Source organism: Astatotilapia calliptera, chromosome 11 (assembly GCF_964374335.1).
Source record: "Astatotilapia calliptera chromosome 11, fAstCal68.1, whole genome shotgun sequence".
NCBI classification, from domain to species: domain Eukaryota; kingdom Metazoa; phylum Chordata; class Actinopteri; order Cichliformes; family Cichlidae; genus Astatotilapia; species Astatotilapia calliptera.
The window spans coordinates 36877182-37021360 of NC_137432.1; the positions used below are offsets into that span (position 1 = coordinate 36877182).

The 144179-nt window shown below is 40.5% G+C and overlaps 7 protein-coding genes and 5 long non-coding RNA genes across 29 annotated transcripts in view; 8 read left to right on the forward strand and 4 right to left on the reverse strand.

The window, feature by feature from the left end:
- LOC145431978 (apoptosis-associated speck-like protein containing a CARD) overlaps nt 1-3612 on the forward strand; it is a 4246-nt gene extending 634 nt beyond the window's left edge. The window contains exons 3-4 of the mRNA XM_080308548.1: nt 92-133; nt 2702-3612. Coding sequence (XP_080164674.1) covers nt 92-133; nt 2702-2961 — 302 coding nt within the window. The 3' untranslated portion in view covers nt 2962-3612. The remainder of the gene's footprint in view (nt 1-91; nt 134-2701) is intronic.
- Nucleotides 3613-3997: 385 nt separating this feature from the next.
- On the forward strand, nt 3998-19507 carry LOC145431977 (apoptosis-associated speck-like protein containing a CARD). Of its 2 annotated transcripts, none has more exons than XM_080308546.1 (3): nt 3998-4356; nt 4973-5005; nt 18808-19507. In XM_080308546.1, the coding sequence occupies exons 1-3, from the start codon at nt 4251-4253 to the stop codon at nt 19065-19067; spliced, it is 399 nt and encodes a 132-aa protein (XP_080164672.1). In that variant the 5' UTR covers nt 3998-4250; the 3' UTR covers nt 19068-19507. The 2 variants fall into 2 exon arrangements, with proteins under 2 accessions (XP_080164672.1, XP_080164673.1); XM_080308547.1 differs by lacking the exon at nt 18808-19507 and adding an exon at nt 6835-7230 and having other exon boundaries at nt 4076-4356.
- A 6218-nt stretch (nt 19508-25725) lies between these two features.
- Nucleotides 25726-29490, forward strand: LOC145431981 (protocadherin-1-like). Its single transcript, XM_080308569.1, has 2 exons — nt 25726-25961; nt 26737-29490. The coding sequence occupies exons 1-2, from the start codon at nt 25737-25739 to the stop codon at nt 28468-28470; spliced, it is 1959 nt and encodes a 652-aa protein (XP_080164695.1). The 5' UTR covers nt 25726-25736; the 3' UTR covers nt 28471-29490.
- A 569-nt stretch (nt 29491-30059) lies between these two features.
- LOC145431980 (uncharacterized) lies at nt 30060-81993 on the reverse strand. Of its 15 annotated transcripts, XR_013912317.1 has the most exons (22): nt 81867-81993; nt 69633-69680; nt 69302-69345; nt 68643-68928; nt 68227-68270; nt 67384-67669; nt 66833-66876; nt 66255-66528; nt 65825-65874; nt 65663-65736; nt 65274-65488; nt 64911-65161; nt 64665-64793; nt 63633-63768; nt 63005-63034; nt 61136-61183; nt 35989-36036; nt 34048-34095; nt 31924-31967; nt 31502-31769; nt 30465-31016; nt 30060-30270 (listed from the first exon to the last, which is right to left on the reverse strand). XR_013912317.1 is itself a non-coding variant. In XM_080308555.1 (21 exons), exons 1-21 carry the CDS (start codon nt 81976-81978, stop codon nt 31012-31014), a joined length of 2481 nt encoding a protein of 826 aa, XP_080164681.1. In that variant the 5' UTR covers nt 81979-81993; the 3' UTR covers nt 30060-31011. The 15 variants fall into 15 exon arrangements, 14 of the variants coding, with proteins under 14 accessions (XP_080164681.1, XP_080164680.1, XP_080164683.1 ...); XM_080308555.1 differs by having other exon boundaries at nt 30060-31016; nt 65663-65733; XM_080308554.1 differs by having other exon boundaries at nt 30060-31016.
- Nucleotides 36043-43029, reverse strand: LOC145431982 (NACHT, LRR and PYD domains-containing protein 1 homolog). Its single transcript, XM_080308573.1, has 11 exons — nt 42872-43029; nt 42319-42362; nt 41742-42015; nt 41314-41363; nt 41154-41227; nt 40763-40977; nt 40397-40650; nt 39126-39278; nt 37974-38121; nt 36284-36313; nt 36043-36194 (listed from the first exon to the last, which is right to left on the reverse strand). The coding sequence occupies exons 1-11, from the start codon at nt 42981-42983 to the stop codon at nt 36160-36162; spliced, it is 1389 nt and encodes a 462-aa protein (XP_080164699.1). The 5' UTR covers nt 42984-43029; the 3' UTR covers nt 36043-36159.
- On the forward strand, nt 40701-41520 carry LOC145431984 (uncharacterized). The gene is made up of 2 exons (XR_013912322.1): nt 40701-40840; nt 40924-41520. It is a non-coding gene; the product is annotated as an uncharacterized LOC145431984 (long non-coding RNA).
- On the forward strand, nt 65157-66031 carry LOC145431983 (uncharacterized). Its single transcript, XR_013912321.1, has 3 exons — nt 65157-65351; nt 65435-65664; nt 65979-66031. It is a non-coding gene; the product is annotated as an uncharacterized LOC145431983 (long non-coding RNA).
- LOC145431914 (uncharacterized) lies at nt 71830-80037 on the reverse strand. Its single transcript, XM_080308275.1, has 8 exons — nt 79894-80037; nt 78552-79384; nt 75891-76103; nt 73950-73978; nt 72977-73304; nt 72709-72749; nt 72167-72400; nt 71830-71835 (listed from the first exon to the last, which is right to left on the reverse strand). The coding sequence occupies exons 3-8, from the start codon at nt 75979-75981 to the stop codon at nt 71830-71832; spliced, it is 729 nt and encodes a 242-aa protein (XP_080164401.1). The 5' UTR covers nt 75982-76103; nt 78552-79384; nt 79894-80037.
- A 22883-nt stretch (nt 81994-104876) lies between the features above and the next one.
- LOC113032836 (uncharacterized) lies at nt 104877-106876 on the forward strand. Its single transcript, XR_013912326.1, has 2 exons — nt 104877-104983; nt 106659-106876. It is a non-coding gene; the product is annotated as an uncharacterized LOC113032836 (long non-coding RNA).
- Nucleotides 106877-107871: 995 nt separating this feature from the next.
- Nucleotides 107872-144179, reverse strand: part of LOC113032850 (uncharacterized) — a 75431-nt gene continuing 39123 nt past the window's right edge. The window contains exons 8-31 of the mRNA XM_080308550.1: nt 143797-144082; nt 143381-143424; nt 142540-142825; nt 142142-142185; nt 140990-141266; nt 140239-140286; nt 139908-139951; nt 139249-139534; nt 137738-137781; nt 136480-136762; nt 118387-118430; nt 117726-117993; nt 117327-117355; nt 116722-117001; nt 116292-116341; nt 116130-116203; nt 115739-115953; nt 115373-115626; nt 114960-115088; nt 114404-114551; nt 112715-112744; nt 112425-112472; nt 110308-110351; nt 107872-110150 (exon numbers count right to left, since the gene is read on the reverse strand). Of these exons, the coding sequence (XP_080164676.1) occupies nt 109872-110150; nt 110308-110351; nt 112425-112472; nt 112715-112744; nt 114404-114551; nt 114960-115088; nt 115373-115626; nt 115739-115953; nt 116130-116203; nt 116292-116341; nt 116722-117001; nt 117327-117355; nt 117726-117993; nt 118387-118430; nt 136480-136762; nt 137738-137781; nt 139249-139534; nt 139908-139951; nt 140239-140286; nt 140990-141266; nt 142142-142185; nt 142540-142825; nt 143381-143424; nt 143797-144082 (3534 nt within the window). The 3' untranslated portion in view covers nt 107872-109871. The remainder of the gene's footprint in view (nt 110151-110307; nt 110352-112424; nt 112473-112714; nt 112745-114403; nt 114552-114959; nt 115089-115372; nt 115627-115738; nt 115954-116129; nt 116204-116291; nt 116342-116721; nt 117002-117326; nt 117356-117725; nt 117994-118386; nt 118431-136479; nt 136763-137737; nt 137782-139248; nt 139535-139907; nt 139952-140238; nt 140287-140989; nt 141267-142141; nt 142186-142539; nt 142826-143380; nt 143425-143796; nt 144083-144179) is intronic.
- On the forward strand, nt 115907-116725 carry LOC145431985 (uncharacterized). Its single transcript, XR_013912323.1, has 2 exons — nt 115907-116131; nt 116446-116725. It is a non-coding gene; the product is annotated as an uncharacterized LOC145431985 (long non-coding RNA).
- On the forward strand, nt 129708-133839 carry LOC113032832 (uncharacterized). 3 transcript variants are annotated; one of them, XR_003273941.2, is made up of 5 exons: nt 129708-130058; nt 130757-130822; nt 131173-131328; nt 131781-131873; nt 132172-133839. It is a non-coding gene; the product is annotated as an uncharacterized LOC113032832 (long non-coding RNA). The 3 variants fall into 3 exon arrangements; XR_013912319.1 differs by lacking the exon at nt 129708-130058 and adding an exon at nt 130071-130214; XR_013912320.1 differs by lacking the exon at nt 130757-130822 and having other exon boundaries at nt 129734-130058.

Below are 144179 nucleotides of genomic sequence, written 5' to 3' on the forward strand. Positions count from 1 at the left end.
TATATTAGACAATTTGATCTGTTTCTTTGTTTGTAATGAAAATTAATTAAATTGGTGCATTTAACACACAATTAAAAAAATGTCTTTACAGCTTCAGGAGCTTCAAGGGGAGCATCTGGTGTCAGTACTTCAGGTAATGGTAACATATATCAACTCTGCTGTCTTCTTATTAAAGGATTTTGTTGCAGTTGTTGACAAGAGGACCCAAGTGTAGACACTGCACAGTAAGCAGGCGCACTCAGAGAGCACAACTCCCCCTAAGAGCAAGGGCTGTACTAAAAGTTTGATGTTTATGATGTTTTTGTCACAACATGATGACATCAGCCTGTTTTTATTAAACATATCTACCTCAGCTGTTACTACAACATGCTGATGTCAGCATTGTTAATATGGAAATCTAGTCTAGTTTATTAACCTTTTTGTGTTAAAGAGCTCAAACGAAGAAAGTGTTGATGTTCCACAATGACTAATATGTTGCTTTAAATTTTTGAGATGATTAAATAGAAACTAAAGCTTTTTCCTATATCGTGGGACCCTGACCTGTGACCTTTGACCTTGAGATATTACATACTAAGATGGTGTATTTAATTATCTTTACCCATGTGATTGGAGCAGAATTGGCTGAAAACTTTGGCTTCTATAAGCTGTCAAAACTTTATGGCATCATTGTGAACTGAAAAAATACAAAGTGTGCTGTACATCCCTTACCATGCCCTCTCATATGACCTATTACTGGATATGTTGTTTTTTTACGTGATTATGGTTTGACCTTGACCTTCATTGTTGGCGCCCAAGATCAAAGTTGACAATAAAGGTCCAGGTTAAAAGCTTAGTTAGCATATTGTTGTGAATTTTGACAATCCATAAAAAAACACAAGGAGGGAAAACAAGGCAGGAGAACAAACACATAAACTGACACAGAGAGGGCAACGACACAAGGAGTAACTACTAAATAATCAAGGAACTAAACAGGGTAGAAACTAAAAACAGGATAACTAGGCACCATAGGACAGCGGTCCCCAACCCCCGGGCCTCGGACCCGGCTCAGGTGTGAAATGTCTGGTTTTCAGGGTTTTTGTCGGTTTTCAGCGTTATTTTGTTATCGTTTTTATCGTTAACTCTGTTTTCCTGGGTCTTTTCACGTGTGTTATGAATAAATTTTTTTTTTTGGTACCGGTACTGGTTTTATTTTGTTGTATTTATCCGCGACACCTTAAAGGCCGGTCCGTGAAAATATTGTCGGGCATAAACCGGTCCGTGGCGCAAAAAAGGTTGGGGACCGGTGCCATAGAACACTAAGTGAACTTGAACACAAACCATAATACAAAATGACAAAAACACAGGAAAACTCAAAATGCTGGGTCAAATGACCCAGGATCGTGACAGCTGATGCTGTTAGGTATCAGCTTGTGATAAGAAACAAAATGGCACCATTTATTACAGAAAGGTTTTAGAAAAGAGCTCCATAGAACAGAAGTATGGTTTACTTGGAGAGGAAAGGATGCTGGTTTGATTCCAGTCAGAGGCACAAATCCCCCTTTGTGTTATGTCAGGAAGGGTATCGGCTGTAAAACTGCCAAATCAAACATCTGCAGTGAGCCGTATGGCAGGGCGCAGTTGAACGTAGCTTATTCCAGATTTCAAAACATATTTTTCAACATTATTCTGAAATTGCATTGAAATGGTCTGAAACCAAATCTCAGACATGACGGCTACACCTGTTTAATCAGATGACACAGCTCATTATTAAACTCTGATGCATCAAACAATGACATCAAGCGTCCATATTCCAATTTTTCTTACATTAAACGTGTCATCCAGTTTCTGGCCACGTTGCAGGTTAGAGAATTACATATATTACATATATATATATATAATAAGTATTTATGTTGTGTTAGAGCTGAGATGACCCCTTATACAGGAGATACTGGACTGGTTTAAAGGTTTGGGGTCTGTTTTACTGTAGAGTATTACCCTAGTAGTAATCACCAGAAATTAAGCTGCTGGTGGGGAGACTCGCCTCCCTGTAACTGCCTTTGTCTGTATCTCTTTCTTGGCTCTTGACGGAGGCAGTCGCACTTTCTCTTTTTATCATTCACCATCCTCTGGTGAATGATAATCGAACAGGACCGCCTACCACGTGTTTCTCTTCAGGTTTAAATCGTTTGGATGTTTGGAGGCTGGCAGTGACGAAATAATAACTCGACTAAAATGCGTTAAAGCAAAAGTAACGAGCCGGTTTAGAAAATGTGAGAAGTAGAAAGTACAGATATTTGTTTATAAAGGCAGGGAGTAAAAGTAAAAAGTAGTCAGAAAAAATAAGACTCGGGTAAAATACATTTGTATTTGTACTTCGTTACTTCTCACCTTTGTGCCCGAGGCCTTGAAACTGCCAAGCAGATGCACTCTCATGCAGCTCCTCAATTCCTGATAATAAAAGAGAAGACTGCAACATTAACTAGATACAATAATCTTTAAATGTCTGGATGAAAAAAGGAAAGATGTCATTTATGTTCTTTTTAAATAGTCGACCAAAAGGAACGAATGTGTTTTTAACATTTAATGAATTTTAATTATGAAATAAATGTGATTTTTTTAAAGCATTTTGTTATGAAAGCTGAGAATAAAGTGAATAAAAACTTCAGATGATAAACAACCCTTAACTTTTTTTTTTTAAATTTCTTTCCTTTTCTTTCTCCAGACAAGGACTTTGTGGACAAACACAGAGTCGAGCTGACCAAGAGAGTGAGCAACATCGCACCCATTTTGGATGAGCTCCTAGACAATGAAGTTATCGACCAAGAAACTTATACCAGAATTAGAGCTCTGTCTACCACTCAGGACAAGATGAGGGAGCTCTACAGTGGTCCCCTGCAAGCTGCAGCCTGCAAAAAGATCTTCTATGACATCCTTTTGGCAAATGAGAAATTTCTCGTTAAAGAGCTCAGTGAAAAGGATTAAATGTGTTGAAAAAACAGTTTTTAGACCAAATATAGATCTACCAATATCTACCAGAACATAACATGATTACATTAAAAAGGTTTAGATGCCTTTTCTTTGTGGGGGTTTTATTTTACACTTACATTTTTGTAAAAACTGTTCTATGTGTTGCATTTGCTCCTCAGTGGCTCCTTTAATTGATCCATTTTACAGGAAAAACTATGGATATTTGAAAGTTTTATATTAAAAAATGTAAATGTTATATATGTTAAAAATGAATCAGCGATGTCATCAGCCATGTTTTTATCCAAACACGTTCTCATCCCAAAACGTAACATATATGTGACAAATCGTCGCTATGTTGCTCGTTCCCAGGCGTGAGAGCGGGTTGAAATTGATAAATGTAAGGTGATGGTTAATGCTAGGGTTAGGGCCGCGAAGAGAATAAAAAGGGGAGTGCTTCAATTAAGAATCCTGAGCGTTCATAAGGACGCAGAGGGGTACCTTTCTCATTACTATGAATCCTCGGGGCCGTGAAGCTGTGAATGAGTTTTATCCATAAATCATCCAAAGCCTCATTAATCTCTTTTTCAATGTCATCATCTTATTGTAACTTGAAACATAGTGACAAAGATTTACTGTCCTTAAAAAAATAAACCAAAATTAAACTCATGTTTTTCTTGTTCATTTTGATGATTAATTAAAACGTTTTATAATTTAATCTTTGAAATAAAATCTTCATTTTTATCAAATGATTTATTCAAATAATAATGCAGTGTACATTATGGAGGGACGGGGGAGGCAGAAAATCAGAATATTCATTCAAAAAATATGATGGTAAAACACTGGGAACAATTTCTGCACAAGATTTTAAATGATGTTTTGCATTTGTTGTCCAGATATGCGGACATCCCATTTTGGGTTGTCTCGACCACACTACTAAATTTTGCTCTACAAGGGCCTGATATCCACTTACGGGGACGTTATACTGCCACTGTTCTATCGAAATCTAAAACGAATGTGCTCATATGTGAATATCAGGCCATTGTAGAGCAAAATTAGGTAAAAAGATAATTCTTTGTTTTCACATTCATCACGTCCCAATCAAGCGCTCGGGTCTTAGGAAGTTTTCAAAGTGGCTAAACAAACACTTTCAACTCCTTAATCAACTTAATCTGTGAAGATTTGAGCATCAAACTTCACCCAAAGTACCTAAAAAACGAAACACTGAATGAATCACTCTGGCACAACATATGGTCTGAAATCATCTGCTTCTGGACTGCAGAGAAAACGTGAAAAAGGCGCGCGTAATGTTAAAAAACGAGGAAGTAGAAGGGAAGAGGTCACAGACTTTACCGCGGAGGAGGCGCTTCGGTGGTTCTGGAGATCCTGAAACAAATCGACAGCAGCGCAGAGGTAAGAATCTGCGATTAGATTCATATTTTAAACCCGACACAAACCGCTGCGCTAGCTCGGTGTCAGGGTTTGAAGACTGAGTGTTAGATTATTGTATCGTACGGAGCGAAACCTAATAATGAGCAACTACTGGAAGGACCGCTGACGTATCCGCACATCTGTACAACAAATAAAGTTTAAAACGGAAGCAAAACTGTTTAAAAAAAGTCTGTCTGAAGGGGGAACATTTTCTCAGCTATTCTCACAGTTGTAATCAGCACATTGGTTACTAGGGCAGCGTGCTGTTTTTATTAGCAATGTTTTATTAGCAATAGATCGAATAAAATAAAGAAAAGATAAGATAACCTAATCCTGAAATGAGCTTATCTATGTATGTCCAGTGGAGCCAAATATTAATAACCTAAAGAAGAGCCATGATTTAGTTGGTTTTAATGTTTTCTGGTGCATCAGCCCATCGTTTATTGTTTTCAACCAACTGGAAACAAATAAGGTGCACAGTTTTAAATCTGAGCAGCCCTTCATCCTGTGGACAGAAGGAAGTTGTTTATATTCTATCAGTGTAAAACATCATCATCATCAGTATTAATCAATAGTTTTTCCCCTCTGCTTGTTCCAGCTGCAGCATCTGGTGGATGTACAATGGCAGACGGTAGGTGCAGCATGAAGTCCTCTCCCTGTAACTGATCCTGACTCAAACTATAACTTAGCCTGAGGTCAAGAGTAATGAAAAAAAAAAAAAAAAAGATGTGTGCACTGTGAGGCACAGAAATGAAAACAAGTTGTAGCGACTTCCACAGTCGCTAGAGGCCGGGGATGAAGCCTGCCTATTTGCCTGACGCGCTGTCAACTTTACGCAATAATGCGAGAGGTGGAATTGTTTGCTTGTTTATTAAAGTGCTTTGAGAGTTTACAGAGTAATGTCATCGGCTCCTGATTCAGACTCTTACAACGTCACAGGCTCTAATATAACGAAGCGAAACATGTTGTGCAGCGGTCAACAAAAACTACGGCTACCCAGCCCTCCTCTCTGTCAAAATCAAAACCAGTGAATGACAGACTGACAACGCCCATCTATGTCACCGCTAGCACCCACGTGACTCCCATAACAACCAAACAAATAAAAACCCAGTGATCATCAAAATTCAATACATTCAATTATGGCTGCTACACAAGTCTTTGAGACTTTGGTGACGTGCTTTGTGGTGTTCCTGCAGTCTAAAAAGTAGTATCATTTTAGCCAGCTCCTGATTTTAAAGAGTCTGCTCTCAGCTGTTTGGTCTCCAAAATCAATGAAATGCAGCCAGATGCTGCTCCTTTTCCATTTTTGCTTGTTTCTTCACTTTTCTGTGGTGCTCTGAGTACCTGGTCCGTACCACTACACTCGCTGTTCGCCCCGTTCCTTTATTCACATAACTGTCTGATCCTTATCTGTCCCTGCATGCCATTGGTCACACGGTGTGCCCATCAAAGCTGCTGGTTGCATGGATTCTCGGCAGGGCTGAGTGGTTGAGGCTGAAGAGTCGGCTTTTGTCATTTGCTACAAAGAATGAGCTCTTTGTGTCGGCTCGTTTGTGAATGACACATCACTAAACCCTAAGTTCGGCTGTGGTGCTGCAGCATGAGGACAGAAATCACTCAAAAATAAATCATAATAATTTCTCTTGTGAGCACAGGTGGCTTCTGTGTAAAGGTTATGATCAGCTGACCGACGCTGCTACTATTTGTGGATTTAGCCAACTGAACTCAGCAGGCTTATAAGCAGATGTTCCATGAGCTGTGATGGCTGATTTCCAATTCAATTCAATCAGTTCAATTCAATTTTATTTATATGGCACTGAATCAACGATTGCCTCAGTGTTCTTTAGTATGAAGAATGAAGCTGCTGTTAAGGTGGAATTCAGTATCATTACCTTAAATTTAATTTGGTGTTTGCTGCCCTTGATGTAACCTTGACCATGAGCACCACAGTCTGTTCTGCACAATCCAAAAACAACAACTAAAGCAACCATTCCCAAAGTCAGGAGTGCTGCTGCTAAAAACCCAGGACAGGTCTGGGCTGAGACAAAAATCTGTGGGGGCTCATCATGATGGGTCTGTCTGTCTAAAAAAACCTGGACCCCCCATGGCTGACAACCAAGATCACGTGAAGTACCCTCTGAAAGTCGGCTAAAAGATGTGAATGAAGCATCCAGCAGCGAGTGAAACCAGCTCACTAGATTCTCTGTAATAAAAGAGGAAACTGCAACATTAACTTGACTCTTGGAAATTCAGGAAACACAATAATGTTTCAATGTCTGGATGAAAAAAGTGAAAGACATCATTTATGTTCTATTTTTAACATTTAATTAATTTTAATTATGAAATAAGTGTGATTTTTTTTAAAGCATTTTGTTATGAAAGCTGAGAATAAAGTGAATAAAATTTTCACATGATAAACAACTGTAAACTTTTATTGTATTTCTTTCCTTTTTTCTCCAGGAAAGCATTTTGTGGATAAACACAGAGTCCAGCTGATCCAGAGAGTGAGCAACATCGCACCCATTTTGGATGAGCTCCAATACAAGGAAGTTATCGACCAAGAACAATATGACAAAATTAGAGCTCTGCCTACCTCTCAGGACAGGATGAGGGAGCTCTACAGTGGTCCCCTGAAAGCCAGTGCAGCCTGCAAAGACATCTTCTATGAAAGCCTTTTGGCCTTTTGTTTCTGATGTAAACATAAGAAATATCAGACTCTTTGTTTTATGCTTTAATATCATAGTGGGCGGATTTAAAACACTGGTTATAATTTGGACCTGGTGACATCATACAGGCTACGAACGTTTACTCTGTTGTTAATAATTATTCCAGAATAAATGCACTTAAAAAAATAAACTAACTTTGTATTTTATTTATTTTATATTTTGCTCTCCATAAAAATATATCCTGTCAAAATTATGCAAATTAGAAATATGAACATGCTGCCAAAAAACCCAGAAAAAATAAATGAAAGCAAACACAAGGTTGGAGCCGCATGTAGACGAGCAAAGTGCGCCGACTTTGTTCAACATTACTCGGCAACAGGGAAAGTGAGGCAGGTTGCACTGGTGCATTTGTGACAGCTTCACTTGAAATGCCTCCACCGCATCATACATGCCATGTCCATGAACTGACAGGTTTCCTTGCTGAGCTCAAACTCTGTTGAGAACTTTTCCCCAACTCAGCCAGCGGACCTCTGTATGATGAGGAATGTTAACAAACTCTGAATCTATTTCCCACATAAAAGACTGAAATCGACGCTGATTTAAACCTTTAGCTCAGATCAAATTTACGGTCTGTGTTACGGTGATCATTACATGCTCCATTTTTAGGACTTTACCACACAGCCTTTCCTGGTGTGTGATGCAGTGATATGCTGTTAACTCACCGTACAGTTCTCCTGCATCTTTACTAGATCCTACATCCTGCACAACACCAGCGCTCCATCTGTTGTCCCAGGCAGTTTCATGTCGGTTACACTTTGAAATACCTTTTCAAACATGTCTTTTCCTGTCGTTGTCCCGTGCATTGATTTAATGTTCAATATTTACACTCCATGGATGAAGATGGTCAGCTGTGCAATGTCCATCATGTCTGTACTTTCATCCACAGCAAGAGAGTATGCAATGAAGGTTTTGCTTCTTTCACACAACTGTGTTCTTAAATCAGTGGCCATCTCACCAACCCGATCAGCAATCGTATTTCTGCTCAGGCTCACATTTGCCAAGATCTGCGTTTTGTCTGGACACAAGACGTCGCACAGCTTCATCATGCAGCTCTTCAGAAACTCTCCCTCGGTAAATGGCCGGGCTGATTTGTCTCCTCTGCTACAATAGAACTTGCTTTCACAACAGCTTCAGCTTCGTCTGCTGAATTGGTAAATGGCCTGTATTTGTATAGCGCTTTACTAGTCCCTGAGGACCCCATATCGCCGGGGCATGCATAACAATAATAATAAATCTATATAAAATGATCTTGCGGGCCATAAAATGTTATTCCACAACTTAGACATCCACATTACTCACACATACATATAGGGCTGTGGGGGTGGACACACTATACAGCGTCCAGCCTCACCTCTGGCGCCACCTCTGAATTTTAAATGCATGTAAACATTGAGGGTTCTCAAGAGGGGCCGTGCTGACACTCGCTGCTCTCTGGCAGGAAGCCATGCCCTGCCATGTTTTAAAAGCACTTTAGAACAGGACACAGCAACACTACACATGAGCGGGTGGAGGGAGGTTCGGGGTCTTCGTACACCTCTGGTGGGCCTGGGGCTCTGGTAACAGGTTTGAACGTAGGAGCGTTAGGATTTAAAACGCCCAAACGCCCCTGCTCTCGTTCTAAATACGAATTCATTCCATCAGATTTACCATTAACCGCACTTGAGACTCGGGACATTTCAGAAACTTTTAAAACATTCACCTCTGCTGCTGAAGCTGCCATTTCAGTTTCTAAGTCAAGCAGCTCCTTTCTTTTCTTAAGCTGTGTTTCTTGTTCTTCCAAAGCATGCTTTTCTTTCAACAACCTCTGTCGAACAAGAAGGGCAGCCATGTCAGCTTCTGCCATTATGCGTGCTGACAAGGCAGATGAAACCATTGAGCCACTGAGTGATGATTTACTTTTCCTACAACTTCTGCTTGCAACATTAGAGACGCTATCACTTGGATTAACATCATCTATCGCAGCACCTTTACCAACATTCCCGGTGTGCCTAGAAGCACCAGAACCATTTCCAGCAGGTAATACATCAGAAGACTCAACACCAGGTGGATTTAAATGTGGCAAATCAAGCTCAGACACCTGATTTTTGCTCTGAGGGTTTCCCTTTGCATCACGAAGCCATTTCTTTATCTCTTCCACAAACTCAGTATTATGTGCTTTCACACTTATAAACCAAGCAGTTTGTTTCTCTTGCTCTTCTTGAGGAAGCAAAGGAAGCAAGGTTTCATGCAGACGAGTTGCCTCATTAAGCAACACAGACAAATTCTCTAACTGAGCCTGAACAGTGGAAACATTATCCTCAGATTGCTTTAACTCTTTAATAATTTTTACGACCTTTTTAATTTTATTAATCTTAGTATGACGTTCTGTTTGCAGCCTTTCAATCTGATTCTCCAAAGCCTTAGCAGTCGATTTCGGCTGTCTTTTCTTTCCATCCACATCACCACATTGTATTAATTGGTGTGTCTCCATTTTTCTTCAAAACATTACAAAATCCAAACGCTGAACTGCACCTATGCCACACAGCCTCATCCCAACACATCAACTTGATGACATTCCCTTCAATCAACCTTGGACACACACAATTAACAGGAGCAATATCCCCCTCTGCCTATTAAACCTAACTAACTCAACCTAGTCTTCTGTACATACTAGCGGTGGGTATTTATGTACCTCCATACCGTCAGCTGTGAGGAAGACAAACTGTCTTAAACACAAACTGCGGCGGTACTCCCAAGCCAATGGCTTCAGCCGCCTGATGCACAATAACTAGAAAGCAAATCAGTACAACGCCTTGTGCAGCTGTACTGCTGAAACCTAACAGGGGAATAAGACTCCTGAAAGAAATCTGTATTGTGTAGCCAAAGGCTTAATCTAAAAGCTGCGTGGACAAAGGCAACAGCAAACCATAAGACTCTCACCAATAAAACTCATCTATATATAAACAATCCAATAAAACCTATAAACTTTTCTGTTGACAATTTGTTGTGGCTCTTCCAACTATGGCCGTGGCAGGCTAAACATGAGGATACAGATGACGTGCAACAATAAAAGCATAAAATACACTTCTGTACCATTTGCTTCTTTTATTCCACATGCAGCTGTCCAATATACAAATCAGCACGTGGGATTAACTATTACACAAATGCACAGACTGCACAAACAAATAACTGCTACTCACAAAGAACTGCACTAACTACTATACCAAACTACAACTTGGCCTATGGCATCAATTAGTGCATAAATACACAAACCATCAAGTTCCAGTTAAAATACATCAAAATCATTCAAGCTGCGGTCAACAGAAAGTTTTGCCTCATGCTCACCTTACCTTTCTGCTCATCAACATCAGGTGCTGTAAACAGGTGAGTGCAACCACATTTATCATCTACCACACCCATGAAACACGCCCCACACGCCTGTGCACCAATACAGTGAGTCCATTTAAACCAACCCACTTAGTCAAAAAGGAACAACTCATATGGCTCCTACAGACATCATTTATGTTCTATTTTTAACATTTAATTAATTTTAATTATGAAATAAGTGTGATTTTTTTAAAGCATTTTGTTATGAAAGCTGAGAATAAAGTGAATAAAATTTTCACATGATAAACAACCGTAAACTTTTATTGTCATTTCTTTCCTTTTTTCTCCAGGAAAGCATTTTGTGGATAAACACAGAGTCCAGCTGATCCAGAGAGTGAGCAACATCGCACCCATTTTGGATGAGCTCCAATACAAGGAAGTTATCGACCAAGAACAATATGACAAAATTAGAGCTCTGCCTACCTCTCAGGACAGGATGAGGGAGCTCTACAGTGGTCCCCTGAAAGCCAGTGCAGCCTGCAAAGACATCTTCTATGAAAGCCTTTTGGCAAATGAGAAATTTCTCGTTGAAGACCTTTCAAAGAAGTAAATGTGTTGGGAAAAAAAAACACATTTTTAGACCAAACGTACACGATCTACCTGAACATAACATGTTTACATTAAAAAGGTGGAGATGTCTTTTCTTTGTGGAAAATTGTTCTGCTATGTGGTGCCTTTGCTCCTCAGTGACTCTCCTTTAATTGATCCATTTTACATGAAACACTTTGGATATTTAAATTTTTTTATATTAAAAATGTAAATTGTATCACTTAAAGATGAACTGACGATGTCATCAGCCATGTTTTTATCCATGACTCAAACTGTCAAATTTATTTTCAGATTTCATTATCTTCTATAAAGTAAAACATATATAGCAAACATTTATTGTCCTTAAAAATAAACCAGAATTAAACTCGAAGAATTAAAAGAATTTAATAAATTGACCTTTGAAACTGGCTAAACAAATAAAGTCACGATGCTCCTCAATCAACTTACTTTGTAATTAATCTGCAAAGCTTTGAGCATCAGACTTCACCTAAAGTACCTAAAATGAAATCAGGATCATTTACATGATGTCACTGGCCTTAATTACTGATTCATTAATGTGTGTATTAGCCTTTTGTTGCAGCTGATTTGAATTTGTTATATAGGTGACTGTATCTATATTCAAACTGTACATATTTTTAAATTTGCATTTTTTAAATGTAAAACGACCCTCAGGACTCTCCTCTGGCATCAAGTAAAATGTCAGATTTTAAATTCTAGTGTAATGAGTATTGCACTGTGCCTGTCTGCAGTAAAAAGGGTTTGAATGATGAGCCAATAATATCTACCTGAGCTTCCCAAAACACGGTTTAGGAATCAAACATAACTCTACTTTTCTCCTCCCTCTTCTTTGAACCTGTTTTCTAGTTTTTCTAGAGGCAAAGTCATTTATTGCATCATTGCAAGAAATATGATGTCCACTCGTCTCCTGTGCCACTGAAGATATCAAGTAGTTATTTATTCACTCGAGCTTGGAACTCCCTTCTGTGGATACAATGAAGTTATCATTGCTTTGGGGAATTATATTTAACACAGAGAGAGAAGCTCAATTGTTTGAATTTATTTACAATTACAGTTTTCAAAAAATTCTGACCGTAAACAGCTTTCAAAGCTTTGATATTATTTGAGAATATATATCAGGTGATGGAATTTAATTTAAAGGTTTCTATGTCCCATTGAGCTTTTTGCACTAACTAGTGACAGTATAAAGGTAACACAGTCGTAATTTTGATCTCAAATTTCTGAGAGAAATAACTGAATTTAAAACATGGCAGACCTCAGGCCAGATTTAATTGGTAGACATATATGCATGCAATATGAAATTTATTATCCCAGATAGTCTAAGGAGCAAGGGCGTAGATTTGGCATGGACGGAAGGGACATGTCCCCACCAATAATTTGATCTATTCGAGTAAAGAAAATCAAACCCGATAGAAAGAAAAGAAAAAAAAAGATCTGTCAGCGTCTCATTCACCCAGCGGTGCAGAAAGGGTTAAATTACGTTCTCTACTGGAGTCCTACCTCATGTGACAAATATGGCCAATGTGATTGGCTGAGCCTTTCAGGGAGCTCTGTTTAGTTTTAGCAGCTGCAAGCCTGCGCTGCCAGGAGGAGAGGAGGATGGCAGCAAAAAGGAAGAACCTGGATATAAGAAAGTATTTTTCAAAGAAACCTGCAAGTCACTTAAAGCCAAATTAACTCATAAAATGTGTCCGTCACAATAACGTTACAGGCTGTGCTAGGCTTTGGCCCACATCAGTCTAAAATTGTATGTAACCATGAATAACGTGTTTTGGAAACTAACTGCACAACAGGCAGCACTATTAGTTCTCTCAGTCTCAGAGCAGCATTTCTAATTTTGATTGAAACTGTCAGAGAAAACAGCAGCCTCGAACAGTATTAGTTTACAGAGGCTGTTAGAATTATATGTCTAACGTTAAAATGTTGGTGACACAATAATTACATCCTAATGGCACTGACGTATTCATAGGGTTAATTTTTGAGACAAAATGTCATGAGGAAGTCATGCTTTTGCAAATATCCACCTTGTAGTGCAGTTTGCACACATTGTTTTAAAAATGCACTCAGCCTACAAACATTACTGATCAGTCAAGATCTGCACAAAGTCACAGAAACACTGAAGCAGCTCCACATTTTATTCTTATTGTCATGTATGTCCTATTTGTCAGGTGACAGCAGAACCAACACAAAGCTCAGAGAGCAATGGTGATACAAGATCACAGGTGAAATTTGATGATGACTTGTTGGTTCATGACTGTATTTGAAGCACATGTGTGACTGCATGTATGTGGAATGTCTCACTGTTATTGATCAGGTGACAGAGGCAGCTCTGCCATGTTGTAGCTCAGACAGAGGTGGAGAGGTGAGCTCACAGGTGACTGACTGATGATTTGGTGCTGTAGATTAAATAGTATTTATTATCATGACAATTGTTAGGCTGCTGATGTAAATTGATTCATTAGTGTATTTGACAAAGAATCTGAATTGACACGTCTCACGTTTTATATGGCACAAATCAATGTGTTATTTTATCAGGTGGCAATATGTCCTAGTGCAGTCAGAGGGGAAGAGCCAGGGCCAAACATGAGGCACATCAGGCACTTAATAATAATTTTAATCTGAGGATAAAACGCAGGTACTGAGGCTGAAAGAAGCTTCAGTGCTCTCAGAGGACTAAAAAGTTGGCTACGGTCAACAATGACTCAAATGAGATTAAACAATGCTGCTGTGTGTCCACCAGGAGAGACTGGACAGTATAGATGTAAAACAAACATGCCAGCAGTTTATCTCAGTTAACGAGAGGAGCAGGCCTGTGTTTGGCTGCTTCACACAGTGGACATTGAGTTGTGTGGGACACCAGTAGTCCATGTTGCTGTAACAGTAGTTCATGTTTAGAATAGAAAATCTCAGCTCACTGACTTGATCGGGGCAATAGTGCCTAAAATGTTGCATAATCTTGCTGAGAGATCTTTTACTTTGTGGTAATCTTAGATGAGTAGTTTTATGGACAAAAACCAGCAGGTCATTCAGTGTTCCCTTAGTGCTAATGTATCAGAGATGTTGGTGTGCTATAACTGAAGTAATGTTGTTAAGTCCTTAAAGTCATATTCTTTTATTGTCATGACTGTATTTGAAGCCATTTTTATTTTTGTATGATACCTGATTTATATGGAATATGGCTGAAGTAAACTAAAGCCTGAAATACTTAGTCATTTGTTTAATAGTAATTTAACATTATATCATTCACATATAAAACTATGAGTTGTGATTTTAAATGGTTTAAAAGCATGTAGAATAGCATATGTAGGCAAGTATACTTCTACTTTTATCAAGAAGCAAAGACAAAAAGGGGAAAAAAAGAAACAGGGCAGGGTTCGGTGGTTGAATCATCCGTCCCCACCAATGCCAAAACCAAATCTACGCCCTTGCCTGGTGTAATGTTTTTCAGCTAAAAAGAAACATGGCCTGACTCCTACCTAACTATATAAAGAGCAACTGAAGGTTAAATGCAGCTAATATGTCCTGTTTTAAGCCAGGCACTTACACCTCCACTCCCCTGCGTCTCAGCCACCATCGCTCTGGCAGCAAGAGCGCCAGAGCCAGAGGAGGGGGGAGCTGGAACAAACCATTTTGGGAGGGGGGAGGGGTTATCTATACTTTTGTTGTTAAAATGTTACGTCTCAACCAAGTACTGTATGCTTTTTATATTTTTAGCAGTGTGTCACACAAACAGCAAATATTGTCAAAAAAAGTAAGAAATCTTTGGGGGTGCTTTGATTCATTCAGCACCCCCGAAAATGGGCTAAAATCGCCCCTGCTCCAAACATTGTGGTGTCTCTACTGCTGCACTTGAACGTGTCCTCACCCACAGCATCTCATCATGATATAATAGTTGCAATAGGTTTGCAGTGGATAAGAAGGATTGCAAAAGTTCAGTCATGGCAGTATAAAAGACAACTTTCATGCCTGAAAATGGGTCAGAGGTGAAAAGTTGTATTTTCGGGCTTTGAAAAGTATCATGTTGAAAATGAATCTTCCTTTAACAAACTGAACAATTTTCTGTTAATCAGAGGTGGAACAACCATTTGAATTGCACATGTCTGTCATGTGACCTCTGTTTTTGCCAGGTAGAAACGATGGAGTCTCTCATTCAGCTGCTTTCAGAGACACTGGGGAATCTGAGTGACAGCGAGCTCATGGACTTAAAGAAAGGCCTCAAGAGGAAATATAACTCAGCCGTCCCATGGAGGTTGCTGAAGGTGGCAGACCCGCAGGACACAGTGTTTTTAATGTTACAGGCTTATGGCCAACAGTCAGTAAAGAAAACCATGGAGGTTTTAAAGGAGATGAAGATGACAGATCTGACTCAGCAGCTGTCAGACAGCAGCTCAGAGCCAACAAGTAAGTAAATAGTTAAAAATACCAAAACTTGTTCTCAACATATTCCCTCATCCTCTCTGTGCAGAGCTCAGCTTTTATTCAGTAAGATGCAGAATGACAATCATAATGTAATCAATTAGACTGGATAGCTCTTTGGGTGGCTCGGGCCCACCAGCGGACCTCTGTATGATGAGGAATGTCAGCAAACTCTGAATCTATTTCCCACATAAAAGACTGAAATCGACGCTGATTTAAACCTTTAGCTCAGATCAAATTTACGGTCTGTGTTACGGTGATCATTACATGCTCCATTTTTAGGACTTTACCACACAGCCTTTCCTGGTGAGTGATGCAGTGATATGCTGTTAACTCACCGTACAGTTCTCCTGCATCTTTACTAGATCCTACATCCTGCACAACACCAGCGCTCCATCTGTTGTCCCAGGCAGTTTCATGTCGGTTACACTTTGAAATACCTTTTCAAACATGTCTTTTCCTGTCGTTGTCCCGTGCATTGATTTAATGTTCAATATTTACACTCCACGGATGAAGATGGTCAGCTGTGCAATGTCCATCATGTCTGTACTTTCATCCACAGCAAGAGAGTATGCAATGAAGGTTTTGCTTCTTTCACACAACTGTGTTCTTAAATCAGTGGCCATCTCACCAACCCGATCAGCAATCGTATTTCTGCTCAGGCTCACATTTGCCAAGATCTGCGTTTTGTCTGGACACAAGACGTTGCACAGCTTCATCATGCAGCTCTTCAGAAACTCTCCCTCGGTAAATGGCCGGGCTGATTTGGCTCCTCTGCTACAATAGAACTTGCTTTCACAACAGCTTCAGTTTGTGGCTTTGCTCTGGTGACAAACGTCTGCTGAATTGGTAAATGGCCTGTATTTGTATAGCGCTTTACTAGTCCCTGAGGACCCCATATCGCCGGGGCATGCATAACAATAATAATAAATCTATATAAAATGATCTTGCGGGCCATAAAATGTTATTCCACAACTTAGACATCCACATTACTCACACATACATATAGGGCTGTGGGGGTGGACACACTATACAGCGTCCAGCCTCACCTCTGGCGCCACCTCTGAATTTTAAATGCATGTAAACATTGAGGGTTCTCAAGAGGGGCCGTGCTGACACTCGCTGCTCTCTGGCAGGAAGCCATGCCCTGCCATGTTTTAAAAGCACTTTAGAACAGGACACAGCAACACTACACATGAGCGGGTGGAGGGAGGTTTGGGGTCTTCGTACACCTCTGGTGGGCCTGGGGCTCTGGTAACAGGTTTGAACGTAGGAGCGTTAGGATTTAAAACGCCCAAACGCCCCTGCTCTCGTTCTAAATACGAATTCATTCCATCAGATTTACCATTAACCGCACTTGAGACTCGGGACATTTCAGAAACTTTTAAAACATTCACCTCTGCTGCTGAAGCTGCTATTTCAGTTTCTAAGTCAAGCAGCTCCTTTCTTTTCTTAAGCTGTGTTTCTTGTTCTTCCAAAGCATGCTTTTCTTTCAACAACCTCTGTCGAACAAGAAGGGCAGCCATGTCAGCTTCTGCCATTATGCGTGCTGACAAGGCAGATGAAACCATTGAGCCACTGAGTGATGATTTACTTTTCCTACAACTTCTGCTTGCAACATTAGAGACGCTATCACTTGGATTAACATCATCTATCGCAGCACCTTTACCAACATTCCCGGTGTGCCTAGAAGCACCAGAACCATTTCCAGCAGGTAATACATCAGAAGACTCAACACCAGGTGGATTTAAATGTGGCAAATCAAGCTCAGACACCTGATTTTTACTCTGAGGGTTTCCCTTTGCATCACGAAGCCATTTCTTTATCTCTTCCACAAACTCAGTATTATGTGCTTTCACACTTATAAACCAAGCAGTTTGTTTCTCTTGCTCTTCTTGAGGAAGCAAAGGAAGCAAGGTTTCATGCAGACGAGTTGCCTCATTAAGCAACAGACAAATTCTCTAACTGAGCCTGAACAGTGGAAACATTATCCTCAGATTGCTTTAACTCTTTAATAATTTTTACGACCTTTTTAATTTTATTAATCTTAGTATGACGTTCTGTTTGCAGCCTTTCAATCTGATTCTCCAAAGCCTTAGCAGTCGATTTCGGCTGTCTTTTCTTTCCATCCACATCACCACATTGTATTAATTGGTGTGTCTCCATTTTTCTTCAAAACATTACAAAATCCAAACGCTGAACTGCACCTATGCCACACAGCCTCATCCCAACACATCAACTTGATGACATTCCCTTCAATCAACCTTGGACACACACAATTAACAGGAGCAATATCCCCCTCTATCTGCCTATTAAACCTAACTAACTCAACCTAGTCTTCTGTACATACTAGCGGTGGGTATTTATGTACCTCCATACCGTCAGCTGTGAGGAAGACAAACTGTCTTAAACACAAACTGCGGCGGTACTCCCAAGCCAATGGCTTCAGCCGCCTGATGCACAATAACTAGAAAGCAAATCAGTACAACGCCTTGTGCAGCTGTACTGCTGAAACCTAACAGGGGAATAAGACTCCTGAAAGAAATCTGTATTGTGTAGCCAAAGGCTTAATCTAAAAGCTGCGTGGACAAAGGCAACAGCAAACCATAAGACTCTCACCAATAAAACTCATCTATATATAAACAATCCAATAAAACCTATAAACTTTTCTGTTGACAATTTGTTGTGGCTCTTCCAACTATGGCCGTGGCAGGCTAAACATGAGGATACAGATGACGTGCAACAATAAAAGCATAAAATACACTTCTGTACCATTTGCTTCTTTTATTCCACATGCAGCTGTCCAATATACAAATCAGCACGTGGGATTAACTATTAAACAAATGCACAGACTGCACAAACAAATAACTGCTACTCACAAAGAACTGCACTAACTACTATACCAAACTACAACTTGGCCTATGGCATCAATTAGTGCATAAATATACATAAACCATCAAGTTCCAGTTAAAATACATCAAAATCATTCAAGCTGCGGTCAACAGAAAGTTTTGCCTCATGCTCACCTTACCTTTCTGCTCATCAACATCAGGTGCTGTAAACAGGTGAGTGCAACCACATTTATCATCTACCACACCCATGAAACACGCCCCACACGCCTGTGCACCAATACAGTGAGTCCATTTAAACCAACCCACTTAGTCAAAAAGGAACAACTCATATGGCTCCTACAGACATCATTTATGTTCTATTTTTAACATTTAATTAATTTTAATTATGAAATAAGTGTGATTTTTTTAAAGCATTTTGTTATGAAAGCTGAGAATAAAGCTAATAAAATGTTCACATGATAAACAACCGTAAACTTTTATTGTCATTTCTTTCCTTTTTTCTCCAGGAAAGCATTTTGTGGATAAACACAGAGTCCAGCTGATCCAGAGAGTGAGCAACATCGCACCCATTTTGGATGAGCTCCAAGACAAGGAAGTTATCGACCAAGAACAATATGACAAAATTAGAGCTCTGCCTACCTCTCAGGACAGGATGAGGGAGCTCTACAGTGGTCCCCTGAAAGCCAGTGCAGCCTGCAAAGACATCTTCTATGAAAGCCTTTTGGCAAATGAGAAATTTCTCGTTGAAGACCTTTCAAAGAAGTAAATGTGTTGGGAAAAAAAACCACATTTTTAGACCAAACGTACACGATCTACCTGAACATAACATGTTTACATTAAAAAGGTGGAGATGTCTTTTCTTTGTGGAAAATTGTTCTGCTATGTGGTGCCTTTGCTCCTCAGTGACTCTCCTTTAATTGATCCATTTTACATGAAACACTTTGGATATTTAAATTTTTTTATATTAAAAATGTAAATTGTATCACTTAAAGATGAACTGACGATGTCATCAGCCATGTTTTTATCCATGACTCAAACTGTCATAAATTTATTTTCAGATTTCATTATCTTCTATAAAGTAAAACATATATAGCAAACATTTATTGTCCTTAAAAATAAACCAGAATTAAACTCGAAGAATTAAAAGAATTTAATAAATTGACCTTTGAAACTGGCTAAACAAATAAAGTCACGATCCTCCTCAATCAACTTACTTTGTAATTAATCTGCAAAGCTTTGAGCATCAGACTTCACCTAAAGTACCTAAAATGAAATCAGGATCATTTACATGATGTCACTGGCCTTAATTACTGATTCATTAATGTGTGTATTAGCCTTTTGTTGCAGCTGATTTGAATTTGTTATATAGGTGACTGTATCTATATTCAAACTGTACATATTTTTAAATTTGCATTTTTAAATGTAAAACGACCCTCAGGACTCTCCTCTGGCATCAAGTAAAATGTCAGATTTTAAATTCTAGTGTAATGAGTATTGCACTGTGCCTGTCTGCAGTAAAAAGGGTTTGAATGATGAGCCAATAATATCTACCTGAGCTTCCCAAAACAAGATATCAAACACGGTTTAGGAATCAAACATAACTCTACTTTTCTCCTCCCTCTTCTTTGAACCTGTTTTCTAGTTTTTCTAGAGGCAAAGTCATTTATTGCATCATTGCAAGAAATATGATGTCCACTCGTCTCCTGTGCCACTGAAGATATCAAGTAGTTATTTATTCACTCGAGCTTGGAACTCCGTTCTGTGGATACAAGGAAGTTATCATTGCTTTGGGGAATTCGGGAAGGCTCTCCATCTCGGTAGGCAGCGCATTTCCATCAATATCAGCCTCTTTTCTGGTTTGCACCCTGTTCTGGTCGAGTACGACGGCTTCAGTCTTCATTTGTTCACATATCTCTTTTACTGAGACCTGTGCATCTTTGAAATGCGTTTCCTCATAACTGATTACATGTTCTTTGCTTTTCTGAGTGAAACAAACAAATGAAATAAGATATAATATTATGCACATATATATAGTATGTATATATTTAATTTTGTTTTGATCACTGATATTGAAACCATTTTTTTAATTAGGCTAGTGAAGTTGTTGTTGGTTTCTTATCAGTTGCACTTCTCCATGGATGGTGCTATCAACAGCCGCCTACTGTGAGTGTGAGGTCTTGTTACTATGCTGGTACTGCTGTTGACGGTGCTGCAGCAGCAGTCCCTACAGCTAACATGTTGGTTAATTTGACACATTTTGCTTTATGTATATTAATTTTTTAGAGCAGCAGACCCAGACTTCAAACACAGGTTTTGGAGAACCTGTTTGGCTTCTATGCCTTGTCCAAGCCGCTGTTTATATTTATGTTTAACACAGAGAGAAGCTCAATTGTTTGAATTTATTTACAATTACAGTTTTCAAAAAATTCTGACCGTAAACAGCTTTCAAAGCTTTGATATTATTTGAGAATATATATCAGGTGATGGAATTTAATTTAAAGGTTTCTATGTCCCATTGAGCTTTTTGCACTAACTAGTGACAGTATAAAGGTAACACAGTCGTAATTTTGATCTCAAATTTCTGAGAGAAATAACTGAATTTAAAACATGGCAGACCTCAGGCCAGATTTAATTGGTAGACATATATGCATGCAATATGAAATTTATTATCCCAGATAGTCAAAGGAGCTTGCAAAGAAAAGCGTCTGGACTTCTTTAAGTTGCTTGAAGACGTTTCACCTCTCATCCGAGAAGCTTCTTCAGTTCTAAGGTCAAATGGTGGAGAGTCCCAGATATAAACCTAGTGGGAGTTTCCCCCCACAGAGGGACAAAAGGGCCCCCTGATGATCCTCTAATCGCCTGAGCCAAGGTGTGAAACTGGGTGTGGGTCCCAATCAGCCAGAGTTTCGGGTGAGTTCATTGTGAAACCTGACCCCACCTTATCATGCGAATTCCTGAGGTCAGATGGCCCAGGATGTGAGTGGGCGTTAAGGCGTCTGGGAGGGATCTCAAAACTGGGTTATAGATGGCAGAGAGTTGGTGTCGTAAACCCCGCCTCTGTTCAAAGATGGTCGCTCACAGTGGACATAGATGCTTCTTTCACTCCTCTTTCAAACCATCTGTCCTCTCTGTCCAAAATGTGAACATTGGCATCCTCGAAAGTGTGTCCTTTATCCTTAAGATGCAGATGGACAGCTGAGTCTTGTCCTGTGGAGGTGGCTCTTCTGTGTTGTGCCATGCGCTTGTGAAGTGGCTGTTTGGTCTCTCTGATGTAGAGGTCTGAGCATTCCTCGCTGCACTGTACAGCAAACACCACATTGTTAAGTCTGTGTTTTGGCGTTTTGTCTTTCGGGTGAACCAGTTTCTCTCTGAGCGTGTTGCTGGGTCTGAAATACACTGGGATGTCATGCTTGGAGAAAACTCTCCTGAGTTTCTCTGATACACCGGCTACATAGGGGATGACAATGTTGTTGCGTCTGTCCTTCTTATCCTCCCTCGCTGGTGTCTGGTCTTCTTTTCTGTGCCTCTTTGCTGACTTTAAGAACGCCCATTTAGGATAGCCGCACGTTTTGAGTGCTTCCTTTACATGTGTGTGTTCCTTCTTTTTTCCTTCAGGCTTAGAGGGAACATGTTCTGCCCGGTGGTGTAGGGTCCTGATTACTCCAAGCTTGTGTTTCAGAGGGTGATGGGAGTCAAAGAGGAGGTACTGGTCCGTGTGTGTGGGCTTCCGGTAAACTTCGATGTTGAGTTTGCCGTTCCCTTCAATGTGCACAGCGCAGTCCAGGAAAGGCAAACAGTTGTCCTTTGTGTCTTCCCTGGTGAACCCGATGTTCTTATCCACAGCGTTAATGTGCGCAGTGAAGGATTCCACTTCCTGTGTCTTGATTTTGACGCAGGTGTCGTCCACATATCTGTACCAGTGGCTGGGTACTCTTCCTTTGAAAGAGCCAAGAGCCTTTCTTTCCACTTCCTCCAACCTTTACATTTGTTTTACATGAATGTTGCTGTATCATTTATGGTCTTTTAATGCTTACACTCTGTACACGTCTACATTAGAAATGTGGCTCACAAAATGAGCCAAGTTATTCCCTTTGTTCCAAATGATTTTTTAGTATTTGGACACTACAAAGAGTGAATCAGTCTATTAAAGAGGCTCAATCTGCTTGATTATTTTTTGATTGAACTGCACTTTCCAGACCTCAGTACAATGATACTTTCAACTTAATTTTGCAAAAGAGCACTTTTTTTTGTCTCACAACCACATGTAATCATATTTACGAGGGAGTATTAGGACCACATTAAAAATATATTTATCAGTGATCATTTAATGTCGAAAATTTCAAGATTAAGTTGAAATAGTGGAGATTACCGTTGTTGTTTCAAGACAACCGCTGACTGAGTGAAAGCATACATCAGAATTCGTTTTACTACAAGGAAGGAAATTATTCCTGTTTAGCACACAAACATATTCAAACGTTGAAAAGATCAGACGCAAACACACACAAACTCAGAAGAGTGGATTTACACAAAATCAAATGTCTAATAATGGACAGGTGCAAGGTTATCGATGGTTACATCCTTGTGCATAAAACGTCTTGTGAATTAGTTTCACTAACTCGTCTAAATAAGGCATTTTGTACAGGGTACGACGGAGTGGCAGTTTGTCGTGAAACAACAAGGATAATTCCACATTTCAATGCATTTTTTCTTAATATGGCCCTAATACTCCTTGCTGACGCCAGCAAAAGAAAGGAGGCATAAAAAAAAGCCCAGGTTGCCCCTCCTTCAGAGCAGTGGACCCCAGACTTCTTTGGCTTCAGCTCTGAGCGAGCTTGTAAACTTGTCCATGTTTGCGGACGACACAACGGTGGTGGGTCTCATTAGCAACAGGGATGAGACCGACTACAGAAGTGAGGTGAGACGCCTGGCCACGTGGTGTGCTGACAACAATCTCTCTCTGAATGTGGAGAAGACGAAGGAGATTGTTGTGGACTTCAGGAGAATGCACACCCAACATGCTCCTCTGACCATTGACGGAGCGTCTGTGGAGAGAGTGAGCAGCACCAAGTTCTTGGGTGTGCACATCACAGAGGATCTCTCCTGGACGTACAACACCACAGCACTGGCCAAGAAATCACAGCAGCGTCTCTTCTTTCTCCGCAAACTAAGAAGAGCAGGAGCACCAGCCCCCATCATGTACACTTTCTACAGAGGCACCATCGAGAGCATCCTGTCGAGCTGCATCACTGTGTGGTTTGGAGCCTGCAATGCGTCCTGTCATAGAACCCTCCAACGCATAGTGAGAGCTGCAGAGAGGATCATTGGTGTCTCTCTCCCCTCCCTCCAGGACATTTACAGCACCCGTCTCACTAAAAAAGCCCTTTGCATAGCGGCTGATCCCACGCACCTAATGCAAAGCTTCTTCAAGCTGCTGCCGTCGGGGAGGAGACTGCGGAGTCTCCAGGCCAGGACCAGCAGGCTGAAGGACAGCTTCATCCATCAGGCTGTCAGGAAGCTTAACTCCCTCCCGATTCTGCCCCCTCTCCCCTCTCTCCTCCACGGTCTCACTGAACTCTGTCACACACACACAAACACACACACTCTCTGACTCACTCACTGGCCTGCACCAGTTACCAGTCACTTTGTGGAGCATTGGACTGCCATTACCTCATAAGACTTTGTTGTTACACTTTCTCTTACCGTACATTACCAAATCTCCATTTGCACTATTTGCCTATTTGCACTACTCTGCCTGGTTTACACTCAATGTCACTTACCCATTATATTGTATATTGTATAGCTTTCTTGTTATATGTAAAATTGTATTTATTTAAATTTTTACTTTTTAATTATTTTACTTGCATTTTTAATCACTTTTATATTTAAATATATTTAAATGTTCATTTGCTATTTATCTAGGGATTGAGAGTAACGCAATTTCTATTCTCTGTATGTCCTGTACATGTGGCAGAATCGACAAATAAAGTTGACTTTGACTTTGATCTCAAAGCTCCGAGTTTAAAGGGACTGATCAGAAATGGGTGAGTTTAATTGCAACATTCAGCAGAGCAGAAAGTCAACGGTGCTTCTCATAGATGCAGTAGGCCTGTCGGTGGTTCTTGCAGCACTTTAGAGATTCCCAGAAAAAAAGAGCATTTCACAGCCCATGTTGCAGTGTATGATAGAAATACACAGCCTGCTAAATATTGAAAACCGCTAACAACGGCGCCAAATTCTAAACCAGAATAAGCAACACACAGATACTGCAGTGAAGGAATTGAATGCGCCTGCAGTTTTTCTTTTAATGAACTCATTTTGTCACTAAATGGCTGTGAACAGATGATATTCGCATAGTCCGTTTATAATAATAATAATAATAATAATAATAATAATAATAGCCTAATATATAATTTTAAGGTTTTGACGTTTAGGGACATCTGATTGTTTCATGGTGAACTTCACTTGTTGGACTGTTACTGTCTGTTTGCCCTGATGTGTGAGTGTGGAAGTTGTTGCATCTTTGTGCGGAAAAGAAAAACTACGATTCTCGGCGTGAATGTTCGCACCACTCCGTAGTCAACGGATCTCGTAACATATAAATAACGAAATGGTCTCTTTTGTGACTCCCTTTTTCCAAAACCCTCTGCCAGAAGTGTTCTTTGTGCCTCAGCCTCATATACTGCCTCTCTGTTAACGGTTTGCAGACACCAAACAAGTTCGTGCGAGCCTTTGTCTCACTCTGCTTTTACGAATATTTGGCAGTAGGGGGCACTGAAAGACCTGTTTGTACATTACATGTGCTTGTGTAGCACAAATCAGGACCAACTAAAGTTTGGACTTTCAAAGTACAAAAACAAAGAACAAGAAAATACCCACAAATATTTATGAAAACGTAGTGTTTTGATTCTTTTTTAAAAATTAAAATTATTGTATAAAAAGACAAAAATGCAAATGTGAACATTTCTTTCTCGCTCTTAACTAACTGAAGCCTTTCATTGAACTACAAACAACACATTACTCCTCTCTTTCTGGCCAGGCATCTGGCAGCACTTCTGCTCTGATTTTGTTCTTATTTAACAAAATAAAAATGCAGACATAAGTGTACACATTAGTTTCTAATTGCTAGTCAAAACTATTTCCTCTGCTCATATTGCCTTTTTATAAAATCATTCTTTACTTTTAAAAGAACTTATTTCAACAGTGCACATAACAACAAACGTAATGCACTAACAAAAAGTAAATTGCATTATATTTCTTAACGTCAATATACGGGCCACAAGTAGAGGTGAGGGTGGGCCGCAAGTGGCTCCCGGGCTGCGAGTTTGAGAATGCTGTCCCAGCAACAGCAACAGTCTTAATTGGCACTGTGTGAACTGAATACAGAACACGAGTCTTAACCTGTTTCCTGTCTCTTTCAGTGCTGTCTGGCAGAGACATGACGGTGCTTAGGTGCAAAGTTCTGCTGTTTCTAGCCACCATCCTGGTGTCTTGCAGCTCTTCACCCACTCACCTGAACATCAGAGTAGATCGTGGGAAGCTGCTGAGGTCGAGCAGGTCAGTCACTGTGAGTCACCAGCAGGACAATGCTCCAGAGTTTGACAGAAGTCACTACGAGGCCGAACTCTTAGAAAACAGCCCGCTGGGACAGTCTGTGCTGCAGGTCAGTCCAAACACAGGATCATTTAGAATTATCATTTTATATAAACTAATAAAACAATCTGTTTGATCAAGGGACTGAATCACATATGCACCATATGTTCTCTGAATCCAGCTACCAAGTGTCAAATGTTCCTTGCAGCAGTGCCACGTCCACAAATAACTTCATTTAAAAACATTGGTGCTAATAATTCATCAATAAATGATGTCAAATGATTTCTACAGTATGTCCATGACCCAAATAACTTAAGTTTGGTTGTTTTGCTTAAAAGAAAAAACAAGGCGTACATAATTGTATCCCACTGGCAGATATTTTTTTTATTATAATTTTATTATTCTTTTATTTCCTATTATTTTAGTACTTGTATTATTTTAACAATTACAAGTAATTTAGTGCTAATTTTGGAGTGTTTTTAGGGACTTCTTTGCAAACTCTCCTGAGCTCCATCCCAGTTTTAAAGGTTAAATGACATTAAAAAAAAACATTACTGTAAATCCCAGATGATCGTTGCACAAATGCTGTCAGTCAACACTCACTCTTTGAATTGCACGGACTGAATGCAATTAAAAAGAATAAAAGTAGCTGTGTAGACAGAAAGGCCTTCTAACATCCAGTGAAATATTTTGCTGACTGCTTGTACCTCCAGAAATATTAAGTAGGTTATTTTTCTCTTCTAGCCATGCAACTCCAAACTGGGTTCCTGCAAATTTTGTGGTTTTTGTTCTTGTCTTGGACAATGTGAGGCTGAATGAAGTGCCCATGTTTTTCTCCCTTGTAGGTCAGAGCCAGTCATGCAGACATTGCCATTGGAGAGATGGACTACAGCCTTCATCAAGTATCAGAGACTGTTCAAAGGCTTCTGCGCATTGACAGTGTGACAGGCATCATCTATGTGAAAGGCCTTGTGGATCGAGAGGAAGAAAGCATCCTCAAGTTGTTTGTGGTGGCCAGAGATCGTGACCCCAGTTCCAGGATGAAGAGTTCCAAAGTTCTGGTGACCATAAATGTCACAGATCAAAATGACAATGCACCGACCCTTAACATCCAAGGTATAGGCTTAGTAAAATACCAGGATGGTGTGACTAAGATTTCTGAGGACCTGCCTGTTGGTACACCAGTGGCACTGGTCCAGGTGTCAGACTGGGATGAAGGGGAAAATGCTGTGGTAACGTGCGCAGTTGATAGTGATGTTCCATTTCAGCTCCAGCCCGCGAGTGATCAGAAGGGCAAATACTTCCTGCAGACAACGACCCTGCTGGATTATGAGAGCGTTAAAAATTACAGTATTGAAATTGTTGCAGCGGATTCTGGAAGCCCAGCTCTGTCCAGCACTCTCTCCCTCAATGTCCAAGTTACAGACGTAAATGATAATGCACCGAACTTTTCCCCTGCAACGATTGAGGTGGACTTTCCAGAAAACAACTACAGAGGACAAAAATTACTGGATCTTGTGGCAACAGATCCAGATTCTGGCATAAATGGACAGCTTGTCTATAGCATCATTGATCGTTTTGTCAAAAGGCTCTTTGAAGTTGATGCCAACACCGGGGAGGTTCGTGTGAGAACCGTGCTGGATCGGGAAGAGATGGACCGTTATGTGTTCTGTGTAGCAGCAGCAGACATGGGTGTTCCTAGTAAAACCGGCACTGCCACAATAATTGTAAATGTTCAAGATCAAAATGACAATGACCCTGTGTTTATACTCAAAGGCTACAGCTTTACTGCCGCAGAGAACATGCCTCCACCCAGTCGTGTTGGTGCAGTTGCTGTCTCAGATGCTGATAAGGATGAAAATTCCCACCTAAGACTGTTTGTGGAACCGGAAAATGGCATTTTTTTCATCCAAAATGGCACAGGAATCATCTTGTCTAGAATCTCCTTTGACCGTGAGAAGGAACGTTTCTACACGTTCCGCCTAAAGGCCGTGGATGGAGGTGACCCACCTCGATCCTCCTACGTGAGTGTGGTCATCAGTGTCTTAGATGAGAATGATAACGCTCCATATGTCACCAAACCAGACAACTCCTCCTACACATACCTATCATATTTCACCCCAGCAGGCACGTATGTGGAGGCAGTGAAGGCTGAGGACTCTGACACTGGGCTCAATGCTGAGCTGGACTATTTCAGTGTAGGTGGAAATCCACATGGTCTGTTTCAAATATCTCCCTACAATGGGCAGATCACACTGGCACAGGAAGTGACCGGCAAGCACAGTGGGCTACATCGGCTGGTAGTGAGAGTCTGTGATAAAGGCAGACCTCCTCTCTGCACCACTGCACTGGTCCACATTTTTATCAACGGTACCGAGTCCAACATCTCCCTCATTGAGGCGCTGGTCACAGAGAGCCTCTCCACCCCTTTGGAAAAGGATGTTGCCGGAGATCTATTAGGGAGCTCTGCTCTTGTTCGGCATAACAATATCCTGTACGGCAGCCTCGCAGGTATTGCTCATGTGATTCAGACATTCAGCTCTATAGTTTCTAATACGGCCAAAGAGGATTCCAACTAGAGTGGTTTAAAAATATATTTTACAATCAATCTGTCATGTCTCTGGGTCACGGAGCCAGTGCTTTATGTTATGAACTGTTAGTTCTGGTTATTATGATTTGTGATCTTCTTGTTATATTCGTAGTCTTTGATTAGGGTTTTCTGTGTTGCTTCCCCGTGCCTCGTCATGCCTGCATTGTCCCCAGCTGTGTCTCCCTCCTGTTTCTGTGAAGATTCTCAGTCATTATAGTCTAAGGAGCTTGGAAAGAAAAGCATCTGGACTTGAAGAGAAGTCCAGATGTTGCTTGAAGAGATTTCACTCTCATCCGAGAAGCTTTTTCAGTTTTAGAGTCAAATGTTGGAGAGTCCAACATTTAAACCCTATTGGAGTATCCCCCTCTTGTGGGGGATACTCCAATAGGGTTTAACCTCCTAGGGCCTGCCCTCCTAGGAGGTTAAATGTGGACATCCCATTTTGGGCCGTCTAGGCCAAAATACAAAATTTTGCCTGATAAAAAAGGGCCTGATATCCACATACGAGGATGTTATACTGCCACTGTTCTATCAAAATTTAAAGCGAATGTCCTCATATGTGGATCTAATTTTTCTCAAAAACTAAGATCAGGCTAAAAACAAACTAATGTTATTCCACTTCCAGCCACACAGATCATCGTGACACCTTCATTCACTGATTTCAAACAACTTTTAGAGTCTTCCAGTTCTGTCCTGTACGCTATATAAGCTGATTTTTCTTTCTAATCTTGTTTTTGACATATTCAATATCATGTACATGAAATCATTCATCCATCTGTCTGGTTGAGCCGCATTCTTGGTAATGTAGGAATCTACTTTTGACCAGGAATACGTGGAAAATGAAATATGATACTTCTCCATTTTGGGGGTGAAATGTAACTCACTGCATTGTTTTCATGTACTTCATGTGAGCATTTTCATCGTAGATGAATATATACTTTTACTCTACAATGACCTAACACCTTCACTGTGTTTAACTTTGTTAAAGATTAAATAAGTGCTTCTTAAACATTGTTGTTTCAATGCATATTGTAGCGGGTCAGGGCTGTTCGGGGTTCTGTTTGTGATGGCAGCTACATTGTAGCCACAGCTGCCCTGGCAGAGGCGAGGCTGCCGGACACTGGCACCACTGGGCCCTCTGACCACCACCAGTAGGCAACGGGTGAAGTGTCTTGCCCAAAGGACAAAATGACCGAGACAGTCAGAGCCGGGGCTCGAACCGGCAACCTTCCGATTACAAGACGAACTGCAAACACTTGAGCCACGATCGCCCGTAAAGCTCAGCTCTCTCTTCACTACGATAGACAATATAGCCTCTGGATCGCTGCAGTCACAGCACCGATCCATCTGCATCGTTCATAATAGAATCTTATGTGTCTTTGTTTGTTGTTGTTTCTCTTTTTGTGAAAGATGCTGGAAGCCAAATTTCCCCCGGAGACAATAAAGACTGAACAGCTCTTCAGAGGTGATTATTCTAGTTTTTAAAATTAAGAAAACATTTTAAAATGACCGTCTTACAGTAAACAGACATCACTGTTGTAGCTATTTGTACAGCAGCTTTGACAAACAAGGCAGTGATTGGTTTAAAGTTCTTTATATCAGATAAAAGAATATTTTGAAAATAATTAGTAAAAAAGCAAAAAAACAAAACAAACAAATACATGACAGTATCAAATTCTCAAATGTTTATCCAATTAAAAAATTCTCATTGATTAAAATGTGACAAACAGACGTGTTGTAATCCTCAGTAACGTCAAACCTTCACCCAGTTGGTCCTGAAACTTTTCTCCTCCAGACGGAGCAACGACCACAAGAAGAGGGGAAAAGATCATGTTCAATATGAGCATCAAACAACAATATTTATATGAAGTATGAAGAATATGAACGAAGAAAAGCACAACAGGAACTCTGTAAAGTCTGTCACACACTGTACTGCTAGAAAAAACTGAATGTGCTGCTATGACAGAAGATATAGGAACTCACTGTAAAATCATCTCTTCGTGCTTCAGGATGCAGTCATTCTACATATGAGTAACAAAAAACAAACAAAACCACTAAAACAAATTCATTTCTTTTTACATTTCCTCTCATCGTCCACACAGCCACAGATACCAACATTGTCACATTAATAAAGAAAACATGTGGATAAATCTGATCATATTTTTAGCCCCATGTCACCAGTGAAAATATAATAATTTATCAGAGTTGATCAGTTCATGCAGCAAGCACCAAATCAAAGCCATGCTGTGTAGATTCACACAGATGTTGCTTTGCTCGCTGTCTGGATCAGGTGTGTGCAGGTAAAAGGGAAACATCATGGAGGCTCTGTGCAGGTTCACAGCTGCAACTCTGGAGTTTGAGGTTTAGAATCTCACGAATGTTAAAATACAGATTCTGATCCATCGCCAGGACTAAGAGTGACGCATCTATCCTGCAGCAGGACAGCGAGCCCGAACAGAGAGTCAGAGACATAAAGAGTCCTGCAGCAGATGGTCAGACCCACAGACCTGATCTCAGCATCACGTTGATGTCAGTCTGAGAACACAGGAAGAGACGGAATAAAGAGGACAGAATCCAGGAGAACCAGGAAGAAGCTTCTAACAAACTACCCGTCTGTATGTACTTCCTTTAAAAACAAACCAATTTTTATAAGTAAAGTGCGCTCACACCAGATGGTGACTGATTAAGAATATATATAAAGATATTACTTTTGAAATCATTAAGTATTTGCAGTACTGTAACATCAGACATTCAGTCTGTACATTTAACAGTTACACTGATCATTCACTGATTTCCTTTCATCATTTTACTCAAACTCGTGGTAGAATTTTAAAGTTTAATCTCAAATCTGCTCCTAGATTACAAACCCTCCATGTTTCAAACTGAAGTCTCATCACTCTGAGTTCATACTACAGTCATGTACTGACTTTAAAATAAATGCGTGTTTTTAAGAACAGTGCATATATAAAGTTTTGACAGTAAAACATTAATGGAATAAATTACACCATTTAGTTTCTCACCTTTGGATCTCGAGCTCGTGTCTGACAACTTCTGCACCAGATCATTCCTGTTCATTTTCCTAAAAACCTCCTTGGTCACCTCCACAGTATGTTGGGTGTAGGCCCCGAACATCAGATCCACCAGGTCACAGATGTTGGCATCCTCCAGTTCGCTCTTTGGGATGGGTTTGAGCTCCACCAAAAGCCACTTGAACTTTTTAAGGTCCTTCTTTTCCACATGTTCTAATATTTCCATAATCCGCTCTCTGTCTGATTGGACTGTTAACACCTGGGAACAAACAAAGTGATTTAATAATAACCTTCTTAGAGGATAACTAATAAGTAAACAAAACCATCACACGTGATCATTTTTTAATAACAGGTATAAGTAATGAATTAAGTGAAGCTGTGGTGTGAGGACAGAATCATTTGGTTCTACTTACTTTCTGCATCTGTGCAGACAGATGTTTGTCCACAGTGTTTTCCTCTGAGAAAGGACATAAAAATGAGATTATCTTTACTTGTAAAGTTTTGTAATAAAATAAATACATGATACATAATAAATGAAACAACTTTTCTCTGTCACAAAATGCCCAATCAGCAAATCCTGAATCCATCACTCTCTATGATCCAACAGCCAAGACTGACTCCAGACAAAGTGAAGGAAACTTTGCTGACAATCAGCTCACATCCAGGTGCTGATCACATCAGACCCTTCTTTAATGATTCAGGCAGCCTTTCAAACATTTCCTGTCCAGCTGATATTATTGTGTTATGTAAATATAAGAATCACAGCATCAGTGATATTAAATATGAACACTCTGAGATGTAGTCCACAGTAAGTAACCCTTAATAAGGACTGCCCCAGGTTGCAGTTTTTGTTGCTCTGCATTATTTTGATGAGTTCACAGGAAGGTGAGCGAGACAGAGAAGTGTACACAGTGTGAACACTTCAGTGCCCCGTCTTTCTCCTCATCTTCTTCAGCATCAGATTCAAACTCCACTCCAGTGTTTACTGTGGATCTTTCTGTAGAGTTTTATATCACATCTCTCCACCAGCTGCCACATTGCATGCAAGTATTGATGACATGATAAAACAGCCACAGACAGCTGTGAAATGTGTTGTTCTTGCAGAAGACTAAGGCTTACAGAGTTGCACCAGGAATGGTAACTTTTCTAGTACTGCTCATGTGATTAGGCAGAGGATCAATAGGGGGTCCACGACCCTCTTGGGGACACTCCCATAGGGCTTAAAATCTGGGACGCTCCACCAGTCGCTCTTAGAACTGAAGAAGCTTCTCGGATGAAACGTCTTCAAGAAACTGAAAGACGTCCAGATGCTTTTCTTTCAGAGCTCCTTAGAACACCTGCTGACACTTCCAGTTTCCTGAACATCGTCCCCATTAAGGATAAAACTCTATCCCACCTGTCTTCAGTCAAGTCAGGGACACCAGTTCAGTGCTGCAAACAATAGATATCTGAGAATATCTCAAACTGATCGTCCTCATGTCCACAGAGCCAGCAGCTTCATACAGAAAATGGCACTATGTGGTACAGTTCTATATTTGGTATTTTACCACAAGTTCTGTTGAATTCTTTAACATCTAAAAACATTCGTTAACTGGTGCTAAAAACTGGTGGTAAAATAGAACTGACTCGATTTATGCATTTTGACAGTCCAGTCAACAGCATCAGTAGATTTGGAAAAGCTGGTTGGTGCCATTGTTGAACAAGAGCTTATTCATTCATTCTCTGGCATTTTGCAGTACTTCAAATATGAGGTCAGCAACCAAAGGGAACCCACCACAGCCAAACACAAAGTGCAGTTCTTTTTATACACAAATCATGTGAAACATCTAACCTTGTACTTTACCACTTCTTTGGGATTCATCTGAAAGTGAAACAGATGAACCAGTAAAAATACAGAAACACAGTATTTACTGGGCTGATCTACCAGTAGGCGTTAGCTTTAATAATAACTGTCGTCTAGCTGAATACAGCCACAGATGATGTCGTCTTCACTGCCCTGCACTCTCTCTTCATACATGTGAAATATAACAAACTCTCTCTCAGCAGGCTGTTTGTGAAGCTGACTGGCAGACTCGTCACTCTGGTCTTCAGGAACACATCGTGCAACTGGATACTGGACTTCCTGTCAAACAGGCTGCTGTTCAGATTGTTAATCTTCATGAAGTTAGAAGACAACACAACCATCATCACTCTGTTGGAGGAAATCAGCTGTTCAGGAAAAAGCCTGGGACTCACAAACCCCTCCAGCATGATAAGGAAGTGATTCACAGAGGGCTGAATACATGAATATTATATTTATCTCTGTAAAGAAAGAAATATAAGCAGGATTGAGTTTAGTGACTCGCTGCCACCGAGAGCTGAGAGACTGAGAGCTCCTCCTTTAGAATGAAAACTTGAAGACAGAACAAAGTATGTAAGCTAACGAAAAGTAAAATTGTGGCGGGAAAAAGGTGTGATTGACGGTTCACTAGGATTCATCAGCGTTCTATGTGTCACATTATATAAAACCACAGAACAGGTAATATTGATGAACCTACCAGCCGACAGAGAGCTGACAGCAGCTGCTCCCACTGAGGATCCTGCAGCTGTTAATAAATAACAAGGAAAGTTTTTAATTTCTTAACAAATGTTCAAACTTTTTAACTTTCATTATGCTAGCAAACTGAAACATTAGAGACTCAGTGCCACCGAATTAAAACAATTAAACAACTACACCAAAGGATATTCCACTAAACTCTGGTCTACTTAAAAAAAAATAAATAAATCATTCATTTATAATATCAATAAAAGGTTGCTCTAAGTTTTTGAGGAAAATTTACTTCAATAAATTAATTGTTCTGATTATCTGCCATGATAACAGCAAACTAATAAAAATGTCTAATGGAAACACAGACTGTAGTTCCTCTGCTTTCCTACATTTTTACTTTTTAATGACTGCACTAGTGATCATTTCATTTGTTGGGCTCGTCAGTTAGTTATATTGCTAGAGACAGAAGGGCAGGCACGCAGACAAAGGCAGTTACAGGGAGGCGAGTCTCCCCACCAGCAGCTTAAACTGATTTCTGGTGATTACTACTAGAGTAATACTCTACAGTAAAACAGACCCCAAACCTTTTGTTGAAGCTATTTGTTCTTATTTTTTATTATTTGGAAATTTGTTAAAGTTTGTTGTTAGTTTATTTATATTTTGGGGTTTATTTACAAGTTTATTTGTAGGTTAATATTTGTTTCAGTGTTTTGTTTGTTTGATGTTTGTTAAATTAGTCAGTAAGAGCTGTAGGGCCATTTTGTTTCTATAAATAAAGAGACTGGTATAGGACCAGCATGCACTGGGGTGGGCCTATGTTTTTTTTACCAGAGCAGGAGAAGCAGCAGGAAGTAACAAAAAAAAAATGGATCTTGTTATTGCCAAACTGGATAAAATAAACCATAAAAACGCAACTTTCAAGTTTGACAGTGGACTTCTTTTGCCTGCATACGAAATAGTATCTCAGTGCAGCAGTGGCTTGTGGACTTTTAATTGTGGGATGTTTGGTTTGTCAAACAAAAGGAATTGCCACTACATAAAGTAAAAAACCTGCCCGTGGACAAAGGAATAATCTTTCATTAATGGATATGTTGGATATATGGATTTCAAGGATCACCGTCAAACTCGAATAAAAGTTACTGGATCGTCTGTGAGTACTCCCGACAGATTTGATGTTGAGGCCTGGATCAACATATCACTCGTTCATCAAAGCTGGTGAGTGATAATATTGTTTAAGCCGTAAAGGCAAACGGTGACGCTATTGGAGTTTAAAGACATTATTTCACTACAAAGACTGATGAACTGAGTTTGGATGTACTAAATTTGTGCATAATAGGATCGCTAATTGAAACATGCCAACGCCCTCTGTGGAAATGTTTGTTCGATGCAATCAGCAGGTAAATTGATGTCATGTTTGGGCTCTATGCTATGGATTCTCAGTGTGCTGTGCATCTTTATAATGTTTGAAATAATCCAAGAGGACAATAAAAATGTCGGATATTAAGAGTAAACAAGAGGATAACACTCAGATGCAAGCAGAGAAAAGAAGCATCAAACTTACACCAAAAGGTTAAGGTCAAACCATAATCAAGTAAAAAAACAAAAATCCATATCCAGTAATACGACATGTGAGCAGCATGGAAGGAGATGTGCAACACACTGTTTATTTTTTCAGTTCACAATGATGCCATAAAGTTTTGAAGGCTTATAGAAGCCAAAGATTTCAGCCAATTCTGCTCCAATCACATGGGTGAAGATGATCAAATACACCATCTTAGTATGCAATACTTCAAGGTCAAAGGTCAGGGTCATGCCATACAGGACAAAGCTTCAGTTTCAATTTAATCATCTCTAAAATTTAAAGCAACATCTTAGTCATAAGCACAGTTAGTATTGATCAGTTTTCTATGCGTTTCATTATATTAAACTCAGGTAATATTGATGAAGCTACCAGCCGACTGAGAGCTGACAGCAGCTGCTCCCACTGAGGATCCTGCAGCTGTTAAAAATAACAAGGAAAGTTTTTAATTTCTTAACAAATGTTCAAACTTTTTAACTTTCATTATGCCAGCAAACTGAAACATTAGAGACTCAGTGCCACCGAATTAAAACAATTAAATAACTACACCAAAGGATATTCCACTAAACTCTGGTCTACTTAAAAAACAAAAAAAGAAGAAGAAAATCATTCATTTATAATCTGAGTAAAAGGTTCGTCTAAATGCTCCTTTCGTGTGATATCTTACCTTCAGCTTGACCAGACTCTGGATGGTCATCTGGAATTCAAGAAAAATCAAAATATGGATACTTGACATTAGAGTTAAATATGAAAGTTTCATCTGAATAAAGCCGAGTGTTCAAGCAGCTGGTTGCCATGGGAACCCATTCTCTGAAACGCTCTATGCACTGTTGTTGAGCTAATCTGAAGGCCACGTGAAGTTTGTAGCGACTGACTCTGCAGAAAGTTGGAGGCCTCTGTGATTTCACGTGGCCCGTCACTTTGTGGCTGATTGGCTGTCGTTCTTTGTTATAATACCACTAATATATGATTACATATGTGAGTATATGTCCAGTGTGTACAGGTACATATGTCATATATATCATAGAAAATCCACAACATTAATCCTGTGGTGAAATTCCCTTGCTACAAAATATTATACATACAGTCAGCTGTACTTCTATATACTAAATATATACTTATACTGGAGTATTTTTTCTACTCGTTCAAAATCACAAGACCCAAATATTTAGGTCAAAGATTATCTTCAATAATATTAATGAAGTTTGTGCCCTTTATTGTACAAACACATGCTGATCAATACTGTTTGAAAATGTACTATTTAGGATCAATAAGTAACCTTTGACTGTGTTATGGCCAACGGTGACTGGTTCAAACAAAGGTTTCTTTGGCACTGCTAAAGTATGCGCATAGGACACTTTCTCTGCGTTTATCTGTAGCGCCTCACGCTGTGTCCAGCCCTTTCGATGCCTATACGGCAAACAAACCTGCCCCCTGTGCGTGAAGCTGGGATTCTGGTTCTCACCTCAGCCACCAGAAGGCAAGAAAAACCTTTACTCGGCATAGAAAGCAGCTTACGTCTGGCATGCGTACCTGACAAAATTGTCAAATTGATTAACTGTTAACTGCCGTTTTCTCATCAAACGGACAAAGTGAGCCAATTCAATGATGGATGTAAAAGTTATGGGGCAGGGTCAGAAAGTTATGCATCATACGTGGAAGATGAAAAGAAAGAACAAAGGATGAAAGAGTACCCAACGGCAGGCGGAGGGGTCACTGATCCCATATAAGAGGAGGGTCGATATGCCCCGCTCTGCTGCTTCTTCCCTGTCTGTCTGTTGTGTGTCTGTGCTGTTTGTGCTTTGAGGCTCTACACTCTGGGGTTGCTTCGCTTTGCTTGTTCACTTTTTCTGTCATCCTGGTTTATTGTACTGATTTCTGCTGTTCATATGACACTGTTTAATAAACTCTGTTCTAAGAATTCTACTCTTTTCCAGAGGATCTTTTTGAGTGATTGGATCTTAACTGGATCTGAAAAGCTGGACGTCCACAGCATTGGTGGGATAAGGTTATCATACTGGCTTCAAAATGTGCGACTCGACACTTGTTGCACAGGTGGCGTCCTATCACAGGACCACTGAACTGCTGAGAACGAGTGATTCTTTCACATGTTTGTAGAAGAGTCTGCATGTCTTAGTGCTGATTTTATACACCTGAGGCCATGGAAGCGATTTTAACACATGAATGAAAGGATGTGGATGAGCGAGTGAATACTTTTGGAAACATCGTGTCAACCAAACTGCTGCAGACTCTTTTAAGTTTGATGGAAAAAAAACATCTTACATTTGACATTTTATGACATACAGTATTTCTTATATTAGTAACAGTGTGGGTAATATTGCTTAATAACCACTGACCTGCTTGAATTTCACATTTCCATAGTGGCTCATCAGCTGGTTCACCATCAGCTGGGTGAGTGTGCACCAGTGTAAGTATGAGTTCACTGCCTGGATTCTTAACGTACACCTCATAGAAGTTTTGCCTATTGTATCTGAGGGTTAACTCCTGTGTTTGAAAAACAAAACAAAAGAACTTTAAAATACCTCTGTGAGCACACACACACACACACACACACACACACACACACACACACACACACACACACACACACACACACGCACACACACACACACAGAGTTGTGGTTCTTACATCTGGCTATTAGTACAGAAATGGAGCCTCCAAGTTTTACATTTTACTTTTTAAATCTACTCATTTAAATATATTTGATGGACAAAGTGTAGGTAAGAGACTAAAGATAAAAAGACAGTTTATCTGTGGACTTGTGATATTATTTAGATGCAGTAAGACAGATGTAAGTGATTTTCAGTCAAAACAATGTTGAGGCTCAGACTTTGAGTTTTTTAAATATGCTCTAATATGACCTGAGCACTTGCCCTTTGACCTTGTTCACATCAAGAGTTTTATAATGAACTAAAACTAAAACCAAAATTACCAGAAAAATGTGAACTGGAATAAAAACATAATGACCTACAGACCTTTTTACTCAGTTTAATCACATTTGTTTGTTTTTTTATTATTATTCTTTTTAAATACACAACTTCTTACTTTCCTTATCTATCAGGTCATTTTGGGAAAAGGTGATGGCATTTAAATGAGCCATTTAAAAAATAGCAGCACACTAATATAATTACTTTGCAACTCAATGTTTGAACTTAAGAGTTTTAGGATTTTCTTCAGAACTTGATTTTCCTGAAACACTAATGTTGACTTTTACCATTATTTTATGTTCTTCAGGTAAAACTATCATCAGCACCTGAAGAAGACTGAAATACAGCATCAAACACTGCTGTGTTAAAGTGTGTGCAGCTGTGCTAACAAAGACAGCTGATAGTCCCTGGTGTGATGGCCCTCACCTCACTGACTCAGCCAATGCAAAGACACACGTATGTTTCAGAGCAGCCGTGTCATTCTGGCTAAAATAAGGCCTGATGTGTTTTCTGCCAACAAGGTTTCGATCCACATGTAGCACAAACTTTACAAACTTTACCTTCGGCTGAATTTTTGCACTTGTGTTGTCGGCTTTGAGGCTGAAAAGACGCTCGGTTTGCAGGTACTGGTCTGGGGGATGCTTTATGATTTTTTTAAAGTTCAAATGGGATTTTGTCTCATCATTTTTCTCACGATATTTCTCAGCAATTTCCTGTTTAAGAAAAAAAGGAAAAAGAAAAAGCAAAGTAATCAAAAATAGGGGTTAACTTTACACCAACTTACACCATCTGTGTTTGAAATGACATTTATAACCAAGCAATAAGATTTCTGTGAGAGAGTATTATGGTCTGCTGGAAAAGAAAAAGGGAGGAAAAAGTCACATTAATGAGAATAAAGTCAGAGATTGTTGTGAAATATTGTGTCAAACTCTGAGAGGGAGAGTATCACCATGTGAAGGTGATCAATATTTTGCATCTTCATGGGTGCTTTGTGAACTCTCGGGTTAATAACAAGTGTCTAATGTTTATGTTAAGTCTAATTGTTGAATGTTGTCATTGTGTTTCTTAAATTTGTAAGGTGTTAGTTCAATCTATAGGATCAAGACATTCCTTTGTCTCAGCCACTCTGTGCTGGGGGAGGATTATTGTAGACACATCCCTTGTGAAGATTCTGTTTCTTGTGTGGTCAGCTTCCTGCCCTTTTGTGGCTTCACTGTGTTGTGCACGGTGAACCAATACAGGAATTGAACCATATATTGGGTGTGGGGGATTACTATTTTATGACCAGGATATTGTTAGAAACAGTTGTGATCAGGAAGTCACGCACACAGAGAGACACACACACACACACACACACACACACACACACACACACACACACACACACAGATTCTGAGACACCGGCCGGGGCCTCCCTTGCTAGCAAGTAAAAGATGTTCGTCTTGTTTTTGTTGTTAACGAGCGGGGCTTTTAACAGCGGGGCTTGTGGAAACACAAACCCAACAGTTTTCTTATCAGAGTTTTGTTATATGAAGTCTGTATGATGTAATATTATAAACTCTGGTCTGGATCCAAATAATCTCCAGATTACAGTGAAGAGATTTAACAGCCAAGTGACTCTCACAGGTGCTGCTGATGTTAAAAGAAAAACTATGATTAAAAAAATCTTCCTATAATCAAACAGAAGAGATTTATTGTAGCAATAGAGACATTTTTACAATTGGCTTCAATATAAAACACATTTTTCTTTCAGTGTCTCTTTTGTCTTTTGTCAGTCGGTCCTAATGTTTGGAATCTTGTCCTGTTTCACATCATTAAGATGTTCAGTTACCTGTTCCAGAGCAGGATCCTGTCGTATCAGGTAGACGTGGAGTTTGAGGAACGATGTGTTGGGTTTATAGTACATCAACATGTAACAGCTGATTTTTGGAGGAAATATGAAACGTATCAGAGCCGCTATCATCGAGAAATTTGGCTCAGTTAACTTGACATGTGTTGGTGTGACCTCAGACACTTTTTCCACAACATCTCCACAGTCATCTATGTGAAGGACTGCAAACGTGTCCAATATGTCAGGGATGTCATCTGCAGGAGAACACAACAACACAAACATGGTGAGAAGAACAGTTTATAACAGTTTGTGTGCTCACTGTCAGAAATGTCAAACATCTGAAAGTCTTCCTTCATGTCCTCTTACCGATGCAGATCCAGTGTGGCAGGTGAACTTCATTTAACTTCCCAGCAGTGACTGTGACGTCCATCAGAGGACCTGCAGGCATGTATTGTCTGCTCTCCATCCTCTCCATGTGTCCCTCCCAAGATCTAAACTGGTACTGAAAGCTGGTCTTTCCCTTACAGACCCAGCGCAAGCCCGACACTCTGCATTCAAAGTGTCCTGCTGCAGACTGAAGGCTGAAACAGGAATTAAATACACACTCATGAAGGAACAACAGAGTGAATGGAAACACAGAGAGTAGTCATGTGAATCGGATGCAAAATGAAGAATTTCCTCTGGGAATAAATCCAAAGCTGAACTGTTTCCTGTAGTTCCAGTTTGCTGTGCTGCAGCATTCAGGAAGTTGATTTACCTGTAAGTTGGAGCCTCGTCTGCATCTGTACTGTTCACCTCAGGTTCAAGATTAGTCCAATCACTGCAGTCCTGCTGCAGAGGACAGTCTCTTTAGTCAATAAGTACACATGTTTATAAAGAAAAACTTTAGCAATAAATGGATGAATGGAAGGGATTACCGTCAGGCTCTGACAACCTTCAAGCTCTGAACTTCTTTCAGTTTTTCGTCCTTGTTGAGACACAAAGAATTCAAATGAATGATGTTATGCTGACATATAAAATCATCCTCTAACTGTCCACATGTTTGCTGTTTGATCACTTTATGCTGTGCAGTGCTGCTTCAACATCAGAACAACATGTTCAGCAGGACGTGCAGCTGAGTGACGTCTAAGATGATCAAAAGCTGATGAATCCAAATATTCTCACCAGTGATGTCAGAACAAGACAGAGACAGAGAGAAAGGTTGGATTCAGCTCTGATCATTTATGCAAAGTTACTTTTGGACGTCTGTTGTGTTTCCTGTTTATTTTAATGTTTGTTGATTAGAAGTTGTTTAAACAAGTTTATTGTAAATTATGAAAATCTGTTTATTAAACTTTGGTCTCACCTGAGCTGCTCTCTGACAGCCTCAGCATCAGATCAGGTCTGTTCATGTCTGTTAAAACCTCCATGGTCACCTCCACAGACTGATGACCAAGTTTATCCACCATCAGATTCACAAGGTCTTCTGTTCTGTTTTGACACCAGTAACTCTCCATTTGTGGCAGGCTCATCTTAAAGCACGTGAACGGCAGCAACAGAATAAATTTCTTTAGATCCTTTTGACTAAATTCATTCAGTGTTTCCAAGAGAATCTGTCTGACAGCTTCCTGTTCTTTTTCCTGTAAAACCAAAACAATGTATTAAGTTACTGTATAATATCTCTGTTGGACAATTTAAAGATTTATTTTTATTTAATTTCCAGAGAAACTGTAGTAGAAATATCAAATATTCATTAAAAAAAGATGTCTTCATTAATATTTATATGTTTTAGAATAATCACTGAAGAGACAGCTGGCGGTTTTGATATTTACTTCACTCTCTTTATGAACTGCAAAACTTCAAGTTTCATAAGAAAACATTATTTCATTTCTATCAATACTAAAAACTATTTTTTGTAAAAGCTGAGTTAAAGTCACACTCACTCTCTTCAACAGTGCAGCTCCATGTTCATCCACAGAGTGTTTCTCTGAGGAGGAAAGACATTTACCATCAACTCTGAGGATTCAAACATCATCACACATCCAAGTAGAATCAGCCTTCAGACGACACAGATGATTTAAAAGAGAAAATCATGTGAAACTAAATAAAATGACATAAGAACCCAACAAAGAAACCCTCCATCCTGTCCAACCAAAGTAACTGGGGGTTCCCAGCTGTGATAATGAGAGAGGGTACACCTGTCCACCTCAGGTTTTAAACAGACAGACAACCTTTCACACCCACATTTAATTTAGAACCAGCAATAAAGCCAACAAGCATGTGTTTGGACTGGAAACCAGAGCACTCTGAGGAAAAGCATGCAGGCACAGGGAGAACATGCAAACTCCACACAGAAAGGTTCCAGCCAACCAGGAGGCTCAAACACACAACCTTCATGCTGTGAGGACACAGTGCTAACCACTGCACCACCATGACACCACCAACACAAAAACCTGTTGATGACACAGAGTTTACACTCATGCATGTTGGTCTTACCTCTGGATGCTGAGCTGCTCTCTGGTAACTTCTGCACCAGATCAGTTCTGTTCATGTGCATGAAAACTTCTCTGGTCACCTCCACAGACTGATGACCAAGTTCATCCACCATCAGATTCACTACATCTGCTCTGGTTGATGATGGACTCTGTGATTTGTATGACAGACTCATCCAAATAAAAATTGACTCCAGGAATCTCTTGAACTCCTCGAGCTCAAATCATTCGAAGCTTCCAAAAGCAGTTGTTTCACAGCTGCCACCATTGCCACCTGGAAAAGTCATTCAATTTGTAGGACATTTATTTATTTATCCATTTTATCCAAATAAGCTCTTTTAGAAAGTTCAGTATGATTTCTCATAATCACAAAAAAGCAGAAATCATGAGAAAAATGAGTCAACATGAGAACTGATGATACTTTAGTCCTCTGACTTTCAGCCTGCTGTCTTGTACTGAATCAGAGATGTGACATGACTCACTTTGTGGATCAGTGCAGAGCGTCGTTCATCCACAGAGTGTTTCTCTGAGGAGAAAAGTGCTCAAAGTCACTCACAAGAGACTTACTTACCAACTGACAGTTGTATAATCTTCAACATTACATTTAAAGCTCAACCATGATAGACACTGTTTGTGTTATTCAGTCTCTCAGACTGAAGGAGTCACTTTGTCATTTTTTTGTTCCTTGAACACTCATAAATTCTGATTTGGACAACAATCTGTCTTTTCTCTACAATATTTTTATGAAAGACAAAAACTTTACTTATGAGACATCTTAACCACCAGAGTTCATTTAACTTATTTCCTCTTTGTTGTCTTACTTTTGGGTTCTGGGCTGCAGTCTGACGGCCTCTGAGCCAGATCAGCCCCCTTCGTCTCGTTTAAACCCTCCATGGTCTCCTCCACTGACCGCTCACCGTAAGTCAGGACCATGAAAAACACCGTGTCCTGCAGGTCTGTCCTCATGTAGATGATTCTTTGGATGTCTGACTAATGTTTGTAATGAATTTTACGCAGGACTTCCTTGAAAACCTCAAGTTCCCAGTAACTCAGACCAGCCAGGGTTTCCAAAATCAGCTCAATAACAGACGCCAACGTTTCTACCTGAGAAAAAAAAGGTAAATGCGACTTTTCTCCAGGTTTTTTTTCTATCTCATCAACGTCTCATAAATGTTTAGATTACACCAGACACAGTTACAAGCAAATGATGTAAGTGATAATTACACACCTGATTAACATTTATTCCAACCTGATGAATTTAATCTTTCTGTTTATCTTTTCTACATGTAGGAGTTTTTTAAACTGAACATGTTCAGTGAACGCTGCATCATTTAAATACAGTCATAGGTGATATTACTCACTTTCTGGCTCAGCGCAGCCCAGCATTCATCCACAAAGTTTCTCTGGGAGAAATATTACAATATCATGGTTACCATGAGAAAAGCAAGTGTAGTATCCCCACAGCAGACTCGTCCACAGTTTAATGCTTTTCAGCACAATCTTTATTCATACTTACACTCGGTTGCTGTTACAAACACACACAGCTGCAGCTTTTCAGCCGCCACAACAACAACTCTCAGGATCAGGTACAGATTTTAAAGCTGATGCTGGCAAAGTTAGAAAGGTGCCGGCTGTGAACAACACCTCATCTATCTATTACTTCATTTGTTCTCTTTAGGCTCCACAATGATTGTCTGTCTAGTGTCTGTCGTCCACCTTAAATCCATTCATAACTTATTTAACGTCAGGGTTAATGATCAGAAAACAATTAAGTGTGTAAGGAAAGAATTTAGTCGTTTGTAATCTTAATATTAATGTCTGTGTTTTATTTAACAATATCTATTATTAAACACTTCAGTGAAGAAAATCCTCCTGCCTTCTTTCAGGAAGACAAAAAAACTTCCATTGTTCAGTTTTTGTGACTTGGTTCAAAGATTTTGAATCAACTCTTGATAATTTTTTTTATTAGGGATAATTATTCTCTTACCTTTGAGTCCTGAGCTGCTCTCTGACAGCCTCTGCACCAGATCAGTTCTCTGCATGTCCCTGAAAACATCAATGGTTACCTCCACAGACTGTTGGCCACATGTTTGCACCATCGCGTTCACTATATGTTTTCTGTTTGTACTCGGTGGGAATTGTGGAAGGCCCCTCTGAAAACATGTGAACTGCAGGAACCACATGAACTCCTTGAGATCCTGATCACTCAAATCCTCCCGTGTTTCTAGAAGCAGATCTTTAACAGCTGCCATTGTTGCAACCTGGAAAATTCAAACATTCATAAAGAAAAATTAAATATTAATGTTTCTGTTGCTGTTTTAAATATTAAAACTAATTGAAATCACGTTTTCTCAAAAAAATTTAATATAAAAAAGCCAACATTTATAAAGAAAATATATCATTTCCACACTAAGACATTTTTTGGCATTTCTATGATGATGTATGATTTTCACCTAAAACACTCAGACACTGTGCAAACGAGCTGGCCCCAGTGTTTTCTGGCATTTTCAACTCCTCACTGCAGGCATGTCATGTGCCTGCCTGCTTCAAGTCCTCTACCATAATCCCTGTCCCCAAGAAACCTAGGATCACTGGACTAAATGACTACAGACCCGTGGCTCTGACATCTGTGGTCATGAAGTCATTTGAGCGCCTGGTTCTCTCCTATCTCAAGACCCTCACGGCCCCCCTCCTGGACCCCCTGCAGTTTGCATATAGAGCCAACAGGTCTGTAGACGACGCCATCAACATGGCCCTACACTTCATCCTGCAGCATCTGGACTCCCCAGGAACCTACGCCAGGATCCTGTTTGTGGACTTCAGCTCTGCCTTCAACACCATCCTTCCAGACCATCTCCGAGGCAAGCTTTCCCAGATGAATGTGCCTGATCCCATCTGCCGGTGGATCACTGACTTCCTGTCGGACAGGAAGCAGCACGTGAAGCTGGGAAAGAATGTCTCGGACTCCCGGACCATCAGCACCGGCTCCCCTCAGGGCTGTGTTCTTTCTCCTCTGCTCTTCTCCCTGTACACCAACTGCTGCACCTCCACCCACCAGTCTGTCAAGCTAATCAAGTTTGCAGATGACACCACCGTTATTGGGCTCATCTCGGACAGGGATGAGTCTGCCTACAGGAGGGAGGTTGAACGTCTGGTGTCTTGGTGCAGCCACAACAACCTGGTGCTGAATGCCCAGAAGACAGTGGAGATTATTGTGGACTTCAGGAAGCACACAGCCCCACTCCCCCCCATCATCCTGACTGACACCCCCATCACCTCTGTGGACTCATTCCGCTTCCTGGGTACCACCATCACCCAGGACCTGAAGTGGGAGCCCACCATCACCTCCGTCATTAAGAAAGCCCAGCAGAGGATGTACTTCCTGAGGCAGCTGAAGAAATTCAACCTGCCAACACGGACGATGATGCAGTTCTACACTGCAATCATCGAGTCCATCCTCACCTCCTCCATCACCGTGTGGTACGCTGGAACCACTATCAGGGACAAACAGAGACTGCAGCGTGTTGTGCGCTCTGCTGAGAAGGTGATTGGCTGCAGACTCCCATCTCTGCAGGACCTGTACACCTCCAGGACACTGGGGCGTGCAGCTCGGATCTCAGCTGACCCTTCTCACCCTGGACACAGTCTGTTTGACCTGCTCCCCTCAGGCAGGAGGCTCCGGTCCATTCACACCAGAACCTCTCGCCATAAGAACAGTTTCTTCCCCTCTGCTGTCGGACACATGAACAATAACCGTATGACTGTTCGCACCACAAACACATGACACTGCACTGTCATGTGCAGTGCAGTGTGTTCACTGCATCATTCTGTGTTTGCACTGATCACCACCTGCACTCATGTATATATCTTTCTACATAGCACTTTTAATTCTTATTCTTATTTTTATTTTCATGTCTATTTAAGCATTTATGACAGTATGTTTGCACTGAAGCACCGCAGCAATTTCCTAATGTTGTAAACCTGCTCAACATTTGGCAATAAAACCCTTCTGATTCTTCTGATTCTGATTCTGAAAACACAGATACATTTAGTAACGAGGGCCTGAGCATTCACAGTGTGAAGACCTTGTTGTGTATTCACTATTATTATTATTATTGTTTGTGAAGGTTCTCAGTCATCCAGGTCATCGTAGTCTAAGGAGCTTAGAAAGAAAAGTGTCTGGACTTCTTTAAGTTGCTTGAAGACGTTTCACCTCTCATCCGAGAAGCTTCTTGAAGACCATGGCATGAAGACCATCACTGGATTCAGGCCAACCAACAGCAGGGGAGCTGAGGGAGGTGAGAATAGAGCCAACGAGTTGAATCTGTTTTTCAATAGATTCAACACCACAGTGTCTGCTCACTCCCCCACAACCTCACCTGTAGTCAGCCTGGAACCCAGAGCCACACCACTGTGCCAGCCTCTCTCTTCACATGGCGCTGTTGCCTCCTGTGAGATTCCTGACACCCCTCCCCCACCCATCACCTTCACTCAATACCAGGTTGAGATGCAAATGAGGAGACTTCACTCAGGCAAGTCTGCTGGACCAGACGGAGTGAGTCCCCTTGTCCTCAAGGCCTGTGCCCCCCAGCTGTGTGGAGTCTTTCATAAACTGTTTATGCTGAGTCTGAGTCTGCAGAGGGTCCCGGTGATGTGGAAGACATCATGCCTCGTCCCTGTACCAAAGACGCCACGTCCCAGTGGCCCCCAGGATTACAGGCCCGTGGCACTGACCTCCCACATCATGAAGACCCTGGAAAGGCTCATCCTGGACCAGCTGCGACCCATAGTAAGACCACATCTGGATCCCCTTCAGTTCGCTTATCAGCCTTGTCTCGGAACTGAGGACGCCATCATCTACCTGCTCAATCGTGTCTACACCCATCTGGACCAGCCGGCGAGCACTGTGAGGGTCATGTTTTTTGACTTTTCCAGTGCTTTCAACACCATCAGGCCGACCCTCCTGGGTGATAAGTTAGCAGCGATGCAGGTGGATGCTTCTCTGGTGTCCTGGATTGTTGATTACCTGACAGGAAGACCACAATATGTACGTCTCCCACAGTGTGTGTCTGACAAGGTGATCAGCAACACAGGGGCACCACAGGGGACTGTCCTCTCCCCCTTCCTCTTCACCCTCTACACCACAGACTTCAGCCACTGCACAGAGACCTGCCATCTTCAGAAGTTTTCTGATGACTCTGCGGTGGTTGGATGCATCAGCAGGGATGATGAGACAGAGTACCGGGCTGTGGTCGACTCCTTTGTCACGTGGTGTGAGCAGAATCATCTGCAGCTCAACGTGGCAAAGACCAAGGAACTGATCGTGGACTTCAGGAAGACCAGGAAACACTTGACCCCTGTTTCAATCCAGGGGGTCAGTGTTGACATTGTGGAGGACTATAAATACCTTGGAGTACACATTGACAATAAACTGGACTGGGCTAAAAACACCACAGCACTTTACAGGAAGGGCCAGAGTCGTCTCTATTTTTTGAGGCGACTGAGGTCCTTCAACATCTGCCAGAAAATGCTGAGGATTTTCTATGAGTCTGTTGTGGCCAGTGCGATCCTCTATGCTGTTGCATGCTGGGGGAGCAGGCTGAGGGTCGCAGATGCCAACAGACTTAATAAACTGATCTGTAAGGCCAGCAATGTTGTGGGGATGGAGCTGGACTCCCTCAAGGTGGTGTCGGAGAGGCGGATGCTGTCCAAGATAAAGACAATGTTGGATAACACCTCCCACCCACTCCATGACATGTTGGTCAGTCACAGGAGCTCGTTCAGTGAGAGACTGAGATTACCGAAAAGCACCACTGAACGACACAGGAAATCTTTCCTGCCTGTGGCCATCTCCCTGTACAACGCATCCACTTAACACACTGGTTACTGCTACAACTACACATGTTTCTTTTCCAACTATTTATTTATGAGTGACTTATGTATGTATGTATGTATGTATGTATATATATGTATATATTGTACTATTCTTAGTTAGTGTATTGTCTGTCTTGTCTTAATGTTGGTTTAAAATGGAGCACTGTAACAAAAAATAATTTCCCCCAGGGATCAATAAAGTATTCTGATTCTGATTCTGATTCTTCAGTTCTAGGATCAAATGGTGGAGAGTCCCAGATTTAAACCCAGTGGGAGTTTCCCCCCAAAGACGGACGAAGGACCCCCTGATGATCCTCTACCTAATCACATGAGCCAAGGTGTGAAAACGGGTGTGGGTCACAATCAGCCAGGGTTTCAGGTGAGCTCAATGTGAAACCTGGCCCCACCCTATCATGTGATTTCCTGAGGTCAGACGCCCCAGGATGTGAGTGGGCGTTAAGGCGTCTGGGAAGGATCTCAGAACTGGATTATAGATGGCAGAGAGTTGGTGTCATAAGCCGTGTGTACATTGGCATCCTCGAGGATGCCAATGTACACACGGACAGACAGGACAGATGGTTTGAAAGAGGAGTGAAAGAAGCCATTTCTGTCCACTGTGAGCGACCATCTTTGAACAGTGGCGGTGGTTTACGACACCAACTGTCTGCCATCTATAATCCAGTGTTGAGATCCTTCCCAGATGCCTTAACACCCACTCACATGCTTTTCTTTCCAAGCTCCTTAGACCACTATTATTATTATTCAGGCAAATGAACCACTTTTTTGAGGACACACATATAACTGAGAATTGGATAAGAAGGGCCTCTGCCTTTGACCACCACTCAGTACATGTTAAACCCACCCACTGCACTGCCCCCTGCAGGTGGTGGGCCTACAGGACGATGGGCCCGAGCCACCCAAAGAGCTATCCAGTCTAATTGATTACATTATGATTGTCATTCTGCATCTTACTGAATAAAAGCTGAGCTCTGCACAGAGAGGATGAGGGAATATGTTGAGAACAAGTTTTGGTATTTTTAACTATTTACTTACTTGTTGGCTCTGAGCTGCTGTCTGACAGCTGCTGAGTCAGATCCGTCATCTTCATCTCCATGGTTTTCTTTACTGACTGTTGGCCATAAGCCTGTAACATTAAAAACACTGTGTCCTGCGGGTCTGCCACCTTCAGCAACCTCCATGGGACGGCTGAGTTATATTTCCTCTTGAGGCCTTTCTTTAAGTCCATGAGCTCGCTGTCACTCAGATTCCCCAGTGTCTCTGAAAGCAGCTGAATGAGAGACTCCATCGTTTCTACCTGGCAAAAACAGAGGTCACATGACAGACATGTGCAATTCAAATGGTTGTTCCACCTCTGATTAACAGAAAATTGTTCAGTTTGTTAAAGGAAGATTCATTTTCAACATGATACTTTTCAAAGCCCGAAAATACAACTTTTCACCTCTGACCCATTTTCAGGCATGAAAGTTGTCTTTTATACTGCCATGACTGAATTTCTGCAATCCTTCTTATCCACTGCAAACCTATTGCAACTATTATATCATGATGAGATGCTGTGGGTGAGGACACGTTCAAGTGCAGCAGTAGAGACACCACAATGTTTGGAGCAGGGGCGATTTTAGCCCATTTTCGGGGGTGCTGAATGAATCAAAGCACCCCCAAAGATTTCTTACTTTTTTTGACAATATTTGCTGTTTGTGTGACACACTGCTAAAAATATAAAAAGCATACAGTACTTGGTTGAGACATAACATTTTAACAACAAAAGTATAGATAACCCCTCCCCCCTCCCAAAATGGTTTGTTCCAGCTCCCCCCTCCTCTGGCTCTGGCGCTCTTGCTGCCAGAGCGATGGTGGCTGAGACGCAGGGGAGTGGAGGTGTAAGTGCCTGGCTTAAAACAGGACATATTAGCTGCATTTAACCTTCAGTTGCTCTTTATATAGTTAGGTAGGAGTCAGGCCATGTTTCTTTTTAGCTGAAAAACATTACACCAGGCAAGGGCGTAGATTTGGTTTTGGCATTGGTGGGGACGGATGATTCAACCACCGAACCCTGCCCTGTTTCTTTTTTTCCCCTTTTTGTCTTTGCTTCTTGATAAAAGGAGAAGTATACTTGCCTACATATGCTATTCTACATGCTTTTAAACCATTTAAAATCACAACTCATAGTTTTATATGTGAATGATATAATGTTAAATTACTATTAAACAAATGACTGACTAAGTATTTCAGGCTTTAGTTCAGCCATATTCCATATAAATCAGGTATCATACAAAAATAAAAACAGCTTCAAATACTGTCATAAAAATAAAAGAATATGACTTTAAGGACTTAACAACATTACTTCAGTTATAGCACACCAACATCTCTGATACATTAGCACTAAGGGAACACTGAATGACCTGCTGGTTTTTGTCCATAAAACTACTCATCTAAGATTACCACAAAGTAAAAGATCTCTCAGCAAGATTATGCAACATTTTAGGCACTATTGCCCCGATCAAGTCAGTGAGCTGAGATTTTCTATTCTAAACATGAACTACTGTTACAGCAACATGGACTACTGGTGTCCCACACAACTCAATGTCCACTGTGTGAAGCAGCCAAACACATGCCTGCTCCTCTCGTTAACTGAGATAAACTGCTGGCATATTGGTTTTACATCTATACTGTCCAGTCTCTCCTGGTGGACACACAGCAGCATTGTTTAATCTCATTTGAGTCATTGTTGACCGTAGCCAACTTTTTAGTCCTCTGAGAGCACTGAAGCTTCTTTCAGCCTCAGTACCTGCGTTCTATCCTCAGATTAAAATTATTATTAAGTGCCTGATGTGCCTCATGTTTGGCCCTGGCTCTTCCCCTCTGACTGCACTAGGACATATTGCCACCTGATAAAATAACACATTGATTTGTGCCATATAAAACGTGAGACGTGTCAATTCAGATTCTTTGTCAAATACACTAATGAATCAATTTACATCAGCAGCCTAACAATTGTCATGATAATAAATACTATTTAATCTACAGCACCAAATCATCAGTCAGTCACCTGTGAGCTCACCTCTCCACCTCTGTCTGAGCTACAACATGGCAGAGCTGCCTCTGTCACCTGATCAATAACAGTGAGACATTCCACATACATGCAGTCACACATGTGCTTCAAATACAGTCATGAACCAACAAGTCATCATCAAATTTCACCTGTGATCTTGTATCACCATTGCTCTCTGAGCTTTGTGTTGGTTCTGCTGTCACCTGACAAATAGGACATACATGACAATAAGAATAAAATGTGGAGCTGCTTCAGTGTTTCTGTGACTTTGTGCAGATCTTGACTGATCAGTAATGTTTGTAGGCTGAGTGCATTTTTAAAACAATGTGTGCAAACTGCACTACAAGGTGGATATTTGCAAAAGCATGACTTCCTCATGACATTTTGTCTCAAAAATTAACCCTATGAATACGTCAGTGCCATTAGGATGTAATTATTGTGTCACCAACATTTTAACGTTAGACATATAATTCTAACAGCCTCTGTAAACTAATACTGTTCGAGGCTGCCGTTTTCTCTGACAGTTTCAATCAAAATTAGAAATGCTGCTCTGAGACTGAGAGAACTAATAGTGCTGCCTGTTGTGCAGTTAGTTTCCAAAACACGTTATTCATGGTTACATACAATTTTAGACTGATGTGGGCCAAAGCCTAGCACAGCCTGTAACGTTATTGTGACGGACACATTTTATGAGTTAATTTGGCTTTAAGTGACTTGCAGGTTTCTTTGAAAAATACTTTCTTATATCCAGGTTCTTCCTTTTTGCTGCCATCCTCCTCTCCTCCTGGCAGCGCAGGCTTGCAGCTGCTAAAACTAAACAGAGCTCCCTGAAAGGCTCAGCCAATCACATTGGCCATATTTGTCACATGAGGTAGGACTCCAGTAGAGAACGTAATTTAACCCTTTCTGCACCGCTGGGTGAATGAGACGCTGACAGATCTTTTTTTTTCTTTTCTTTCTATCGGGTTTGATTTTCTTTACTCGAATAGATCAAATTATTGGTGGGGACATGTCCCTTCCGTCCATGCCAAATCTACGCCCTTGCTCCTTAGACTATCTGGGATAATAAATTTCATATTGCATGCATATATGTCTACCAATTAAATCTGGCCTGAGGTCTGCCATGTTTTAAATTCAGTTATTTCTCTCAGAAATTTGAGATCAAAATTACGACTGTGTTACCTTTATACTGTCACTAGTTAGTGCAAATAGCTCAATGGGACATAGAAACCTTTAAATTAAATTCCATCACCTGATATATATTCTCAAATAATATCAACGCTTTGAAAGCTGTTTACGGTCAGAATTTTTTGAAAACTGTAAATAAATTCAAACAATTGAGCTTCTCTCTCTGTGTTAAATATAATTCCCCAAAGCAATGATAACTTCATTGTATCCACAGAAGGGAGTTCCAAGCTCGAGTGAATAAATAACTACTTGATATCTTCAGTGGCACAGGAGACGAGTGGACATCATATTTCTTGCAATGATGCAATAAATGACTTTGCCTCTAGAAAAACTAGAAAACAGGTTCAAAGAAGAGGGAGGAGAAAAGTAGAGTTATGTTTGATTCCTAAACCGTGTTTGATATCTTGTTTTGGGAAGCTCAGGTAGATATTATTGGCTCATCATTCAAACCCTTTTTACTGCAGACAGGCACAGTGCAATACTCATTACACTAGAATTTAAAATCTGACATTTTACTTGATGCCAGAGGAGAGTCCTGAGGGTCGTTTTACATTTTAAAAATGCAAATTTAAAAATATGTACAGTTTGAATATAGATACAGTCACCTATATAACAAATTCAAATCAGCTGCAACAAAAGGCTAATACACACATTAATGAATCAGTAATTAAGGCCAGTGACATCATGTAAATGATCCTGATTTCATTTTAGGTACTTTAGGTGAAGTCTGATGCTCAAAGCTTTGCAGATTAATTACAAAGTAAGTTGATTGAGGAGGATCGTGACTTTAAAGTGTTTAAATATTTGTTTAGCCAGTTTCAAAGGTCAATTTATTAAATTCTTTTAATTCTTCGAGTTTAATTCTGGTTTATTTTTAAGGACAATAAATGTTTGCTATATATGTTTTACTTTATAGAAGATAATGAAATCTGAAAATAAATTTATGACAGTTTGAGTCATGGATAAAAACATGGCTGATGACATCGTCAGTTCATCTTTAAATGATACAATTTACACACTGGAGCCCCCCAGGGTCGTGCACTCAGCACCCTCCTGTTCATGTTGAACAGCCATGACTGCTCTCACAGACATGGAGAGAATATCTTCATGAAGTTAGAGGACAACACCACCATCATCACTCTGTTGGAGGAGATCAGCCGTGCACAGCTGTGCAGTTTGGTGCAAAGACAACAACTCACTGCTCAGTGTCAACACATGTTGGAGCTAATGGTCAGACAGCAGGAGAGTTTACTTCATGGTGAGAATACATCAGTTACATACTTCACCATGAACAGGTGTTTATTTTATATCTGAATTATTTCTTCATTCACATTTTAGTTACCAGCATAAAGAGATCACAGGAACATTTGCCACCTGTGTTGCATAATGATCACTAAAATAAACCTTCAAAGTGAACGTGGTACAGTGATGATACAGTTTTGTAGACGTGCTTAAATCTTACCTTTTCTAACAGTGCGGGTCCAAACTGACTGAAGCTCTTTCTGGCGTCAGTCTGAGCTGGAAGTCACTGTCTGGATTCTTCATGTACACTTCAAAGAAATTTGGAGTTCTGCTTTCATATCTGAGCTTTAACGCCTGTTAAAGAATGAAAAGATAAAGTCAGAACCTGTAAGATATTTTTCCACTGAGGGAGAGAAATCTGATGATTATTCATTCATATAATTTAAACAGACTAATATATTTACTGACCTTACACAGATTTATAAATTGTTTTGGGATCAAATGAGCAGTAAATAAATTCAACATACCTGAGGACAGATTTCTGCACCATCCAAATCTGCTCTTAGGGTGAAACAATTAAACATTTTCAAGGACTTTTCTGGATGCGGCTTTCGGATGATTTTGTATCCACAGGATTCTTCTCTCCATCGTCTACAGAGCGAGAGAATATATATGTTTATATGTGTGTGTGTAAAGATGCTACAGGGATCCAATATTGTAATATTACTGTCTGCTGATTTATTTGTTGCACATTGTCCTTCTTATACTGTGAAACATGTAATAACCTGCTGTAGCCCAGGATCACGTGGGATCAGATAAACATGCAGTGTGAGGAAAGCTGTGTTGGTCTGATATATCAACACGTTACAGTTGATTTCCACAGGAACGCCCACTTTCATCAGGAGCGCTCTTGGAGAGAAAATCAGACACTTTTTCCACAACATCTCCACAGTCATCTATGTGAAGGACTGCAAACTTGTCCAATATGTCAGGGACGTCATCTGCACAAGAAAACTTGAATCGTAAATGTAATTTATTGTTAAATAATAATGTCTTCATGTCCTCTTACTGATGCAGATCCAGTGTGGCAGGTGAACTTCATTTAACTTCCCAGCAGTGACTGTGACGTCCATCAGAGGACCTGCAGGCATGTATTGTCTGCTCTCCATCCTCTCCATGTGTCCGTTTTTTACATATTTATTTGTTTTTGACTTGTATTTGGTTCCTGAGGTGATACCTGATCATCTCTGCACCAGATTCTGCTCATCTTCATTAAAGCCTTTCTGGTCACCTCCACACACTCTCGGCTGTACTTCTCCATCATCACATTCACTACATCCTGAGTGTTTGCTGCTTTCAGTTTGCTACTTGAGATGAGGAGTGAATCTTTCTGCTATTCAATCAGTGACTTGAATTCATCCAAGTGAGCAGCTTCTCAGTCGTCATAGTTACCACCTGGAAAATGAAAAAGTCATTTTGTACCTGCAGGACTGAAGCAGCCGGTCACTTCTTATGCAGGAGGTGCAGGGCCAGCGATGGTGACACAGCAGATCCTGACACGTATCTACACAACTACATGGATGTTTGCTCCTTCATGTTGAAATTAGCGTCACATGTTTAAATATAGTCTTTAAATGATTTTGAGCAACCTTTGAATGAAAGATGTCCAACATCACACATCACAGGTTACATTTTCATATCGTCAGTTATTTCCACCTGCATTTTGTTCCTATGAAGTTACAGCTGAATAATTCAGTTTGTCTTTTAAAGGTAAACTATAAAACTTGCTAAGGTTACAGGTTTCCATAATTTCCTTCAGGATTAATAAAGTATTATCTATTAAGGACAAAACGGGGGGGTTACCACTGTCCCGGGTTCGACTCCACCACCAGACCTTTGTGTGTGGAGTCTGTATGTTCTCTCTGTGTTTGTTGGGTTCTCTCCGAGTACTTCAGCTTCCTCCCACAGTCCAAAGACATGCAGTTAGTGTGGTTTAGTTAACTGGTGATTCTAACCTGCCCATAGGTGTGAATGGTTGTCTGTCTCTCTGTAGTAGACTGCCGTCCAGGGTGTACCCCGCCTCTCGTCCTGTGGTAGCTGGGATAGGCTAATAAGGATAATGGATGGGTGGAAAATGTAAACTGGGTTAAATGATTAAGATAAACCTCACTGACACTTGTTCTTCGTGCTGCTGGATTAAAATGGAGTTGATGGAGTCGACGCTGATCAGCCTTTGTAGAACTGAACGCTCCAGAAAGGCTGGAGTTTAAATGAACGAACGAACCAGAAAACAAGGGTAAAAAGGAGTCTTTAATAACAATTAAACCATATAAAACTTTGTACGTACAAGTCAAAATATAAGGACACATTTAGGAACAGTCTGAGTTTCTTCCTTAGACGAATAAAGTCCTCAGAGTCAGGAAACATCCAGTTCTGTGTAAATAAAGCCGTCCGATCCCGGTCTGACATTTCTGATGTTTGTAACGTTTCTTATTGACTGCTTCCATCATTTTAATGTACTTTTAGTCATTCATTTAACTATTCCTCATTCTTACTGTTATTTATGTGTTGATCTTTCTCATTTTGTGATATTTCAGTTTGACTGACTGATGCTGCAAATCAAAATGATCCTGTAGGAAAATAAAGACTGACCTGAACATCTCATCTCTTAAAATACAAAAGCACAGCAATCATCTTACTGAGTGATCTTCATTGTACATTGTTTCATTGTTTTTAGGCCGCTTCATTCCAGCAAAAGTTTCACCGTATAAACATGAAAGACGTGTTTTTACAGATTTTAAAATTTTAAAAAATGAACGAGTTTCTGACAGTAAATAGTTAATAGACACCAATGTTGCTCCCTGATGTATCCGAAAAAATATTTTATTGATAAAGAACAATTGTATTTATGTTTCTATATTTAGTAGAAAGCCAATATAAAATGTTTAGTGACGTGCTTAAAAGGGAATTAAAAAACACAAAACAATGATTAAAGCAGGATATTAAAGATTAAAAAGTATAAAATTCTCCAGTTTATCTTCAAAGCAGTCGTCAAAACTTCTTAAAATGTGAGAAACATGGCAGTAACAGATGCAGGTCATGATGTTCCTCAGTAACTTCTAACCTTGGAAACTTTTCTCATTCAGGCTTCACTCCAAACCAGACTGAGCATCGACCACAAGAACAAAAGACAGAAGATAACAGAGTTCATATGGTGTTAATGTAAAATTATTCTGGAAGACTTTTCTTTATGTGGCACATTTATACTGTGACATGGATTTATCGTCTTCAACAAAATGAGAATCATAAAGCTGTTCATGATATCTTTGTATGTAATTATACATATAATGCTCATTTTCAGGTTAATATTTTTAATTTTGGACTGTACTCGAGTAGCTTTGTCTGAGTCACAGTTCAAAATCATCCTCATTTTTCTTATACTTGGTTTGGTTGTAGCTCCTCATCCTCTCTGAAACAAGCTTCTTTTTTACTCCTCTCCCTTTAAGGCAACTTTGTTCTTATTGGCTGTTTCCCACAAGCAGAAGGTTTGAGGGACAAGTGGGTGGAGCTTCTGTGAAAAGGGCCAGAACTGGAGATCAGCAGTATTAGGATACCGCCCCTCAATGACATCACACATTACAGAAGTTAAAAAAACCACATAAACCTGAGTGTTTGTCTCACAGTGAGTATCTGTAAACATGATGATCTAATTATCGTAAATTTGAAAGTGTATAAATGAAAACAAAGAAAAGCACAACAAATGCCGTCTTTTTACAAACTGCGCTGCTAGAAACAAACAGAATGTGTTTCTATGAAAGAAGGAAATGAAATCACTGTCAGATCATTTCTACACGTTTAAACCTGAAATAATTCTGCAGAAAATAAAAACATGAGAACAGAAAATTAAAAAGAGAAAGTTAAAATAAAATGAAGAGATTAAATATTAAAATAAAAAAAATGCTTCAAAAATCTTGATCTCATCCTCATGTTTGCATCAACCTAAGAACACGAACACACACACACACACACACACACACACACACACACACACACACACACACACACACACACACACACACACACACACATACAGTAATTTTCAAATAGATGTTATTTCCTGTATTTTAACCTCAAATCTGCTCCTACATTATAAACTCTCCCTCATGTCAGAGTCAGTTGGACAGGCAGTCAGACTCTCTGCTACTTTCCATACTACAATCATGTAGTGCACTGAAAATAAATTCAGAAGCTACAAATCTAACTATACAAAAGTATTTTGGATTAAGTAAAATATTCATAAAATCAATGATGCCATTTTGATTGTTACCTTTGCATCATGAGCTGCTGTCTGATAACTTCTGCACCAGATCATTCCTGTTAATTTTCTTTAAAACCTTCTTGGTCACCTCCACAGACTTTTCTGTGTAGGTCTGCACCACCAGGTCCACCAGGTCACAGGTGCTGGCCTTCTCCAGTCGGCTCTCTGGGATGGGTTGGAGCTCCACCAAAACATCACGGTCCCGCAGGAACCACTTGAACTTTTCAAGCTCCTCCTTTTTCAGATCTTCCAACATTTCCAAAAGCTTCTCTCTGTCTGAGTGGACTGTTAATGCCTGAGAACAAACAAAGTGATTTAATAATAACCTTCTTAGAGGATAACTGATTAATAAGTAAACAAAACCATCACACGTGATCATTTTTTAATAACAGGTATAAGTAATGAATTAAGTGAAGCTGTGGTGTGAGGACAGAATCATTTGGTTCTACTTACTTTCTGCATCTGTGCAGACAGATGTTTGTCCACAGTGTTTTCCTCTGAGAAAGGACATAAAAATGAGATTATCTTTACTTGTAAAGTTTTGTAATAAAATAAATACATGATACATAATAAATGAAACAACTTTTCTCTGTCACAAAATGCCCAATCAGCAAATCCTGAATCCATCACTCTCTATGATCCAACAGCCAAGACTGACTCCAGACAAAGTGAAGGAAACGTTGCTGACAATCAGCTCACATCCAGGTGCTGATCACATCAGACCCTTCTTTAATGATTCAGGCAGCCTTTCAAACATTTCCTGTCCAGCTGATTCTTAGTTTTGTGTTATGTAAATATAAGAATCACAGCATCAGTGATATTAAATATGAACACTCTGAGATGTGGTCCACAGTAAGTAACCCTTAATAAGGACTGCCCCAGGTTGCAGTTTTTGTTGCTCTGCATTATTTTGATGAGTTCACAGGAAGGTGAGCGAGACAGAGAAGTGTACACAGTGCGAGCACTTCAGTGCACCGTCTTGCTCCTCATCTTCTTCAGCCTCAGATTCAAACTCCACTCCAGTGTTTACTGTGGATCTTTCTGTAGAGTTTTATATCACATCTCTCCAACAGCTGCCACATTGCATGCAAGTATTGATGACATGATAAAACAGCCACAGACAGCTGTGAAATGTGTTGTTCTTGCAGAAGACTAAGGCTTACAGAGTTGCACCAGGAATGGTAATTTTTCTAGTACTGCTCATGTGATTAGGCAGAGGATCAATAGGGGGTCCACGACCCTCTTGGGGACACTCCCATAGGGCTTAAAATCTGGGACGCTCCACCAGTCGCTCTTAGAACTGAAGAAGCTTCTGAAACGTCTTCAAGAAACTGAAAGGCGTCCAGATGCTTTTCTTTCCGAGCTCCTTAGAACACCTGCTGACACTTCCAGTTTCCTGAACATCGTCCCCATTAAGGATAAAACTCTATCCCGCCTGTCTTCAGTCAAGTCAGGGACACCAGTTCAGTGCTGCAAACAATAGATATCTGAGAATATCTCAAACTGATCGTCCTCATGTCCACAGAGCCAGCAGCTTCATACAGAAAATGGCACTATGTGGTACAGTTCTATATTTGGCATTTTACCACAAGTTCTGTTGAATTCTTTAACATCTAAAAACATTCGTTAACTGGTGCTAAAATCTGGTGGTAAAATAGAACTGACTCGATTTATGCATTTTGACAGTCCAGTCAACAGCATCAGTAGATTTGGAAAAGCTGGTTGGTGCCATTGTTGAACAAGAGCTTATTCATTCATTCCCTGGCATTTTGCAGTACTTCAAATATGAGGTCAGCAACCAAAGGAAACCCACCACAGCCAAACACAAAGTGCAGTTCTTTTTATACACAAATCATGTGAAACATCTTAGCTTGTACTTTACCACTTCTTTGGGATTCATCTGAAAGTGAAACAGATGAATCAGTGAAAACACAGAAACACCGTATTTACTGGGCTGATCTACCAGTAGGCGTTAGCTTTAATAATAACTGTCGTCTAGCTGAATACAGCCACAGATGATGTCGTCTTCACTGCCCTGCACTCTCTCTTCATACATGTGAAATATAACAAACTCTCTCTCAGCAGGCTGTTTGTGAAGCTGACTGGCAGACTCGTCACTCTGGTCTTCAGGAACACATCGTGCAACTGGATACTGGACTTCCTGTCAAACAGGCTGCTGTTCAGATTGTTAATCTTCATGAAGTTAGAAGACAACACAACCATCATCACTCTGTTGGAGGAAATCAGCTGTTCAGGAAAAAGCCTGGGACTCACAAACCCCTCCAGCATGATAAGGAAGTGATTCACAGAGGGCTGAATACATGAATATTATATTTATCTCTGTAAAGAAATAAATATAAGCAGGATTGAGTTTAGTGACTCGCTGCCACCGAGAGCTGAGAGACTGAGAGCTCCTCCTTTAGAATGAAAACTTGAAGACAGAACAAAGTATGTAAGCTAACGAAAAGTAAAATTGTGGCGGGAAAAAGGTGTGATTGACGGTTCACTAGGATTCATCAGCGTTCTATGTGTCACATTATATAAAACCACAGAACAGGTAATATTGATGAACCTACCAGCCGACTGAGAGCTGACAGCAGCTGCTCCCACTGAGGATCCTGCAGCTGTTAAAAATAACAAGGAAAGTTTTTAGTTTCTTAACAAATGTTCAAACTTTTTAACTTTCATTATGCTAGCAAACTGAAACATTCTTCAGTCTTTCAATCAATTTATTGGGAAAACCAGGCTCCCAGTATACAAATTGGTGTCCATCACCACGGATGGTTTGCCACTCAAATGAAGAAGAAGGTGTACTTTATTGGTCCCCGTGGGGAAAATCCCTCTCTGCATTTAACCCATTCACTCAGTGAAGCAGTGGGCAGCCACTGGGCGCCCGGGGAGCAGTGTGTAGGGACGGTACCTTGCTCAGGGGTACCTCAGGGTAGCTGTTCAGGGGAATCGAACCCCCGACCTTCCAATCATGGGGCCACCACTCTACCTACTGAGCTATCCCTGCCCAAATGGATTGACTGCCAGGTGCAGGGAGGACAATGTTATTCCGGATTTCCTCAATTACCGCTGCATAATACACCAACAAGCGTTATGCGCAAAATTGCTCCACATGAAAGAGATAATGGATGCAGTCGATACATTCACATGCTACCCTTTTTGGGAAGATGCAGAGGTTGATCCACTCGCATCAAAATTTGAAACACTGTGTAGCTGTTGGCATGATGATATTGTTTATATAATTTAGATCATTTCTTTATCTTGTCAAGGTCCATGTCATCGTTGTAAATTGTTTAAGCTGTACATTATTTATGTTATTTTATGTAGTTCAAGTTATGGTGCTTTTATTTTTAAGGTCAAGCCTGCTTACAAGTCTTGTTGTCTCCTTTTTGGAAGCCTAAGAAAACACCTGCAAGCAGGTAGCAAGAATGAGCCGTAATGCTCTTTATTGAAAGTTAAGTGGAATGGACTTTAACTAGACACTTATAAGGAACCCTCAGAAGAATGGGGAGTAATTCCCTTTTTGCAGCATGCAGCCAACAAGGTATTTATTGATTTTATCTTTGTTTTCTTGTACAGTGTCATTTTAGGTGCTGTGTCTTACGTTGAGTGTTTATTTTCTTAATGCTGTGTAGTTTCCACAGTGGCTTAGGAGAGAAGTCTTCGAATGAACCAATGAAGAAAAACAGGTGAATTATACACTGTTTCACCAGAATTTTTCTGAAATAGAGGATGAGATTTTGACACTAAGCTGAGTTTAAGTCCAGGGCTAACGGACAGTTCTGGAACTTGCAGAGGAAAAGTACCCCAACATTAGGAAATGTGTTACCTCCTTGACTGCAGCTGCACTTATTCATGTGACTCAGCCTTTTCCCAGAAGATTATTAAGTCCAAATACCGTTCCACCATGACTGATGATTATTTGAAAGTGTACTTGAGGCTGACTATCAGCAGCTACCGTCCAGACTGTGCATCCCTGGTTGATTCCATTCAGTGCAAGTCATCAGAGTAAGGTAATATCAAAAAATGTACAGAGTTGTGTTGTGTAATATGGGTTCATACAGTTATGCAACATGCCTGAATGAATACTCCATATGTTTATAAATATATGTTTTGCATTTTCATAGTAGGTCAATCATTCTGACTTGGTCATTTCATAAGTCGCTCGCATGCTGAAAAAGTGTGTGCACCCCTGATTTAAATTCTCAGAATTCTAAATGAAGTCCTCTCCTCCTCAGGCACAAGTTGCAGCAGTATGAAATACGACCAACAATTAACAGTGGAGTCAATTGGGCTATGGCATGGATGAGCAACGTCTCTGGATTAACAACAAATTTTGGTAAATTTTGGTAAACTTGTGAAATTTAAACCAAAGAAAACTCACTACTGTAAAATGTTAAATGCAGTTATTATACAAATAATTTGAAATATCTTACCTTGTGCTTGATCAGTGCTTTGGTATTCGGCTGAAAATAATCAAGGAACATAAAACGTATAAATATAAAATTTTAAAGAAACTTTACTCCAATCCATCGGCCATATTTAAGTATTTTGTTATGATCTTTAATTTGTGTTGTTTCTCATTTTAATCTTCAATATTTTATGTTGTAATTTAATATATTACGCTCTATAAATTCATCCTGCTTTGTTCTATTGTGTTGTTGGTAGGTGTAATAACACGGTGTGCACTGGGCCACCGTGTGGTGATGAAAGGTTGGACAAGTAAGCAACACTTTTCTGACCGTCACTGTTTATAGCTGTTTTAGGTATAATATCAGGAAAATGTCAACGGGGCTCCAACCAGAGATATCTGCTCTGTAGTTTTGGGTGTTGTGTGGAATAAATAACATGTTTCCTGTTTTACATTCGCCTTGTTTCTTCCTACAGAATAAGACACAAACTATCTTAGAAAAGGACGAGTCAGAAAATGTACGTCCTGCAGAAGCGGCAAAGAAGGACCGAAGATTGCTGCTACATATAGCTTACTGACAATGTTGAGCTAACATGTAATTGTACTCATTTAATACAATAAAGTGATGATAAATTTGAAAATGTAAAGTTAACCTTTTCGAACTGTACAGGTCCATACTGGCTGAAGATCTTTTTTTGATGTGAGTTTAAGGCGGAAGTTTCCATCTGGACTTTCAGTGTAAACTTCAAAGAAATTTGGCTTTCCACTTGGATATCTGAGCTTTAAATCCTGTTAAAGAAAGAAAGAGCAACGGGAAAGAGAGAGGTATGGTATGGATATTTGTAAGTTACTATTTCTGCCTTTACTACTCCACAGTGATATTTCAAAAGCTGCAGCTTCAGCAGGTTCTCAAAGCTTTCCACCTTCTCTCGTCCACAAATGGACTGCTGGTCTGCACCGGCCTATGGTTCATGCATCTGATCCAGTTCCAGCATCATCCTGTATCCATGTTTTCTCTCATCATTCATGTTTTTTCTTTTCCTTGTTCAAAGTCACTCAAATGTTAAAGTCCTGGTAAGTCAGCATATAGCTGGTGGTGTATCAAAGCCTTTTGTATCTTTTGTCATGTTTCTGCTCCTGCTAACAAGCGTTTCACTCTCTGAGCTTCATCAGACTTCAATCTCTTCTGTCTGCTCTCCATTCACCATCCAGGACTCCAGCCTCTGATGTAGGCTCGGTCTCTATTGTGCTTGCTTTTCCCTCACCCTACCCTTCCCAACCTCCTTTTTGCTACGATCACTTAGTATATCCTATTTATTATAATATATTACACTCATTTTCTGTGCTTTGGTCATGCTTGAGATAACAATACTGTTTTCATTCTATGGAGTCAAACTTCCCTGCCACAGTAAGATTGCTCTTACTGTTTTGGGGGGTCCTGTCCTAAATCCTAACACTGCAATCAAGGTTCATCAGCGTTAAATCACCAAATAGATTCGTTCATTTTTCTATCTCAGTAAATCATGTTCACTTCTTCCAGATCAGCTCTTCTTATTGAATATTTACTGAATCCTTTCTTTGCTCAGTAAAATGCATGAAGGCTGCCGACGACAGCTGGACTATTTATTCTCAGCCTATTATGCAAATATGTATTTGGAAAGAAATGAAAGCATTTCAAACCATACTTCAGGACAGATTTCTGCACCATCCACATCTGCTGTTAGTGTGAAACGATCAAGAATTTTCAAGGACTTCTCTGGATCTGGCTTCAGGATAGCTTTGTATCCATGGGGCACTTCCCTCTGCTTCATTACCTGTGAAGAATAAAGTGCAAAGATACTAAAAAGCCATGTAACACATTAGCCAGTTTTATATATTAATTTATTCATTCTCCTGAATTCTGCCTATTATACTGTGAAACATGTAATAACCTGCTGTAGCCCAGGATCACGTGGGATCAGATAAACATGCAGTGTGAGGAAAGCTGTGTTGGTCTGATAGATCAACACGTTGCAGCCGATTTTCACAGGAACGCCGAGTTTCATCAGGACCGCTCTCGGAGAGAAATGTGGTTCAGTTAACTTGACATGTGTTGGTGTGACCTCAGACACTTTTTCCACAACATCTCCACAGTCATCTATGTGAAGGACTGCAAACGTGTCCAATATGTCAGGGATGTCATCTGCAGGAGAACACAACAACACAAACATGGTGAGAAGAACAGTTTATAACAGTTTGTGCGCTCACTGTCAGAAATGTCAAACATCTGAAAGTCTTCCTTCATGTCCTCTTACCGATGCAGATCCAGTGTGGCAGGTGAACTTCATTTAACTTCCCAGCAGTGACTGTGACGTCCATCAGAGGACCTGCAGGCATGTATTGTCTGCTCTCCATCCTCTCCATGTGTCCCTCCCAAGATCTAAACTGGTACTGAAAGCTGGTCTTTCCCTTACAGACCCAGCGCAAGCCCGACACTCTGCATTCAAAGTGTCCTGCTGCAGACTGAAGGCTGAAACAGGAATTAAATACACACTCATGAAGGAACAACAGAGTGAATGGAAACACAGAGTAGTCGTGTGAATCGGATGCAAAATGAAGAATTTCCTCTGGGAATAAATCCAAAGCTGAACTGTTTCCTGTAGTTCCAGTTTGCTGTGCTGCAGCATTCAGGAAGTTGATTTACCTGTAAGTTGGAGCCTCGTCTGCATCTGTACTGTTCACCTCAGGTTCAAGTTTAGTCCAATCACTGCAGTCCTGCTGCAGAGGACAGTCTCTTTAGTCAATAAGTACACATGTTTATAAAGAAAGAAACTTTAGCAATAAATGGATGAATGGAAGGGATTACCGTCAGGCTCTGACAACCTTCAAGCTCTGAACTTCTTTCAGTTTTTCGTCCTTGTTGAGACACAAAGAATTCAAATGAATGATGTTATGCTGACATATAAAATCATCCTCTAACTGTCCACATGTTTGCTGTTTGATCACTTTATGCTGTGCAGTGCTGCTTCAACATCAGAACAACATGTTCAGCAGGACGTGCAGCTGAGTGACGTCTAAGATGATCAAAAGCTGATGAATCCAAATATTCTCACCAGTGATGTCAGAACAAGACAGAGACAGAGAGAAAGGTTGGATTCAGCTCTGATCATTTATGCAAAGTTATTTTTGGACGTCTGTTGTTTCCTGTTTATTTTAATGTTTGTTGATTAGAAGTTGTTTAAACAAGTTTATTGTAAATTATGAAAATCTGTTTATTAAACTTTGTTTGGTCTCACCTGAGCTGCTCTCTGACAGCCTCAGCATCAGATCAGGTCTGTTCATGTCTGTTAAAACCTCCATGGTCGCCTCCACAGACTGATGACCAAGTTTATCCACCATCAGATTCACAAGGTCTTCTGTCTTGTTTGTATACCAGTACCTCTCCATTTGTGGCAGGCTCATCTTAAAGCACGTGAACGGCAGCAACTGCTTGAATTTCTTTAGATCCTTTTGACTGAATTCATTCAGTGTTTCCAAGAGAATCTGTCTGACAGCTTCCTGTTCTTTTTCCTGTAAAACCAAAACAATGTATTAAGTTACTGTATAATATCTCTGTTGGACAATTTAAAGATTTCTCTTTATTTAATTTCCAGAGAAACTGTAGTAGAAATATCAAATATTAATTAAAAAAATAAGTCTTCATTAATATTTATATGTTTTAGAATAATCACTGAAGAGACAGCTGGTGGTTTTGATATTTACTTCACTCTCTTTATGAACTGCAAAACTTCAAGTTTCATAAGAAAACATTATTTCATTTCTATCAATACTAAAAACTATTTTTTTGTAAAAGCTGAGTTAAAGTCACACTCACTCTCTTCAACAGTGCAGCTCCATGTTCATCCACAGAGTGTTTCTCTGAGGAGGAAAGACATTTACCATCAACTCTGAGGATTCAAACATCATCACACATCCAAGTAGAATCAGCCTTCAGACGACACAGATGATTTAAAAGAGAAAATCATGTGAAACTATAAAATGACATAAGAACCCAACAAAGAAACCCTCCATCCTGTCCAACCAAAGTAACTGGGGGTTCCCAGCTGTGATAATGAGAGAGGGTACACCTGTCCACCTCAGGTTTTAAACAGACAGACAACCTTTCACACCCACATTTAATTTAGAACCAGCAATAAAGCCAACAAGCATGTGTTTGGACTGGAAACCAGAGCACTCTGAGGAAAAGCATGCAGGCACAGGGAGAACATGCAAACTCCACACAGAAAGGTTCCAGCCAACCAGGAGGCTCAAACACACAACCTTCATGCTGTGAGGACACAGTGCTAACCACTGCACCACCATGACACCACCAACACAAAAACCTGTTGATGACACAGAGTTTACACTCATGCATGTTGGTCTTACCTCTGGATGCTGAGCTGCTCTCTGGTAACTTCTGCACCAGATCAGTTCTGTTCATGTGCATGAAAACTTCTCTGGTCACCTCCACAGACTGATGACCAAGTTTATCCACCATCAGATTTACTGTATCTGCTCTGTTTGATGATCGACTCAACCTCCGTGAGAAGAATGACAGATTCCTCCAAGGAATGATCGTCTGCAGGATCCTCTTAAATTTCTTGAGCTCCTTATTACTCAAATCATTCAAAGTTTCTAAAAGCAGATGTTTAACAGCTGCCATTGTTGCCGCCTGGAACAATAAACACAATCACGGGGTCACATATTTATTTAGCCAAACACAAGCATCTATTTACTAGTTGTGGTACGTTTATGAAAAAAATGAAGAAAATATAAAACTGTGATCCACTTTTATGGGTTTGAATACTTTTTCTTTACAGGCTGCAGTTCTTCTCTCACTGTGCAGATAAAAACTGAAATATATCCATCAAGAATCTTTCCCTGATTTCACATCATCTTTCATTCTTTATTAATATTTGTAAGTAGAATAAAGTTTCCTGTTTAATCTGAAAGTGTTTGATGTTTTCAGATTTCTCTGTCCTGTTGAAGAGTCAGGACAAATGTACATGCTGACACTTCCTCAGCTCATCCTCAGTGGTAAAGACATCCTGACATTAGTGTTGCAGAAAATTACTGCTGAAGAAGTCAAACTGAATGAAGCTTCAGTTTGTCACAAACATCCAGCAGAAATCATGAGAAAAATGAGTCAACATGAGAACTGATGATACTTTAGTCCTCTGACTTTCAGCCTGCTGTCTTGTACTGAATCAGAGATGTGACATGACTCACTTTGTGGATCAGTGCAGAGCGTCGTTCATCCACAGAGTGTTTCTCTGAGGAGAAAAGTGCTCAAAGTCACTCATGACAAACACATTTAACAACTAACTGACAATTATTCAGGAAATATGACTTTGGAAAAATGGACAATATGCAGAATTACACTGAAACCTCCTCAGCAATAATAAACAGTATGAAGGAGTCATTTTTGCTCCTCCTCACAAAGTATCTTTATTTAATCTGGTCTCATTTTTATGTATTTATTGAAGTAGATTTTTCCAGAACAGCCATAAAATATGTTTTAAAGATGTGTTTTTTTGTCTTTATTACAAATATTATTTATAAAGTCAAAGAAGACTTTAGTCAGACGTTTATGAGACATGAAAACAGTTTTATGACTTTAATGAGTTTTGATTTTGTTGTCTTACTTCGAGGCAGTGAGCTGCAGTCTGACAGCCTCTGAGCCAGATCAGTCCTCTTCATCTTCTTTAAGACCTCCATGGTCTTCTCCACTGACTGTTGGCCGTAAGTCTGCACCATCAGAAACACTGTGTCCTGCAGGTTTCTCCACTTGTATGGCATCCATGAGAAGACTGAGTAATATTTGTGAAGATGAATTTGTCGCAGGTTCTTATTGAACTCATGTAGCTCTCGCTCATTGAGACCATCCAGAGCTTCCAGCAGCAGCTCAATAACAGACTCCATCGTTTCTACCTGGAAAATTCAAAGAAAATGTTCATGAGATAAATGTGACATTTCTCACTTTCAGGTTTGTTTGTTTTCTCATCAACACTTTACAAATGTAGATGTGTTTAGATGACATCATCCATCACATAAGGTGATGATGTCATTGGTCATCTTTGTCACAATGATCACAAACAGCTGATTAACAATTATTCTGCTTCTGTTAACAAGTTCAGGACTTTTCTGACCTGCTGCAGACCTCCCTCACTGCACACGCTCAACTTATCAAACTTTGACTTTTCCAATCAAAATCAAATCATTTGTTTCTATTGAAGATTTCTATCCTGTGTTTATGAAATGAAAGCTGGATGATCTGAAGTCAGACAGATGTGACATGACTCACTTTGTGGATCAGTGCAGGCCAACGTTCATCCTCAGAGTGTTTCTCTGACAGAAAAGAAAGATTAAAAGCTTCATTCATGACTGATTTAACATCAGTGTTAATAATCAGACACTTTGAAATAACTGATGCTTTGATTTCATTCTGATGATCCTTGTAAGTTGGATTAATAACAACATTAAACTTGTTAACATGAAGTCATATTTGATGGGAAACTATCAACGTGTGAGGAAATGATCCAGTTCTGTTTCATTCAGTAATTCTTCTTCTTCATCTTCTTCTTCTTCATATCAATGAGTGTATTTATTGATTCATGTGTTTTCTGGACACTGACCTTTCTCTGTTTCCTCCACATCAAATCCTTCAGCTGATGATCCTGCAGCTGCAACACATTGAATACAAACTGTAACTACATGATACAGACACTGTGTGTGTCCTTTATGTGTGCTCATCCTGAGTATAACACTGAGTCCTGACAATAAAAAGCTTTAATATTTCACTTTCAGCTGTGCTGACTGAAGGCAGGAGGAGGCCATAGTTACACAATCACAGAGAAATCACTGAAAAGACTTTGAATCATTTACCTCATACAGGTCGTCTGTCTCCATAGTGGAGTTTCAATCAAAGCTAACATAAAGATCCATTTACAACACAAGACTGATATTAATGAGCTCAAAATGCAAAAAACAAAGAAAAATATTTTCAAAGGAAAGAAGTTCAAAGAGCTTTAAAACAACATTTACTAAAGAAAGTCACTGATTCAATAAGCTGAATATTTTTACTTTAAACATTGAAATATGAAAACAAATCTGTTTAATTTTACTGTGTTTGTACAACCTGAATGTGTTCATTTATCAACGTCTGTCCAAAATAAATCAGAGGAAACAAATTCTTTCATTTATAAATGATAATAAAGTTTATATTATGCAGTTCTTGTTGTGAGTTTCTCTGATTTAATTCTTTAAATTAATTTTTACTGTAAGGTGTAATATTATATTTAAAATCCTTCCACACACAGTTAAGAATAATCCCAACATATCTGTTGTATTAATTTATGCAGCTTATGATTATTGTACAGCTGTCCTTGTTGGCCAGGACACTCTTGTAAAACAGATTTTTAATGTCACAAGTTTATTTTTTCCTGGTTAAATAAACTTTAATGAATAAATAAAATGTATTAAAGTTATTACAGACACTCTGACAGATTATTTCCTCTTACCTTTGAGTCCTGAGCTGCTCTCTGACAGCCTCTGCACCAGATCATACCATACCATACCATACCAACTTTATTTCTAAAGCACTTTAACATAAAACCAGGGTTTCACAAAGTGCTGTACATGTTAATAGCATACGTAAAGAAAATTAAAATGAGATACGATAAAATAAATAGATACAATAAATTAAAACATGTTAAAACAAATTGAGTCAACCCCTCTAATCAATGCCAAAGGCTTCAGCGAATAAATATGTTTTAAGAAGACTTTTAAATTCAGAGACAGAAGAGGCCTGCCTAACATGCAAGGGCAGATCATTCCACAACTTTGGAGCAGCTACAGCAAAAGCACGATCACCTTTAAATTTATACTTAGTTTTCGGTACCTTAAGGAGCTGCTGATTGGCGGACCTAAGGGAACGGGCAGGTGTATATGGTTGTAGTAGCTCCGAGAGGTAGGGGGGGGCCAGGCCATTAAGAGATTTAAAAGCAAATAAGAGAATTTTAAAAACAATCCTAAAATGTACAGGTAGCCAGTGGAGTGAAATTAAAATAGGGGTAATGTGCTCAAACTTTTTTGTTCCAGTTAAAAGACGTGCTGCAGCATTTTGCACAACCTGCAGGCGCCTAATGGACGCATCACTAATCCCAAAATAAAGTGCGTTACAATAATCCAGCCTAGAAGTAACAAAGGCATGGATTACTGTCTGAAAATGCTGTTTCGATAAGATAGGCTTTATTTTGGCTAATTCCCTCAAATGAAAAAAGCTAGATCTTACAACAGCTCTGACCTGGCTTTCAAGTTTAAGATTTGCCTCTATTTTAACTCCCAGATTAGTGATGACTGGTTTAACATACTGTGCCAGTGAACCAAGATCTATAATAGTGGCCTCAGAAGCGCCACCAAAAACCATCACTTCTGTTTTCTGTTCATTAAAATGTAAAAAGTTCAAAGCCATCCAAGTCCTTATTTCATCAAGGCATCTGAGCAGCGGGTCTACTGAGAAGCCATTTATCTTTTTAAGTGGGAAATAAATCTGGGAGTCATCGGCGTAGCAGTGGAAAGAAATCCCATGTTTCCTGAAAATAGACCCAAGGGGTAGGAGATATAGAGAGAAAAGAAGCGGGCCTAAAACTGAACCCTGTGGAACCCCACATTGAAGAGAAGCAGTAGAGGATACAAACTCCCCTAGTTTCACAGAGAACGTTCGCTCTGCCAAATAGGATCTGAGCCACTGCAGTGCGGTACTCCGCATACCCACCAACTGCTCTAAACGGGAAATTAAAATATTATGATCCACTGTATCAAAAGCAGCAGTTAAATCTAACAGCACAATAATAACACAGTCACCTGAGTCATTTGCCAAAAACACATCATTAAAAACTCTTAAAAGGGCAGATTCAGTACTATGTAAAGCTTTAAAACCAGATTGGAAAACTTCTAAAATACCGTGTTCTTCTAGGAAGGACATTAATTGCTTGTAAGCTACCTTTTCAAGAATCTTTGAGATAAAAGGCAGTTTGGAAATAGGTCTGTAATTCGCAATAATATCAGGATCAAGAGCAGGTTTTTTGAGTAGAGGCTGAATCACTGCATGTTTGAGATTGACAGGTACAACACCAGAGGACAGACTACTATTTACAATGGATTGTACATCAGTTCTCTGCATGTCTGTTAAAACCTCCCTGATCACCTCCACAGACTGATCACCAAGTTTATCAATCATCTCATTCACTATTCCTCTTCTGTCATCATTCAGTTTGATTTGTGGAAGACTCTTCTGAAACAGAGTGAACTGCAGGAACAACTTGAACTTGTTGAGATCCTGATCACTCAAATCCTCCAGTGTTTCTAGAAGCACATCTGTAACAGCTGCCATTGTTGCAACCTGGAAAATTCAAACATTCATAAAGAAAAAATGTTTCCTCACTGAGAAAATTACAGATTTATGTTTTTGTAGCTGTTTTAAACTTTGAATGTTTTCAATGTTTTCTCTGAAACACTTTGTTTTCTTTTATTATCTTATTTATTAAGATGTATTTATGTAAACACACTTTTTAATAATCTTTGATTTTAAATCTAAAAACATTTCTGTGACAACTGTTTAATCTAAATGATGAAATTATGATTTTCAAACTGCATCTTATTGAATCAAAGCTGAACTCTGCAGAGTCAGACAGATGAGACGTTACTCACTTTATGGATCAGTGCAGACAGATGTTCATCCAGATGTTTGTCTGAAAAAAGAGAAATTAACAGAAATAGAAATAAGTGTTTAATAAAAGCTAATCGAGCTTTTAAAAAATACACAGAGATCAAAAAAAAAAAAGTTACATTTAAACCTGCTGAACATCATTTTCTGCTCGTCAACAATGCTCTCTTTGCTCTGTAAATCTGACTGTTTCTAATATGAACTGAAGCAGAAACACTTTTATGACTTTAACATGTTTTGTCTTTATCTTACTTTGAGCTTCTGAGCTGCTGTCTGTCAGCCTCTGAGCCAGATCAGTCCTCTTCATCTCCTTTAAGACCTCCACGATCTTCTCCACTGACTGTTGGCCAAAAGTCCTCACCATCAAAAACACCACGTCCTGCACATCCTGCAGGTCTGACATCTCAGGCGGACTCATGGGGATCATTGAGCCCCATGAGTCTGACATCTCAGACAGACTCATGAGGCTCATTGAGCCATGTTTTCTTCCCAGGATCTGGATGAAGTCTCTGACCTCGCTGCCTCTCAGATCAGCCAGTGTCTCCAAAAGCAGCTCAATAAGAGACTCCATCGTTTCCACCTGGTAAAAACAGAGGTCACATGACAGCGATGCACCATTCAAATGTCTGCTTGATTTTTAATCAACAGAAACATTTTAGTGTGCTAAAAATAAATTCATGTTTGAATCCAATTCCTTCTAAAAACCTGAAAAGATGACCTTTGACCTTCAGACATAAAGCTGCGTCTTTTTAAGGTCATGACCGGTCGACCAGATGTCGAGCAGAAAATAACCTCCATGAACATCTGGTGCTCGGTGGGTACCTGCTTGGATTGGTTTTTTATTTCTTGGCTCATTTTTTCCTCTTTTTGAAGGATTTAATTTTCATGAACAGGTTTGTGACTCTGTTTTACTGCCTGACTGTAACTCTGTCAAAGACTGAGCTACAAAAACTGCAGTGAGTCTCCTGATTTTACAAACAGAGGGGAGCTTTAACTGCTCACATCTTTACTGATAAACAGAAAGACTTGAATTTAATCTGCTTTTAAAATGTAAATAAGGTTTAATATTTCTATACCAATCATGTATAAAACTCATGTGTACATGACAAAGCTGCAGCTTGAATCTCATGTGTATGATTTGTGTTGAAGATGAAGATCATTTTCAGTCTTCATCTACTGAATCAAAGCTGAACTGTGTGAAGTCGACTGATGTGACGTTACTCACTCTCTGGCTCAGTGGAGGAAACTGTTTGTCTGAGGAGAAAAGAAAGAGAAAAAGTCAGATTAGAAACTGTTTTATCATCAGGCTTTATGAGGATTTAGAACATGAAAGATTTCACATCAAAGTGACACTTAAACCTCGTTAACTCGTTAATAATGATTTTAGAGAGAGGCCTAACTTTGTGAATGAGAGCACACACAGGATACTCTGATCGCTGATCACTTTCATGTGTGTGTATATACACACACACACACACACATATATAAATATACACTACATGTCTTTGAACGTGACGGGAGTCGACTCCAGACCGGGCGTTTCTGTCCAATGAGGGTCCCAGGCTGCCTCTCCCATGCTAACCAACCGTAACTTGGACATAACTTGGACATTCCCAGATAGACTTAAAGGAAACTCATTTCTGTTTGTATCCATAATCTCATTCTTTCAGTCCTCAGAGCTTGTGACCATATGCATGGGCAGGAACATAGCTCCACCTACAAATCTAAAACATCAGGGCCCGCTCTCTCCTCACCAGGGCAGATCAGCAGAGCATCCACATCACTGCAAACACAGCACTAATCTATCTGTCAGTCTCCTGCTCCACTCTCCCCTCCCCTGTGAACGACACCCTTAGATACTTAAACTCCTCCAAATGGGGGAACTCGTCCGTGACCTGGAGTGAGCACTCCACCCTTTACCAGCTGAGAACCATGGCCTAAAACTTGGAGGTGCTACTTTCACCCACTTGTTGCACATTCAGATTCAAACTGCCCCAGTGAGAGTTGGAGGTCGTGACTCCATGAAGCGCTTTGTCTCTCCAAAGCGTGCTGCACATGCGTGTCTGTTACATGCTTCCTTGATATGGGTTGCGTGACCAGAGAACTCCAGCTCTCTCAGGTACAGTAGATGCAGCTACGTCTCCAACATTCTGATAACTTCTAGTCTGGAAAGTTCCCCATCCAGATGATGAAGGCAGTGATGGCATCTGAGTCTTTCTTCTTTATAGACACTGACAGATACTAGATACTGTGTGTTACTTTAATTTAGGACCAGCTGCAACTGAATAAATTCACAATACAGTTAATAAGTCCCATTTATTAAAACTGTAAAGGTGGAATTGTTTGACTGGAGTCCTCTGACACCTACAAACATTTGTATTTTTAAAGAAGCACCAATCAAAGCAGAAATAGAAAATTGTGTGAAACATTAGCAACAAACTAACAAATTCATTAAAAATTTAAATGATAGAAAAAAACACATCTGTGAGGTATGACAAAAATCTACCACAGACTTCAGTCAGTATGATGAGGGTTAATAGTGACATAATTATAACCTGTAGAGCTGCTTGAAGACTTTCCAACCATGTTGAATGATGTTGGATGTTTTTGTTCTGATCGGATCAAAATACTGTAACTGAGCTTGTGTAACAGTGTTTATGTTGTATGTGATTCCATAATAACCACAATGGATTTGTGATGTTTATTGGCTCAATGGCGCCCTCTCTCAGAGGCAGTGGATCACTGCACTGTGTGGGATCATTAGGTATCAGCATGTGTGCGACCACTATACAGAGCATGTGACCTCTGTAGCTGTCTAACTGTTAATAAGAAGAGTTTCAGTGGTTTGTTGTAATTGTGAAGTCCTGAAACAGTCACATAATATCACTGCACACCGGCTATAAGCTGCTATTATTTTGTAGTGTGCTGTGTTTGAGCCTCCTGTAATGAGCCAGCCTGCCTGACCTGCACATATTCTGCTCTAATCCACGTTATAAAAAGCAGCACGAAAATATAAACGTCTTTGTTCATCATTCACTACACAACACAGAGTCAAGAGATTTTTCTATCAGTCAGCACCTGGTTTCATATGAATGTGATGAACTATGTGCAGTATTCTCACATATTTAATTCTTTGTTCTCTTATTTGTGGTTCCTGAGGTGATACCTGATAATCTCTGCACCAGATCAGTCCTGTTCATCTTCATTAAAGCCTTTCTGGTCTCCTCCACACTCTCTCCTCTGTACGTCTCCTCCATCAGCTCCACTTGGATGATAGATCTTTCTCCAGTTCAGTGAGTGACTTGAACTCAGCAAAGTCCTCTGGACTCAACTGGTTCAGTGTTTCAATGAGCAGCTTCTTAGTCGTCATAGTTACCACCTGGAAAATGAAGGAATCATATTATACATGAAGGACAGCATGTCTGCTGTTTGTTCATTTGATGGATGGAAACAGACTGCTTTGTATTTCACTAATGACAACATTACTGACGTGGACGTTTGTTACTTTTCCATCACCCAAATGAAAGCTGTGATTGGACGTGAACGTCAAACATCAGCTTGAACCTTGAGTAAAATTGAGAGGATTCGTTTTTGTCCCCAAAAGGACGTTGAGTTGTTTCTAAATAGCTGCAGAAAAAGTTACACTGTGAAGTAATAAATGAACCAGTACAATGTCTTGATGCATTCTCAATCATCCAGGAAAGTAAATCTCCAAGCTAGTGGAGCTGATCACAGCCACAGAAACAGCAATTCGTAACAACAATATTGCAGAAGTGGAAGCAGAGCAACTACGGACGAAAGTTTCGGCCTGTCTCAGCAATGCAAAGCCCCCAGCATCCAACATCACCATGGAGGAGAGGAAGGCACTCACATCACTTAGTGATGACAACAACATTATCCTCCTTCCAGCAGACAAGGGTAGGTGCACAGTATTGCTAAACCAGAAAGACTATCATGAGAAGATCTTGTCAGTACTCAGTGATGAAAATACTTATGAGCCCCTGAAACGAGACCCAGGAAGTGGCTACAGCAAGAGGGCGATAGACTGTCTGAAGCAGTTAGAACAGGACAAGGCTGTTGACCGGACCTCATACCACAGGCTGTACCCAGGGGAGTCTACACCAAGTCTGTATGGTTTACCAAAAATACATAAACAGGGTGCACCTTTAAGACCGATTGTCTGCAGTTTCACCCATCGTGGCCAATTTGTACATGGAAGAAGTGGAAAAGAGGGCTTTGCTATCCTACCCTGGAACACCACCAAGCCATTGGTTCAGATATGTGGATGACACCTGGGTGAAAATGAAATCCCAGGACGTACTACATTTCACGGATCACATTAACTCGGTGGACCGACACATCAAATTCACCAGGGAGGATATGAAAAGTGGCAGGTTAGCCTTCTTAGACTGTGAGATTTCCATCAGTAATGGGGGACATCTAAAAGATGACGTGTACCGTAAACCTACACATACGGATCAGTATCTAAGGTTTGACTCTCGTCATCCACTGGAGCACAAACTGGGAGTCATCAGGACGCTACAACACAGAGCGAACACCATCCCCACTGACACAGCGGCCAGGGAGGCAGAAGAACAGCACATCAAGAAGGCCCTGAGTGGTCTTTGATCAGTGGGTTTTGGTCAGTGGTTGTTGATCAATGGTTATGAGAATTTGTATAATTATGATTAAGGAACTGACCTCCCAGCCTATTGTTCCTTCACTGGGCTGGTTTCAGTCATTATGCAAATGTACTGTTTATAAGATTTGGGGAAACCTGCAGTCAGCTGAGACTGAAGAAGTCACTCGGATGAGTGACGAAACGTTTCTCCCACAAAACGCTACGATCAGATGAACAGAATCAGCTTTTGGAGAACCAGTACAATGCACAACAGTCTCATTTTCCCCGGTAAAATTAATTATCCATCCCTGGTTTATATAAACTTTACAAATTAAAAATCTCAATTCGAACTGGTCAGAAACACACAATAAACAAACTGTTATTTGTTTATTGTAAAAAAAACCACAAACCTTTAAATAACATTTATAATAATTATTGTGTCATTATATCTGTGACTCTGACATTCACCATCCAGGAAGCAGAGTGTGTGAGGAAGATCTGGTGTCTGATGAAGATGAGAGATTAAGCTGCGCACAGATAACTTTAACCCTAGAATACTATCGCTATTTGATTTTCAACATTTACATGATTTCTCTCTCCTGCAGCTGTTAGTGTGTCGAGGAGACTGTGCCTTCACCAGGGAAGTCTCAAATGTCCCAGGAATGGGTGGACCAAAGACCAGCTTTCCAGTGTCATTATTTTTTTTAGGAATTTTGTTGTTCTTTGCCCTAATTTTTCTGTGATTTTGGAGCATTATTTTAGGGTCCCCACATGACACTTTTTTCATTTTGTTAGACATGGCACAGTTGAAAGTAAAAGAAGACAACTCTAATTTGTCATGTGTTGTCAAATTTTGATATATTTTGATGACAAGTACTTTTTGTTGGTCATATTATATCGGGTAAAAATCACCCGGCATTAGTGATTGTGTTGCTGTTTATAGCGATAGTGTTCTAGGGTTAAGATCACGTGACTATCGTGGCCTTTTGAAACCGCCACAACCAGAACTCTACCGTGACCGAGACCTCCGGTTCTTTCCCACAGAGCTCTGCACCTCTGCTTCAAACCAGCAACAGTCACATGATCTAATATAACTTATTATTGTATCTCATTCCCTGTTACACACACATGAAAACAACTCCAACAAGGAAGCAGAACTACGAATGTGAACTTCCAGGAGGAAGCAGAACTTAATGCCGCGCTTACCTTCAATACTTCATGTAAAATGTGAACACCTGGAATCACTGCTGATGGAAAATCATTCTTCAGTGTTTGTGAAGCAGCTTAGTGTGAGGCACTGTTCTCCCGCTGCTTTCTCTCACTTTCTGTAAACGCTGAGGCGGAAAAACTTCCGCGTTTCTGCGTCTCTCTCCTCCCAGCTGTCAGCCCGCCTGAATAACGGAGGCGCCTTGATGCGACTGTTGTTCTAATTTTGCGCCATAGAAATAAACCGAGTTGAAATAGATGTTACCGCCTTTCCATCAACGTTACCTTTGGCTCAGGTATGAGTAGAAAGAGTGACGTCGTGTCTCTTTAATCAGTCTCTGCATCTCCAAAGCAACAACGGATACACCGAGTTTAATAAATACTGAATCCGTTAATAATAATAAAAAGTTCCATAATCCAAAGTAAGCATCACATTCACATGCTAACTAGAGCTACTTGTGTCTGACTGAACACTCTTAAGCTGTAATTTACCACAGACGGTATAAATCTTTAATACGATCAGGAAGACCTGCAGTTTCCTGGAGGTTCGACAGGGGGCGAAACCAACCCACTGAATTAACAATGGTACAGGGAGGGACGCTGGTTTGAGGGCGGAGTCCTTCACTCTGTCGTCAGTGGAAACATTATTGCTGCAGACTCCACATTAACACTGTGAGAAGCATCCAGTTTCAGAGATGCTTCGTCTGTTTCATCGTGTTTAATGTTCAAGATGAGGATGATTTACAGCCTGAATCTACTGAATGAAAGCTGAGTTAGAGTCACACTCACTCTCTTCAACAGTGCAGCTCCATGTTCATCCACAGAGTGTTTCTCTGAGGAGGAAAGACATTTACAATCAACTCTGAGGATTCAAACATCATCACACATCCAAGTAGAATCAGCCTTCAGACGACACAGATGATTTAAAAGAGAAAATCATGTGAAACTAAATAAAATGACATAAGAACCCAACAAAGAAACCCTCCATCCTGTCCAACCAAAGTAACTGGGGGTTCCCAGCTGTGATAATGAGAGAGGGTACACCTGTCCACCTCAGGTTTTAAACAGACAGACAACCTTTCACACCCACATTTAATTTAGAACCAGCAATAAAGCCAACAAGCATGTGTTTGGACTGGAAACCAGAGCACTCTGAGGAAAAGCATGCAGGCACAGGGAGAACATGCAAACTCCACACAGAAAGGTTCCAGCCAACCAGGAGGCTCAAACACACAACCTTCATGCTGTGAGGACACAGTGCTAACCACTGCACCACCATGACACCACCAACACAAAAACCTGTTGATGACACAGAGTTTACACTCATGCATGTTGGTCTTACCTCTGGATGCTGAGCTGCTCTCTGGTAACTTCTGCACCAGATCAGTTCTGTTCATGTGCATGAAAACTTCTCTGGTCACCTCCACAGACTGATGACCAAGTTTTTCCACCATCAGATTCACTACATCTGCTCTGGTTGATGATGGACTCTGTGATTTGTATGACAGACTCATCCAAAGAAAAATTGACTTCAGGAATCTCTTGAACTCCTCGAGCTCAAATCATTCGAAGCTTCCAAAAGCAGTTGTTTCACAGCTGCCACCATTGCCACCTGGAAAAGTCATTCAATTTGCAGGACATTTATTTATTTATTTATCCATTTTATCCAAATAAGCTCTTTTAGAAAGTTCAGTATGATTTCTCATAATCACAAAAAAGCAGAAATCATGAGAAAAATGAGTCAACATGAGAACTGATGATACTTTAGTCCTCTGACTTTCAGCCTGCTGTCTTGTACTGAATCAGAGATGTGACATGACTCACTTTGTGGATCAGTGCAGAGCGTCGTTCATCCACAGAGTGTTTCTCTGAGGAGAAAAGTGCTCAAAGTCACTCACAAGAGACTTACTTACCAACTGACAGTTGTATAATCTTCAACATTACATTTAAAGCTCAACTATGATAGACACTGTTTGTGTTATTCAGTCTCTCAGACTGAAGGAGTCACTTTTTGTCATTTTTTTGTTCCTTGAACACTCATAAATTCTGATTTGGACAACAATCTGTCTTTTCTCTACAATATTTTTATGAAAGACAAAAACTTTACTTATGAGACATCTTAACCACCAGAGTTCATTTAACTTATTTCCTCTTTGTTGTCTTACTTTTGGGTTCTGGGCTGCAGTCTGACGGCCTCTGAGCCAGATCAGTCCCCTTCATCTCGTTTAAACCCTCCATGGTCTCCTCCACTGACCGCTCACCGTAAGTCAGGACCATGAAAAACACCGTGTCCTGCAGGTCTGTCCTCATGTAGATGATTCTTTGGATGTCTGACTAATGTTTGTAATGAATTTTACGCAGGACTTCCTTGAAAACCTCAAGTTCCCAGTAACTCCAAAATCAGCTCAATAACAGACGCCAACGTTTCTACCTGAGAAAAAAAAGGTAAATGCGACTTTTCTCCAGGTTTTTTTTTCCATCTCATCAACGTCTCATAAATGTTTAGATTACACCAGACACAGTTACAAGCAAATGATGTAAGTGATAATTACACACCTGATTAACATTTATTCCAACCTGATGAATTTAATCTTTCTGTTTATCTTTTCTACATGTAGGAGTTTTTTAAACTGAACATGTTCAGTGAACGCTGCATCATTTAAATACAGTCATAGGTGATATTACTCACTTTCTGGCTCAGCGCAGCCCAGCATTCATCCACAAAGTTTCTCTGGGAGAAATATTACAATATCATGGTTACCATGAGAAAAGAAAGTGTAGTATCCCCACAGCAGACTCGTCCACAGTTTAATGCTTTTCAGCACAATCTTTATTCATACTTACACTCGGTTGCTGTTACAAACACACACAGCTGCAGCTTTTCAGCCGCCACAACAACAACTCTCAGGATCAGGTACAGATTTTAAAGCCGATGCTGGCAAAGTTAGAAAGGTGCCGGCTGTGAACAACACCTCATCTATCTATTACTTCATTTGCTCTCTTTAGGCTCCACAATGATTGTCTGTCTAGTGTCTGTCGTCCACCTTAAATCCATTCATAACTTATTTAACGTCAGGGTTAATGATCAGAAAACAATTAAGTGTGTAAGGAAAGAATTTAGTCGTTTGTAATCTTAATATTAATGTCTGTGTTTTATTTAACAATATCTATTATTAAACACTTCAGTGAAGAAAATCCTCCTGCCTTCTTTCAGGAAGACAAAAAAACTTCCATTGTTCAGTTTTTGTGACTTGGTTCAAAGATTTTGAATCAACTCTTGATAATTTTTTTTATTAGGGATAATTATTCTCTTACCTTTGAGTCCTGAGCTGCTCTCTGACAGCCTCTGCACCAGATCAGTTCTCTGCATGTCCCTGAAAACATCAATGGTTACCTCCACAGACTGTTGGCCACATGTTTGCACCATCGCGTTCACTATATGTTTTCTGTTTGTACTCGGTGGGAATTGTGGAAGGCCCCTCTGAAAACATGTGAACTGCAGGAACCACATGAACTCCTTGAGACCCTGATCACTCAAATCCTCCCGTGTTTCTAGAAGCAGATCTTTAACAGCTGCCATTGTTGCAACCTGGAAAATTCAAACATTCATAAAGAAAAATTAAATATTAATGTTTCTGTTGCTGTTTTAAATATTAAAACTAATTGAAATCACGTTTTCTCAAAAAAATTTAATATAAAAAAGCCAAAATTTATAAAGAAAATATATCATTTCCACACTAAGACTTTTTTTGGCATTTCTGATAATGTATGATTTTTCTGATGATCACCTAAAACACTCAGACACTGTGCAAACGAGCTGGCCCCAGTGTTTTCTGGCATTTTCAACTCCTCACTGCAGGCATGTCATGTGCCTGCCTGCTTCAAGTCCTCTACCATAATCCCTGTCCCCAAGAAACCTAGGATCACTGGACTAAATGACTACAGACCCGTGGCTCTGACATCTGTGGTCATGAAGTCATTTGAGCGCCTGGTTCTCTCCTATCTCAAGACCCTCACGGCCCCCCTCCTGGACCCCCTGCAGTTTGCATACAGAGCCAACAGGTCTGTAGACGACGCCATCAACATGGCCCTACACTTCATCCTGCAGCATCTGGACTCCCCAGGAACCTACGCCAGGATCCTGTTTGTGGACTTCAGCTCTGCCTTCAACACCATCCTTCCAGACCATCTCCAAGGCAAGCTTTCCCAGATGAATGTGCCTGATCCCATCTGCCGGTGGATCACTGACTTCCTGTCGGACAGGAAGCAGCACGTGAAGCTGGGAAAGAATGTCTCGGACTCCCGGACCATCAGCACCAGCTCCCCTCAGGGCTGTGTTCTTTCTCCTCTGCTCTTCTCCCTGTACACCAACTGCTGCACCTCCACCCACCAGTCTGTCAAGCTAATCAAGTTTGCAGATGACACCACCGTTATTGGACTCATCTCTGACGGGGATGAGTCTGCCTACAGGAGGGAGGTTGAACGTCTGGTGTCTTGGTGCAGCCACAACAACCTGGTGCTGAATGCCCAGAAGACAGTGGAGATTATTGTGGACTTCAGGAAGCACACAGCCCCACTCCCCCCCATCATCCTGACTGACACCCCCATCACCTCTGTGGACTCATTCCGCTTCCTGGGTACCACCATCACCCAGGACCTGAAGTGGGAGCCCACCATCACCTCCGTCATTAAGAAAGCCCAGCAGAGGATGTACTTCCTGAGGCAGCTGAAGAAATTCAACCTGCCAACACGGACGATGATGCAATTCTACACTGCAATCATCGAGTCCATCCTCACCTCCTCCATCACCGTGTGGTACGCTGGAGCCACTATCAGGGACAAACAGAGACTGCAGCGTGTTGTGCGCTCTGCTGAGAAGGTGATTGGCTGCAGACTCCCATCTCTGCAGGACCTGTACACCTCCAGGACACTGGGGCGTGCAGCTCGGATCTCAGCTGACCCTTCTCACCCTGGACACAGTCTGTTTGACCTGCTCCCCTCAGGCAGGAGGCTCCGGTCCATTCGCACCAGAACCTCTCGCCATAAGAACAGTTTCTTCCCCTCTGCTGTTGGACACATGAACAATAACCATATGACTGTTCCCGCCACTAACACATGACCCTACGCTGTGTCACTGCATCATTCCATGTTTGGCACTGATCACCACCTGCACTCATGTATATATCTTTCTACATAGCACTTTTAATTCTTATTCTTATTTTTATTTTCATGTCTATTTAAGCATTTATGACAGTATGTTTGCACTGAAGCACCGCAGCAATTTCCTAATGTTGTAAACCTGCTCAACATTTGGCAATAAAACCCTTCTGATTCTTCTGATTCTGATTCTGAAAACACAGATACATTTAGTAACGAGGGCCTGAGCATTCACAGTGTGAAGACCTTGTTGTGTATTCACTATTATTATTATTATTGTTTGTGAAGGTTCTCAGTCATCCAGGTCATCGTAGTCTAAGGAGCTTAGAAAGAAAAGTGTCTGGACTTCTTTAAGTTGCTTGAAGACGTTTCACCTCTCATCCGAGAAGCTTCTTGAAGACCATGGCATGAAGACCATCACTGGATTCAGGCCAACCAACAGCAGGGGAGCTGAGGGAGGTGAGAATAGAGCCAACGAGTTGAATCTGTTTTTCAATAGATTCGACACCACAGTGTCTGCTCACTCCCCCACAACCTCACCTGTAGTCAGCCTGGAACCCAGAGCCACACCACTGTGCCAGCCTCTCTCTTCACATGGCGCTGTTGCCTCCTGTGAGATTCCTGACACCCCTCCCCCACCCATCACCTTCACTCAATACCAGGTTGAGATGCAAATGAGGAGACTTCACTCAGGCAAGTCTGCTGGACCAGACGGAGTGAGTCCCCTTGTCCTCAAGGCCTGTGCCCCCCAGCTGTGTGGAGTCTTTCATAAACTGTTTATGCTGAGTCTGAGTCTGCAGAGGGTCCCGGTGATGTGGAAGACATCATGCCTCGTCCCTGTACCAAAGACGCCTCGTCCCAGTGGCCCCCAGGATTACAGGCCCGTGGCACTGACCTCCCACATCATGAAGACCCTGGAAAGGCTCATCCTGGACCAGCTGCGACCCATAGTAAGACCACATCTGGATCCCCTTCAGTTCGCTTATCAGCCTTGTCTCGGAACTGAGGACGCCATCATCTACCTGCTCAATCGTGTCTACACCCATCTGGACCAGCCGGCGAGCACTGTGAGGGTCATGTTTTTTGACTTTTCCAGTGCTTTCAACACCATCAGGCCGACCCTCCTGGGTGATAAGTTAGCAGCGATGCAGGTGGATGCTTCTCTGGTGTCCTGGATTGTTGATTACCTGACAGGAAGACCACAATATGTACGTCTCCCACAGTGTGTGTCTGACAAGGTGATCAGCCACACAGGGGCACCACAGGGGACTGTCCTCTCCCCCTTCCTCTTCACCCTCTACACCACAGACTTCAGCCACTGCACAGAGACATGCCATCTTCAGAAGTTTTCTGATGACTCTGCGGTGGTTGGATGCATCAGCAGGGATGATGAGACAGAGTACCGGGCTGTGGTCGACTCCTTTGTCACGTGGTGTGAGCAGAATCATCTGCAGCTCAACGTGGCAAAGACCAAGGAACTGATCGTGGACTTCAGGAAGACCAGGAAACACTTGACCCCTGTTTCAATCCAGGGGGTCAGTGTTGACATTGTGGAGGACTATAAATACCTTGGAGTACACATTGACAATAAACTGGACTGGGCTAAAAACACCACAGCACTTTACAGGAAGGGCCAGAGTCGTCTCTATTTTTTGAGGCGACTGAGGTCCTTCAACATCTGCCAGAAAATGCTGAGGATTTTCTATGAGTCTGTTGTGGCCAGTGCGATCCTCTATGCTGTTGCATGCTGGGGGAGCAGGCTGAGGGTCGCAGATGCCAACAGACTTAATAAACTGATCTGTAAGGCCAGCAATGTTGTGGGGATGGAGCTGGACTCCCTCAAGGTGGTGTCGGAGAGGCGGATGCTGTCCAAGATAAAGACAATGTTGGATAACACCTCCCACCCACTCCATGACATGTTGGTCAGTCACAGGAGCTCGTTCAGTGAGAGACTGAGATTACCGAAAAGCACCACTGAACGACACAGGAAATCTTTCCTGCCTGTGGCCATCTCCCTGTACAACGCATCCACTTAACACACTGGTTACTGCTACAACTACACATGTTTCTTTTCCAACTATTTATTTATGAGTGACTTATGTATGTATGTATGTATGTATGTATATATATGTATATATTGTACTATTCTTAGTTAGTGTATTGTCTGTCTTGTCTTAATGTTGGTTTAAAATGGAGCACTGTAACAAAAAATAATTTCCCCCAGGGATCAATAAAGTATTCTGATTCTGATTCTGATTTTTCAGTTCTAGGATCAAATGGTGGAGAGTCCCAGATTTAAACCCAGTGGGAGTTTCCCCCCAAAGACGGACGAAGGACCCCCTGATGATCCTCTACCTAATCACATGAGCCAAGGTGTGAAAACGGGTGTGGGTCACAATCAGCCAGGGTTTCAGGTGAGCTCAATGTGAAACCTGGCCCCACCCTATCATGTGATTTCCTGAGGTCAGATGCCCCAGGATGTGAGTGGGCGTTAAGGCGTCTGGGAAGGATCTCAGAACTGGATTATAGATGGCAGAGAGTTGGTGTCATAAGCCGTGTGTACATTGGCATCCTCGAGGATGCCAATGTACACACGGACAGACAGGACAGATGGTTTGAAAGAGGAGTGAAAGAAGCCATTTCTGTCCACTGTGAGCGACCATCTTTGAACAGTGGCGGTGGTTTACGACACCAACTGTCTGCCATCTATAATCCAGTGTTGAGATCCTTCCCAGACGCCTTAACACCCACTCACATGCTTTTCTTTCCAAGCTCCTTAGACCACTATTATTATTATTCAGGCAAATGAATCACTTTTTTGAGGACACACATATAACTGAGAATTGGATAAGAAGGGCCTCTGCCTTTGACCACCACTCAGTACATGTTAAACCCACCCACTGCACTGCCCCCTGCAGGTGGTGGGCCTACAGGACGATGGGCCCGAGCCACCCAAAGAGCTATCCAGTCTAATTGATTACATTATGATTGTCATTCTGCATCTTACTGAATAAAAGCTGAGCTCTGCACAGAGAGGATGAGGGAATATGTTGAGAACAAGTTTTGGTATTTTTAACTATTTACTTACTTGTTGGCTCTGAGCTGCTGTCTGACAGCTGCTGAGTCAGATCCGTCATCTTCATCTCCATGGTTTTCTTTACTGACTGTTGGCCATAAGCCTGTAACATTAAAAACACTGTGTCCTGCGGGTCTGCCACCTTCAGCAACCTCCATGGGACGGCTGAGTTATATTTCCTCTTGAGGCCTTTCTTTAAGTCCATGAGCTCGCTGTCACTCAGATTCCCCAGTGTCTCTGAAAGCAGCTGAATGAGAGACTCCATCGTTTCTACCTGGCAAAAACAGAGGTCACATGACAGACATGTGCAATTCAAATGGTTGTTCCACCTCTGATTAACAGAAAATTGTTCAGTTTGTTAAAGGAAGATTCATTTTCAACATGATACTTTTCAAAGCCCGAAAATACAACTTTTCACCTCTGACCCATTTTCAGGCATGAAAGTTGTCTTTTATACTGCCATGACTGAATTTCTGCAATCCTTCTTATCCACTGCAAACCTATTGCAACTATTATATCATGATGAGATGCTGTGGGTGAGGACACGTTCAAGTGCAGCAGTAGAGACACCACAATGTTTGGAGCAGGGGCGATTTTAGCCCATTTTCGGGGGTGCTGAATGAATCAAAGCACCCCCAAAGATTTCTTACTTTTTTTGACAATATTTGCTGTTTGTGTGACACACTGCTAAAAATATAAAAAGCATACAGTACTTGGTTGAGACGTAACATTTTAACAACAAAAGTATAGATAACCCCTCCCCCCTCCCAAAATGGTTTGTTCCAGCTCCCCCCTCCTCTGGCTCTGGCGCTCTTGCTGCCAGAGCGATGGTGGCTGAGACGCAGGGGAGTGGAGGTGTAAGTGCCTGGCTTAAAACAGGACATATTAGCTGCATTTAACCTTCAGTTGCTCTTTATATAGTTAGGTAGGAGTCAGGCCATGTTTCTTTTTAGCTGAAAAACATTACACCAGGCAAGGGCGTAGATTTGGTTTTGGCATTGGTGGGGACGGATGATTCAACCACCGAACCCTGCCCTGTTTCTTTTTTTCCCCTTTTTGTCTTTGCTTCTTGATAAAAGTAGAAGTATACTTGCCTACATATGCTATTCTACATGCTTTTAAACTATTTAAAATCACAACTCATAGTTTTATATGTGAATGATATAATGTTAAATTACTATTAAACAAATGACTAAGTATTTCAGGCTTTAGTTCAGCCATAATCCATATAAATCAGGTATCATACAAAAATAAAAACAGCTTCAAATACAGTCATGACAATAAAAGAATATGACTTTAAGGACTTAACAACATTACTTCAGTTATAGCACACCAACATCTCTGATACATTAGCACTAAGGGAACACTGAATGACCTGCTGGTTTTTGTCCATAAAACTACTCATCTAAGATTACCACAAAGTAAAAGATCTCTCAGCAAGATTATGCAACATTTTAGGCACTATTGCCCCGATCAAGTCAGTGAGCTGAGATTTTCTATTCTAAACATGAACTACTGTTACAGCAACATGGACTACTGGTGTCCCACACAACTCAATGTCCACTGTGTGAAGCAGCCAAACACATGCCTGCTCCTCTCGTTAACTGAGATAAACTGCTGGCATGTTTGTTTTACATCTATACTGTCCAGTCTCTCCTGGTGGACACACAGCAGCATTGTTTAATCTCATTTGAGTCATTGTTAACCGTAGCCAACTTTTTAGTCTTCTGAGAGCACTGAAGCTTCTTTCAGCCTCAGTACCTGCGTTCTATCCTCAGATTAAAATTATTATTAAGTGCCTGATGTGCCTCATGTTTGGCCCTGGCTCTTCCCCTCTGACTGCACTAGGACATATTGCCACCTGATAAAATAACACACTGATTCGTGCCATATAAAACGTGAGACGTGTCAATTCAGATTCTTTGTCAAATACACTAATGAATCAATTTACATCAGCAGCCTAACAATTGTCATGATAATAAATACTATTTAATCTACAGCACCAAATCATCAGTCAGTCACCTGTGAGCTCACCTCTCCACCTCTGTCTGAGCTACAACATGGCAGAGCTGCCTCTGTCACCTGATCAATAACAGTGAGACATTCCACATACATGCAGTCACACATGTGCTTCAAATACAGTCATGAACCAACAAGTCATCATCAAATTTCACCTGTGATCTTGTATCACCATTGCTCTCTGAGCTTTGTGTTGGTTCTGCTGTCACCTGACAAATAGGACATACATGACAATAAGAATAAAATGTGGAGCTGCTTCAGTGTTTCTGTGACTTTGTGCAGATCTTGACTGATCAGTAATGTTTGTAGGCTGAGTGCATTTTTAAAACAATGTGTGCAAACTGCACTACAAGGTGGATATTTGCAAAAGCATGACTTCCTCATGACATTTTGTCTCAAAAATTAACCCTATGAATACGTCAGTGCCATTAGGATGTAATTATTGTGTCACCAACATTTTAATGTTAGACATATAATTCTAACAGCCTCTGTAAACTAATACTGTTCGAGGCTGCCGTTTTCTCTGACAGTTTCAATCAAAATTAGAAATGCTGCTCTGAGACTGAGAGAACTAATAGTGCTGCCTGTTGTGCAGTTAGTTTCCAAAACACGTTATTCATGGTTACATACAATTTTAGACTGATGTGGGCCAAAGCCTAGCACAGCCTGTAACGTTATTGTGACGGACACATTTTATGAGTTAATTTGGCTTTAAGTGACTTGCAGGTTTCTTTGAAAAATACTTTCTTATATCCAGGTTCTTCCTTTTTGCTGCCATCCTCCTCTCCTGCAGGCTTGCAGCTGCTAAAACTAAACAGAGCTCCCTGAAAGGCTCAGCCAATCACATTGGCCATATTTGTCACATGAGGTAGGACTCCAGTAGAGAACGTAATTTAACCCTTTCTGCACCGCTGGGTGAATGAGACGCTGACAGATCTTTTTTTTTTTTTCTTTTCTTTCTATCGGGTTTGATTTTCTTTACTCGAATAGATCAAATTATTGGTGGGGACATGTCCCTTCCGTCCATGCCAAATCTACGCCCTTGCTCCTTAGACTATCTGGGATAATAAATTTCATATTGCATGCATATATGTCTACCAATTAAATCTGGCCTGAGGTCTGCCATGTTTTAAATTCAGTTATTTCTCTCAGAAATTTGAGATCAAAATTACGACTGTGTTACCTTTATACTGTCACTAGTTAGTGCAAATAGCTCAATGGGACATAGAAACCTTTAAATTAAATTCCATCACCTGATATATATTCTCAAATAATATCAACGCTTTGAAAGCTGTTTACGGTCAGAATTTTTTGAAAACTGTAATTGTAAATAAATTCAAACAATTGAGCTTCTCTCTCTGTGTTAAATATAATTCCCCAAAGCAATGATAACTTCATTGTATCCACAGAACGGAGTTCCAAGCTCGAGTGAATAAATAACTACTTGATATCTTCAGTGGCACAGGAGACGAGTGGACATCATATTTCTTGCAATGATGCAATAAATGACTTTGCCTCTAGAAAAACTAGAAAACAGGTTCAAAGAAGAGGGAGGAGAAAAGTAGAGTTATGTTTGATTCCTAAACCGTGTTTGATATCTTGTTTTGGGAAGCTCAGGTAGATATTATTGGCTCATCATTCAAACCCTTTTTACTGCAGACAGGCACAGTGCAATACTCATTACACTAGAATTTAAAATCTGACATTTTACTTGATGCCAGAGGAGAGTCCTGAGGGTCGTTTTACATTTAAAAAATGCAAATTTAAAAATATGTACAGTTTGAATATAGATACAGTCACCTATATAACAAATTCAAATCAGCTGCAACAAAAGGCTAATACACACATTAATGAATCAGTAATTAAGGCCAGTGACATCATGTAAATGATCCTGATTTCATTTTAGGTACTTTAGGTGAAGTCTGATGCTCAAAGCTTTGCAGATTAATTACAAAGTAAGTTGATTGAGGAGGATCGTGACTTTAAAGTGTTTAAATATTTGTTTAGCCAGTTTCAAAGGTCAATTTATTAAATTCTTTTAATTCTTCGAGTTTAATTCTGGTTTATTTTTAAGGACAATAAATGTTTGCTATATATGTTTTACTTTATAGAAGATAATGAAATCTGAAAATAAATTTATGACAGTTTGAGTCATGGATAAAAACATGGCTGATGACATCGTCAGTTCATCTTTAAATGATACAATTTACATTTTTAATATAAAAAAATTTAAATATCCAAAGTGTTTCATGTAAAATGGATCAATTAAAGGAGAGTCACTGAGGAGCAAAGGCACCACATAGCAGAACAATTTTCCACAAAGAAAAGACATCTCCACCTTTTTAATGTAAACATGTTATGTTCAGGTAGATCGTGTACATTTTCCCAACACATTTACTTCTTTGAAAGGTCTTCAACGAGAAATTTCTCATTTGCCAAAAGGCTTTCATAGAAGATGTCTTTGCAGGCTGCACTGGCTTTCAGGGGACCACTGTAGAGCTCCCTCATCCTGTCCTGAGAGGTAGGCAGAGCTCTAATTTTGTCATATTGTTCTTGGTCGATAACTCCCTTGTCTTGGAGCTCATCCAAAATGGGTGCGATGTTGCTCACTCTCTGGATCAGCTGGACTCTGTGTTTATCCACAAAATGCTTTCCTGGAGAAAAAAGGAAAGAAATACAATAAAAGTTTACGGTTGTTTATCATGTGAAAATTTTATTCACTTTATTCTCAGCTTTCATAACAAAATGCTTTAAAAAAATCACACTTATTTCATAATTAAAATTAATTAAATGTTAAAAATAGAACATAAATGATGTCTGTAGGAGCCATATGAGTTGTTCCTTTTTGGCTAAGTGGGTTGGTTTAAATGGACTCACTGTATTGGTGCACAGGCGTGTGGGGCGTGTTTCATGGGTGTGGTAGATGATAAATGTGGTTGCACTCACCTGTTTACAGCACCTGATGTTGATGAGCAGAAAGGTAAGGTGAGCATGAGGCAAAACTTTCTGTTGACCGCAGCTTGAATGATTTTGATGTATTTTAACTGGAACTTGATGGTTTATGTATATTTATGCACTAATTGATGCCATAGGCCAAGTTGTAGTTTGGTATAGTAGTTAGTGCAGTTCTTTGTGAGTAGCAGTTATTTGTTTGTGCAGTCTGTGCATTTGTGTAATAGTTAATCCCACGTGCTGATTTGTATATTGGACAGCTGCATGTGGAATAAAAGAAGCAAATGGTACAGAAGTGTATTTTATGCTTTTATTGTTGCGCGTCATCTGTATCCTCATGTTTAGCCTGCCACGGCCATAGTTGGAAGAGCCACAACAAATTGTCAACAGAAAAGTTTATAGGTTTTATTGGATTGTTTATATATAGATGAGTTTTGTTGGTGAGAGTCTTATGGTTTGCTGTTGCCTTTGTCCACGCAGCTTTTAGATTAAGCCTTTGGCTACACAATACAGATTTCTTTCAGGAGTCTTATTCCCCTGTTAGGTTTCAGCAGTACAGCTGCACAAGGCGTTGTACTGATTTGCTTTCTAGTTATTGTGCATCAGGCGGCTGAAGCCATTGGCTTGGGAGTACCGCCGCAGTTTGTGTTTAAGACAGTTTGTCTTCCTCACAGCTGACGGTATGGAGGTACATAAATACCCACCGCTAGTATGTACAGAAGACTAGGTTGAGTTAGGTTTAATAGGCAGATAGAGGGGGATATTGCTCCTGTTAATTGTGTGTGTCCAAGGTTGATTGAAGGGAATGTCATCAAGTTGATGTGTTGGGATGAGGCTGTGTGGCATAGGTGCAGTTCAGCGTTTGGATTTTGTAATGTTTTGAAGAAAAATGGAGACACACCAATTAATACAATGTGGTGATGTGGATGGAAAGAAAAGACAGCCGAAATCGACTGCTAAGGCTTTGGAGAATCAGATTGAAAGGCTGCAAACAGAACGTCATACTAAGATTAATAAAATTAAAAAGGTCGTAAAAATTATTAAAGAGTTAAAGCAATCTGAGGATAATGTTTCCACTGTTCAGGCTCAGTTAGAGAATTTGTCTGTGTTGCTTAATGAGGCAACTCGTCTGCATGAAACCTTGCTTCCTTTGCTTCCTCAAGAAGAGCAAGAGAAACAAACTGCTTGGTTTATAAGTGTGAAAGCACATAATACTGAGTTTGTGGAAGAGATAAAGAAATGGCTTCGTGATGCAAAGGGAAACCCTCAGAGCAAAAATCAGGTGTCTGAGCTTGATTTGCCACATTTAAATCCACCTGGTGTTGAGTCTTCTGATGTATTACCTGCTGGAAATGGTTCTGGTGCTTCTAGGCACACCGGGAATGTTGGTAAAGGTGCTGCGATAGATGATGTTAATCCAAGTGATAGCGTCTCTAATGTTGCAAGCAGAAGTTGTAGGAAAAGTAAATCATCACTCAGTGGCTCAATGGTTTCATCTGCCTTGTCAGCACGCATAATGGCAGAAGCTGACATGGCTGCCCTTCTTGTTCGACAGAGGTTGTTGAAAGAAAAGCATGCTTTGGAAGAACAAGAAACACAGCTTAAGAAAAGAAAGGAGCTGCTTGACTTAGAAACTGAAATAGCAGCTTCAGCAGCAGAGGTGAATGTTTTAAAAGTTTCTGAAATGTCCCGAGTCTCAAGTGCGGTTAATGGTAAATCTGATGGAATGAATTCGTATTTAGAACGAGAGCAGGGGCGTTTGGGCGTTTTAAATCCTAACGCTCCTACGTTCAAACCTGTTACCAGAGCCCCAGGCCCACCAGAGGTGTACGAAGACCCCGAACCTCCCTCCACCCGCTCATGTGTAGTGTTGCTGTGTCCTGTTCTAAAGTGCTTTTAAAACATGGCAGGGCATGGCTTCCTGCCAGAGAGCAGCGAGTGTCAGCACGGCCCCTCTTGAGAACCCTCAATGTTTACATGCATTTAAAATTCAGAGGTGGCGCCAGAGGTGAGGCTGGACGCTGTATAGTGTGTCCACCCCCACAGCCCTGTATGTATGTGTGAGTGTGAGTAATGTGGATGTCTAAGTTGTGGAATAACATTTTATGGCCCGCAAGATCATTTTATATAGATTTATTATTATTGTTATGCATGCCCCGGCGATATGGGGTCCTCAGGGACTAGTAAAGCGCTATACAAATACAGGCCATTTACCAATTCAGCAGACGAAGCTGAAGCTGTTGTGAAAGCAAGTTCTATTGTAGCAGAGGAGCCAAATCAGCCCGGCCATTTACCGAGGGAGAGTTTCTGAAGAGCTGCATGATGAAGCTGTGCGACGTCTTGTGTCCAGACAAAACGCAGATCTTGGCAAATGTGAGCCTGAGCAGAAATACGATTGCTGATCGGGTTGGTGAGATGGCCACTGATTTAAGAACACAGTTGTGTGAAAGAAGCAAAACCTTCATTGCATACTCTCTTGCTGTGGATGAAAGTACAGACATGATGGACATTGCACAGCTGACCATCTTCATCCGTGGAGTGTAAATATTGAACATTAAATCAATGCACGGGACAACGACAGGAAAAGACATGTTTGAAAAGGTATTTCAAAGTGTAACCGACATGAAACTGCCTGGGACAACAGATGGAGCGCTGGTGTTGTGCAGGATGTAGGATCTAGTAAAGATGCAGGAGAACTGTACGGTGAGTTAACAGCATATCACTGCATCACACACCAGGAAAGGCTGTGTGGTAAAGTCCTAAAAATGGAGCATGTAATGATCACCGTAACACAGACCGTAAATTTGATCTGAGCTAAAGGTTTAAATCAGCGTCAATTTCAGTCTTTTATGTGGGAAATAGATTCAGAGTTTGCCGACATTCCTCATCACACAGAGGTCCGCTGGTGGGCCCGAGCCACCCAAAGAGCTATCCAGTCTAATTGATTACATTATGATTGTCATTCTGCATCTTACTGAATAAAAGCTGAGCTCTGCACAGAGAGGATGAGGGAATATGTTGAGAACAAGTTTTGGTATTTTTAACTATTTACTTACTTGTTGGCTCTGAGCTGCTGTCTGACAGCTGCTGAGTCAGATCCGTCATCTTCATCTCCTTTAAAACCTCCATGGTTTTCTTTACTGACTGTTGGCCATAAGCCTGTAACATTAAAAACACTGTGTCCTGCGGGTCTGCCACCTTCAGCAACCTCCATGGGACGGCTGAGTTATATTTCCTCTTGAGGCCTTTCTTTAAGTCCATGAGCTCGCTGTCACTCAGATTCCCCAGTGTCTCTGAAAGCAGCTGAATGAGAGACTCCATCGTTTCTACCTGGCAAAAACAGAGGTCACATGACAGACATGTGCAATTCAAATGGTTGTTCCACCTCTGATTAACAGAAAATTGTTCAGTTTGTTAAAGGAAGATTCATTTTCAACATGATACTTTTCAAAGCCCGAAAATACAACTTTTCACCTCTGACCCATTTTCAGGCATGAAAGTTGTCTTTTATACTGCCATGACTGAACTTTTGCAATCCTTCTTATCCACTGCAAACCTATTGCAACTATTATATCATGATGAGATGCTGTGGGTGAGGACACGTTCAAGTGCAGCAGTAGAGACACCACAATGTTTGGAGCAGGGGCGATTTTAGCCCATTTTCGGGGGTGCTGAATGAATCAAAGCACCCCCAAAGATTTCTTACTTTTTTTGACAATATTTGCTGTTTGTGTGACGCACTGCTAAAAATATAAAAAGCATACAGTACTTGGTTGAGACGTAACATTTTAACAACAAAAGTATAGATAACCCCTCCCAAAATGGTTTGTTCCAGCTCCCCCCTCCTCTGGCTCTGGCGCTCTTGCTGCCAGAGCGATGGTGGCTGAGACGCAGGGGAGTGGAGGTGTAAGTGCCTGGCTTAAAACAGGACATATTAGCTGCATTTAACCTTCAGTTGCTCTTTATATAGTTAGGTAGGAGTCAGGCCATGTTTCTTTTTAGCTGAAAAACATTACACCAGGCAAGGGCGTAGATTTGGTTTTGGCATTGGTGGGGACGGATGATTCAACCACCGAACCCTGCCCTGTTTCTTTTTTCCCCCTTTTTGTCTTTGCTTCTTGATAAAAGGAGAAGTATACTTGCCTACATATGCTATTCTACATGCTTTTAAACCATTTAAAATCACAACTCATAGTTTTATATGTGAATGATATAATGTTAAATTACTATTAAACAAATGACTGACTAAGTATTTCAGGCTTTAGTTCAGCCATATTCCATATAAATCAGGTATCATACAAAAATAAAAACAGCTTCAAATACTGTCATGAAAATAAAAGAATATGACTTTAAGGACTTAAAACATTACTTCAGTTATAGTACACCAACATCTCTGACACATTAGCACTAAGGGAACACTGAATGACCTGCTGGTTTTTGTCCATAAAACTACTCGTCTAAGATTACCACAAAGTAAAAGATCTCTCAGCAAGATTATGCAACATTTTAGGCACTATTGCCCCGATCAAGTCAGTGAGCTGAGATTTTCTATTCTAAACATGAACTACTGTTACAGCAACATGGACTACTGGTGTCCCACACAACTCAATGTCCACTGTGTGAAGCAGCCAAACACATGCCTGCTCCTCTCGTTAACTGAGATAAACTGCTGGCATATTGGTTTTACATCTATACTGTCCAGTCTCTCCTGGTGGACACACAGCAGCATTGTTTAATCTCATTTGAGTCATTGTTGACCGTAGCCAACTTTTTAGTCCTCTGAGAGCACTGAAGCTTCTTTCAGCCTCAGTACCTGCGTTCTATCCTCAGATTAAAATTATTATTAAGTGCCTGATGTGCCTCATGTTTGGCCCTGGCTCTTCCCCTCTGACTGCACTAGGACATATTGCCACCTGATAAAATAACACACTGATTCGTGCCATATAAAACGTGAGACGTGTCAATTCAGATTCTTTGTCAAATACACTAATGAATCAATTAACATCAGCAGCCTAACAATTGTCATGATAATAAATACTATTTAATCTACAGCACCAAATCATCAGTCAGTCACCTGTGAGCTCACCTCTCCACCTCTGTCTGAGCTACAACATGGCAGAGCTGCCTCTGTCACCTGATCAATAACAGTGAGACATTCCACATACATGCAGTCACACATGTGCTTCAAATACAGTCATGAACCAACAAGTCATCATCAAATTTCACCTGTGATCTTGTATCACCATTGCTCTCTGAGCTTTGTGTTGGTTCTGCTGTCACCTGACAAATAGGACATACATGACAATAAGAATAAAATGTGGAGCTGCTTCAGTGTTTCTGTGACTTTGTGCAGATCTTGACTGATCAGTAATGTTTGTAGGCTGAGTGCATTTTTAAAACAATGTGTGCAAACTGCACTACAAGGTGGATATTTGCAAAAGCATGACTTCCTCATGACATTTTGTCTCAAAAATTAACCCTATGAATACGTCAGTGCCATTAGGATGTAATTATTATGTCACCAACATTTTAATGTTAGACATATAATTCTAACAGCCTCTGTAAACTAATACTGTTCGAGGCTGCCGTTTTCTCTGACAGTTTCAATCAAAATTAGAAATGCTGCTCTGAGACTGAGAGAACTAATAGTGCTGCCTGTTGTGCAGTTAGTTTCCAAAACACGTTATTCATGGTTACATACAATTTTAGACTGATGTGGGCCAAAGCCTAGCACAGCCTGTAACGTTATTATGACGGACACATTTTATGAGTTAATTTGGCTTTAAGTGACTTGCAGGTTTCTTTGAAAAATACTTTCTTATATCCAGGTTCTTCCTTTTTGCTGCCATCCTCCTCTCCTCCTGGCAGCGCAGGCTTGCAGCTGCTAAAACTAAACAGAGCTCCCTGAAAGGCTCAGCCAATCACATTGGCCATATTTGTCACATGAGGTAGGACTCCAGTAGAGAACGTAATTTAACCCTTTCTGCACCGCTGGGTGAATGAGACGCTGACAGATCTTTTTTTTCTTTTCTTTTCTTTCTATCGGGTTTGATTTTCTTTACTCGAATAGATCAAATTATTGGTGGGGACATGTCCCTTCCGTCCATGCCAAATCTACGCCCTTGCTCCTTAGACTATCTGGGATAATAAATTTCATATTGCATGCATATATGTCTACCAATTAAATCTGGCCTGAGGTCTGCCATGTTTTAAATTCAGTTATTTCTCTCAGAAATTTGAGATCAAAATTACGACTGTGTTACCTTTATACTGTCACTAGTTAGTGCAAATAGCTCAATGGGACATAGAAACCTTTAAATTAAATTCCATCACCTGATATATATTCTCAAATAATATCAAAGCTTTGAAAGCTGTTTACGGTCAGAATTTTTTGAAAACTGTAAATAAATTCAAACAATTGAGCTTCTCTCTCTGTGTTAAATATAATTCCCCAAAGCAATGATAACTTCATTGTATCCACAGAACGGAGTTCCAAGCTCGAGTGAATAAATAACTACTTGATATCTTCAGTGGCACAGGAGACGAGTGGACATCATATTTCTTGCAATGATGCAATAAATGACTTTGCCTCTAGAAAAACTAGAAAACAGGTTCAAAGAAGAGGGAGGAGAAAAGTAGAGTTATGTTTGATTTCTAAACCGTGTTTGATATCTTGTTTTGGGAAGCTCAGGTAGATATTATTGGCTCATCATTCAAACCCTTTTTACTGCAGACAGGCACAGTGCAATACTCATTACACTAGAATTTAAAATCTGACATTTTACTTGATGCCAGAGGAGAGTCCTGAGGGTCGTTTTACATTTTAAAAATGCAAATTTAAAAATATGTACAGTTTGAATATAGATACAGTCACCTATATAACAAATTCAAATCAGCTGCAACAAAAGGCTAATACACACATTAATGAATCAGTAATTAAGGCCAGTGACATCATGTAAATGATCCTGATTTCATTTTAGGTACTTTAGGTGAAGTCTGATGCTCAAAGCTTTGCAGATTAATTACAAAGTAAGTTGATTGAGGAGGATCGTGACTTTAAAGTGTTTAAATATTTGTTTAGCCAGTTTCAAAGGTCAATTTATTAAATTCTTTTAATTCTTCGAGTTTAATTCTGGTTTATTTTTAAGGACAATAAATGTTTGCATTATGTTTTACTTTATAGAAGATAATGAAATCTGAAAATAAATTTATGACAGTTTGAGTCATGGATAAAAACATGGCTGATGACATCGTCAGTTCATTTTTAAATGATACAATTTACATTTTTAATATAAAAAAATTTAAATATCCAAAGTGTTTCATGTAAAATGGATCAATTAAAGGAGAGTCACTGAGGAGCAAAGGCACCACATAGCAGAACAATTTTCCACAAAGAAAAGACATCTCCACCTTTTTAATGTAAACATGTTATGTTCAGGTAGATCGTGTACGTTTGGTCTAAAAATGTGTTTTTTTCCCAACACATTTACTTCTTTGAAAGGTCTTCAACGAGAAATTTCTCATTTGCCAAAAGGCTTTCATAGAAGATGTCTTTGCAGGCTGCACTGGCTTTCAGGGGACCACTGTAGAGCTCCCTCATCCTGTCCTGAGAGGTAGGCAGAGCTCTAATTTTGTCATATTGTTCTTGGTCGATAACTCCCTTGTATTGGAGCTCATCCAAAATGGGTGCGATGTTGCTCACTCTCTGGATCAGCTGGACTCTGTGTTTATCCACAAAATGCTTTCCTGGAGAAAAAAGGAAAGAAATGACAATAAAAGTTTACGGTTGTTTATCATGTGAACATTTTATTAGCTTTATTCTCAGCTTTCATAACAAAATGCTTTAAAAAAATCACACTTATTTCATAATTAAAATTAATTAAATGTTAAAAATAGAACATAAATGACGTCTGTAGGAGCCATATGAGTTGTTCCTTTTTGACTAAGTGGGTTGGTTTAAATGGACTCACTGTATTGGTGCACAGGCGTGTGGGGCGTGTTTCATGGGTGTGGTAGATGATAAATGTGGTTGCACTCACCTGTTTACAGCACCTGATGTTGATGAGCAGAAAGGTAAGGTGAGCATGAGGCAAAACTTTCTGTTGACCGCAGCTTGAATGATTTTGATGTATTTTAACTGGAACTTGATGGTTTATGTATATTTATGCACTAATTGATGCCATAGGCCAAGTTGTAGTTTGGTATAGTAGTTAGTGCAGTTCTTTGTGAGTAGCAGTTATTTGTTTGTGCAGTCTGTGCATTTGTGTAATAGTTAATCCCACGTGCTGATTTGTATATTGGACAGCTGCATGTGGAATAAAAGAAGCAAATGGTACAGAAGTGTATTTTATGCTTTTATTGTTGCACGTCATCTGTATCCTCATGTTTAGCCTGCCACGGCCATAGTTGGAAGAGCCACAACAAATTGTCAACAGAAAAGTTTATAGGTTTTATTGGATTGTTTATATATAGATGAGTTTTATTGGTGAGAGTCTTATGGTTTGCTGTTGCCTTTGTCCACGCAGCTTTTAGATTAAGCCTTTGGCTACACAATACAGATTTCTTTCAGGAGTCTTATTCCCCTGTTAGGTTTCAGCAGTACAGCTGCACAAGGCGTTGTACTGATTTGCTTTCTAGTTATTGTGCATCAGGCGGCTGAAGCCATTGGCTTGGGAGTACCGCCGCAGTTTGTGTTTAAGACAGTTTGTCTTCCTCACAGCTGACGGTATGGAGGTACATAAATACCCACCGCTAGTATGTACAGAAGACTAGGTTGAGTTAGTTAGGTTTAATAGGCAGATAGAGGGGGATATTGCTCCTGTTAATTGTGTGTGTCCAAGGTTGATTGAAGGGAATGTCATCAAGTTGATGTGTTGGGATGAGGCTGTGTGGCATAGGTGCAGTTCAGCGTTTGGATTTTGTAATGTTTTGAAGAAAAATGGAGACACACCAATTAATACAATGTGGTGATGTGGATGGAAAGAAAAGACAGCCGAAATCGACTGCTAAGGCTTTGGAGAATCAGATTGAAAGGCTGCAAACAGAACGTCATACTAAGATTAATAAAATTAAAAAGGTCGTAAAAATTATTAAAGAGTTAAAGCAATCTGAGGATAATGTTTCCACTGTTCAGGCTCAGTTAGAGAATTTGTCTGTGTTGCTTAATGAGGCAACTCGTCTGCATGAAACCTTGCTTCCTTTGCTTCCTCAAGAAGAGCAAGAGAAACAAACTGCTTGGTTTATAAGTGTGAAAGCACATAATACTGAGTTTGTGGAAGAGATAAAGAAATGGCTTCATGATGCAAAGGGAAACCCTCAGAGTAAAAATCAGGTGTCTGAGCTTGATTTGCCACATTTAAATCCACCTGGTGTTGAGTCTTCTGATGTATTACCTGCTGGAAATGGTTCTGGTGCTTCTAGGCACACCGGGAATGTTGGTAAAGGTGCTGCGATAGATGATGTTAATCCAAGTGATAGCGTCTCTAATGTTGCAAGCAGAAGTTGTAGGAAAAGTAAATCATCACTCAGTGGCTCAATGGTTTCATCTGCCTTGTCAGCACGCATAATGGCAGAAGCTGACATGGCTGCCCTTCTTGTTCGACAGAGGTTGTTGAAAGAAAAGCATGCTTTGGAAGAACAAGAAACACAGCTTAAGAAAAGAAAGGAGCTGCTTGACTTAGAAACTGAAATAGCAGCTTCAGCAGCAGAGGTGAATGTTTTAAAAGTTTCTGAAATGTCCCGAGTCTCAAGTGCGGTTAATGGTAAATCTGATGGAATGAATTCGTATTTAGAACGAGAGCAGGGGCGTTTGGGCGTTTTAAATCCTAACGCTCCTACGTTCAAACCTGTTACCAGAGCCCCAGGCCCACCAGAGGTGTACGAAGACCCCGAACCTCCCTCCACCCGCTCATGTGTAGTGTTGCTGTGTCCTGTTCTAAAGTGCTTTTAAAACATGGCAGGGCATGGCTTCCTGCCAGAGAGCAGCGAGTGTCAGCACGGCCCCTCTTGAGAACCCTCAATGTTTACATGCATTTAAAATTCAGAGGTGGCGCCAGAGGTGAGGCTGGACGCTGTATAGTGTGTCCACCCCCACAGCCCTATATGTATGTGTGAGTGTGAGTAATGTGGATGTCTAAGTTGTGGAATAACATTTTATGGCCCGCAAGATCATTTTATATAGATTTATTATTATTGTTATGCATGCCCCGGCGATATGGGGTCCTCAGGGACTAGTAAAGCGCTATACAAATACAGGCCATTTACCAATTCAGCAGACGTTTGTCACCAGAGCAAAGCCACAAACTGAAGCTGTTGTGAAAGCAAGTTCTATTGTAGCAGAGGAGCCAAATCAGCCCGGCCATTTACCGAGGGAGAGTTTCTGAAGAGCTGCATGATGAAGCTGTGCGACGTCTTGTGTCCAGACAAAACGCAGATCTTGGCAAATGTGAGCCTGAGCAGAAATACGATTGCTGATCGGGTTGGTGAGATGGCCACTGATTTAAGAACACAGTTGTGTGAAAGAAGCAAAACCTTCATTGCATACTCTCTTGCTGTGGATGAAAGTACAGACATGATGGACATTGCACAGCTGACCATCTTCATCCGTGGAGTGTAAATATTGAACATTAAATCAATGCACGGGACAACGACAGGAAAAGACATTTTTGAAAAGGTATTTCAAAGTGTAACCGACATGAAACTGCCCTGGGACAACAGATGGAGCGCTGGTGTTGTGCAGGATGTAGGATCTAGTAAAGATGCAGGAGAACTGTACGGTGAGTTAACAGCATATCACTGCATCACACACCAGGAAAGGCTGTGTGGTAAAGTCCTAAAAATGGAGCATGTAATGATCACCGTAACACAGACCGTAAATTTGATCTGAGCTAAAGGTTTAAATCAGCGTCAATTTCAGTCTTTTATGTGGGAAATAGATTCAGAGTTTGCCGACATTCCTCATCATACAGGGGTCCGCTGGCTGAGTTGGGATAAAAGTTCTGAGTTTTTGAGCTCAGCAAGGAAACCTGTCAGTTCATGGACATGGCATGTATGATGCGGTGGAGGCATTTCAAGTGAAGCTGTCACAAATGCACCAGTGCAACCTGCCTCACTTTCCCTGTTGCCGAGTAATGTTGAACAAAGCTGGCGCACTTTGCTCGTCTACATGCGGCTCCAACCTTGTGTTTGCTTTCATTTATTTTTTCTGGGTTTTTTGGCAGCATGTTCATATTTCTAATTTGCATAATTTTGACAGGATATATTTTTATGGAGAGCAAAATATAAAATAAATCAAATACAAAGTTAGTTTATTTTTTTAAGTGCATTTATTCTGGAATAATTATTAACAACAGAGTAAACATTCGTAGCCTGTATGATGTCACCAGGTCCAAATTATAACCAGTGTTTTAAATCCTCCCACTATGATATTAAAGCATAAAACAAAAAGTCTGATATTTCTTATGTTTATATCAGAAACATAATGTCAGCATTTCCTTTTTGTAAATACTTTCACTGTAGAACAAAATGGATTTCAGCAAACGTCCTTTCAGCAGAGGTCATTAAGAAGGAGTGTCTCGTGTGTCTGAAGGATTTGGTAGAAGACATCTTTGGAGGCACTGCCAGCTTTCAGGGGACCGCTGTAGAGTTCCCTCATCTTTTCCTGAGAGGTCTGCAGAGCTCTGATTCTATCCTAACTTTCCTGCTGGATAACTTTTTCTTTCAGGAGCTCATCCAGAATCGGCTCGATGTTGCTCACTCTCTGGATCAGCTCCACTCTGTGTTTATCCACAAAGTGGTTTTCTGAGGAAAGATTGCAGAGATTCATCACATATGTTGATAATCAAAGACTAAATCCATGCATAGCTTACATCCTCTGTTACTTATTTCCAAACAGAACTCACTGATATGTGTTAAACATTAAAGACTGATTCATTGTTGTTTCTTTTTACATAATCAAATCTAACTCTGTATCTTTCTGCTTTTTCCCCTCTTCACCCTCAAACCAGTCAAACAGATGTCTGCCTCTGCCTGAGTCTGTTTTTCTTCCCCTCTCTGACACCGTCTGATTATTGGATGCCAATATTCAGCACTAATGTTGTCATACCAAAGGGAACCCACCACAGCCAAACACAAAGTGCAGTTCTTTTTATACACAAATCATGTGAAACATCTTACCTTGTACTTTACCACTTCTTTGGTTTTCATCTGAAAGTGAAAAAATGAACCAGTGAAAATAGAGAAACACTATTTACTGGGCTGATCTACCAGTAGGCGTTAGCTTTAATAACTGTCAAGTGTTCTCCGACTGTGAGGTGCCCACACTTGAAAAAGACCAGACTTTGAATTTCACTCAACTTTATTTTGACCAGGTAGATAGGTAGGTAGCAGCAGGTAAAAAACCTTTCAACACAAAAATAAAGAACATTTCATTAACCATTCAGATAAATTACATGCATTACACAGAAGACAGATGAAATAACAAAATACACTTCAGTAAAGCCATTTACCATGTGGTTAACTGTTAATTTAACTGTGGTTCTTAAATATACAAAATGTGTCTTCTTTGCATTTAACATTTTTATAAACAATTGTATTTTAAAGTATACATTTTAGAGTTTACAAACATTTTAATAGAGACTTTAAGGATTTTCTTAACAAAGAATTATTTTCTTTAAATCAAAATCAAACATTTATTCACTAGTTTTACGATCCACCCAAGGATTTGGGGGTAACTATTTTTAATATTAAGTAACATAAATATGTGGGAACACTAACTGCACAAACAATTTATTCAAACTTAAGCATTCTTTTTTGTCAATATAATTTCTTTAAACTTAAATGCAGCAACTGTTTCCCTAAGCATAAAACATTTGCACAACTGAGCTTCCATAGTTCCAAATATATGTGCAGCAAATGTGAGCTCAAGAGCTTACCGATAGCCCGTCTTGTTCAAAGTCTTCCTCACAGTGGAAAAGTGGATCGTACTTTGTTCGCTGTCCTCTCAGTATGTCGCACATGGGTCAAATGACTGCTGCATGCATTTTAAGGTCTACTAGGCATGCCCACCCTTGATTGCTCTAATGTGGCTCACCTGGCAGGGCGGCGCACACCAGGCCGCGCTTAGTTGTTGATTGCACCCAAGGTCTAAACAGCGGCCATGCGCAAGCAGCAGCACCGAACAGGTAGAGGGCAGGAGGAGGAAGAGAGGAATAACAGCCACACCTACTAGGTCAGCACTGTCGTTAGCTGAATACAGCCACAGATGATGTCGTCTTCACTGCCCTGCACTCTCTCTTCATACATGTGAAATATAACAAACTCTCTCTCAGCAGGCTGTTTGTGAAGCTGACTGGCAGACTCGTCAGAATCAGAATCAGAAAGGGTTTTATTGCCAAATGTTGAGCAGGTTTACAACATTAGGAAATTGCTGCGGTGCTTCAGTGCAAACATACTGTCATAAAAATATAAGAATAAGAATTAAAAGTGCTAAGTAGATAGATATATACATGATATATACATGAGTGCAGGTGGTGATCAGTGCCAAACATGGAATGATGCAGTGAACACAGCGTAGGGTCATGTGTTAGTGGTGGGAACAGTCATACGGTTATTGTTCATGTGTCCGACAGCAGAGGGGAAGAAACTGTTCTTATGGCGAGAGGTTCTGGTGCGAATGGACCGGAGCCTCCTGCCTGAGGGGAGCAGGTCAAACAGACTGTGTCCAGGGTGAGAAGGGTCAGCTGAGATCCGAGCTGCACGCCCCAGTGTCCTGGAGGTGTACAGGTCCTGCAGAGATGGGAGTCTGCAGCCAATCACCTTCTCAGCAGAGCGCACAACACGCTGCAGTCTCTGTTTGTCTCTGATAGTGGCTCCAGCGTACCACATGGTACCACACTCTGGTCTTCAGGAACACATTGTGCAACTGGATACTGGACTTCCTGTCAAACAGGCTGCTGTTCAGACTGGTAATCACGGCTCCTCCCCTCTAGGGCCACACTGGAGCCCCCCAGGGTCGTGCACTCAGCACCCTCCTGTTCATGTTGAACAGCCATGACTGCTCTCACAGACATGGAGAGAATATCTTCATGAAGTTAGAGGACAACACCACCATCATCACTCTGTTGGAGGAGATCAGCCGTGCACAGCTGTGCAGTTTGGTGCAAAGACAACAACTCACTGCTCAGTGTCAACACATGTTGGAGCTAATGGTCAGACAGCAGGAGAGTTTACTTCATGGTGAGAATACATCAGTTACATACTTCACCATGAACAGGTGTTTATTTTATATCTGACTTATTTCGAAGCTTTATAAATTGTTTTGGGATCAAATGAGCAGTAAATAAATTCAACATACCTGAGGACAGATTTCTGCACCATCCAAATCTGCTCTTAGGGTGAAACAATTAAACATTTTCAAGGACTTTTCTGGATGCGGCTTTCGGATGATTTTGTAGCCACAGGATTCTTCTCTCCATCGTCTACAGAGCGAGAGAATATATATGTTTATATGTGTGTGTGTAAAGATGCTACAGGGATCCAATATTATAATCTTACTGTCTGCTGATTTATTTGTTGCACATTGTCCTTCTTATACTGTGAAACATGTAATAACCTGCTGTAGCCCAGGATCATGTGGGATCAGATAAACATGCAGTGTGAGGAAAGCTGTGTTGGTCTGATAGATCAACACGTTACAGTTGATTTTCACAGGAACGCCCACTTTCATCAGGAGCGCTCTTGGAGAGAAAATCAGACACTTTTTCCACAACATCTCCACAGTCATCTATGTGAAGGACTGCAAACTTGTCCAATATGTCAGGGACGTCATCTGCACAAGAAAACTTGAATCGTAAATGTAATTTATTGTTAAATAATAATGTCTTCATGTCCTCTTACTGATGCAGATCCAGTGTGGCAGGTGAACTTCATTTAACTTCCCAGCAGTGACTGTGACGTCCATCAGAGGACCTGCAGGCATGTATTGTCTGCTCTCCATCCTCTCCATGTGTCCGTTTTTTACATATTTATTTGTTTTTGACTTTATTTGGTTCCTGAGGTGATACCTGATCATCTCTGCACCAGATTCTGCTCATCTTCATTAAAGCCTTTCTGGTCACCTCCACACACTCTCGGCTGTACTTCTCCATCATCACATTCACTACATCCTGAGTGTTTGCTGCTTTCAGTTTGCTACTTGAGATGAGGAGTGAATCTTTCTGCTATTCAATCAGTGACTTGAATTCATCCAAGTGAGCAGCTTCTCAGTCGTCATAGTTACCACCTGGAAAATGAAAAAGTCATTTTGTACCTGCAGGACTGAAGCAGCCTGTCACTTCTTATGCAGGAGGTGCAGGGCCAGCGATGGTGACACAGCAGATCCTGACACGTATCTACACAACTACATGGATGTTTGCTCCTTCATGTTGAAATTAGCGTCACATGTTTAAATATAGTCATTAAATGATTTTGAGCAACCTTTGAATGAAAGATGTCCAACATCACACATCACAGGTTACATTTTCATATCGTCAGTTATTTCCACCTGCATTTTGTTCCTATGAAGTTACAGCTGAATAATTCAGTTTGTCTTTTAAAGGTAAACTATAAAACTTGCTAAGGTTACAGGTTTCCATAATTTCCTTCAGGATTAATAAAGTATTATCTATTAAGGACAAAACGGGGGGGTTACCACTGTCCCGGGTTCGACTCCACCACCAGACCTTTGTGTGTGGAGTCTGTATGTTCTCTCTGTGTTTGTTGGGTTCTCTCCGAGTACTTCAGCTTCCTCCCACAGTCCAAAGACATGCAGTTAGTGTGGTTTAGTTAACTGGTGATTCTAACCTGCCCATAGGTGTGAATGGTTGTCTGTCTCTCTGTAGTAGACTGCCGTCCAGGGTGTACCCCGCCTCTCGCCCTGTGGTAGCTGGGATAGGCTAATAAGGATAATGGATGGGTGGAAAATGTAAACTGGGTTAAATGATTAAGATAAACCTCACTGACACTTGTTCTTCGTGCTGCTGGATTAAAATGGAGTTGATGGAGTCGACGCTGATCAGCCTTTGTAGAACTGAACGCTCCAGAAAGGCTGGAGTTTAAATGAACGAACGAACCAGAAAACAAGGGTAAAAAGGAGTCTTTAATAGCAATTACACCATATAAAAATTTGTACGTACAAGTCAAAATATAAGGACACATTTAGGAACAGTCTGAGTTTCTTCCTTAGACGAATAAAGTCCTCAGAGTCAGGAAACATCCAGTTCTGTGTAAATAAAGCCGTCCGATCCCGGTCTGACATTTCTGATGTTTGTAACGTTTCTTATTGACTGCTTCCATCATTTTAATGTACTTTTAGTCATTCATTTAACTATTCCTCATTCTTACTGTTATTTATGTGTTGATCTTTCTCATTCTGTGATATTTCAGTTTGACTGACTGATGCTGCAAATCAAAATGATCCTGTAGGAAAATAAAGACTGACCTGAACATCTCATCTCTTAAAATACAAAAGCACAGTAATCATCTTACTGAGTGATCTTCATTGTACATTGTTTCATTGTTTTTAGGCCGCTTCATTCCAGCAAAAGTTTCACCGTATAAACATGAAAGACGTGTTTTTACAGATTTTAAAATTTTAAAAAATGAACGAGTTTCTGACAGTAAATAGTTAATAGACACCAATGTTGCTCCCTGATGTATCCGAAAAAATATTTTATTGATAAAGAACAATTGTATTTATGTGGCTATATTTAGTAGAAAGCCAATATAAAATGTTTAGTGACGTGCTTAAAAGGGAATTAAAAAAAACAAAACAATGATTAAAGCAGGATATTAAAGATTAAAAAGTATAAAATTCTCCAGTTTATCTTCAAAGCAGTCGTCAAAACTTCTTAAAATGTGAGAAACATGGCAGTAACAGATCCAGGTCATGATGTTCCTCAGTAACTTCTAACCTTGGAAACTTTTCTCATTCAGGCTTCACTCCAAACCAGACTGAGCATCGGCCACAAGAACAAAAGACAGAAGATAACAGAGTTCATATGGTGTTAATGTAAAATTATTCTGGAAGACTTTTCTTTATGTGGCACATTTATACTGTGACATGGATTTATCGTCTTCAACAAAATGAGAATCATAAAGCTGTTCATGATATTTTTGTATGTAATTATACATATAATGCTCATTTTCAGGTTAATATTTTTAATTTTGGACTGTACTCGAGTAGCTTTGTCTGAGTCACAGTTCAAAATCATCCTCATTTGTCTTATACTTGGTTTGGTTGTAGCTCCTCATCCTCTCTGAAACAAGCTTCTTTTTTACTCCTCTCCCTTTAAGGCAACTTTGTTCTTATTGGCTGTTTCCCACAAACAGAAGGTTTGAGGGACAAGTGGGTGGAGCTTCTGTGATAAGGGCCAGAATTGGAGATCAGCAGTATTAGGATACCGCCCCTCAATGACATCACACATTACAGAAGTTAAAAAAACCACATAAACCTGAGTGTTTGTCTCACAGTGAGTATCTGTAAACATGATGATCTAATTATCGTAAATTTGAAAGTGTATAAATGAAAACAAAGAAAAGCACAACAAATGCCGTCTTTTTACAAACTGCGCTGCTAGAAACAAACAGAATGTGTTTCTATGAAAGAAGGAAATGAAATCACTGTCAGATCATTTCTACACGTTTAAACCTGAAATAATTCTGCAGAAAATAAAAACATGAGAACAGAAAATTAAAAAGAGAAAGTTAAAATAAAATGAAAAGATTAAATATTAAAATAAAAAAATGCTTCAAAAATCTTGATCTCATCCTCATGTTTGCATCAACCTAAGAACACGAACACACACACACACACACACACACACACACACACATACAGTAATTTTCAAATAGATGTTATTTCCTGTATTTTAACCTCAAATCTGCTCCTACATTATAAACTCTCCCTCATGTCAGAGTCAGTTGGACGGGCAGTCAGACTCTCTGCTACTTTCCATACTACAATCATGTAGTGCACTGAAAATAAATTCAGAAGCTACAAATCTAACTATACAAAAGTATTTTGGATTAAGTAAAATATTCATAAAATCAATGATGCCATTTTGATTGTTACCTTTGCATCATGAGCTGCTGTCTGATAACTTCTGCACCAGATCATTTCTGTTAATTTTCTTTAAAACCTTCTTGGTCACCTCCACAGACTTTTCTGTGTAGGTCTGCACCACCAGGTCCACCAGGTCACAGGTGCTGGCCTTCTCCAGTCGGCTCTCTGGGATGGGTTGGAGCTCCACCAAAACATCACGGTCCCGCAGGAACCACTTGAACTTTTCAAGCTCCTCCTTTTTCAGATCTTCCAACATTTCCAAAAGCTTCTCTCTGTCTGAGTGGACTGTTAATGCCTGAGAACAAACAAAGTGATTTAATAATAACCTTCTTAGAGGATAACTGATTAATAAGTAAACAAAACCATCACACGTGATCATTTTTAATAACAGGTATAAGTAATGAATTAAGTGAAGCTGTGGTGTGAGGACAGAATCATTTGGTTCTACTTACTTTCTGCATCTGTGCAGACAGATGTTTGTCCACAGTGTTTTCCTCTGAGAAAGGACATAAAAATGAGATTATCTTTACTTGTAAAGTTTTGTAATAAAATAAATACATGATACATAATAAATGAAACAACTTTTCTCTGTCACAAAATGCCCAATCAGCAAATCCTGAATCCATCACTCTCTATGATCCAACAGCCAAGACTGACTCCAGACAAAGTGAAGGAAACTTTGCTGACAATCAGCTCACATCCAGGTGCTGATCACATCAGACCCTTCTTAATGATTCAGGCAGCCTTTCAAACATTTCCTGTCCAGCTGATATTATTGTGTTATGTAAATATAAGAATCACAGCATCAGTGATATTAAATATGAACACTCTGAGATGTGGTCCACAGTAAGTAACCCTTAATAAGGACTGCCCCAGGTTGCAGTTTTTGTTGCTCTGCATTATTTTGATGAGTTCACAGGAAGGTGAGCGAGACAGAGAAGTGTACACAGTGCGAGCACTTCAGTGCCCCGTCTTTCTTCTCATCTTCTTCAGCATCAGATTCAAACTCCACTCCAGTGTTTACTGTGGATCTTTCTGTAGAGTTTTATATCACATCTCTCCAACAGCTGCCACATTGCATGTAAGTATTGATGACATGATAAAACAGCCACAGACAGCTGTGAAATGTGTTGTTCTTGCAGAAGACTAAGGCTTACAGAGTTGCACCAGGAATGGTAATTTTTCTAGTACTGCTCATGTGATTAGGCAGAGGATCAATAGGGGGTCCACGACCCTTTTGGGGACACTCCCATAGGGCTTAAAATCTGGGACGCTCCACCAGTCGCTCTTAGAACTGAAGAAGCTTCTGAAACGTCTTCAAGAAACTGAAAGACGTCCAGATGCTTTTCTTTCCGAGCTCCTTAGAACACCTGCTGACACTTCCAGTTTCCTGAACATCGTCCCCATTAAGGATAAAACTCTATCCCACCTGTCTTCAGTCAAGTCAGGGACACCAGTTCAGTGCTGCAAACAATAGATATCTGAGAATATCTCAAACTGATCGTCCTCATGTCCACAGAGCCAGCAGCTTCATACAGAAAATGGCACTATGTGGTACAGTTCTATATTTGGTATTTTACCACAAGTTCTGTTGAATTCTTTAACATCTAAAAACATTCGTTAACTGGTGCTAAAAACTGGTGGTAAAATAGAACTGACTCGATTTATGCATTTTGACAGTCCAGTCAACAGCATCAGTAGATTTTGATAAGCTGGTTGGTGCCATTGTTGAACAAGAGCTTATTCATTCATTCCCTGGCATTTTGCAGTACTTCAAATATGAGGTCAGCAACCAAAGGGAACCCACCACAGCCAAACACAAAGTGCAGTTCTTTTTATACACAAATCATGTGAAACATCTTAGCTTGTACTTTACCACTTCTTTGGTTTTCATCTGAAAGTGAAACAGATGAACCAGTGAAAACACAGAAACACAGTATTTACTGGGCTGATCTACCAGTAGGCGTTAGCTTTAATAATAACTGTCGTTAGCTGAATACAGCCACAGATGATGTCGTCTTCACTGCCCTGCACTCTCTCTTCATACATGTGAAATATAACAAACTCTCTCTCAGCAGGCTGTTTGTGAAGCTGACTGGCAGACTCGTCACTCTGGTCTTCAGGAACACATCGTGCAACTGGATACTGGACTTCCTGTCAAACAGGCTGCTGTTCAGATTGTTAATCTTCATGAAGTTAGAAGACAACACAACCATCATCACTCTGTTGGAGGAAATCAGCTGTTCAGGAAAAAGCCTGGGACTCACAAACCCCTCCAGCATGATAAGGAAGTGATTCACAGAGGGCTGAATACATGAATATTATATTTATCTCTGTAAAGAAATAAATATAAGCAGGATTGAGTTTAGTGACTCGCTGCCACCGAGAGCTGAGAGACTGAGAGCTCCTCCTTTAGAATGAAAACTTGAAGACAGAACAAAGTATGTAAGCTAACGAAAAGTAAAATTGTGGCGGGAGAAAGGTGTGATTGACTGTTCACTAGGATTCATCAGCGTTCTATGTGTCACATTATATAAAACCACAGAACAGGTAATATTGATGAAGCTACCAGCCGACTGAGAGCTGACAGCAGCTGCTCCCACTGAGGATCCTGCAGCTGTTAATAAATAACAAGGAAAGTTTTTAATTTCTTAACAAATGTTCAAACTTTTTAAATTTCATTATGCTAGCAAACTGAAACATTAGAGACTCAGTGCCACCAAATTAAAACAATTAAATAACTACACCAAAGGATATTCCACTAAACTCTGGTCTACTAAAAAAGAAGAAGAAGAAAATCATTCATTTATAATCTGAGTAAAAGGTTCGTCTAAATGCTCCTTTCGTGTGATATCTTACCTTCGGCTTGACCAGACTCTGGATGGTCATCTGGAATTCAAGAAAAATCAAAATATGGATACTTGACATTAGAGTTAAATATGAAAGTTTCATCTGAATAAAACAGTGTTCAAGCAGCTGGTTGCCATGGGAACCCATTCTCTGAAACGCTCTATGCACTGTTGTTGAGCTAATCTGAAGGCCACGTGAAGCTTGTAGCGACTGACTCTGCAGAAAGTTGGAGGCCTCTGTGATTTTACGTGGCCCGTCACTTTGTGGCTGATTGGCTGTCGTTCTTTGTTATAATACCACTAACAGCTGACTGTATGTATAATATTTTGTAGCAAGGGAATTTCACCACAGCACTAATGTTGTGGATTTTCTATGATATATATATGACATATGTACCTGTACACACTGGACATATACTCACATATGTAATCATATATACTTCTATATACTAAATATATACTTATACTGGAGTATTTTTTCTACTCGTTCAAAATCACAAGATCCAAATATTTAGGTCAAAGATTATCTTCAATAATATTAATGAAGTTTGTGCCGTTTATTGTACAAACACATGCTGATCAATACTGTTTGAAAATGTACTAGTTAGGATCAATAAGTAACCTTTGACTGTGTTATGGCCAACGGTGACTGGTTCAAACAAAGGTTTCTTTGGCACTGCTAAAGTATGCGCATAGGACACTTTCTCTGCGTTTATCTGTAGCGCCTCACGCTGTGTCCAGCCCTTTCGATGCCTATACGGCAAACAAACCTGCCCCCTGTGCGTGAAGCTGGGATTCTGGTTCTCACCTCAGCCACCAGAAGGCAAGAAAAACCTTTACTCGGCATAGAAAGCAGCTTACGTCTGGCATGCGTACCTGACAAAATTGTCAGTTTGATGAGAAAACGGCAGTTAACAGTTAATCAATTTGACAAAGTGAGCCAATTCAACGATGGATGTAAAAGTTATGGGGCAGGGTCAGAAAGTTATGCATCATACGTGGAAGATGAAAAGAAAGAACAAAGGATGAAAGAGTACCCAACGGCAGGCGGAGGGGTCACTGATCCCATATAAGAGGAGGGTCGATATGCCCCGCTCTGCTGCTTCTTCCCTGTCTGTCTGTTGTGTGTCTGTGCTGTTTGTGCTTTGAGGCTCTACACTCCGGGGTTGCTTCGCTTTGCTTGTTCACTTTTTCTGTCATCCTGGTTTATTGTACTGATTTCTGCTGTTCATATGACACTGTTTAATAAACTCTGTTCTAAGAATTCTACTCTTTTCCAGAGGATCTTTTTGAGTGATTGGATCTTAACTGGATCTGAAAAGCTGGACGTCCACAGCATTGGTGGGATAAGGTTATCATACTGGCTTCAAAATGTGCGACTCGACACTTGTTGCACAGGTGGCGTCTTATCACAGGACCACTGAACTCCTGAGAACGAGTGATTCTTTCACATGTTTGTAGAAGAGTCTGCATGTCTTAGTGCTGATTTTATACACCTGAGGCCATGGAAGCGATTTTAACACATGAATGAAAGGATGTGGATGAGCGAGTGAATACTTTTGGAAACATCGTGTCAATCAAACTGCTGCAGACTCTTTTAAGTTTGATGGAAAAAAACCTCTCACATTTGACATTATATGACATACAGTATTTCTTATATTAGTAACAGTGTGGGTAATATTGCTTCATAACCACTGACCTGCTTGAATTTCACATTTCCATAGTGGCTCATCAGCTGGTTCACCATCAGCTGGGTGAGTGTGCACCAGTGTAAGTATGAGTTCACTGCCTGGATTCTTAACGTACACCTCATAGAAGTTTTGCCTATTGTATCTGAGGGTTAACTCCTGTGTTTGAAAAAAACAAAACAAAGGAACTTTAAAATACCTCTGTGAGCACAAACACACACACACACACACACACACACACACACACACGTATAACGCCCCTGCTTGTGCCATCTTTTTGATTGATGGCCCCAGCCTTGACCTTTTGACCCTACCGGAAGTACTCCGGAAGTGACTAATCGAATCCAGATGTGTGTAATATGATCCATAAGCGCGACGAATTGCATCCTGTGGGGGAGGGGGGTACTCCGGAAGTGTCTAATGGATTCCATATTACACACATCTGGATTCGATTAGTCACTTCCGGAGTACTTCCGGTAGGGTCAAAAGGTCAAGAGTGGGGCCATCAATCAAAAAGATGGCACAGGCAGGGGTGTTATACTCTCTCACATGTAGCACAAACTTTACCTTTGGTTGAATTTTTGCACTTGTGTTGTCGGCTTTGAGGCTGAAAGTACGCTCAGTTTGCAGGTACTTGTCTGGGTGTGGTTTCTTGATTCTTTTGTATCCATCTGAGGATTCTTCCTTGTCTATTCCCTGTTATCAGATGATATCAGTCATCAGCAGCTGAAGATTTTAAAATTCAGTTTGGATTTAAAATCGCAAAATAAATTCATGACGAACTGTTAGGATAATGATCATTTTAACTTATTACACTTTTATCATTGAGTTTGCAGTCAGTATGATGTCATATTTAAAAATAATGGTCAGTGTGCCCAGATAATATTTTTCACCTTGTGTCTAGTATAAAATATAAAAGCAATCGTACTGTGACTTTCTTTGCCTGCACTGATCCTAATACATTGAATCTGTTCAGTTACCTGTTCCAGAGCAGGATCCTGTCGGATTGGATAGACGTGGAGTTTAAGAAATGATGTGTTGGGTTTATAGTACATCAACGTGTAACAGCTGATTTTCAAAGGAAAGAATAAACGTATCAGAGCCCCTATTAGAGAGAAATGTGGTTCAGTTAACTTGACATGTGTTGGTGTGACCTCAGACACTTTTTCCACAACATCTCCACAGTCATCTATGTGAAGGACTGCAAACGTGTCCAATATGTCAGGGATGTCATCTGCAGGAGAACACAACAACACAAACATGGTGAGAAGAACAGTTTATAACAGTTTGTGCGCTCACTGTCAGAAATGTCAAACATCTGAAAGTCTTCCTTCATGTCCTCTTACCGATGCAGATCCAGTGTGGCAGGTGAACTTCATTTAACTTCCCAGCAGTGACTGTGACGTCCATCAGAGGACCTGCAGGCATGTATTGTCTGCTCTCCATCCTCTCCATGTGTCCCTCCCAAGATCTAAACTGGTACTGAAAGCTGGTCTTTCCCTTACAGACCCAGCGCAAGCCCGAGACTCTGCATTCAAAGTGTCCTGCTGCAGACTGAAGGCTGAAACAGGAATTAAATACACACTCATGAAGGAACAACAGAGTGAATGGAAACACAGAGAGTAGTCGTGTGAATCGGATGCAAAATGAAGAATTTCCTCTGGGAATAAATCCAAAGCTGAACTGTTTCCTGTAGTTCCAGTTTGCTGTGCTGCAGCATTCAGGAAGTTGATTTACCTGTAAGTTGGAGCCTCGTCTGCATCTGTACTGTTCACCTCAGGTTCAAGATTAGTCCAATCACTGCAGTCCTGCTGCAGAGGACAGTCTCTTTAGTCAATAAGTACACATGTTTATAAAGAAAGAAACTTTAGCAATAAATGGATGAATGGAAGGGATTACCGTCAGGCTCTGACAACCTTCAAGCTCTGAACTTCTTTCAGTTTTTCGTCCTTGTTGAGACACAAAGAATTCAAATGAATGATGTTATGCTGACATATAAAATCATCCTCTAACTGTCCACATGTTTGCTGTTTGATCACTTTATGCTGTGCAGTGCTGCTTCAACATCAGAACAACATGTTCAGCAGGACGTGCAGCTGAGTGACGTCTAAGATGATCAAAAGCTGATGAATTCAAATATTCTCACCAGTGATGTCAGAACAAGACAGAGACAGAGAGAAAGGTTGGATTCAGCTCTGATCATTTATGCAAAGTTACTTTTGGACGTCTGTTGTTTCCTGTTTATTTTAATGTTTGTTGATTAGAAGTTGTTTAAACAAGTTTATTGTAAATTATGAAAATCTGTTTATTAAACTTTGTTTGGTCTCACCTGAGCTGCTCTCTGACAGCCTCAGCATCAGATCAGGTCTGTTCATGTCTGTTAAAACCTCCACCTCCACCACCTCCACAGACTCTTCACTGCATGTCTTCACAATCAGTTGAACTACATCAGCTCTGTCTGCTGTCTCCAGCTGGGATGCTGGGATTTTCTGGAAGCCTCTCTTTGTTACTCTCTGCTGCAGGACTCTCTTAAAATGTTCAAGCTCACTGAAACTGAAATTTTCCGGTGTTTCCAGAAGTTTCTCCTTCACTGATGTCATGGATGCTTCCTGGTGGATTAAAATTCATTAGAGCTTAATGATGTAATATTTCCACTGTGATAAATAAATAATATAACTTCTGTTTTGTAACACAGTTACATATATTAGGGTGTTTTTACTTGTGATGAAATCAGATTGACTTCAAAATGAATAAATGAAATTCCTCCACATGTTTTCGTGTTTGTATCACCACAGGACAGTCCAATACACTAATATTTATACATTGTAAAAAAATGTTTTTTAAAAGGTTCTTATTAAGATAAGAATAATGTTTAACCTGTAACTAAAATAAAAACTGTGTAGAGTGAAGTGTGTCTGATGTGACTTTACTCACTGTGTGGAACAGTGAAGGCTGACGCTTTTCTGAGGAAACAGAAAACAGAAAATGACTGAATAATTCAAAACTACTGTAAACATCATAACAATCGAAAGAGAGAAACAAATGTCATCATTACCACCCATTAAACACCAAAAACCCTCACATGCACAACCTTACCAGTTATTAAACTGTTCAAATCCTAAAAATAACTTTCAATGCTGATAAACTGTAACTGTGTGTGTCAGAAGTGTTTCAGCTCAGTGCTGATTGATCAGAGAGAGAGAAGCTGGATTCAGATCGGGTCTGTTGTGTTTCCCGTTTAATTTAATGTTTGTTATTGTTGATTAAAAGTTATTTAAACAAGTTTATTGTAAATTGTGAAAATCTATTTTTAAAACATTTGTTTGGTCTCACCTGAGCTGCTCTCTGACAGCCTCAGCATCAGATCAGGTCTGTTCATGTCTGTTAAAACCTCCATGGTCGCCTCCACAGACTGATGACCAAGTTCATCCACCATCAGATCCACAAGGTCTTCTGTCCTGTTTGTATACATCTGTATTTGTGGCAGGCTCATCTTAAAGCACGTGAACGGCAGCAACAGAATAAATTTCCCGAGATCTTTTTTACTGAATTCATTCAGTGTTTCCAAGAGAATCTGTCTAACAGCTTCCAGTTCTTTTTCCTGAAAAACCAAAATAATAAGTTACTGTATAATATCTCTGAGGAAATTCAGTGATTGAAATCTTTAATTCGTTCAGTGTAATTTTAGTAGAAATATCAAATATGAATAAAAAACAACTTCATTAATATTAATATTTTTCAGAATAATCACTGAAATTACAGCTTTTAAAGATAAACAGAAATCTAAAGATGTCATTTCCTGGTTTTATCGTCAGTAGTAGATCCTTCACTCTGTCATCAGTGGAAACATTATTGCTGCAGACTCCACATTAACACTGTGAGAAGCATCCAGTTTCAAAGATGCTTTGTCTGTTTCATCGTGTTTAATGTTCAAGATGAGGATGATTTACAGCCTGAATCTACTGAATGAAAGCTGAGTTAAAGTCACACTCACTCTCTTCAACAGTGCAGCTCCATGTTCATCCACAGAGTGTTTCTCTGAGGAGGAAAGACATTTACAATCAACTCTGAGGATTCAAACATCATCACACATCCAAGTAGAATCAGCCTTCAGACGACACAGATGATTTAAAAGAGAAAAAACAGAATGTAAACTAAAATGACTGACTGTCACACACACATACACACTCTCACTCTTATTAGTATCCCCACGCCCCCCTGCTTAACACCGCAGTTTTACATGTGCACTTTTTTAGGGGAAAATTGCTGTCTATACAGACAATATTCATTTGTAAATGATTAACTAACAATCTTGTCAACACAAAGTTCTTTATTTGGAGCATAGTTGTACAAGAAAGATAAGTTACTGAAAAACTGCTTGTGCTTAAAGTGCGTTGGCACTCTATGGCAATATTGTGGGCAATGTTAAACTTAATCATCACATTGGCCTCCTCTGGCAACCTGTTTGCTGCTGAGTGCTGTTGAAAGGCAGTGGGAGAGGGGACACTTGGGCAGTTCATTTATTGCAGCATATAATGTGTTTTCCGGATACACTGTGCTTTTTCAGTGTCCAGAGATTGATGGCTCTGTGTCAGAGCACATGGCTATGAATTTGAGATTGATCAAGCCTTAATTTAACAAAACCTGCATCAATAATTCTTTTCATCTTTTCTTATTACCCACAGCTACATCCACTTCTGTCAGGCCTAGGCTGCTCACTAGGGCTGGGTATCATCACTGATTTCTACAATCCATTCGATTTGATTCAATTTTTCCTGAGACAGTCAGAAATATTATAATTCTGATCATTTAATAGTACTGATACATGTGCGACTTCATCAGAGGTGTGAACATCACAGCAGATGCCTTTGTGTCAAAGTAACTGAGGATAAAACAGAAAAACATGAAAGATTTTCCTGGCCTGGATTTTTAGCAGATAACCTTAAAAATATTCTGCAATTTTGCATAATTTTAAAAAGTTTAAATTTCTTCAGTATTGAACAGCAGAAATTAGACTTTCATATTATATATACACATATATACACATATACATATGTTAGATTTGTATTGTTGATTGTCATTTATGCTTAGAAATATTTACTTATATATGCTTAGAGTTTTGTAATTAGTTGTAGATTGGTAGAGGTTTTGATCCTTGATAGTCTGCAAACTTTGTGTGTATTAGACAGCACTTTGGGAGCATGAGAGGTCATACCGTGTCTTATTGTTTTATGGTAGGATTAACGTAGCTACGTCTGTTCTAGTCTAAGTGCTCTTTGTTTAGATGAACTGCAGGACTTCCTCACCGTGTTATCTAGGATGAACCATCTAGGGTGAGGGGGAGGCTACCCTCTTCCTGACCAAGGATGTTTGACCCTTTGATCAACAACACACACACACACACACACACACACACACACACACACACACACACACACAGGCAAGGTACTCTTTGTTTGTATGTAGACGTCGTATGTTAATGAACCTATGCATATTCATGTAACCTCAATAAAAGGACAGTGTTACGGGAGGACGGACGAGAGCTACTGGGGTCAAGCGAAGGAACGGCGCTCTGTCTGGTTCTCTCCCGTGCACGAGTAACATGAAGAACTTTGCCTATTTGTGTCTTGCTTAGCAGTGTAATTATATTGTCTTCAACGTTCCAGCGGATGGGTTCAAGCTACAAACCTATCAACATATATATATACATATATATATATATATATATATACATACATACACATATACATATACATACATACATACACATATACATATACATACACATATACATATACATGCATTAAAAAAAAAAAAAAAACACCCAGCACGCCCCTGCGGGCGGTTTATCCTTCAAGCTCGGGTCCTCTACCAGAGGCCTGGGAGCTTGAGGGTCCTGCGCAGTATCTTAGCTGTTCCCAGGACTGCGCTCTTCTGGACAGAGATCTCCGATGTTGTTCCCGGGATCTGCTGGAGCCACTCGCCTATCTTGGGAGTCACCGCACCTAGTGCTCCGATTACCACGGGGACCACCGTTACCTTCACCCTCCACATCCTCTCGAGCTCTTCTCTGAGCCCTTGGTATTTCTCCAGCTTCTCGTGTTCCTTCTTCCTGATATTGCTGTCATTCGGAACCGCTACATCGATCACTACGGCCGTCTTCTTCTGTTTGTCTACCACCACTATGTCCGGTTGGTTAGCCACCACCATTTTGTCCGTCTGTATCTGGAAGTCCCACAGGATCTTAGCTCGGTCATTCTCCACCACCCTTGGGGGCATCTCCCATTTTGACCTCGGGACTTCCAGGTTATACTCGGCACAGATGTTCCTGTACACTATGCCGGCCACTTGGTTATGGCGTTCCATGTATGCCTTGCCTGCTAGCATCTTGCACCCTGCTGTTATGTGCTGGATTGTCTCTGGGGCATCTTTACACAGCCTGCACCTGGGGTCTTGCCTGGTGTGATAGACCCCAGCCTCTATGGATCTTGTGCTCAGAGCTTGTTCTTGTGCTGCCATGATTAGTGCCTCTGTGCTGTCTTTCAGTCCAGCTTTGTCCAGCCACTGGTAGGATTTCTGGATATCAGCCACCTCCTCTATCTGCCGGTGGTACATACCGTGCAGGGCTCTGTCCTTCCATGATGGTTCCTCGTCTCCCTCCTCTTTCTTGGGTTTCTGCTGCCTGAGGTATTCACTGAGCACTCGGTCAGTTGGGGCCATCTTCCCAATGTATTCTTGGATGTTCGTTGTCTCATCCTGGACTGTGGTGCTGACACTCACCAGTCCCCGGCCCCCTTCCTTCCGCTTAGCGTACAGCCTCAGGGTGCTGGACTTGGGGTGAAACCCTCCATGCATGGTAAGGAGCTTTCTTGTCTTTATGTCAGTGGCTTCTATCTCCTCCTTTGGCCAGCCTATTACCCCAGCAGGGTACCTGATCACGGGCAGGGCGTACGTGTTGATGGCCCGGATCTTGTTCTTACCATTCAGCTGACTCCTCAGGACTTGCCTGACCCTCTGCAGGTACTTGGTGGTTGCAGCTTTTCTAGCGGCCTCTTCATGGTTCCCATTCGCCTGCGGGATCCCCAAGTACTTGTAACTGTCCTCTATGTCTGCAATGTTGCCTTCTGGTAGTTCAATCCCCTCAGTTCTGACTACCTTCCCCTCTCTTTGTTACCATCCGACTACACTTCTCCAGTCCGAACGACATTCCAATGTCATTGCTGTAAAGCCTGGTAGTGTGGATCAGTGAATCGATGTCTCGTTCACTCTTGGCATACAGCTTGATGTCATCCATGTACAGGAGGTGGCTGACAACTGCTCCGTTCCGTAGTCGGTATCCGTAGCCAGTCTTGTTAATGATCTCACTGAGGGGGTTCAGGCCTATGCAGAACAGCAGTGGGGACAGAGCATCTCCTTGGTAGATCCCGCTCTTGATGGTAACTTGTGCTATGGGCTTGGAGTTGGCCTCTAGTGTTGTACGCCACATCCCCATTGAGTTCCTGATGAAGGCTCTTAGGGTCCCATTGATCTTGTACAATTCTAGGCATTCCAGTATCCAGCTGTGGGGCATTGAGTCATAGGCCTTCTTGTAATCAATCCAGGCAGTGCACAGGTTGGTCAGTCTGGTCTTGCAGTCTCGGCTGATTGTTCTGTCTACCAGTAGCTGGTGTTTTGCACCTCTGGTATTCTTGCCAATTCCTTTCTGTGTCCCGCTCATGTATTGACCCATGTGCCTGTTCATCTTAGCCGATATGATGCCTGACAGGAGCTTCCATGTAGTACTGAGGCAGGTTATTGGTCGGTAGTTGGAGGGGACCGGTCCCTTCTTGGGGTCCTTGGGGATCAGGACCGTCCGGCCTTCAGTTAGCCATTCCGGGTGTCTCTCGTTAACTAGCAGCTGGTTCATTTGTGCTGCCAGACGCTCGTGGAGTGCAGTCAGCTTCTTCAGCCAGTAGGCGTGAACCATGTCGGGCCCTGGTGCTGTCCAACTCTTCATACTGGAGACCCTTTCTTGGATATCTGCCACTGTGATGGTTACTGGACCCTGTTCAGGGAGGTCGCTGTGGTCTGCCCTCAGATCCACTAGCCACTGAGCATTGCCGTTATGGGTTGCATCCTTCTCCCATATGCTCTTCCAGTATTGCTCCGTCTCCAGCCTTGGTGGTGCTGTTCTCTTATTGTTCCCTTGCCACTGAGCCAGCTGCATGCATGCATGCATGCATGCATACATACATACATACATACATACATACACATATATATATATATATATATATATATATATATATATATATATATATATATATATATATGTGTCATGTTCCTGTGATGACCACCATCACCACGGCTTACAGCAGCATGAGGTGGGTGACTATATTCTGGTGTTTTTTCTAAGGAGCAAACTAAAATTAACACAGACTTGCCAGTTCATGGGCCCGGTTATGAAGAGCCTGTTCATGTTCGTGAAAGGACTAAGACAAACAAGTTACCGCCCAAGTCTTCCACAGAACATCTTATCCCTCTGCACAATTATCTAGCATCTCTGTGTATTGATCATGCCACGACCCATGCTTCTAAGAAGTCAGGCTTTAAGACGGTTTTCACTGGAGATGCTAGCCGTGAGGCTCAGTTAAGCCCCTGTGGGACTGAGACCCAGGCCAGGTTGGATCCAGAGGCTGAGTTGGAGGACCCAGTTTGCTCTGGACCTCCCGAAGAGCCTGTTGCTGCTTCCATGGGGGTCACTGGGCAGTTTGTGCAGCCTCTTCCAGTGTCTGCTGGGGGTTCAGGTGAACCACTCCAGCACTCCGCGGCCCCCACTCCGCCATCAGTTCCTGCTGAGTGTTCTGGAGAGACCGCCCTGCCGTCTGCGGTTGCCATGCTGCCACCTGCCACGCCTCAGCCAGAGGTCTCCGCACCTGCTGGCTCTGCCTCGCCTGGTTCTGCCACGCCTCAGCCTGAGGACGACGCCTCGCCTGGTCCTGTCGCGCCAGCTGGAGGTTCAGCCGAGCCCGTCCAGCATCCTGCCACACCTGCTGCAGCGCCACCACCTGGTCCACCACCTGCGGCTTCCACGCCATCGCCTGCAGCGCCACCACCTGGTCCACCACCTGTGGCTTCCACGCCGTCGCCTGCAGCGTTACCACCAGTAGTTTCCATGCAGTCGCCTGCAGCGCCATTATCTAGTCCTGCCTCGCCTGGTCCTTCCACGACCCAGCCAGAGGTCGATGCCACGCCTCTGCTCGTCTCGCCTGCCATGACCCAGCCAGAGGTCGACGCCACGCCTCTGCTCGTCTCGCCTGCCAAGCCATGGAAACCCACCAAACCACCCGAGGGGTCACGTCCACATCCACACTACCGTCGACCGCCAACCAAGCTGCCCGACAGGTCTCGTCCATGCCCACGTCGCTGCCGGCCGACAGCCAAGCCGCCCGACAGGTCTCGTCCACGTCGCCGCCGGCCGACAGCCAAGCCGCCCGACAGGTCTCGTCCACATCGCCGCCGGCCGCCTGCCAAGCCGCCCGACAGGTCTCGTCCACGTCGCCGCCGGCTGCAAGCCAAGCCGCCCGAGTGTGGCCAGCCATACCTGCTTCGCCACTGCCACCTTCCACATGGTCGGCCCCCTGAACCATTGAACTATGGACTGCTATGCTGTCGACCTCCAGGACGGCCCCCTGATCTGCCTGACTTTGGACTCTTGTGCCATCGACCTCCAGGTCGGCCACCTGAACTATTTCGCCATGAACTCCTTTTCTGCGGAGATCATGGTCGCCCTCCTGAAACAGGGTCTCGGACTATTAAGCCCTTGTGTTTGGACTGAGTGCTTCAGATTCTTTGTTTTTTGTGGTTTTGTTTCAAATATCCAGTGGCCTTCAGGTTTCCATTGATGAAGAATGGACCCACTATCGTTGTACCCCATATACCACACCAAACCACCACTTTTGTTGTTCCAACAGTCTTGGAGGGATCCATCCAATGTGGGTTAGTGTCAGACCAATAGCGGTGGTTTTGTTTGTTAACTTCACCATTCACATAAAAGTTTGCCTCATCTCTGAACAAAATCTTCTGCGTGAACTGAGGGTCCTGTTCCAATTTTTGTTTTGCCCATTCTGCAAATTCTGTGTGCCGATCTGGGTCATCCTCGTTGAGATTGTGGATCAGGGAAATTATTTTACTGCTATTGGTAAATAATCATCATCATTACCATTGCATTAATAATATAATTTACAGTATTGATATTGCATTCAGATGTTTAAACAGTGTGTGTGTCTTTCAGAAAGACCAAGTTGCAGGCTGACAGGAAGTTGCAGGCTTTGCAGAACTGAAACCGAAAGTAGTCTAAGTGCAGGTTATTTTGAGGATTATATGTGAGGATGAGCCTCTGTTCTGGTGAAAGGTCAGAAGTGCAACGGGTGAATTGAGAGAGCATTTGAGGACGACATATACACATACACACACACACATTAGTTAGACTCATTTATAGGTGAGAAGTTGGTCATGTTTGTCTCTGGAAAGAGGAACAGCGTCTGGCAGGATGTGGGGCTCGTGTTCCAGACGAGATAGAAGACAATGTTCTTTTAAACCGTGTTAAAAGTCATTGTGGTTTTGATTTGACGTATGTATATATTCTGTCTGTGACGTATGAAGGGGCGTCATTAATTCCAACCCTGATGCTATAAAAATCTGTGTATGCTTTGATTAAGTCGAAGATCAATCCCTGTCTGCGTGCAGACTGGTCTTCCCACGCGTGTATTCATTAAAATCAATTGTTTGACCAAGATCTTCTGGACCAATGGTTGTTTGTACTTTCCTTCCTCAATCTTTGAACCTTAACAAGATGCTGCAGTAGCTGGAGTTTGTAAGGGTGCCATTTGTGAGTAGCTAATATCCGCCGAAGGGATGTTCGACTAATGCCACTCTCCAGTGACATGCGGTGAGTGCTACGCTGTGGGCTCTTGCTGAATGAAGCTAGGACAGCCACTGATGTTTCTTCATTAGTGACAGTTTTCTTGCGTCCACATTTTGGCAAATCCAGCACTGAACCAGTTTCACGAAACTTAGCAAGCAGTTTGCCAACTATAGCATGGGAGATGGGTGGTCTCGTAGGGTGTCTTGCATCGAAATCTGCTGCAATCACCCAGTTACTGCGTTCACCAGATATCAACACAATTTCGATCCGTTCCTCACGTGTTTACCTCTTCGACATGTCAATGGATGTGAACAAAGAGAAACTTGTAAATAACTCATGATAGAATAAAGTTACGTTGAAACCACGCACACCATTGTTTTTCTCGTGACATTACCAATAAGTTTGATGTGTCACATGGCCCTCTTCCTATTGAAAAAACAAAAGTTGTATCCAAGATGGCCGACTTCTAAAAGGCCACCATGGTCACCACCCATCTTGAGGAGTTTGCCCCCTCACATATACTAATGTGCCACAAACAGGACTTTAATATCACCAACCATTCCCATTTTATTACGGTGTATCCATATAAATGGCCCACCCTGTATATACATATATAGACACGGACTTTCAAAGTAAAACAGGAAACATAACACAGAGACGCGAACTTGACAAGGGGATACAGCTGACAGGGGAGACAGAGCAACTAGAGAACACAGAGACATAAACCATAAGAAAACTCTAACAAAGAAACCAAAGACTAGAAATGATAAATAATATAATAAACTCAAAACCCTGAGTCAATGACCCAGGCATCCTAACAGCTTTCTTGTGTAAATGTAACTTTGCCTGTTATTGTGTAAATACTTAAGCTATTGTGTAGCCTACTTCACACACATGGAGAAATGCCAAACTGCCTTTCACTGTTCTTGTAACAGTGACAATAAAAAGCTATTCTATTCTATTCTAAAAGTCAGAGGGAATTAATGACGACATTTATCAAAAATGAATTGTAGTTTGATCTTCTTTTGCTGCTGGTTCAGTGAATTTTGGTTGGAGAGAGACAAAACCTGCAGCTCAGAATCTAGCGCAAAAAAGATGTAAACACAAAGCGCTGACGCATCAGAATCTTTGAACTGTCGGCTTTCAGCCCCAACGGCGTGTCCGTGCAGTCGGGTGAGAAAGCCGAGAAAGAGAAAGCGTCGGTCCGCGCTCTGTGTTCACGTCTTTGTGCTATCGCTTTATTCAAGCTACTCATCTCCCTCTTCCACCTGCACTTTCAAACGTATACACAGGACTACGGACAACTACAGGACCACGGCCAATCATAGAGATCCATCCCCTGACTCTCTCTGATTGGGACACACGATAGGGGTACGATGTGTTTCAGTTGTTGACCACATGGAGACTTTTATTTTTCTTTTACTGCAACAGCTTTTTTTTTAGTTGCACTAATCAAAAATTTGGTCTCATTTGCGATCAAATTGGTCGCAATCTAGAGCCCTGTATGTATATATTTAGTCTGTTAACTACTACATTTTATAAACATTTTGCTCTTACTATTTTTTACATACTATACTGCTGAGTGACTGTCTGCTGCTCGTCAAATACATTTCATTGCAATGTTGACCCTGTGCTAACTTGCATATGACGAATAAAACTGAAACAGAAACAACCCAATAAAAAAATCCATCCATCCCTGAACCAACTTAGGGTTGTGGGGTGTGGAACCTATCAAACTTGTCACAGAGAGCGAGACAGTATTATTCACAGTGTAACAAACAGAGATATATACCCTTTCACATCCACAGCTAATTTGGAACCACTAAACAAGCATGTGTTTGGACTGGAAACCAGAGCACTCTGAGGAAAAGCATGCAGTCACAGGGAGAACATGCTGTGTGCACTGTCCTGACTCTTGGTGGCGCTGTCACTTGGTGTTCGCTCACTCTGCGGTAGAGTATCACTTCCTGTTCCTGCTCAAACACAGTGGTGTTTCTGAGTAGCTTATTTGCTTAGCAATTTAATTAACAACTTTTAAATACATTCTTTTTCATAGTATAATCTTCACCTGCTTCATCCGAAGCACACTTTCTGTGTACTCACTACCTAATTTATACCCAAAGTATTCACTCACTGTCTCTGTACTGTTTCGCTAGCTTAGCTTAGCTCGTAGCCGACTCGTTAGCACCATGGCTACTTCACCTGTCCCTCCTGCACTTTCTTGCTCATTGTGTCAGATGTTTAGTTACTCCTCGGCCTCCTTTAGCAGTAATGATATCTGTAACAAATGTAGCATATTTGCAGCTCTGGAGGCCAGGATTACTGAATTGGAGACTCTGCTTCGCACCCTCCATTCACCCATAGCTAGCCAGGCCCCTGTAGCTGGTGCAGCCGAAGATAGCGTAGGCCCCGCTAGCTGTTCCCCGGCAGACCCCAAGCAGCTGGGGAAAGAGGGCGGCTGGGTGACGGTGAGGAGGAAGCATAGTCCTAAACAGAAGCCCCAGGTACACCACCAACCCGTTCATGTGTCTAACCGTTTTTCCCCACTCGGCGACACACCCGCCGGGGGTCAAACTCTGGTAATTGGTGATTCTGTTCTCAGACATGTGAAGCTAGAGAAACCGGCAACCATAGTCAATTGTCTTCCAGGGGCCAGAGCAGGCGACATTGAAGGAAATTTAAAACTGCTGGCTAAGGGTAAACGTAAATTCAGTAAGATCATAATTCACGTCGGCAGTAATGACACCCGGTTACGCCAATCGGAGGTCACTAAAATCAATATTGAATCGGTGTGCAACTTTGCCAAAACAATGTCGGACTCTGTAGTTTTCTCTGGTCCCCTCCCCAATCAGACCAGGAGTGACATGTTTAGCCGCATGTTCTCCTTAAATTGTTGGCTGTATGAGTGGTGTCCCAGAAACGATGTGGGCTTCATAGATAATTGGCAAACCTTCTGGAGGAAACCTGGTCTTGTTAGGAGAGATGGCATCCATCCCACTTTGGATGGAGCAGCTCTCATTTCTAGAAATATGGACAAATTTATTAAACCCCCCAAAATATGAGTATCCAGAGTTGGGACCAGGAAGCAGAGTTGCAGTCTTACACGCCTCTCTGCAGCTTCTCTCCTCCTGCTACCCCCCCAAAAACCCATCTCCATAGAGACTGTGTCAGCTCCCAAACAGACAAAAAACAAACTAAAAACCAGCAACAAACAACTTAAACATAAACAATCACAAAGAAAGAACAATAAAGTATCCACATCTGAACCAAAGAGTAAAACAGTGAAATGTGGATTATTAAATATTAGGTCTCTCTCCTCCAAGTCTCTGTTAGTACATGACTTAATAATTGATCAACAAATCGATTTACTCTGCCTTACAGAAACCTGGTTGCAGCAGGATGATTATGTTAGTTTAAATGAATCAACACCCCCGAGTCATTCTAACTACCAGAAATCTCGAAGCACAGGCCGAGGGGGCGGTGTGGCAGCAATTTTTCACACCAGCCTATTAATTAATGAAAGACCAAGACAGACTTTTAATTCATTTGAAAGCCTGATGCTCAGCCTCGTCCACCCCAGCTGTGAAACTCAGAAACCAGTCTTACTTGTTATCATCTATCGTCCACCTGGGCCTTACACAGAGTTTCTGTCTGATTTCTCAGACTTTATATCTAATTTAGTTCTGAGCTCAGATAAAATAATTATTGTGGGTGATTTTAACATCCATGTAGATGCTAAAAATGACAGCCTGAACATGGCATTTAATCTGTTATTAGACTCAATTGGTTTCTCTCAAAATGTAAAAGAACCCACCCACCACTTTAATCACACTCTAGATCTTGTTTTAACATATGGCATAGAAACTGAACATTTAACAGTGTTTCCTGAAAACCCTCTCCTGTCTGATCATTTCCTGATAACATTTACATTTACAATAATTGATTACACAGCGGTGGAGAGTAGACTTTATCAAAGTAGATGTCTTTCTGAAAGCGCTGTAACTAAGTTTAAGAATATAATCCACCCACTGTTATCATCTTCAATGCCCTGTACCAACATAGAGCAGAGCAGCTATCTGAACGCTACCCCAACAGAGGTCGATTATCTTGTTAATAATTTCACCTCCTCACTACGTACGACTCTGGATACTGTAGCTCCTGTGAAAACTAAGGTCTCAAATCAGAAGTACCTGACTCCGTGGTATAATTCTCAAACATGTACCCTAAAGCAGATGACTCGTAATCTGGAGAGGAAATGGCGTGTCACAAATTTAGAGGATCATCATTTAGCCTGGAGAAATAGTTTGCTGCTTTATAAGAAAGCCCTCCGCAAAGCCAGAACATCTTACTATTCATACTGATTGAAGAAAATAAGAACAACCCCAGGTTTCTCTTCAGCTCTGTACACTCAAAAAAATGAATGAGGTGGATTGTTCAGTGTATATTAATTATTTATTTTCATTTTACTTAAAATATATGTTTTTGTTAAGTTAACATATGTTTTTCTAATCAAGTCTACGTAATTGTGTCTATTATTCAACGTACATAATACTAATGTGTTACTTGATCGCATAACATTTAAGTTAAGTCAATTAGGATCGATATACCTTGTATATCCACAAGGTGGCAGTAATGCAAAAACAGTTGTAATGAAACCGCGCAGAACAAGAAGGTTTCACGGCTTGTGCCTGCTCATGCGCAAGACTTCAAATTTAACTGAAAAAGGCTGTTTTGGCGCCAAGCTGCTGTTTCTTTGAGAGGTAAGACCACTTTTTTCTTTGACTATGTTGTGTAGTATCTATATGTCCAGCATGGTTATATTTTGCGTTTGTCTTACAAGACATGTTATATCGTTTGCGTGTGCTTGTTTTACATTAGTTTTACTGGGTCCTGGACATGCTTATTTTGTGGACTGTGTAAGAAACATTTTTATTGTTTTTTGTTTTATTAAGGGATTAGCTACAGGGGTTCATGGGGTTATTCTTTCAAGGGGTTATTTTTCCATTTGCTTTCTTGGGATTCCTTTTCTGTAATCCGAGAGTCGGAAATATCGAATAGGATAGCAAGGATAGCATAAAGTGACATTTAAAATCCAAAAAGTCAAGGGCGAAAGCCACTGTGACACCATTGTTCTGCTCTATCAGTAATCTGTATTATGTAAAAATGGTCTGTAAATACAGCATGTTTCCTAGCGGAGTTATACATATCAATGTAGTTATAAATTACAGTTTGTGAAAGTACACACTTAATTTTTTAAATAAAATTATTCAAGACATATGAGTGGACAGACAATGGAGGTCGACAGACCTGGTGATAATTGCTTCTATAGAAAGTTAGCACATGGCAGTGTCAATCTCTTGCTTTTCTTCTGAGTAGTATTTTATTTAGTTGTAATTCAAACAATAATTTGCTTCTTGAAATTAAGGAATTAATTATTTTTTTTCTTTATAAATCTCAGATCCTGCCTTTACCTGCTCCCTCCTATACTGATGTGGTGTATGTGGTATTGCTGAGCTTGTATGTGGTATGTGAACTGTTATACTTTTAAAAACAAAACTGTTTTATAAGTTAAGTTTTCTTTTGTGACCCATCCCATGCCCCTGTTATTTCTTCTCCACATCTGAACCATGGTAAAGGTTGCAGTTCAAGGGCCTGAGGCATGAAATTCTTTTCAGATCAGCTGTGATCAATATTTTTTGGAACTTGATAAATAACAATAAAAGCTGTAATGGCTCCATTAGCATTTTGTGTAAATGTTTGTGTTAAAATTATAGCTTTAATGAGGTCTTACTACATTAGTTTTAGTTTGTATATGTGTACATATAGTATGTATATTTACAGTACAGTATGTTGTGTTTGTTGACATATTTTCAGGTGGAAGCAGAATATGTGAGGATTACTACTGCTGCACATGTTCCAAGGCTTTTTACACAACTTGACCAATACACTGACCAGCTCATAAAAGTCTTCAAGAAAAAAGGAGGCGTTGCAGGGAAGAAAATTAGACAAACTTTGGCCCCAGCCACACAGGTGCGTTATTCTGTTGGTAGCAAAATATTATGGCTAATAAGATCATTTTCAAATTTAAACAGCTAGTGTATGGTAGCTGCACAGTGCACTTACATTTATATTAAGCAAGACAAAGTTTGGTACTCAAAACGTTGGAAAATTTAAATTACCTAAACATATGTAAAATCTGATCCCTTGATTTAGGTTAAACCAGAAGTGAATGTTTTTATGTTATGTTTTAAATGCAAAAAAGATGATGTATTAGTTTGTCTTTACCTCCATTATGGACATATATAATGTGGTGGAAACCCTGCCCAACAGGTTAACTATTCATGTCCATGTGATGATTAGTTGGTCTTGTGTACATGTCTATCTGTGCAGTGGATATGTCATTCATTTTGCGTATAATGTGAGTTTCTGTCATCCTAAAGTATATCTGTTTTCTCTTCCTGTATCTCTGCCACTCTCTACAGAAGGAAACCATTGAAAAGGGGAGGGAGTGTGTCCTCAGGGCACTACCTTTTTACCTGAATGAAGACCCAAGCATCCTCTTCAAAGAATAATTGGTTGGTAATTTTAGTTTAGTTTTTTATCTGTATTAAACCAAATTTTGAATAACTAATGTTGTTGCATGTTGTAATGTTGTTGTTGTTGTAATTTGCATGGAACCTGTTTAAATGTTTTGGGAAATCTTCTTGTATACCCAAACTATTTATATTTATCGTTGAATCTGTAGTCTAAAATAGTGGCGCACTGGGGTGCATGTTCCTAATATTGTGTTTACGTCATTAAAGGGTAGCTTTGGCCCTTTTTCTTTCTTTTTTTTAAAACTGGATGCCATTTTTCTATGTTTTTGTGTCTAAGCTACAGCTGTTCAGAGGGAGCTGGAACAAATTACCCTTGCTATCTTTACCATCGAAAGAGCTGATGCCAGCACTCCTCCAGCCGATGTGGGTATAACCATCTAGTGTGTCCTGCATGACCTGGAAGACCTGGCCTCTGCATGTGCACTCTTAATGGGTGGGATATATGCACTGAATCTCAGTTAACCTCAAGACTGAAAGCTAAGAGACAATCAAAAGTATTGAGATTTAAAGGATTTAATTGAGAGATGATACTGCACCAGAAATGTTGAAGGGTGGTGTGTATATTAGCGTTCAAGGCATATTGTTATGAGGTGGAAATATGTTCATATTCAGTTTGTGTTACATTGTGTGCATTGTAAAGGTAATTGCAATACATACTAAAATTAAGGGTAAGTTAGGAGGTTGATCTGATATCCTCGTGTTGGTGTTGTTCCCAGATCATCATACTAAATGTTGTTCCAGGATCAACATTGCAAGTGACCAATCAGAATGTTGTGACGTCATACTTTTGCGACTTCGGGAAAAACCGGCGTAAAACAAAAAACTGTACTTAAGCTGTGTGAAACCGCCTCTGTCCGCCGATCAACTGACCCTAACCCTAACCGTAACCCTTTAATAAACAGTAAACAGAATTGATATTGTCCTTGCAACATTGGAATTTCATAAATGCACGAATGGCTTGGAATAGAATAACGTCACAACAATGTGATTGGTCACTTGCAATGTTGAACCTGGAACAACATTTTCATGACGGTCTGGGAACAACACCAACACGAGGATATCAGATCATCCAAGTTGGGAATGCAGGATGAATGTATATTTTGTGGACTTTTAAAGACGAACAATTGTTTCCATGTTAAAATGTTTACATCTGAAGTTTTTTGCCCAAACACTAGTAAAATAAATGTTGACAGTGGCGAGTGTTAAATGGTTACTGCTGTGCTGTTGCAAAAAAACTGAACGCTGACAAGCTGTTTTATTGTTAGACCATAATGTTGGCATGTTTTGTTAAAGTTTTATTTGGGATGGTGATGTAATTTTCTTTGATTGCTAATATCAGTGGACTATTTATTATTATTATTATTATTATTATTATTATTGTTGTTGTTGTTACATTTTTTTTTTTTTAAATTGTGGCTGTTGAGGTGGACACTTCACTTTGCATTGTTAAAGGAAAGCACTTCATTGGCATTGTGTTACTGGACTGACCCTAAGCAATCATTGCAAATAGCAACTTTGCTATCCATTTTAGACACTAAAAGAAAAAAACACTCACAGACCTTACTAGCATCACATGTGCATAACTCAAGTGTCATCTTATCAATGTGTTATGTGATCTTCAATGCGTTTTTTTTTCTTCTATTTCTGGTAGATACAGACATTTAATTTAAAGTCTTGATGTTGCATCTGTCTACATACTGTTAATTACTAACCCTAATGAGCTGTTGTGTTTTATTTTGGACTGGGTTTACACAAACGCTCACTGAATGTGTTGGCAATAAAATAAATTTAAAAAAATAAGTTGGATGTACTTAATTCATTTGTGTGGAACCTGTTGACAAAATAGATTTATGTAAAACTAATTAATAAAGCACAAGGTGGCTGAAAATATAATATTTGAATTAATCTAACTTAAATTTAACATTTTACTGCCACAAATAAGAAATGTGTTGAAGTAACTAATCTAAACTATCTAACCTGAAAATATATCATCTATGTTCATACAACATAACTTGATTTAGTTAGTCTTAAATATGTCTTGTTAATCTTAAGTAGTTTTTTTAAATTAGATGAACTAAAGATTTTTGCTTTAAACTAACATAATTCAATTTCGTGGAACCTGTTGACAAAATAATTTTAATTAAAGTCAACGTTTCATTTTTTTGAGTGTAGCCAGGCTGACAAACAGTCAGAGCTCTTTTGAGCCAACCATCCCTTTAACGTTAACTAGTAATGACTTCATGAACTTCTTCACAAATAAAATTTTTATCATTAGAGAAAAAATGACCAATAATCATCCCACAGATGTAATATTATCTACAGCTACTCTTAGTACCATTGATGTTAAGTTAGACTCTTTTTCTCTAATTGATCTTTCTGAGTTAACTTCAATAATTACTTCCTCCAAACCATCAACGTGTCTTTTAGACCTCATTCCTACAAAACTGCTCAAAGAAGTCCTGCCATTAATTAATTCTTCGATCTTAAATATGATCAACCTATCTCTAATAATCGGCTATGTACCACAGGCCTTTAAGCTGGCTGTAGTTAAACCTTTACTCAAAAAGCCATCTCTAGACCCAGCAGTCTTAGCTAATTATAGGCCAATCTCCAACCTTCTTTTATATCAAACATCCTTGAAAGAGTAGTTGTCAAACAGCTAACAGATCATCTGCAGAGGCTTATTTGAAGAGTTTCAGTCAGGTTTCAGAGCTCATCACAGCACAGAAACAGCTTTAGTGAAGGTTACAAATGATCTTCTTATGGCCTCTGACAGTGGACTCATCTCTGTGCTTGTCCTGCTAGACCTTAGTGCAGCATTCGATACTGTCGACCATAATATCCTATTAGAGCGATTAGAACATGCTGTAGGTATTACAGGTACTGTGCTGCAGTGGTTTGTATCATATCTATCTAATAGACTCCAGTTTGTGCATGTAAATGGAGAGTCCTCTTCACACACTGAGGTTAATTATGGAGTTCCACAGGGTTCAGTGCTAGGACCAATTCTGTTTACATTATACATGCTTCCCTTAGGCAGTATCATTAGAAGACATAGCATACATTTACACTGCTATGCAGATGACACCCAGCTCTATCTGTCCATGAAGCCAGATAACACACACCAATTAGTTAAACTGCAGGAATGTCTTAAAGACATAAAGACCTGGATAGCCGCTAACTTTCTGCTTCTTAATTCAGATAAAACTGAGGTTATTGTACTCGGCCCTGAAAAGCCTAGAAATATGGTATCTAACCAGATTCTTACTCTGGATGGCATTACCTTGGCCTCCAGTAACGCTGTGAGGAACCTTGGAGTCATTTTTGACCCGGACATGTCCTTCAATGCACATATTAAACAAATATGTAAGACTGCGTTCTTCCATTTGCGCAACATCTCTAAAATTAGAAATATCCTGTCTCAGAGTGACGCTGAAAAACTAGTTCATGCATTTATTACTTCCAGGCTGGACGACTGTAATTCATTATTATCAGGATGTCCAAAAAACTCACTGAAAAGCCTTCAGCTAATCCAAAATGCTGCAGCAAGAGTACTGACAGGGACTAGAAAGAGAGAGCAGATTTCTCCTGTTTTGGCTTCCCTTCATTGGCTTCCTGTTAAATCCAGAATTGAATTCAAAATCCTGCTCCTCACATACAAGGTCTTAAATAATCAGGCCCCATCTTATCTTAATGACCTTGTAGTACCATATCACCCTATTAGAGCACTTCGCTCTCGCTCTGCAGGCCTACTTGTTGTTCCCAGAGTATTTAAAAGTAGAATGGGAGGGAGAGCCTTCAGTTTTCAGGCCCCTCTTCTGTGGAACCAGCTTCCAGTTTGGATTCGGGAGACAGACACTATCTCTACTTTCAAGATTAGGCTTCAAACTTTCCTTTTCTAAAGCATATAGTTAGGGCTGGACCAGGTGACCCTGAATCCTCCCTTAGTTATGCTGCAATAGACGTAGGCTGCCGGGGGATTCCCATGATGCATTGAGTTTTTCCTTTCCAGTCACCTTTCTCACTCACTATGTATTAACAGACCTCTCTGCATTGAATCATCTGTTATTAACCTCTGTCTCTCTTCCACAGCATGTCTTTTATCCTGTCTTCCTTCTCTCACCCCAACCGGTCGTAGCAGATGGCCCCGCCCCTCCCTGACCCTGGTTCTGCCGGAGGTTTCTTCCTGTTAAAACTGAGTTTTTCCTTCCCACTGTTGCCAAAGTGCTTGCACATAGGGGGTCATATGATTGTTGGGTTTTTCTCTGTATCTATGAAGCGCCTTGAGGCGACTTATGTTGTGATTTGGCGCTATATAAATAAAATTGAATTGAATTGAATGCAAACTCCACACAGAAAGGTTCCAGCCAACCAGGAGGCTCAAACACACAACCTTCATGCTGTGAGGAGACAGTGCTAACCACTGCACCACCATGACACCACCAATGCAACAACCTGCAACAGTGATCAGGATTTATGGGTCATCTGATAGAAATCAATCAATATGCTCAGTTATTGATCTCAATTTTCACAGATTTTATATTGTTGATGACACAGAGTTTACACTCAAGCATGTTGGTCTTACCTCTGGATGCTGAGCTGCTCTCTGGTAACTTCTGCACCAGATCAGTTCTGTTCATGTACATGAAGAAGTCTCTGGTCACGTCAACAGACTGCTGACCAAATTCCTCCACCACCAGATTCACTACATCTGCTCTGGTCGATGGTGGACTGAAGAATGAGAAATGTGATATAGTCCTGCTAGGATAAATCATCTGCAAGAGCCTCTTAAATTTCTTGAGCTCCTCATCACTCAAGTCATTCAATGTTTCAAAAAGCAGATATTTAACAACTGCCATTGTTGCCACCTGGAACCATAAACACATTCATGGGGTCATATATTTATTTCTGTATTTACTCAAATACAAGTTGTTATAAGTTGCTGTTGTTAAGAACGATCGTGGCTCGAGAGTTGGCAGTTCGTCTTATAATCGGAAGGTTGCCGGTTCAAGCCCCGCCTCGGATAGTCTTGGGCAAGACACTTCACCTACTGGTGTTGGCCAGAGGGGCCGATGGCACGATATGGCAGCCTCGCCTCTGTCAGTCTGCCCCAGGGCAGCTGTGGCTACAAATGTAACTTGCCTCCACCAGTGTGTGAATGTGAGAGTGAATGAATAGTGGAATTGTGAAGCGCTTTGAGGGTCTTGAAAAGCGCTATATAAATGCAATCCATTATTATCTTGATTACAGTATATGAAAAATTGTGAAGAAAGTATAAAACTGTGATCCTGTTTTATGGTTTTGAAGATTTATTTATTTATCCATTTACTCAAACACAAGCTGTTATATTGATTATACTATGTTTATCAAAAGTTGTGAAGAAACTATAAAAGCGTGTAACTAATTTATGCATTTGAATAGGGTTTATTTACAGGCTGCAGTTCTTCTCTCACTGTGCAGATAAAAACTGAAATATATCCATCAAGAATCTTTCCCTGATTTCACATTATCTTTCATTCTTTATTAATATTTGTAAGTAGAATAAAGTTTCCTGTTTAATCTGAAAGTGTTTGATGTTTTCAGATTTCTCTGTCCTGTTGAAGAGTCAGGACAAATGTACATGCTGACACTTCCTCAGCTCATCCTCAGTGGTAAAGACATCCTGACATTAGTGTTGCAGAAAATTACTGCTGAAGAAGTCAAACTGAATGAAGCTTCAGTTTGTCACAAACATCCAGCAGAAATCATGAGAAAAATGAGTCAACATGAGAACTGATGATACTTTAGTCCTCTGACTTTCAGCCTGCTGTCTTGTACTGAATCAGAGATGTGACATGACTCACTTTGTGGATCAGTGCAGAGCGTCGTTCATCCACAGAGTGTTTCTCTGAGGAGAAAAGTGCTCAAAGTCACTCATGACAAACACATTTAACAACTAACTGACAATTATTCAGGAAATATGACTTTGGAAAAATGGACAATATGCAGAACTACACTGAAACCTCCTCAGCAATAATAAACAGTATGAAGGAGTCATTTTTACTCCTCACAAATTATTTTAATCTTGTCACATATTTATGTATTTATTTATTTATTTAGATTTTCTTCCAGGAACAGTTATAAAATATGATTTGGAAAGATAAATATGTGTTTTCCTTTGCCTTTATTACAAATAATATTATTTATAAAAGGAAAAGAAGACCTTTTTTAGAAGTTCACAATGAGTTTTGATTTTGTTTTTCCCAAGAAGGTCATGAACCCCCTGTCGATCCTCTATCTCAACATTGAAGTTTACCGGAAGCCCACACATACGAACCAGTCCCTCCTCTTTGACTCCCATCACCCTCTGGAATACAGACTTGGAGTAATCAGAACCCTACACCACCGGGCAGAACATGTTCCCTCTAAGCCTGAAGGGAAAAAGAAGGAACACACACATGTAAAGGAAACACTCAAAACGTGCGGCTATCCTAAATGGGCGTTCTTAAAGTCAGCAAAGAGGCACAGAAAAGAAGACCAGACACCAGCGAGGGAGGATAAGAAGGACAGACGCAACAACATTGTCATCCCCTATGTAGCCGGCGTATCAGAGAAACTCAGTTTTCTCCAAGCATGACATCCTGGTGCATTTCAGACCCAGCAACACACTCAGACAAAAACTGGTTCACCCGAAAGACAAAACGCCAAAACACAGACTTAACAATGTGGTGTTTGCTGTACAGTGCAGCGAGGAATGCCCAGACCTCTACATTGGAGAGACCAAACAGCCACTTCACAAGCGCATGGCACAACACAGAAGAGCCACCTCCACAGGACAAGACTCAGCAGTCCATCTGCATCTAAAGGTCAAAGGTCACTCTTTGAGGATGCCAATGTTCACATTTTGGACAGAGAGGACAGACGGTTTGAAAGAGGAGTGAAAGAAGCCATCTATATCCACTGTGAGCGACCATCTTTGAACAGAGGCGGGGTTTACGACACCAACTCTCTGCCATCTATAATTGAGTTTTGAGATCCTTCCCAGACGCCTTAACGCCCACTCACATCCTGGGCCATCTGACCTCAGGAAATCACATGATAGGGTGGGGCCAGGTTTCACAATGAGCTCACCTGAAACTTTGGCTGATTGTAACCTACTCACCTTGGCTCCTGTGATTAGGTAGAGGATCAATAGGGGGTCCATGACCGCCCTGGGGGACATTCCCACTGGCTAAAAATCGGTGACTCTCCACTAATTGCTCTTAGAACTGAAGAAGCTCTCGGATGAAACTTCTTCAAAAAATCTAACCTCCTTAGACTACGATGACCTCGATAGCTGAGAACCTTCATAGACATTTTGATTTTGTTGTCTTACTTCGAGGCAGTGAGCTGCAGTCTGACAGCCTCTGAGCCAGATCAGTCCTCTTCATCTCCTTTAAGACCTCCATGGTCTTCTCCACTGACTGTTGGCCGTACGTCTGCACTATCAGGAACACTGTGTCCTGCAGGTCTGACATCATGTACCACATCCATGTGAAGTCTGAGTAATATTTGTGAAGATGAATTTGTCGCAGGGTCCAGTTGAACTTGTCTAGCTCCGGCTCATTGAGACCATCCAGAGCTTCCAGCAGCAGCTCAATAACAGACTCCATCGTTTCTACCTGGAAAATTCAAAGAAAATGTTCATGAGATAAATGTGACATTTCTCACTTTCAGGTTTGTTTGTTTTCTCATCAACACTTTACAAATGTAGATGTGTTTAGATGACATCATCCATCACATAAGGTGATGATGTCATTGGTCATCTTTGTCACAATGATCACAAACAGCTGATTAACAATTATTCTGCTTCTGTTAACAAGTTCAGGACTTTTCTGACCTGCTGCAGACCTCCCTCACTGCACACGCTCAACTTATCAAACTTTGACTTTTCCAATCAAAATCAAATCATTTGTTTCTATTGAAGATTTCTATCCTGTGTTTATGAAATGAAAGCTGGATGATCTGAAGTCAGACAGATGTGACATGACTCACTTTGTGGATCAGTGCAGGCCAACGTTCATCCTCAGAGTGTTTCTCTGACAGAAAAGAAAGATTAAAAGCTTCATTCATGACTGATTTAACATCAGTGTTAATAATCAGACACTTTGAAATAACTGATGCTTTGATTTCATTCTGATGATCCTTGTAAGTTGGATTAATAACAACATTAAACTTGTTAACATGAAGTCATATTTGATGGGAAACTATCAACGTGTGAGGAAATGATCCAGTTCTGTTTCATTCAGTAATTCTTCTTCTTCATCTTCTTCATCTTCATATCAATGAGTGTATTTATTGATTCATGTGTTTTCTGGACACTGACCTTTCTCTGTTTCCTCCACATCAAATCCTTCAGCTGATGATCCTGCAGCTGCAACACATTGAATACAAACTGTAACTACATGACACAGACACTGTGTGTGTCCTTTATGTGTGCTCATCCTGAGTATAACACTGAGTCCTGACAATAAAAAGCTTTAATATTTCACTTTCAGCTGTGCTGACTGAAGGCAGGAGGAGGCCATAGTTACACAATCACAGAGAAATCACTGAAAAGACTTTGAATCATTTACCTCATACAGGTCGTCTGTCTCCATAGTGGAGTTTCAATCAAAGCTAACATAAAGATCCATTTACAACACAAGACTGATATTAATGAGCTCAAAATGCAAAAAACAAAGAAAAATATTTTCAAAGGAAAGAAGTTCAAAGAGCTTTAAAACAACATTTACTAAAGAAAGTCACTGATTCAATAAGCTGAATATTTTTACTTTAAACATTGAAATATGAAAACAAATCTGTTTAATTTTACTGTGTTTGTACAACCTGAATGTGTTCATTTATCAACGTCTGTCCAAAATAAATCAGAGGAAACAAATTCTTTCATTTATAAATGATAATAAAGTTTATATTATGCAGTTCTTGTTGTGAGTTTCTCTGATTTAATTCTTTTGATTTTGTTTTCAGTTTGAGCTGTAATATTATGTTTTTAATACTTTTACACTCAGTTAAAAATAATCCCACCATATTTATTGACATTATTACAGAAACTCTGACAGATTATTTCCTCTTACCTTTGAGTCCTGAGCTGCTCTCTGACAGCCTCTGCACCAGATCAGTTCTCTGCATGTCTGTTAAAACCTCCCTGATCACCTCCACAGACTGATGACCCCATTTATCAACCATCTGTTCCACTAGTTCATCTGTCATGTTTGTATATATCTGTATTTGTGGCAGGCCCATTTTGAAGCACGTGAACTGCAGCAACAAATTGAATTCCTCGAGATCCTTTTGATTCAAATGTCTCAGGATTTCCACAAGAATGTTTCTAACAGCTGTCGGTGCTTCTTCCTGAAAAAGGATCTTAAAAGGATTTATTAAGTTACTGTCATTTCACTGTTGGGAGAGTTAAATATTTATGTCTTTTAACTTCCTCAGTGTCTCTGAAGTAGACATATAGAGTATTACAGCTGCATGATTATTGGAAAAATCAAAATCACAATTATTTTGTGCAGTGTGGATTTTTGTGACAGAAAATTGTGCTGTCATGTAAACAGAAGATCTCAATTCAATTCCCTTCACTTTGCATTTTAAATAGCAGAACATTTATTTTAAATATCAATCAGTTACGCTCATTTTATTTGTAAAGACAAAATTAGGATCAGGTTCAAAGTTTAACTGTTCAGCCCTATAAAATTTTAATAAAAAAAACATCATAAATCATTAGAATCAAAAATATTTCTCAGAATGATCACTGAAGGAACAGCTGGTAACATCGGTGGTGCTGATGATGTTTACCTCGCTGCCTTCATGAACTGTTTTTATGTGTCTGTAAAACTTTGGTCTCATAAGAAAACATGACTCCCTCTCCATCAGGACTAAAAACTAAATGTTCTCATTTCTCTAACTGAATGTTTGTGTTTTGATTTTTTAAAAAGTAAAGTGAGTGCATGAAATGTGGAAATGGATATTTTAGGACTTTTGATGTTGAAGATTTTCAAAGACAAAGAAAAATCTAAAGATGTCATTTCCTGGTTTTATCGTCAGTAGTAGATCCTTCACTCTGTCGTCAGTGGAAACATTATTGCTGCAGACTCCACATTAACACTGTGAGAAGCATCCAGTTTCAAAGATGCTTCGTCTGTTTCATCGTGTTTAATGTTCAAGATGAGGATGATTTACAGCCTGAATCTACTGAATGAAAGCTGAGTTAGAGTCACACTCACTCTCTTCCACAGTGCAGCTCCATGTTCATCCACAGAGTGTTTCTCTGAGGAGGAAAAACATTTACCATCAACTCTGAGGATTCAAACATCATCACACATCAAAGTAGAATCAGCCTTCAGACGACACAGATGATTCAAACGGAAAAAGTAACAAAAAAAATACAGTAAAAAAACACATTCATCCTAAGGTTGCAGTAATCACAGAGAGACTGAGTACATCTGTCCATCGTGTATAATAAGCAAACACTCACATCCAGACCTACAATTTATAACCACCAATAAATCCATTAGACATCTGATGATATCTATAAGTCAGAATGGTCAGAGTATTGATCTGATATTTTTATATTTTACTTTGTTGATGACACAGAGTTTACACTCATGCATGTTGGTCTTACCTCTGGATGCTGAGCTGCTCTCTGGTAACTTCTGCACCAGATCAGTTCTGTTCATGTACATGAAGAAGTCTCTGATCACCTCCACAGACTGCAGACCAAGTTCATCCACCACCAGATTCACTATATCTGCTCTGGTTGATAGTTTATTTAACCACGTTGAAGAATATAACAAGTTCCTCAAATGAAAAAGGCTTCGTAGGAATCTCTGAAAGTCCTGAAGTTCATTGTTGTTCAAATTATTCAAATATTCTAAATGCAGATGTTTAACAGCTGCCATTGTTGCCACCTGGAACAGTCAAAACAATCATGGAAGATATATTAATTAATCAATTTACTCAAATAGTAACTACTCTATTGAGTTCAGTATGTTTACCAAAAAAATATGAAGAAGCTATAAAACTGTGATTGTTTTTTCTGACTTTGAAAAATTTATTCTTCTTTACAGGCTGCAGTTCTTCTCTCACACTGTGCAGATAAAAACTAAAAATTTTCATGATATCAGATTGCCTTTAATTCTTTAGTAAATATTTGTAAATAGAATAAAGTTTCCTGTTTAAGCTGAAAGTGTTTGATGTTTTCAAATTTCTCTGTCCTGTTGAAGAGTCAGGACAAATGTACATGCTGACACTTCCTCAGCTCATCCTCAGTGGTAAAGACATCCTGACATTAGTGTTGCAGAAAATTACTGCTGAAGAAGTCAAACTGAATGAAGCTTCAGTTTGTCACAAACATCCAGCAGAAATCATGAGAAAAATGACTCAACATGAGAACTGATGATACTTTAGTCCTCTGACTTTCAGCCTGCTGTCTTGTACTGAATCAGAGATGTGACATGACTCACTTTGTGGATCAGTGCAGAGCGTCGTTCATCCACAGAGTGTTTCTCTGAGGAGAAAAGTGCTCAAAGTCACTCATGACAAACACATTTAACAACTAACTGACAATTATTCAGGAAATATGACTTTGGAAAAATGGACAATATGCAGAATTACACTGAAACCTCCTCAGCAATAATAAACAGTATGAAGGAGTCATTTTTACTCCTCCTCACAAAGTATTTGGATTTAATCTGGTCTCATTTTTATGTATTTATTGAAGTAGATTTTTCCAGAACAGCCATAAAATATGTTTTAAAGATGTGTTTTTTTGTCTTTATTACAAATATTATTTATAAAGTCAAAGAAGACTTTAGTCAGACGTTTATGAGACATGAAAACAGTTTTATGACTTTTATGAGTTTTGATTTTGTTGTCTTACTTCGAGCTTCTGAGCTGCAGTCTGACAGCCTCTGAGCCAGATCAGTCCTCTTCATCTTCTTTAAGACCTCCATGGTGTTCTCCACTGACTGTTGGCCGTAAGTCTGCACCATCAGAAACACTGTGTCCTGCAGGTCTGTCCCCCCGTACGGCATCCATGAGAAGACTGAGTAATATTTGTCATGATGAATTTCTCGCAGGCTCTGATTGAACTCACTGAGCTCCGGCTCATTGAGACCATCCAGAGTTTCCAGCAGCAGCTCAATAACAGACTCCATCGTTTCTACCTGGAAAATTCAAAGAAAATGTTCATGAGATAAATGTGACATTTCTCACTTTCAGGTTTGTTTGTTTTCTCATCAACACTTTACAAATGTAGATGTG

Bases quoted from the DNA above. Each gene is read 5' to 3' on its own strand.
- LOC145431977 (XM_080308546.1), top strand. From the start codon at position 4,251: ATGTTAAAAAACGAGGAAGTAGAAGGGAAGAGGTCACAGACTTTACCG. The intron at 4,357-4,972 runs GTAAGAATCTGC...TGCTTGTTCCAG, and splicing joins AAATCGACAGCAGCGCAGAG to CTGCAGCATCTGGTGGATGT. The intron at 5,006-18,807 runs GTAGGTGCAGCA...TTTTTTCTCCAG, and splicing joins TGGATGTACAATGGCAGACG to GAAAGCATTTTGTGGATAAA.
- LOC145431981 (XM_080308569.1), top strand. From the start codon at position 25,737: ATGACGGTGCTTAGGTGCAAAGTTCTGCTGTTTCTAGCCACCATCCTG. The intron at 25,962-26,736 runs GTCAGTCCAAAC...TCTCCCTTGTAG, and splicing joins TGGGACAGTCTGTGCTGCAG to GTCAGAGCCAGTCATGCAGA.
- LOC145431982 (XM_080308573.1), bottom strand. From the start codon at position 42,983: ATGGTGGATGAACTTGGTCATCAGTCTGTGGAGGTGACCAGAGAAGTT. The intron at 42,363-42,871 runs GTAAGACCAACA...TTTCCTCCTCAG, and splicing joins GAGCAGCTCAGCATCCAGAG to AGAAACACTCTGTGGATGAA. The intron at 40,978-41,153 runs GTAAATCAACTT...TTCCTGTTTCAG, and splicing joins GACGAGGCTCCAACTTACAG to CCTTCAGTCTGCAGCAGGAC.
- LOC145431914 (XM_080308275.1), bottom strand. From the start codon at position 75,981: ATGGAGGAGACGTACAGAGGAGAGAGTGTGGAGGAGACCAGAAAGGCT. The intron at 73,305-73,949 runs GTGAGTAACGTC...TGTTTTTACCAG, and splicing joins TTCCTCCACTGAGCCAGAGA to GTGGAAACGATGGAGTCTCT. The intron at 72,750-72,976 runs GTAAGATAAAGA...CTCTTTTTTCAG, and splicing joins CAGCAGCTCAGAAGCTCAAA to ACAAACATCTGGATGAACAT.
- LOC145431980 (XM_080308554.1), bottom strand. From the start codon at position 81,978: ATGGTGCAAACATGTGGCCAACAGTCTGTGGAGGTAACCATTGATGTT. The intron at 66,877-67,383 runs GTAAGACCAACA...TTTCCTCCTCAG, and splicing joins GAGCAGCTCAGCATCCAGAG to AGAAACACTCTGTGGATGAA. The intron at 65,875-66,254 runs GTGAGACCAAAC...TGTCTCAACAAG, and splicing joins GCTGTCAGAGAGCAGCTCAG to GACGAAAAACTGAAAGAAGT.